This window comes from Thalia democratica, chromosome 7, assembly GCF_965202585.1.
Source record: "Thalia democratica chromosome 7, ktThaDemo2.hap1.1, whole genome shotgun sequence".
NCBI classification, from domain to species: domain Eukaryota; kingdom Metazoa; phylum Chordata; class Thaliacea; order Salpida; family Salpidae; genus Thalia; species Thalia democratica.
The window spans coordinates 41,432,079-41,552,979 of record NC_139171.1 but is presented as its reverse complement, the minus strand read 5'-3'; the positions used below and the strand labels follow the sequence as shown (position 1 = coordinate 41,552,979).

The 120,901-nt window shown below is 25.3% G+C and overlaps 5 protein-coding genes across 7 annotated transcripts; 2 read left to right on the top strand and 3 right to left on the bottom strand.

Annotated features, from left to right (window-relative positions):
- Positions 1–10,658: 10,658 nt before the first annotated feature.
- Positions 10,659–11,240, bottom strand: LOC145840931 (uncharacterized). Its single transcript, XM_082948287.1, has one exon. The coding sequence runs from the start codon at positions 11,238–11,240 to the stop codon at positions 10,659–10,661; it is 582 nt and encodes a 193-aa protein (XP_082804413.1).
- Positions 11,241–17,978: 6,738 nt separating this feature from the next.
- On the bottom strand, positions 17,979–23,267 carry LOC145840717 (acidic leucine-rich nuclear phosphoprotein 32-related protein-like). The gene is made up of 6 exons (XM_082948043.1): positions 23,147–23,267; positions 21,300–21,393; positions 20,905–20,993; positions 20,042–20,230; positions 19,500–19,645; positions 17,979–18,511 (listed from the first exon to the last, which is right to left on the bottom strand). Exons 1-6 carry the CDS (start codon positions 23,189–23,191, stop codon positions 18,403–18,405), a joined length of 672 nt encoding a protein of 223 aa, XP_082804169.1. The 5' UTR covers positions 23,192–23,267; the 3' UTR covers positions 17,979–18,402.
- A 3,266-nt stretch (positions 23,268–26,533) lies between these two features.
- Positions 26,534–40,267, top strand: LOC145840997 (casein kinase II subunit alpha-like). 2 transcript variants are annotated; one of them, XM_082948356.1, is made up of 11 exons: positions 26,534–26,659; positions 27,443–27,551; positions 29,959–30,060; positions 31,154–31,207; positions 31,780–31,836; positions 31,892–31,951; positions 32,523–32,606; positions 37,441–37,551; positions 37,776–37,877; positions 38,451–38,548; positions 39,909–40,267. In XM_082948356.1, the coding sequence occupies exons 1-11, from the start codon at positions 26,565–26,567 to the stop codon at positions 40,069–40,071; spliced, it is 1,035 nt and encodes a 344-aa protein (XP_082804482.1). In that variant the 5' UTR covers positions 26,534–26,564; the 3' UTR covers positions 40,072–40,267. The 2 variants fall into 2 exon arrangements, with proteins under 2 accessions (XP_082804482.1, XP_082804483.1); XM_082948357.1 differs by lacking the exon at positions 31,154–31,207.
- Positions 40,268–50,141: 9,874 nt separating this feature from the next.
- On the bottom strand, positions 50,142–68,106 carry LOC145840771 (uncharacterized). 2 transcript variants are annotated; one of them, XM_082948100.1, is made up of 11 exons: positions 68,018–68,106; positions 66,799–66,967; positions 66,238–66,315; positions 63,662–63,764; positions 63,129–63,198; positions 59,201–59,325; positions 56,947–57,088; positions 53,798–53,901; positions 53,075–53,139; positions 51,674–51,794; positions 50,142–50,502 (listed from the first exon to the last, which is right to left on the bottom strand). In XM_082948100.1, the coding sequence occupies exons 2-11, from the start codon at positions 66,942–66,944 to the stop codon at positions 50,308–50,310; spliced, it is 1,149 nt and encodes a 382-aa protein (XP_082804226.1). In that variant the 5' UTR covers positions 66,945–66,967; positions 68,018–68,106; the 3' UTR covers positions 50,142–50,307. The 2 variants fall into 2 exon arrangements, with proteins under 2 accessions (XP_082804226.1, XP_082804224.1); XM_082948098.1 differs by lacking the exon at positions 68,018–68,106 and adding an exon at positions 67,531–67,610.
- A 19,936-nt stretch (positions 68,107–88,042) lies between these two features.
- LOC145840430 (importin-4-like) lies at positions 88,043–106,696 on the top strand. Its single transcript, XM_082947691.1, has 26 exons — positions 88,043–88,159; positions 88,237–88,355; positions 88,562–88,781; positions 89,530–89,712; positions 90,717–90,782; positions 91,307–91,408; positions 92,187–92,270; positions 92,555–92,695; positions 94,490–94,543; positions 94,735–94,844; positions 95,135–95,243; positions 95,746–95,875; positions 96,688–96,798; positions 97,693–97,806; positions 97,994–98,126; positions 98,537–98,648; positions 99,157–99,226; positions 99,384–99,511; positions 99,850–99,955; positions 102,704–102,861; positions 103,565–103,657; positions 103,964–104,086; positions 104,148–104,278; positions 105,183–105,402; positions 106,076–106,247; positions 106,375–106,696. The coding sequence occupies exons 1-26, from the start codon at positions 88,070–88,072 to the stop codon at positions 106,440–106,442; spliced, it is 3,147 nt and encodes a 1,048-aa protein (XP_082803817.1). The 5' UTR covers positions 88,043–88,069; the 3' UTR covers positions 106,443–106,696.
- Positions 106,697–120,901: the final 14,205 nt, after the last annotated feature.

Sequence of the window (120,901 nt, the reverse complement as noted above, 5' to 3'; positions counted from 1 at the left end):
AACTTCCCAGGACTTGTCGTAAGTAGCATGATTTCTCAATATTTAGACCAAAACAACTACAGCCAATGGTTAAACCTAACCAAACGCGATTTGCAAAAATTATCTTCAGGTTTCAATTTTGTTTCAATTAACTTTTCTATTTAAGATATATTCTATACATCCGCTTTAAAAAAGTTTATATGTTTTTAAAACCTTCATAGCAGTTTCAATAAGACGTGTAGAATGTGACTGCTCAATACCTATCTTACACGCAGCATCAATTGCATTCAACGAAACCGGACTTAGAATATATTTGAATATGGCGTTTCATATTTTAGATAATGAAGGTTTGTTATGCAACTAATACTAAATGTTATATATATATATATGTTTGTATATGTGTTTTTTCATCTTGACAACAACTCTTTTAAAGAAAGAGAACAAAAAGAACTCTTTGAATCAATGATCAACAACACGATTCATTTATGTGGTTCACACGTTATGCATTCCAAAAAAAGAAAGTGCGAAAGTATTGGTGCAAAAGACGAAGTCAAGTCATTCATCATGAAAATTTTTTGTCGAATGGTAACTTGCAAAAATTACGAAGTCATAAAGTTCATATTCAAACATTTTTGCATCGTCTTTTTAAGCTTAAGTAAGCGTGTTTAATTTTATTTAATTTTATTACGTCATTTTAGGTGCGCAACTCTCATAGAATATGTTATTTTGAACCAAGATACTCGAATTCAACAGGATCATTTTGTTTAAACTAGCTTTCTTAGATACGCACTTCTGTAAAAGCAGTTTATCAAAAGCGTGCTCAAACAATATATTACTGTGTATCTATATAACTTAACTCTAAACATATTTTTTAGTTAACCATTTTGTATTTTTTAGAAAAGACAGCTCAATTTAAAAATGCTATGAAAGTGCTTGGATTCGTGGCAGAAAATAGGTTACAATATATGTTTCATTATTAATTGAGATTCTTAGCACTTAAGTTTGTAAATTTTATTTGCATTTAAAAAAGTTATGTGATTTTAAAAATATCGTTGTAGAGAGGGAGTTGAACCCTAGAAAGAAGTGTTAAGTTCTTAAATATATGCTTTTTGTTACAGCGCTAAGTTTAATAGCAGATCATTCACGTAAAAAAGGTAATTTTAAAAAGACTATAACTTTTTAAGTACAATATATATACAAATTTTGTTTAAATGGGTCGTTTTGTTAACATTTAAAAACAATGTTACAAAGTTTGACAAGATTTCAAGTAAAAACATAGAAGTTATGAGCCCTAGAAAAAAAGTGTTAAGTTCTTAAATATATGCTTTTTGTTACAGCGCTAAGTTTAATAGCAGATCATTCACGTAAAAAAGGTAATTTTAAAAAGACTATAACTTTTTAAGTACAATATATATACAAATTTTGTTTAAATGGGTCGTTTTGTTAACATTAAAAATTAATTTTACAAAGTTTGACAAGATTTCAAGTAAAAACATAGAAGTTATGAGCCCTAGAAAAAAAGTGTTAAGTTCTTAAATATATGCTTTTTGTTACAGCGCTAAGTTTAATAGCAGACCATTCACGTAAAAAAGGTAATTTTAAAAAGACTATAACTTTTTAAGTACAATATATATACAAATTTTGTTTAAATGGGTCGTTTTGTTAACATTTAAAAACAATTTTACAAAGTTTGACAAGATTTTAAGTAAAAACATAGAAGTTATGAGCCCTAGAAAAAAAGTGTTAAGTTCTTAAATATATGCTTTTTGTGACAGCGCTAAGCTAATAGCAGATCGTTCACGTAAAAAAGGTAATTTTAAAAAGACTATAATTTTTTAAGTACAATATATATACAAATTTTGTTTAAATGGGTCGTTTTGTTAACATTTAAAAACAATTTTACAAAGTTTGACAAAATTTCAAGTAAAAACATAGAAGTTATGAACCCTAGAAGAAAAGTGTTAAGTTCTTAAATATATGCTTTTTGTTACAGCGCTAAGTTTAATAGCAGATCATTCATGTAAAAAAGGTAATTTAAAAAAGACTATAACTATATTTAAGTACAACATATGAAGACATTTTGTTTCTTTGGTAAAGTTAGGTAACATTTAAGAACGATTTTACATAATTTAACAAGATTTCAAGTATAACTGTGGAAGTTATGATAATGGCAAGGACAGTGTTTAGTTCTTTAACAAATTCTTTTTATTACAGCACTAAGTTTTAAACGCAGATTATTCATGTAACAAAAGTAATTTTAATAACATATTTTACAAAATCGCTTTATAAATGTTTTAAAATACTTTAAATAAAATATGCCCGCGATTAAATTTTAATTAAATTCGTCGAATTTAAACTTAAGGATGTCAACGGCTGTACTGATTAAATAATTTAATTTAAATTTATGTAACAATTATATAAAATTTTTCAAAAGTTTTAATGTTTACTTAAAATAGTTGTTAAGTTGTTTAGAAACTAAATTATGTGTTCACTTATACAAGATATAAAGAGATTTAAAACCTTAAATTATAAAAGTTTGGTAATAAACGTTTATATCAAACAAAGGATACAAGTATATGTAGCTTAATTTATAAAAAAAGGCGTATGGAAACGAATTATTTTTATTATTTTTACTTTGATATAATTAACCTCTTAAAATTTAGAAAAAAAAAACTTTATTTTCTTAAAATAGTAATTTGTATAAAGTTCTTACTTTTTAAACTCTACATGCAAGAACAGTTTTATGCTCTAAAACATATAGTTTTACAGATATCGCGAAATTTTAATATTAGATTTATAATGTATAAGAGGTACTTTATAAAGTACTTTACTTTTTTTAATACTATTTTCAAATTCATCAATAGTGTATGACTCGATTGCCTAATATACAAGGTTCTTAAAACAATTACTCGCGAAGTTTTAATAATAGATATGTAATGTTTAAAAGGTACTTCGTAAAATACTTTACTTTTATTATTACTATTTTTAAAATCGTCAATAGTGATATGACTTTTCTCAAAGCTTTTTTTAGTTTAATAAATAATAACCATCAACAGTATTTATATTTAATAAGGTTTAAAAACTTAAGTTTTTTTGTTTAGATTTTTTTTAAATTGTTATGATTTAATTTTTTTAGTTCGAGTTTTAAATCAGTTAAAACTGAGTTTTTTTATTTATGTTTTTTGCTTTTATTTTTTCATCAGTTTGTAAGCCTTTTTATTGTTACTTTAGCTTTTTATTAATTTTTTTGAATCTTAGCCAGAAAAAAATCTTAGCCAAGTTTTACTTTAGCCAACATTAGCCAGTTTTTACTTTAGCCAACATTAGCCGCGATGAAGTTATTCAAGCAGAACGTTTTCAGACTTTTTTTGAATCTTAGCCAGAAAAAAATCTTAGCCAATTAAGATCTCAATCTATAAACAACATATTTAGTATAAAAATAATACTGTAAAAGCACTAAACATTTTTAACAGTGGCTATAAATTTTTATTATATGTGCTTTTAGATAGCTGAAACTTAAACATTATTAAGTATTAGCTTTACTTTTTTATTAATTTGTAAACAATTCAGTTTTAATCAATAAAATCTAGCATTATTAATCAGCTAATTATCCAGGTCAATTGACCAAAGTTGTGAACAGTGTTTATCAGCAATTTCAGTAAAAAATCTAAGCCTATATTTGGATAACTTAATATTTACAAAAAAATATTTTGAATGAAAACTTAACAAGAATATATACTGAATAAGTGAGAGTAGGGTAGAGTAGTATTTTTGGTAATTGTTTCCTTTTTTTGAAAACTCCCTGTGCTGTGAAAAAGTAGATAGAGCCTCGTGGCTTAAAATTAATAAAAATATTTAAATTGTAAATGTAACATGACTGCTAATACTTTTAGCCTAAAAGTAAAAGTAAAAAGTTAAAATATCATAAGATAAAACATTTGAGGTAATGAAATTTTATAATTTTTTTTTCACCTAAGATAAAAATAAAATTGCAGATATCTTAGTGTACTTTTTAAATGACAAAAAATATCATGAAATAAGAGTATAATTTGAATAATGTTCATAGTTTATTCGAAATAAAACTTAATGTTTATTTCTTTGATACATAAACTCAAAATAAGCTGTACTAGTCAAAACGGGAACGGGTCACTTTTGCACGAGCGTCACTTTTGCACGAAGACACTTTTGCACGAGGGGACACTTTTGCACGAGGTGACACTTTTCCACGGCGACTCTTATCACGGAGGGTCACTTTTCCACGAGGTGACAATTTTGCACGGCGTAATTTTTGCACGAGGAGGTATTTTTGCACGCAGGGTCATTTTTGCACGGCGTTATATTTTCACGGACAAAACTATGAACTGCAAAATTTTAAACAAAATCAGTCAATTTTGAAAGGAACTTCACTTTTGCACGCTTCTAATTTTTATTTTCTCAAAAAACTTTTTTTTTCAACTTAAATAATATTTGCTTTTAAACAAAAGTTGTTTTGAATGAATAAAACTAGGTAGTTTTTTAATAAAATTTTTATGTAAATTTTTTCTTTCAAGAGTTTATTTTACAAACTTAATTTCGGTCAAAGACCTTGTCAATGCTTAAATATAGTTCTTAAATAAAAGTTTTTATTTGAAGTTTTACGTACACGGTATTTTAAGGTACCATAATTCACTAATTCATATTTATAATTTTAATTTTAATAAAATAGATGAGTACACATTTTCTAATTTTAAATAAAATCAATTTTGAATATTTAAAAAAAAAATCATCTCAATCTCGTAAATTTTTAAACAGAAAGATAAACTTAATTTAATAAGGCTTTAAAACACTAATCTTAAGTATTATTTTTTACTTATATTCTCTTGATGTTTGAATTAACATTATATAATTGTTAAACAAATATTTTAAATTTATTTTAATTTCAAACAACTGTTGAATAAATAAGAAGATTTAGTTAATTTATGAAGTGTAAAGGTATTTCAAATTTTACTTGATGTTAGTTTTTTACTTTTTATTTAGCGTGAGAATAAAAACAGCAATAAAATGGCACATTTTTTATAATTTAAACTTGGATTATTTCATTACTATAATGTTGCAAGATTATGATAAGCCAACGAGAGAGTAACATTAGGAAGTTTGAACTGATGTTCAAAGAAAACATACCATATTAGTCTTCAACCGCTGCAATATTTCAATAATGAAGATTGGCAGAATTCATTTTTTTATCGGTCAGTTGAAATATGGAACAAACTTCCAAATGAATTAGTTTCTTGCAAAAATTTTAAAGAAATTCGATTAAAGTTGATAAAGTTTTATCTGAATTTTATTTGTGTTTGTAAAGTTAAATAGTAACTTTTATCAACCGTTGATTTGATTTTAAAATTTAACTTAGTTTATAGTTCAATTTTATTAGCAGCACCCTTACTCTAATAATGATAAGTCAATTTTCAATGTATTTAATGGTTATTCATCCTGCCAGTCTATTGTTAATGTCCATGGAGCGTTAGGTTTTTATTTTTGTTGTTAGTTAATGCAGTTAAATATTTGATGGTGATCGTTCTACATCACAGCGTAAATAAGTATAAGTTTGTGGTTAAAATTTTGCTTTTTATGTTAACTTATAAATTTTATATCAAAATACGTTTTTATCTTTGTTTTAATAAATTAACTATTTGTGTTTATTGCTATTATTTTTCTTTATGTGTTTAACAATTTAAGTAATCTAGGTTTTGATGCCTAGGTCAATCATATAAACAATAAACTTGTAACCGTATAGTAAAATATATAAAAAGGCATAGCTGTTGATTAATATATTAAGGTTCAAAATAAACTAGAACAATTTACTTACATTTTAAGTATTTTCTTATCCTAGTTTCTAAATAAATTAAATTTTTTGTCCCTGGTATGAATCTTCTGTAAATAACTTTTATTAAATAAAGTTTATAAATATTTTATCTTTTCGTTAGTTTATTTCAAACATTAACTTTTACTGTTTAAGATTTTAAATCTTTTATTATTTGCCTTCAATATAAGTATGTTATAAAATTTTATTTTTCAGTTTTCTTTTTATGTTACAGATTTTTTACTAGCTAAAAACTTTTTACCAAAATACAAAATTGATCTTCCGTGCAAAAAAGTCATCGTGCGAAAAAGTCGCTGTGCAAAAATTTCATCGTAAAAATGTGACGTTGTGCAAAAGTATCGTTGTGCAACAATACTGCCGTAAAAATTGTCATCGTAAAAAAAATGTTGCCGTGAAAAAATGACCTTGCGTGCAAAAGTGACGACCGTGCAAAAGTGTCTCCACGTGCAAAAGTGTCCCCTCGTGCAAAATTTACGCCGTGCAAATGTGTCCCCTCGTGCTAAAGTGACGCTCGTACAAAAGAGTCGCCATGCAAAAGTGTCCCCTCGTGCAAAAGTGACGCTCGTGCAAAAGTGATGCTCGTGCAAAAGTGACACCCACCCAGTCAAAACATTGCAGTATTACTATCTAATCTAAGCAAAACTAAATATTTATAAAAAGTTTTGACGTAGTAATCATGTTGAAAAACTGTTGATTTTTAATATTTTTAACAATCGCACTTTTAGTGAGGTGAATCAAAATCAAACAAGAAAAAAATTTATAATCGTTTGATATAAACTTTAAAAAATATCTAATACAAAAAAACAAAATATACAATTTAATTATGTGTAATTTTAATATAACACATGTATTGTTAATGGTAGTTTGAATAATATTGTTGAAGGGGGCCATAGCTTTTTTTTTATTTCTTCAAAGGTGGCCATTTGAAAAAAAGTTTGGAAACCCTGCTCTAGGCACTTCTAACTAGATCATATTTTACTTTTCTTTACTTTAGGATTTGATTAAACGAAATTTTTGATTTGTTTGATATTTGCTTAGGTAATGTGGGTTAAGGGTAAGGGTTAAGATAAAAATGTTTGCATAAAATTAGGATAGGGGTTTTAGATGTTATTAATGTACCACTGTATTATTTTTTACCTCAATTGCATTATATTATGATTAAAAAAGTCGACTTACAAATATAGAGTTTAATAGAAAAATAATAACTTGTTTCTTTTGTAAAAAGACTTTAAGAATTTAATTTTAAGTGTTACATAATTCACAACAAGTTTTAAAACTCTTTTTTTTTTGCTAATATTTTCCAATTAACTTTAAAGTCTTTTTATCGTGTTTTAATACCTATTTTGAAAAATTTTTGGTGTTTAAAATATATTCCAGTTTAAAGAACATTGAATTTACAAACAAAATAATTTATTTAAATTATGTTCAATTACTTAAAAACTATTAAGTTGAAAAACAATAAATAAGAAAATTAATTCTAACTCTTTTGAAAGTATTGTCCTTAAAATTTATTAATATTTTTTACTAGTAGCACTTTAAATTAAGTTTTGTTTTTAATTTTTGAAAAAATAACAGTAATAATAAAGTTTAACGAGTAGAAAAGTTGTTAATTTAAGTATATCTACCCTTGTAGTAGTCTATATACATATTTTATGACCCATAGATAAATATAAAAAAAGATGCGAAACGCGTGCATGTAGAAATAAGAGAAGCTTAACATCTTTTTGTATAATGATATTTAAAGTTATATATTTTTAATAATAAATATAATAATATATTTTAACAAGTAAATTTTTAATAGCCTATAAAGTTATCAGAGCGTGTAAAAAACTAAGGTTAATTGTTTATCGATATTTATTTACCTTTATATACCTCGTCTTGTATTTAAATTTCACGCTTAAAGTTTAACCTTGTTAAAATTAATAGAGGATTTAAAAAAAAATTAAGGAACAACCCAAAGCTTGTATATATTGTTATGTTTATAAAAGTAGTTTTATGTCGAAAATCTGACAGTAAAAAACCAAAATTATTTGTTAGAAATTACAAAGTAAAATAATTTAATAAAGTTTGTAAATCTAATTTTAATTTAATTTTAATTAAAGCTTAAACTTCTAACACATTTAGAACTAGTTAACTTTTAGTTTACATGTTGCATAGTTCGTTTTTAGATTTTTAATCATAGTAGTACAAAATTTTATTTAAGTAAAGCAAAAAAAAAGCATAATAAATTCCGTGCGAAAATGTCAGTCCGTGCTAAAAAAACGCCGCGCTAAAGTGACATATTGTTCTAAACTGACGCCGTACTTTTCTGACCACTTAAAGATCAATATTAGTTTGTTTATCATTAACACTACATTCTTGTGTTTGCAATCGCGTGTTTTTTTTTGTTTGATTTCTAATGTTATTAGATTATGATCTACTTTAAGTTATTTCATGTTTGTTTTTATATACTTTAATTTTTATATACACTTATAATGCTAAGTTAATTTCAAATTGAGAAGCTCTTCACAAAAGTAGTAGGTAAATGTTTAGTATATATATTTTAAAACAAAATCAAAGTTTTTTTGTGATAGAATTGTTTTTTTTTTCCTTAAATAGTTACTAATTCATTAACTATTTTTATTAAGATAGAAAAACTTAATTCAAAAGATACAAATTTAAGATAAAAGCTTTTAAGCATAGTTTTGTCATTAAAATGTTATTTTAATGTTAATGTCCTGGACAAGACGTTATAAGAATACTTTTGAATTGGTTGTTTGAGTTTGTTTTATCAAACTACTTTATACTTGTTGCTAACATAAATTTACATAAAGACTAGTTTTGTTTTGCATATTATTTTTCTATAGCATATTTCAAAGTCTTCAGTCTCGACTATTATTATTAATTCTTTTGGTTCAATCTGTAAAGACAGCCTGTTGATTAATTTACTTTATTGTGACATAGTAATCTTAATGACTAAAATGTGGTGTTTATTTAAAATTAAAAATATCGTTTTTATTGATGTTAACTTTTTAGGTAAACTATTAATTATCAATTTAATTTCCTTTTGTAGATCCGTAAAAAGATGTAAATAAATTGAATAAATTTTACACAATACAGATAACTAGACGTAAAAGTATGGTATTGCAATGTTATAACTTAATTTTAAACAAAGGAACTTATATTTTTTACTATGCTATTTTTAATATCACTACAGCTGATTTCGACCGAGCAGTAGTTAGTTTATTGAACAAAAACGAAAAAAAAAGAATTTGCTCAAAAGTTTTTTGGTTCAATGACCTGGATAGCAAAAAATCTCTCGGTCGTCGAGTTGCATAATAAAACTTAATCAAAATTATAAAGAGCTAAAAATGAAAAAGAAGAAAAAATTATACTCTAAAACGAAAAGCTCTATGAAAAATGAGACTATTAAACTTTACAACATTAAATGTTTTTCTAAAAAAAAAACAAAAATATCAAAAACATTAAAGAATTTGTATACACACATAATATTTATTATACACATATTATTTTATATATTAAAAAAAATATGTATTACATTAACTGCTGTCTTCAATTTATGACTAAGCTTTTCAACAAACACTAGCTCTTGTTTGTTTATATATATATATTTATCTTTTTATAAAACTTTTCAAATAACATTTGTACTGCTTGTCATTTTTTTGTTTTTACTGTTAAATCTAACTAAAACTTGAATGATATTCGGACGATAGTTATCTCAAGCTTATTCTTAAGAGCATTTTTACGCTTAGTTTTCTAATTTTATTGCATAAAATACTTGTAATTTACGTGGTATAAAATAAATTTATATATATTTTTTGTAACTAATACTTACAACTCTGTTAAACAACCGTTTATTCGTATTCAATATTAAATGTATTTTATAATTTAGTATTATAACAGTTTAAAAGAAAAAATCATTGTCATTAGTTTTAAAATTTAACTTGATATTAGTTTTAGGACTAGTTTAAGAAAATGACGTACCTAGATTAGTTTTCTTTGAAACAAAGTCTACAGTTGTAGCTTTTAAATCTATTATCTGGAATGCTAATTTTTTTTCGTTCAAAATAAATTAATCAATTTGTTCTAAAATCTAACAATAGGGATTCAAAATCCGAAACAGTATCACTAATCTTATACTTTTATTAAACATTTGTCATAAAAAATAGCTAACAAGTAATGGCTGATCAAGAAAAATGTTGTGCTAGTATTTACTGTGTTTATTTATAAAAAAAAGTTGCTTATACAAATTCTTTCTTTTTTTACAATATACCTTAAAGCATTTTTAAACACACAATAAACAGTTATAATAAATAAAATAAAAATTTAAATATAAGTGAAAAACAACAATAGTCTTTTATGAACACTGAAATACTTTGGAAAAAATAGTTATAGTTATATTTTAACTCTACAGGTATTTTTTTAAATAAAATCTGCTTATAACCAGATAAAAAAAGCATTTAGATATAAATCTGAGACTTGATGTTCTTTAATAAATGTTGTTAATTAGAAACAAAGTTGTTTAACTCTCCGAATATGACAACGACTTTAAATTATAAGTTTTATAAACATCTTTAATACTCATAGAGCGAGATATTAACAACATAATAAAAATAAGTTAGTGGACAAAGTTGTTATCCCATTAAGTTAATACATTTAACGAAATTGTTAAGCTTTAGAAAAACTTAAGATATAAAAACTAGATGTTTCTTTTTTATCTAAAAAAAAGATGAATTCATTAGACCAATGTTCAAGATATTTATTTTGATTATTTTTTAATGGTTTTAACCAAAATTTTTTTAAACCAAAGTGAAGTAAATTAAAACACACCATTGCTTAGTTGCTTGTATATGGAAATATTACGAATAGTTTTGATATGTTCGACACCTAGTTTAACAATTGAATAAAAACTTGTTGCGTCTCTGATGTCATTATGACCTAGTACTTCAACCTCCATTTTAGAAATAAAAACTAAGAACTCTTCAAAATCTATAGCGTTAGACCCATCTAGGTCAATGAAATCGAATGTAGCTTGCCGTTTTAAGCTGTCACTTGTGTCGCCGAGTCCATCTAAAACAGTTGACATTTCGCGAAAATCTATTAAACCATCACGGTTTAGGTCAAAAACTTCAAACTGACATTTTAAACTGCTTATATCTGTAACACCCCAGTTTGGAAAACGTCTAGAAAACGCTTCATCTGAAACTTGTACAATTAAGTCTACTTTCTCCTGTACTAAACGAACTTTTTCAAACATTTTATAGCAATACTTTTTGTGTAATTCATGCAAAATATTTTCCGTTTTTTCACTGTGTTTTCTTTCACCAAAAATGTCGTAGTCTTCTTCTCTGTGGTAGCTATATCTTTTACGTTGTAAGGGGTAGTAAAAAAAGTTTCCCATGGCAAGAAAACAATTTTAAAATTTAAAAATTGTATGTATTTTTCAATGCTTTTTGATAAAGTGACATCATAATCATAGTATGCATACCTAGAGTAAATAAAATTTTATATCGACATGAATTAGTGATTGCACTATCTTTTTTAATAACATTAGTGCAATATTTGTAGAGGTTAAAACATTGAATACGTTTTATTTTCAAGTTACTTTATAAATAGGAAAATAGTATTTAATAAGTTATTCAATTGAAACTGCTGAATTTATAAAACGAGTATGAATTGTTAACTGAAAAAAATCTTTAAATTATTTTGTTTTATATGAATAACTTTGAAAAAGACTTTCAGAACTTTCTATCGTAGAAAGTTTAAAGTTCTAAAAATTAAACGTTATTTTAATTGTTGACGAATAAAATAAAACTTTTATATATACTTATTAAGTATTATTTGCAATACAGTCACCCAGATAATTGTTTTTCACATATCAAACACACTGAACAGCAATGGAAAGTATTTTATATAAGTTTTGAATAAACTGTTGAATTATAGATTATTCCCTTGCTTAAGGTATTTCATAAAAAATTACTGAGGCTTACTGAAGTAAAACAGGATACTTTTATATTACTTTTTCAGTAACAAATACCAAATTAAACCCATAAAAAAGCTAGACTGATTAATACTAAGTAAATAGCTCTCTAAGAAAATCAAAACAAAAAAAAATAGTACAAACTCAAATTTTTTTTTAAATAATTTAGTTGTTTTCTAATTCACTACGATAACTTTAATGATTATACGGTATGAAAATTTCTTAATAGATATGTTAGTTTTCAATCTTCGGTATGAAAACATTGTAATTTGTTTATTTCTCTAGTTTTTAAGTAGCAAAGGTAGTTAATACCAAATTAAATTCATAAAAAAGCTAGACTACTTAATATCAACTAAATAACTATTGAAAAAAATATAAAACTAAAAAAATGATATTGATTAAAGTTTTTTTTTTTTAACTTTGTTGTTTTCTTAGTCACTACGATAATTTTAATGATTGCACGGTATGAAAATTTCTTAAACGATTTGTTATTTTCAAATCTTTAGTATGAAATCATTGTAATCTTTTTTATTTTAGATAATTTTTTTATATGAAACTATAATAATATTTTAATCAAACTTTGATAATTTATTTCAGCTATTTTTACTGAATAAACTAGTTCGTTATCCTTTTTTCAATGGGAAACTTGTTTTACTATCCACTGAGACCAAGAGCCGACGCTTATTCAGAAAAATTTATTGACGATTGGGATGAAAGATGTAAACACTATGAAGAAAGTAACGTTAAGAAGGTTCACAAGGAATACCTTAAAGATTTTTACTCTAATCAAGAAAAAGAAATAGAACGAGCAAATTTGTTTCTAAAGGTTAGAAGCAACAAAAACTCAAGTTTTTCTGAAATTCAGAACAATGATGAGTTAGATGACTTTAAAATGATGTTTCAAGTATTTGATCTAAATTGTGACTACTTGATTGATATAAAGGAGCTGAGCAGAGTATTAAAAGATTATGGTATCGAACACAATCAACAAGACGTAGAGGTTTTATTTAACAAAATAGATGTTAATAATACTGGTACAGTTGACTTTGAACAATTTGTGAATTACATAAATAAAAACTCAAAATTAGATTTTAATGATAATGACAAGTTTAATGTAGAGTTTTTAAAATTTGTCAAACATGGAGTAGGACTAAACAAAAAGCTTCGTCCACTATCGCTTTATAAACAACTCAAAAATGATTTAATATAAATAGTCAGGTTAAAACATACCTAATAAGGTATATTTTTGTTTATTAGGTATATACTTTTACAAGCTGAACATTTTAAAGTTTCTTTGACTATTATTACCTGTATTAGCACTAGCAAGAGCTTACAGTTTTATTTTGAAAATAATATTTAAATAACAAACTTAGAAATAACAAGATAAAGTTTGCTTACAAAAGTTTTAAATTTGTTGTAAAAAAATCTTTATAACAGAGTTTACTTCTTAACTTATAAAGTTTTATAACAAAAGTTTAAAAAACACTTTTATTAATGTAAGTTGTGAAACTTTCGTTTGTTAATAAACATAGAAATAATTTAAATAAAAGTTTTATAAAATTATTTAGTAATAAGATTAGTCTGTTTCAAGTTTAAAAAGTGAAAACAGCATTTAAAAAAATCAACGTAGAGAATGATAATTAAAAAAGAGATGGTTGTGAAAAGCTAAAAATTTATAATAAGTACTAACTTTAAACGTTTTTAAAGACTTTTTTATTTCTAAAATCACTTACAGATTTACTTTTGTCGGATATGTTTTAAATATTTGCTTTCTCTTATCAGTTTTTATATTGAAAATATTTAATTATTTTGGTCAGGGAATTGAAAAAGTACTAAAAGTTTTGATGACCAGGCCATAAACGCACTTATTATATCAATATACGTTTTTACAACGCTACAAAATATATATGTAGTTTTAAAACGTTTATTTTTCGAAAAATAAATTATAGAAATACTCTGAAAAAATCTTGCTCAACTTTAAAGTCTTAAACATTTATTCTGTGAAAGATTTTAGTATAATACTAAATATAAAATGATTTCATAGATTAAACTTAAATCATTACCTTAATTTTTTAGTTGTCTTAAGCTTTGAAAATAGTGTTCAAAAAAAACATTTTTATTGTAATTATATTGTAACTTTCACAATAAAAGTTTGATAGTTTGTACATATAACTTTTTTTATTTAATTATAAATTTAAAGTTAGTTGTTTTATAAATTAAATATTTTAAATGCTTAAAAAAAAATTAAAAGTTGTAAAAGAACTTTAGCTTTTAAAAGAATTAACCCTACAACTTAAAAAAATAATGTTTTAATTTTAGTTTAATATAACATTACAGTTATATAAAGTATGTAAGCTAAACGTAAACAAAAAAATTTTAAATATAAAATTTTACCCACGCTTTAGTATATTTTATAAAATTGTTTTGAAGCTAAAGTAAGAAAATCTATTGTACTTCAGTTTAAAATACATTAATATAATAACAGTTATGGTTTTGTTAGCATATTATGCTTTAGATAAGTTTATTACCTCGTAAAAAAACTATCCACAGTTTCAATAAGTATTCATATCATTACAACACAACCTTTTATCAAATCTATATGGTATGAAAAAAATGTTGAACACTTTTTTTTTTTTTTTAATCGATGAAAATACGACCTTTTTAAATATTAATTGACTTATGTTGTACAAAGTATTACTTTTAAAACAAAGTGTTATTTTTTACTTTAAAAATGAAAAATACTTAGAACAGTCACTCGCATTTTTGAGCTAGCTTATCTTAAAGTAGTTAATAGAAAAAGTTATACAAATTCTACATGTTTTAAAAAAAGGGTTGGCAAACTGCGGCCCACAAAATATAATTATGCTGCCCATGATGTTTATATACTTTTCAACTAAAGAAAATACCTAATTTAAACAATAAAAGGTATTTTTGCTAATGTAAAAACTTATGTTTTTACTTAAACTTATTTTGACAATTAATGCTTTGTTAACACTTATTTAACCAAAATTGTGGTTTAAAGTAGGGGTAGGGAGTACACCACATTTTTTTGGTCATGTTGTAAAATTTATATTTTTCTTTTTGATTTAGATGTGTTTTAGCATCATTAAGAAGAATTTAATATTAAAAAAAAAAAATTGCCAAAAAAAAAAATTCCGAACCCAAAAATTGATTTTGACCCCAAAAATCACTTATTTTCATTATTTTTGACTTAAATAGTCATAAAGTCACTTATACATGTCCTATATTTATAGTTTTTATCTTAAATTAAAGTTTACAGTTATAGGCAAACATTTAAAGACATTTCAACTGTTTTTGTTACATTATGATGTCATAATCACACAAAATATGTAAATGTTTTCGATAAAATAGTACTTTTTAAAAATTTAATAAGCATAGCTCTATTTAAATTTTTTTATTCTAAAAGTAACAGTTACTTAAACATTTTAAACAAACTTCTTACTTACCTTTAAAGATTTAAATGATGTGGTACTGGTATGTATATTAGCGTGATGTTTGAAGTCATAATTCATTTAGTCATAAGTGTTTAAAAAACTCTTAGATAATTATTCAATTAGTATAACAACAAAATAAATAACCAAACATTAAAAAATTATAATGTATTATAGGCAAGATAATTTTTTATGGCATCATTAAGTTAATGATTGCAAATAATGATTATATTATTATAAAGAAATAAAGAATATTGCAAAATAAACGAACAATGAACTGTACCATTTAGTTATAATACTTGACTTTACTGGAAAATGACTGATACTTAAAAAAATAATTAAAAAAAAACTGTCACATGATGATAAAATCTTATGGAATATTTAAAAAAAGTTAGGTAGATATAATGCTGTTGACGACACAAAAACTATCATTTAACTTTATTTAAAAGACATCTGTTTTACTAAAAGTTCTATATGATTATGGTTTCTCAGTGAAAAAGTAATTGATCTTTCATTTGAAACATTCCATTCACCATCAATTTCACAGTCTAGTATAGATTCTGAATGCAAATTAAGCAAATCAGGTTTAGTTGGGCGTTTCCACTTTAAATTGCTTCCATCTTGAACTCTCATAAGGTGGTCCATCTTATAAGTTCCATCACCATTTCTACCTTCACATGTTGCAATGTACCATGTGTCTAACAACCCTTCTTTAATTAACGTGGCATAAAAATGCCCTACCTCAATGTCTGCATTTTTCTCCTTTTGCATATTGAAGGAAGAAGCCCCTACAACTAGTGCTGCATCAGCATTAGTTGGTAATGAACACAGAGACTGAGAGCACTCCTCATCTTCAGCAATAAGAGCACATAAATTTAGGAGTCTTTCTTCATGGGTATTACCATTTACTTTAAAAAGTTCTGGATTGCACAACAATTCAGACTTGTGTGACTCTCTAAAGTAAATTAACTCATTACGAACAATCACTTCATTTTGATCAGGATGAGAGTTTAAGATAGTATGCAACTCTTCAACGCTCACCACAGGCCCACCCCAGCTTTTACACAGTTTGAGACGCTTCTGCACATACTGATCCCTTTTCTTCCCCTTTTCAATTTTTTCTTTTATTTGCTTGATCTTTAATTTTTTTTGTTCAGCTACCCACTTTAGCTCCATCTCATTCAAAAATTTTACAACTTTATTAAACTTTTTTTCAATTTTAGAACAAAAACTGTTTTTTTAATCTTTAACAGTATAGTGAACTTTATAAATCTTTAGTACAAAAGCAACTAAGAAGTAAGTAATCAAATTTTTTGAGTCAACTATAAAACACTTGAAGATCTTGTAGATATCTAATACTTTTCAAACCACTTAAACAATAAACTAAAAATTAAATAAATTTCTATCTAGTGTGTAATAAAACTATAAAAAATTTAATAACTATTAAACTTTTAAAATAAATAAATTAAAGCAGATAACATATAATTTAACTTTAACTTTTTATCTAAAACTCAAAATTAATATATTGATGATTTGTTGCACTAGCCAGTTTTACTGCACTGATAAAATAAAACTGATAAAAAGTTGCATCATTGATTTTAAACTTCATTTCTCATAACTGCAACAAGCTCTAAATATTCTCTTGAGTTCAACAATGAATGATGCAAGCATTAGTTCATTACACTAATGTAAAAGCACAACAGCAGAATAAATTAGCTCTTTTTAATAAAATGTACCCTTACAGTCAACATTTACATATTTTGTGTGATTATGACGTCATAATGTTACAAAAACAGTTAAAATGTCTTTAAATGTTTGCCTATAACTGTAAACTTTAATTTAAGATAAAAATTATAAGTATAGGACATGTATAAGTGATTTTATTACTATTTAAGTCAAAAATCATGAAAATAAGTGATTTTTGGGGTCAAAATCAATTTTTGGGTTCGGAATTTTTTTTTTGAGAATTTTTTTTTTTTCAATATCAAATTCTTCTTAATAATGCTAAAACACATCTAAATCGAAAAGAAAAAAAAGTCTAGCAAACATCACCCAAGTACTCCCTACACCTATTTAAAGTTGTACTTTTTTTATTCAATACTATAACTATTTTAGATAACTGCAGCCCATGAAAGACATTTTTTTATACGGTGCGGCCCACGAGAATGAAAATAAACTCATAAATTTAAAAAAGCAGTTGACCCCTTTCTAGAATTATCTTTTATTAAGTTATTTTAAAGCTTTACTGCTGGGAATTCCCTTTATCATCTTTTAAATCCAAGGTAAATTTTATTTAAGTAGACTGAAAAAACCCTAAATGCTTTATATAAAAATAATCAGTTTTTAACACAATTCAATAACTAAGTAAAAAATAATCAACAAAGTTGATAAAATTTAACTACAAATGAAAAGTAACTTTTTATCATAATTTCTGACAAATTGTTTGGTTCTAAGAAAGCAAATGGATAGAACAGCACAGTAAGTGAAAAAAAAACAAATTACTGTGTAGTGTATAATTAAATGACAAAATTTCATAACAGGGGACTGTAAAACGATAAATTTAGTTGAGTTCCGACTAAAAACATAAATTTTTAAGTCTAAAGTTTTTAATAAACTTATGAATTTAAAAAATGAATCGTACTAACTGATTATAAAAAACTTTATTAATGTGTTTATATATAAAATGGCTAGTTTTGCAAGACTGGCAAATTTTTAAAGTTTTTAATTAGTTTTTAAACGCAATTGCTGCAAGACTGGGTAAACGTTTATAGTTCTTTTTTAAGTTAATCTAAAAACTTTTGAAACAAACAGAAAAATTAAGTTTTGTCTAATATAGACATTTTAAAAAAGCTAATCGGTTTTATGTAAGTAACAGTAGTAAATAAAAATAACAATTTTTAATCTAAAATTGTGGAAGTAAGTATTTTAGTCTTCATTATTTCTCTTTCAAAAGTTAAAATATTCTTAAAAGTTTTGAATATTTAGGAAAAAAGGTTAAATTTTATTCGTTATTTTTTAAATATGATTTGTAATGTTTTTAATCTTTGAAAAATTAAAATAAGTAGAAATTACAAAAATACTAAGTAAGGTACTATAAAAGTACTAGAATATAAAAACTTAAGATGTTGAACTTATGACACAATACAAGTAGAAGAATTGAGACTTGGAAAATCACTTTCATCTTCTTGAGTTTTATCTACGCCATCAAGAATTTGTAAGGAAGGTACTTCACTGAAAACCCTGTAATTTGGATTCTTAAACAAATTTGAATAACATTAAGAGGTTTAAAAGGTAAACAGTTCTATACTATATGGTTTTTTAGTTTATTTCAGAGGAAATATAGTATATGCAAAGGTTTTAGTATGTACTTAAACCCGTCGAGCTAAAAAAAACGTTGTTAAAGCAACTTTTAAAAAGTCTAATTTATAAAACAACTTACAGAACAAACAAACTAAAGTATTCATCTAAAAATCATAATAGTTTAAAAACTAATAATCTTCTTTTAGCTCTTCTAGCGAATAATATAAATTTTGATATAGATATATATTGAATACTTAATAATCAAGCGTGCATAAAACTTTTTTTAATATCTTCATTTGAGGTATGCTGGCTGAGCATCATCAAGTTTCTTTATTGTTCAATCTTTATTACTACTCAAAGATATAAGTAAATTCGTTTTATGGGGTAATACAGCAATGATAATGATAATAGTAACAATATTATTAGTATTAAGATTTTATAAATATTTTTTTGAACTTAAAAAAAATATTTTTTTAAACACTTTCAAAAGAGCATTTAATGAACTAGTAATTTTATATGCTATTTTGACAGTTTAATATTTAGTAATTTAAAAAATATTCTTTTCGTCTGCTTTTGTAATGCTAAGGAGTTATTATTTCAATAAAAATGACCTTTTAGACTTATGTGGACAAACTAGATATCATTGAAATAATCTTTTAACCGAACCATAAGAATATAATAACTTTAACTATTAATTTACATTATATTAAACAAAAACAAACAAACTTCAATTCAAAAAATATTTTTTAATGTATCACAGATATTAGTTTAATACTTTTATAGACTTAGTTTTAATTGCGAAAAGTAGCTCAGAAAAAATACTTATTCAAGGTTGTAAAGTTAAGCTAGTTACTTTTAAAGTAAATAACTCTTTTATTATAAAAAATAAGTACAATAAGCATATGTTTAAACTATAAAAAGCACTAACATTTTTCGGTAGTTGGTTTCATACTGAATAGGGTTCCGTGATAAATCCAGAGATATCAAACTTTTTAGCTGAGAAAGTCCATCTAACTTACTAATGTTATTTTCAGCAAGATTTAAATGTTTTATAGTTGGACATTTAGGCAAATCCTAGAATAGTAATTAAAGTTTGTATTTATTTATTTTCATATAACTTAAACTATTTAAGTAAACTACGAGAACTTACTAAAAAGTTCGTGTTTTGTTTTGATTAATAAAAGGCATTATTGAAAGGACTTAACTTGGTGTAAAACGTAATCTTTTTTAATTAACTATTACGTTAATGTAATCTACAAGAACATTATTTTATTTTGATTCAAGATATAATGAATGTTTTATTTACAGTATATTATTTATAATATATTTTTTGTATATCTCCAAAAGCAATACAGATCATAAAAGTATACCCTAAAGTACAAAACAGAGTTTAAAAATCACCGACTAGCATATCAAAAATTTAGTTATATGGTTGATTTTTAGTTTAAAAAAAACAAAATTTATTCTTACGTTAAAAGATATAATAAAGTTTTTTTTCAAGTTCAGTTTTTGACACTTTTTGAAAGTTAGATTTCGTAAACTTCTCAAAGAATCATCAACTAAATTTAAATCCTCACAGTTTTTTAGTTTGTTCATTATCCTCATAAAACTTTTAAACTGATAGTCATGGCCAAGATCTTGATACGAAAAGTTTACAACCTGAAAGTTTGTAAACACAGTTAAGTTTATGTAAATTTTTCAATAGTTAGTAAAACTAAGGCTACAAAACCCAATTTTTCAATTAGCAAGAAATTCACAATTTAATAACTTACTCAAAAAAAATTATCAAATTTTTGAAGAAGTTTAGAAAAATTTAAGCATTGAACTGACAATTTTAAGGAATCTGAACTGACAAAAACTAAAATTTTACCATTTTTTCTTTAAAAAAATTATTTAGCCCGGTTTGGTCTGGTTTAGCTTGACGCGTATGAACCCTGCTTAAAGTATAATTAGACACTCACATAAAAAGAATTTTAATAAATTTTAGTAAAATAAAACTAATTTTTGAACGGTCATTAGAACTCAAATTTTATTTTATTAGTTTTTTATATTATTTGGTTGATGATAAAAATTTATTAACTAAAATAGTATAGTATACAAAATAAGTGAAATATGAGGTTTCATTTTAAACTTATCTTTTGTGTTAAAAGCTTAGCTTTTTAGTGCTTCTAAAATTAAAGTGATGAAAGTTTAGTCAATTAATCAAGTAATTTTTAACAATGTTAGCAATTAAATTAGAAATAATTTTGTTTATTTTTAACTATATGTTAACAAAAAAATTAATAAAGGTAAAATTTATTATATATTCTATTTCCAATTTCTAAATCACTAACCGTTGCTTCTTTCCAATTTTCCATAGGCTTGTTAATTCTCAACTTACTCAGTTGTTTTATTTCCTGAAAATTTTCACTTTCGTCTGGTCCTAGATATTATAATGTAAACTTTTGAACTAACAAAACATAAAAAGTTGTTATATAGAAAGATTTGTTAATAAAACTTATCAAATTACGTAAACAAATAAAATCTCAAAAATCAAGTTTAATCTAGTAGCGTAGTATATATTTGAAAAACTTTTTTAAACTTAACGTTTTCGATAAAAAACACTTTAGTCATATTTAGAATACTCCAAGTAACTTCAGTGGTAAATAAACAGTTTTTTTTATTCCCAATAAAATTATTTTTTCATTAACGTAAAAATATAATCAGGATAAAGTAAAACAATAATAACCTATACGTATTCTAGGACTTTTTAGTTCGTTCCCTTTAACTTTATTAAATTGAAGCTGGTGCCAAACATGATGTTTATAATGCGAAGAAGGTAACTGAAAGAAATTAGAGAAGTTTTTATAGTTTATAGTAGTAGAACTTATTCTACTTTATTGTTATTATTTTATTGTTGTTTAACTTTAAATAATTAAACATTATTTGACATTAAAATAAATTCTTTCAAACAATATAAATAAGACTCAATTATTCAGAACAAAATATATTTCATGCTTCTTTCGTCAGTTGTATACTAAGCAATAAAAATAAAATTTCAAATCTAACTTATATTGTGGAAATGCAATCAACGTAATTAAAGTACATAAGTACTTCTAATTACAATGCAACTCAAAAATAATAAAACAGAGCAACAACTTATAAAACAATTTAAGAAAACAACGAAACAGTATAATCAAAATCTTTATGTTTACACAACTTAGGTTTTCTTAACAAAATACAAATAGCCTCAAGTTTAATTAAATCCGAAATGTGAAAACAATTTTTAAAAATTTTAAATTTTTTTTAAATTATAATTACTAGCACAATCAAGGTTATTTACTAATTGTTCAGAAATAGCAGATCTTTTTAAAGCATTTATTACTCTAATAGATTTAGTTTTCTTATTACTCTTACAAAATTCATCGATACTTTGCTTAGTATACAACTGTGCTTAGTATACAACTGACGAAAGAAGCATGAAAAATTGAGTCTTATTTATATTGTTTGAAAGAGTTTAATTTTAAAACCATCTATTATCTAATAAAGTTTAACCACAAATTTTTAATAGTAATACACAATGCTTAGTTTGCAGCCTGTTTTATAACTTCCTGAATGTATTTTTTATTAACTTTTTAATAATGTAAGATAATTACAACAAATGTAACCTTAATAGTCTAACTTCTACTATAATTATATAAAATACTTTTCAATAGTTGTTTAAGTTGTTAAATTTTTATTTAATATGTATTAGTGTATTTATTTAAAAAGTCTCTACAGCTCATTTATAAAATTTGTTAAACTAATTTTAAACGGAAATTTTAAAAATAAACTTTCTGAGTAAACCTCATAATGATTACTTATATAAAGTATAACTTTCTTTAAAATATTTATAACTTATTTTAAAACTTAGTTTGGATTTAAAATTTCTAAGTTTCAAAAAAATCTTTCAAAGCAATGATTAAAAAATAAACTCGATAAATGGAAGTTAAGTATAATTTTGCAGAAACTAAAATGTGAAAATTATTTGTAACTAGATTATTACTTAAAATTAAACAGTATAAAACAAATTTGTTAAAAATTTTTAATTAATTTTAATATGTTTATTTATTAAAAGATATAGAACTTACATAGAAAAATTTAAGAAACTAAAACTATATATCTTTATGATAAGACAACCTAACGTAGTACAGTTAGTTAAATCATTGTTTTAGGGCTTTAGGTTTACAAATAGATACTATTTTTAGCTTTTTTTTCTTTTGATTTATTAAAACTATATTGCTCAGTAGAAACAATTAATTGACTTGTTTTTATTTACCATACCTTGTTTAAATTTAAAACACTTCAAATCGATATTTTATACAAACTTTAAACACTTAAAAGTATTAGTTATCATCAAAAAAACTATATAGTACATTTAGCTTGTTTACTTTAAGAACTATTAAAATTAATTAAACAACTATATATACTATATAATATAATTATTGCATGTTTAAAATGCCTTCTATACTTTGATTTACCAAAAATGTAACAAACATATAGAGAATCTAATGTGTACTTTTAGAAAATTGTAAAAAGACATATAAAATCACATACAGAATTTTGGTCTTTGAAATTTTTTTCATTCAGCGTCGAACTCATCTTAGTTTCTTAAGAATACTTTTTACATCTATATCATATATGTATATAATATTTCTAATAGCTTAAGATAGTTGCTAAAAAATATATAAAAACCTAATGTTTTAATCAGTCAATAAGGTTTTATATTATTAACAACATCAAAAAACCACATTTCTAAAAACAGCTAGATTAAAATTTTTAAAGTTATTATTCTGATATGTTTTATTTTATTTTATTAAGATATGTCATTTATCATAAAATAAATTTTCATGCTACTTTTTAAAGTTTGCCACATAATTTTAATGCTTATATTCATAAGTTTTTTTTCTGTCTCTGTTATTTACAAAAAGTACGTGCTATAAATTTAGTTTAATTTATGGTCAATTTAAAAATGTTAAAAACAATTAAAGCAATTATTTTAGTTTGACTTTTGTTTATAGTATAACTTTGTAACTTAAAATAAAATAAAAAGTATTTTTTTAATAATTACTAGTTTAAATAAAAAGATGTGAGATAAGTGTTATTGTATTTTATTTATACATGAATTTTATAAAGCATGTTATTACAAAATAAACTTTAAATTCCCATTTTACTAGGAAAATATTTTTTTAATCATTAGTTTTAATAAAAAAAAGTTTTAAAATTTTTCTATTAAAGTTTAAGTTTATATTTGAGTAATAAAAAAATATTTAGACTATAATTTACTATCTACAAAAATTTTTGTATTAAAATCAACAGTTTAAATAATATTTTAACTTAACTTTAATTTTGTTTTTCTGGATTATTTATTACAATAATTTGTTTGAAAAATAAAACTTTAATCTTGAATATTTTTCTTCAATGGTGTTGTGTTGTAGTGCTAGCAACAAATCGACCTAGCGGAAAGTTTATTACTACCCGTTAAATAAACTATTAAAAAATATAAATAGCACTACTTAAAAAAAAAACTTGAACTGCTCAAGTGGTTTAGTGAACAAAAAAAAATATCAAAACTATAGTATTATGAACACTAATTATCAATTAAACTAAAATCTAGAAAATTAATTATCAAAATATTAGTAAAAAACAAAAAAATAAAAGTAAAATCTTACTTAAAAAGCTTAAGAAATTTTTTACAGTATTTATTGTCTAGAATTAAAAAGTCAGTTATAAAGTTTTGGTACCTATTCTATTTTGGTGATAACTTTGAGGTTCAGTTTTTAGAAACTAAAAGTCTAGAGATGTTTTAATTCCAGCTTTATAGTATTTATAAACTTGTGTCTTTTTAATCTTTCTTTTTTTTTAAGTGCGCAGTTATAACGATAATGACTTGAACAATAAACTAAGAAAAACTCAACTACATGCTTACCCTTGCTTTAAAATACAACTTTCAAAGTTTGAATTTTTCTTTTTGTACAAAGTACGTTAGAGAAGAGTATTCGCTTTCTTATACGGTATGTCGTCAGATGTTTAGTTAATGTTTAAAGTTGTTAGATGCAATATTTTTTTATGAAACAACAACATAAAAATTAAACGGATGTTATTTAGGGTATTGGGTCTCATTGCACGGCTTATTTTTTGAACATGTCTTACTTCTGAAAAAATCTACGGACTCCATGGATCAAATTGAGATCACAAATTTTAAAACTAGAGGTAGTTGTATATAGTGTTCGCAAGGATAGATTGTTCCAAATATTGTAATGCAATCAATAAATTGAATTCACAACTTATTTTCAAAGTCGTTTATGAACAAAACAAAATTAATTTACTCAAGTACTCTCGTTTGTTTGCACTATAAAACAGCTTAGCACTATAATGGCTTTTCATTTTTATCTTAGGTACTTTCCCTAATCTAAAAACATATATGATTGAAAACAGCTGTTTATCTATATAATCAATTTGATTTCAGCTATTGAAAACATTCTAATTGTTTTATTTATATATTTATTCTTTTAGATATTTAATATGCCAAGACAAACATGAAAAAGATATTTTGTTTTTTTGTATTTTACACTTTTTTCCTATCTAGATAACTTGTATATATTTTAAAGAATCAAAGTTAGTTAACGCAAGTGATAAGTTATTACAACCCATGAAAATTTACCATAGCTGCATAAGTTTTTATCGTCAAATGCCTTTGAACAAAATTAAAAAAAAATGTGTTAATATCTTTATTTGTTCTTTTTGGTATCTTTACAATGAATATTCTTGAACTAAAAGCTTTAAATAGACAAAACAAAAATAGATTTTAGTTTTAGTTTATGTATAGTCAAAAACAAGTTTGTTCTGACTAAGGTAATTAATTACTATAGCAAGACAAAGTTTTAATATATGTTATATTAACTTTCAAAATTTCAAAAGCAAAATAAACTTAAATTTTAGTGTTATCTATAATAAGATGTAAGACTTAAAGTTGTTTTCTAAATACCAACTGTTCTAAGTCTTAAAAAAGTCTTTTAATTGGTCAAAAAATTACGAAAACTTAAGATAAATTTGAAATTTCGAAAAAAAGGCTAGTTTTAAGATTTTTTAATATAGTAACAATGAATCTATATAAAAGAAAGTGTTTATAATTGTTATGTAATATTATTCGTTTATAGTTAATTTTTAACAATATATAAAAGATAAATTTAAAGAAAAGTTTAAAACCAAAAAAAAAACTTAACTTGATAGAATTTTTTCTATGCAAACTTTGTAAAACTTATTAATATATTTTTTTAATGACTGACTTTAAAACTTCTTAATTTTAATAGTCAGCTAAAGTTAAGATATTCAGTTTATAAAACTTGTAAATTAGTTAAAACAGTTAAAGTTTAAAATATAGTTTGATACACAAAATCATTAAATATGACTGAATGTTAAATTTTTTTTTTATCCATTTACAATTTATAACATTATTTTACAGTTTAGACATATCCTAATAGACTTAAATATGTCCAATATGAGAAAAAAAAACTTTTACTTTTATACTCAACATGATAATTGTATATTTTTCTATGCACTGTGTATAGTAATGGTTAATTTAACAGTGAAAGAATAAGTTGATTTTGTTAGTCTTTTCTGACAAGATAACTTAAATTTTAAATACTCGTTTATTTTTGAAGTTTTTATTCTAAAATAAAGTTTTTGGCTGTATAAATTTTTTAGAAGTAAAATAATATTCTTTTTTAAGATTTTTTTATAAACTACTGAATTATTAGCAAAAAAACTGTTGAAGACACAGTAGTACTTTAGTGACTTGTTAACTGTAACTGAATATATTTGAAAAAAAATTGTTGATCACACTTCAAACAAATCATTTATATAAGCTTTCACGTAACAAAAAATTAAAAATAATAACGAACTTATTTTTGTTATCTTAGTTAAATATAGTAAAACTTTTAAGATTTATAGTTAAGTTGTGATAAGTAAAAATATGTGTACTACGAGTGTTTCTCGAGTTTACAATGATGTATGTAAACACCAGCCTCACAGTTATTCAAACTACGAGAATTATAAAATTCATTGGAGGTAGGAAAACTGCAAATACTATATAACAATATAGCTTAAGAATGATTTAGTGTAATCGATATATTCTTAAATAGTTTAATTTTAAATGTAAAACTAATTTTTTGATTACGAAAAATTTATAATTTTTTTAAGTAAAAATGATAGTTTATAGCAAATAAGAACTATTAGTTTTACCACTAGTTTTTTTTGTTTATGTTTTAAAATGTTATTTATTAATAGTTAAAACTAAAACCGTATAGCTTAATTTTTATCAAAGTTTTATACAAAGTTAAAATAGATTTGAATAAGAATAAGTTAAAGATCACATATGAGAAACTATAAACTTTTTATTTATAAATTTTTCATTTAAATATATTATATAGATATATGAAAATATACGACAGTTTATAAAACTTGGTTTATAAGTGCTTTTTAGCTATTTGAAATTAAAAAAAACTTTACCTTTCACTGTAACTATTTTACGAAAACCATTTTCCAAGTTACTTCTAATGTAAACCTCAAACTCAGTTTTCTTACCTTAAAAAACTAAAAGTTTCAAGTCATTTAAAAAAAAACTTAAATTCCCCATAGAAAGTCTACATAAAAGTTTCATAAAAAAAACTTGTTGTTTATTGAACGACAAACAAACAACGCTTAAAAAGTTTGGTAGAAGGACCTGGTGTTCAAAAAGACCTTTCGGTTATCGAGTCATGCACCTCGGATACAGTTTAATGTTTTGTCTTAGGGCGTATACAACTAAATAAAATTAAAGTTATATTTTTAATAAACTGACAATTGTATTAGTGAATCAACAAAATACGACTTAATAAAAAAGATCGGTCGTGGAAAATATAGTGAGGTTTTTGAAGCTAAAAGTTGTGATGGTGGAAAAGTTGTGTTAAAGATTTTAAAAGTAAGTTTAGTAAGTTTAAAATCTATACAGTATAAATGAACATAAAAAAGTTAAAAAGTATTGCACAAAGCGAAAAATTTAAATTAAATATACAAGTCTAGAAACAAACTTTAATGAAAGTTATATTTTAATATTTAACCTGTATTGAGTTAAGAAGATCATACAAGAATAGTTGTGTTTTAGTTTGTGTTAAAATACGCGTTGTAAACTGTAAATACAATTTCAAATATACTAAGTTCAGGATGTATTATAAATAATTATAGTTTTAAAAGTTTTTTTTTTAATGAAAGTATGCGTTTAGCTTTCTTCAAATAGGTAATTTTTAAAAGAGCAACAAAGACAAACGGTTACTTAGGTCAGTGCTTCTGAACCTTTTTCTAGTGGCGGAACCCTTTTCCAAAGTTCAACTTTTCCGCGGAACCCCTAATTTAATTTTACATAAAATGTTTAATATAATATTTCCTGCAAAAAACAAAAGAATTTCAGTGAAAAGCTAATTTTTCAGCAAAACTATATCATTATTAGAAATCATACCAATTGTAATAGTATTAAGTCGAGTCCAACTCAAATTGCGCCAGAGGCAATAGGTATTTTATGATTCTATAATAAATAAACGAAAACAAACATGATTAATCGCAACGTCATAAAAATCTTTCCTTTCATAATAAAAACAAAATGAGAGCTACAAACAATAACGAAATGAACATGAACCTAATCGAATTCACAGGTTACTGTAATAAACGGGTAAGAGGCCTAACAAAAAATAAATAAAAAACATTTAGTGCGAAGCTTGAACTTGTCTCTTAGCAACAAGCATGTCAATGTGTGGCTGGATTTTGGATAGACTGAGACGGAGACAGGCAGATAAGGTTGGAGTCAGCATTCAGTTCCTTTGCTTCGTTTTAATGTTTGTTACATGCGAAAAGACGGACTCGCAAAGATATGTGGTGGTGAATGGTAAAATAAATTTTACTACACGCTTTGCTAAGACGGGGTACTCTGAAATTGCACATACCCGAAAATCTAAAAACTCCTTCCTTCGAAACTTTATTTTAAATTGCTATCTTCAGATAGTTGCAGCAATTCGTTTTCTGTATCTGTAGGAAGATTCACTTCTTCTGAAGCAAAATCACACATAAAAGGATTCAAAATCCATAAATTTCCGATGCGAACATCTTCAGGAAAATAATGTTGAAACCTTATAGACAAAAGATCAAGATGGTTGTATATTTCGTCAGAGAAGTTGAATTCTATGCATTTTTCATTGGTCTCATTAAACCGGTGAAACATCGCAAAATTACCATTGCTAACCTTTGCTAACCATTGCTTACTGGGTGAACACCTGCTTCTTTAATTCAACGAGACGAACTAGTGTCCGCCCCTTCGACAGCCAGCGAACTTTGTTGTGATAAAGAAGTCGCAGATGGTCTGCATCTAGACTTTCACATAAGTTATTGAAACATCTGGCCTTTGTGTCACTTTTCTTTATAAAATTAACAGTTTTAATCGACGCTGAGATAAATTCTTGTAATCAAGAAGGAAGATGTTTTGTTGCCAAATTTTCTCTATGTAAAAAACAATGTATCCATTTAGCTTCAACTGCTTTATCCTTTATTTTCCTCACTACACCATTTTTGGACCCAGTCATAGACGCTGCACCGTCAGTACAAATGCCGACACATTTATTCCACTCTAAACCCTTGCTGATGAAATAATTTTCGACACATTTCATTTCATTATAGTAGCATTTTTTAAGTAGAAAAAAAGCTTTTATACATATTAGATTTTAAATCAAGCTAATAGACATCTTTTTAAACATTTTTACAGCATTTGAAGCAATATAATATACCAGAAATAAGTTTCTGATTTAGTTTTATTGTGTAAACATTTAGAATTTGTTTTGATCGCTCCTACATTGTTTGCTTTAGTGATAACACCAGTATTTTAATGACTTCACTAAAAATAGAAATTCAAAAAATTTACAAAAATTTGCACAACCAGGACACCTATTAATAATGAATACCTATTAAAATTTTTACCACTAGATACACACTAAGCAGATCAATGAATGCTATAATTATATATGTTTTTCATTTTATGTGTTCTAGTTTTTTTGAAGTTTTATAATTTTTTTTTTCTTTCAAATTTCCTTTTTAAATTTCGAAAGGCTTCGCGGAACCCCTGAGAGGCGTCGCGGAACCCTAGGGTTCCGCGGAACCCCATTTCAGAAGCACTGACTTAGGTAATTATAATCTAAGTTTTATCTATCTCATTAGAAAACCTTTAATAATGAAATTTTAACTAAGACTTGTTAAAATATAAGAACTTTTCTGTTGTAAGTTTTAGTCGCCTTGTGTAGGATAAATATCTAATAGCTATTAAACAAAATATATTGTTGCTGTTCCAGCCAATAAAATACACAAAGATTCAAAGAGAAACAAAAATCCTAGAACTTCTTAAAGATGGTTTAAATATCATTAGTCTAATGGATGTAGTTAAAGACCTTACGGTTAGTTGTTTTATTACTACTTATCATATTTTTTAATAACTGTATATAAATAAGTGTAAATAAAAATATTCTTTACTTAACTTGCATACACTAACTAAACTATGATGTCTTGAAATAATAAAACGGGCGGATACTATCATAAAAATAGTTTTCTATTATAGCACCTAGTTTAAGTATCTTTTATTTGAAAGATAGAAAACCTTTATTATTTATCTTAATCTTATAGTATATTTTACATTTCTTGAATTAATATCAAAAAAGTTTAAACCTATCAATTTTTAGACCTTAGCTTATAGCCGAACCAGTATCTAGCCGTCCTCTACATTGATAGACTAGAATAAAAGTACAACTGCTGTTTATATGTTTAAAAAAATTAAATTTTCTTACGCTGTTAAACTTAATCGTTATATTTTTTTTTTACTCCTTGAAGCACTTTAATTTTGATAGACTTTTAGAACTATATTGTGAAAAAACAACAGTGAATTTTTGTAAGTTTTGAAAAATTTGTTACTTGAAATTTTTTAATTACTATTTGAAAATTGTTATACTTTATTCGCGTTTTTTAATGGCATTAATATAAAATGTTAGCTTAGTTTGATTGTAATTATTGATGTTTAGTTGTGGCCTTTTTGGGTATTTATTTTTTACTTCAGTTCTAAAGCGGTATTTAGGTAGAGAAGTTTTTACTTTCTGCTGAAAGCTCTTTTCTATATTACTAATAGTCAGACATAACTTAAAATTATTTAAAAACTTGTACTGATTAATAAACACTGAAATGTTACTAAAAGTTATTATTTTTAATCTAAATAGATTTATGCAAATTGTATATTTTATTCGCGACCGGTTTCGGTGGCAAGTGATTGCGATCTTTTTAAGCAAAAATAAAATATGAAACTGCATATAACTATGTTAGTTAATTATACTGTTGTTTAAAAACTTATTCATGCGTGAAGAATATAAACAAAAATGTTGCATATTCGAAAATTCAAGCATGTCAGAGTATATTTAGGTAAAAATTTTTATATTTATGTATATTTATTTTTAATTTATAAATTATTTAAAGTAAAGCAACAGACTAATGTATCATTTGCAGAAAATTGAAAATTTTGGTCTAGTAGGTCCAGTCATTCAACAAAGTTGCTTAATGGTTGTTTAATTTAATTCTGAAGTACATTACTTATGTATTTCATTTTAATCGTAAACTAAAATATTTTCAAATTTTTTTTTTAGCTGTTATTTGTATTTTTTTGTAACCTTCCGTATATCTTTGCTTGACGAACGTCTTTAAATCAAAAAAAAATTATCAAAATTTTTATAAAGTTCTTTTTATGGTGGATTATACCCTAAATAACTAAAATTAGTACTAACGATAGTTTTTTATCTAAAAAAAGTAGTTTTATATTATCAACATTTAAAAACTTTTTAGAAACTTTTTTTTTTATATTAATCTGCGCTTAATCGAACAAACGACAATTTTTTTATTATCTTTCACAGCAAGTGTTTAAAATCCGTTTAAGTATGTTTTTTAGCTTTTAAAACAATTAGCAAAGTAATAAAAATTTATCTTTTTGTACAATTACTGGTTCTTCACGTAAGTTTACAAGCAGTACTATTCGTTGAGTTTAACATCTTCCATAAACATATGTAATGGATTATGAAACTTTGTTTAATTAAAAAAAACTATGCAGTTTTACAAAGTTTATATAAAATATTTATCAGTCTTCATCAGTCACACCAGCTTTTGTGTTTGAACATGTAAATGACATGAGTTTCAAGGTTAGATTTTAGTTTTATTGTCATTAAACTATTGTTAAATAACAACGTTTTACAGGAGCTATATCACAAATTTAATATTAGTGATATTCAACACTACATACTTGAGACCTTAAAAGTAAGTTTTTAATTAAAGCTTTTATTTTTCTTAAATTCGTTTTACACTAACTTAAAAATTAAATTTATACGAAAACTGTCTTTTTTTTGATTTTCTGAAAACAACCCCAATGTAGACTGTATGAAAGAAATTGCGACTTTAGAGTTTTTAGCTGAAAAATGTTTAACATGTGGCAATTGTCACATAAACATACTGTTAGAATTTAATTAAAGTTTCATAGTGACAATTCTTGGTTTAAAATAAATAAAGATTCAAGAAATTTTACTAAAAATAATAACAAGTTACATAAAATCAAGAGCCGCCGTAAAATTTTCATTAAATCGTTTTAAGTTCTTAACAATGCGTTTTTGTAAAAATTTCACAAGAAAAAAAAAAGTTAAAAAGTTGCAACTTTTTAGTCCCATAAAATTTTTTTGGGGTTGTATTCAGAAAATAAAAATTGCCAAAAAAGTTGTACAACTTTCAATTTACCTACAGCTTAAAAACCGTTTTATCTAAATCAAATTAGAAGCCTAAAATCTTTTTAAATAAAGTTTTAAAAACTTTGTTTATTTGTACTAATAATTTACAGGGTTTAGACTATTGTCACAGCAAAGGAATAATGCACAGAGACCTTAAGCCAGAAAATATTGTGTATGATTACGAATGTAAGAAAGTAAGCATATAATTTTCTATTGAAATCTATAATGTACAATTTTCTTTTATACATTGTTATAAAAGTGTAGAAAACATGTAACTTTAAAACGTCAGTCTTAATTTCAAGCTAATTTTAGCGTCTCAAGTTTTACTTCTACGTCTAAGTTTATTGAATAAATAAAAGATAACGACAAATGGTATTTAAAATAGTCGAAACTCAATTTTGGTTATTTTTAAAATAGTCTCTAATTTAGAAAAAAGTTTAAAATTAAACATTAACAGACTTAAGATATGGGTTTCCCAAGATAAGCAACTTTGGTTATACCAGGGGGAAAAACTAGTAAGGGTGCAAAAAATAAACGCGGAATTAACTAGTAATCGGGCGATATTAACAAAGAGTTAGGCGATTGTCATTTAAATTTCTACCAAGGAAGCGATTATGAAAATGAGTTTTAGAAACCCTGATTTTGATAAATTTAGTTTTACACTAGTTTTGGTAAACTTCCATTTATTGAACGATAAAAAAATGCTCAAAATATTTGGTCGTAGAATCTTGGCGCACAAAGAACCTTTCGGTTATCGAGTCGTACACAACGGATATCTTTAAATGTCTTGTTCAGGACAAACTTCCATTAATATAAATTGAATAAATTAAACGCATAATTGTGGTTATGAAAGCATTACTTTGTTTTTTTATACATTAATTGTAAGCATTACTTTTTTTTTTACATTTATTTTAGTTTAATAGAATACTTCACAGAGCAGATATTAATAGTGATTTTAAACAAAACTTGTTGTTTTGTCTTATGTTTACAATAGCTTTTAAAATGATACCTAAACTTAATTAAATTAGTAGTTTCAAAAGCGCAATCAATATCTACTTGTACAACTTATGGCGGTGTTTTATTTAACTGATTATTCTCCTAAAACGCGCGGAGTTTTTCAAAAAATAAGCCCGGTTTTTACAGAAAAATTCTTAAAGTTTTGAAGAAAATTTACTTCCAAAACCAAATTAAAACGTTTTAGATAATTTTTTCATTAGATTTATTTTTAATGTTGCTCCAATTCCCCTACCCAATGCATCGCGCCTGGTTGATAGGATTCTGATCAGCGAGAAGAATATATCAATAAAGACTAATGTAAAAATGAAAATCTATAGTGGCGGTATAAAAAAATACTATAAAAGTTAAATAGGAACTAGTAAAATATTAAATGCATCCATTGTTATATTTAATTGTTAAGTATGTCAGACAATTATTCATTTTCTGCTACATTGGAACTCGATAAGTTTTAGCATTGGCTATTTGAAAACTCACACAACTTTATACAATACAAAATTTAGTTTATTGTTTTTGTTGACATTACGTAGCTTTTAAAGCTTGCAAACACACCACTAATATTTTTCAAAAAAAATTATTATCAGAGCAACTTTACCAATAACTATTTTTTCAAACGTTAAAATAGCTAACTCATATATCTCTACATTGAAGTTAAATATGTAGACTTAATACTTGGACTATGAATAATATTAATTTAATTTTATAAAAAATAAAGTACGAACGTTTAACTCTAATCTTTTTAATTTACATATACATTTCTCGTACAAAACTAAACAAAAAACTCATTATTTAGTTCTTTAAGTAAAAAATTATTCTTTTTCAAAGGTTTACAAAATCTATATCTTATAAATTAAAATACGCTAAACAAAAAACAACGTATATTCTTTAATATGTAGCTCTGCAATTTCATTTTCAGAAAACTTGGCAAGAAATTATTTATTATTAGGTTTATAACAGATATGCTGATGAGCTAAGCATTGACCAAAAAGTTTTGTTTTTGAACAGTTGTGAGTATGTAAAATAAAAAACTGAATGAAAACCTTGGATCTACACAGTTTTTAATAAAAGGAAATTCGTCATGAAATTGTAGCCATTGAAAACTGTCCTCCCATGTTCTTTCAGAACACTTTCCACGCAGAAGATTTTGTCTGTTTTGACTGTGGCAGTAATAAGTGTGTCTTTGAAACTTTTTTTGATAGTTTTGCAATCATCTTCAGCAGAAATTGTTTCGCTTACTTTGTTTAGAAAATTTTCATGACACTCATCAGCTATAGAGCGACAACTGTAAAAATATTCTACGTTTATCAATATTTAAAATAAATGTTACACGCATGCATTATAATAACTAAAATAAATTGGTTTAAACTTTTTATAACTACCTAGCATATGATGATTATAAAAATATTTATAAATAGCTTTACTATACTAGTTTAAATATTTATGCGTTTTGGTTTTATAGTAGTATTTAGAACTGGTTTAGATAAATAATAAACTTATTCTCTTAAAAAGATTTTTTATTTAAAATTTCATTTCAAAATAATTTGTAACAAAATAACATACACTACATTTAGTACATTTTTTCATACATTTAGTGACAGATACGCTAAAATTATTATGTTAATAAATTTTGTTTTTAAATAAAAATTTGTTGGCTTTTAAAAAATTACAAAAACACTTTGTTTTTTGAGCAAAGTTTTTTGTTCATTTAAATTGACAAAACTTTTTTCCAATTTTTTGTTAACTATTTTATCATCGTACAAACCTGTTAAGCATTAATATATCTTTAATCAGTATATATACATACTTATAAACATAAGTTTTTATAGTGTTTTTTTTGTAAAAGTTAGAAGTATTTTACATAGAGTTATCTAAGTTTGTTTGTTTTGATTAAAAAAGCTATAAGACTTTCATTTAACTTCTTTTGACACTGAATAGTTGTTAAAATAATTTATAGGAATTAAAACAAGTTTGTCACATTTAAAATGAAAAGATTGATTTTGAAGCAGGTCTGGCAAGTTACGGTCTGCGGACCGGATCCGGTCAATAAAATACATTTCTGATCGTTGACGTTTGAATATTTTAAAAGGGGCCAGAAGTTCATTACAAAGTACTTCTTATAAAAGATTATTTATAATTTTTTTTTTAAATTTTATATTTTAATTTTCAAAATTACGTGGAAGGCTAAAACAACCTTTTAAATTTTAGAAAAGACTTTCCCCTGACATCACCATTGTTCTAGTTTAGAAGTTTAACAATATTCTTATGAAAACTAAACCCTAAACCTAGTTAAAAAACAACGTATTCTTTAAAAAAATAACATTTAGTTGGAAACTTACTCAGTCCTTCAAATGATTTGTTCGATGAATGAGTTGTCTCAGATGAATTATCAGACCAAGTTTTATTTGAATCATAAGTTCCGAAACGTAAACTTGCAAAACTAGAATTTGCAAAACTATAATTTTCAAAACTAGAGTTTGCGAAACTAGAAAATGAGAAACTAGAATTTTCTAAACTAGAGTTTTCGGAACTTAAATTTTCGGAATTACGATTGTCAAACTTTTTCTATAGCACTGAATAAAATACCTTGGAAACACAATATTTTCATTGAAGCAAAATCTTTCGGGGCTTCCAGCCATTCAAAACTGCTTAAACCGGTCCTTTTAGAGCTTCTGATTTGTCTTCCAAAGCTGTCTTTCGCATATGTTTTGCCAAAAGAAGTATAAGTTTCCATCCTTTTATATTTACGAATTTATTCTTTTTTATTTGTTCTTGTTATTTGTTCTTGTTAAACTTTTTCTCTGACAAATACACCTAATAGTTTTTGTAACGCTTTATCAGTTTGTCTGTAGACTTTGAAATGTTTAGAATTACGATCGTTTATAGTTTTTTTTTGACGAATAATCAGCCGCAGAGTACGAACTCGTCTCCTATCTTTTACTGTTGATAGCTTCATCCGTTTTTTAAATTCAAACAGCGTTATTAGGCGTTGTACCATGATACAACAGAAAGTTATCACTTTTCACAACTTACGTTTTTTCACGCCTTTCTACACAATACATATGTTGTCTATTTCGACCTCGGTTGATTGATAGTTCAGCGTGTCTCCGAAACATTTTTTGATAAGGCTGTAATCATTCTTCCAGTTAGATTTGTTATCTTGGAACTTAAATCAAAAAACTTCTATTAACTTTTTTTAACAATAAGCTAATTATGCCCTGGACAAGACGTTAAGAGTGACGTATTCGTGGTGTACGACTCGATAAACGAAAGGTTCTTCATGCACTAAGTCCTAGGACCAAAAATTTTGGGCGCTTTTTTTGTTGTTCAATATTGTAATGTATGTAAAGTTAAAACAAAACTTTAATGCTTTTAAAATCTAACAATACCGTTAAATTGTTTAGCAATACATTATGAATATTTATTATCCTTGGTTTCACATCTTATTTCCATTCTGGTTATTTTATTATAACTTAATTTTTTTTAAACTTTATGTGCTTATCATGTCTGTGTAATTTCTTTATAGCATTAAAAATAGGTAAGCTGCTAATATATAAAGCTTTAAGACTTAACTAAAACTTACATATACAAAATAGATTTCAAGTAGCAGAACAGAGTAAAACATTTTAAAAAAATACTAAGATAATAGATTTTTAAATATATACATTACTACATGTTATATACTCAGATTGACTTCTTATTGAGATTTACTCCTTTAAGTTAGTGTTACAGTATTTGTATTTGTTAGTTACAAAGTAAGTATTACTATCCAATGGCAGGGGTGTCACATGGCGTGCTCCACCTAAAAAAATTTAAAAAAAATTTATAAAACTGTTGAAGAAATATATCTAAAATTAAATTTTGTTTACAAATTATTTGTTTGAATTATAGTGAGTTTATCTTAGTAAATAAGTCTTATAAATAACAAAATTAGGAGTTATAAAACACTTTTAAATTTTCCTACCCCCTAACAAAAATACACAGCGTCGTTTTTAGTCTCCACTATTTTTGTAACAGCTTCGTCTAATCGACTGGGGCTTGTCTGAATTTTATCACCCTGAGGAAAAGTACATATGTAAAGTTGCCTCATTATGTTACAAAGCACCTGAGCTTTTGGTAAATTATGAGGTGAGTGAAACAATATAATAAATAAAATGTATGTTTGTATTTGTAGTAGTTGTAAAATTATTTGATAATATTTTGATTTAGGTAAACAAAATTTATTTGTTTGATAATTAAAAACAATTTCACTGTAAATTTTTAACTGTTTTTTTATTTAAAGATTAGACTTCTTCTAGAGCTTACGACTTTTTGTTTTGTTTACTAATTACTGTAAAATATTTATTTTTCAGTATTACAACTATTCTATTGATATATGGAGTCTAGGTTGCATTTTTTCGTCTTTACTTTTTTTGAAGGAGCCATTTTTCGAAGGAAGTGATAAACTTGGACAGGTACTTTTGTAAATATTATAACAAGTTGATTTTTCTGGAGTTTTTTTTTTTTTTTTTGGATAGTGCTTGGCAAGTATTTAGTTGTATATACAAATGTTTATGACAATAATTTAAAAATATTTACTTAGAAAACAAAAAATACTTAAATACTTAGAAAATACTTAGAAATCTAAAACAAGACTAAATCTTTTAAAAGAATTCAGAAAGCCTATGTTATGTTATTATGATGTAATAAGCAAAATCTTTTCATTACGTTATTATAGATGTAGACACTTTTTAGCTATATAAAAATTACCAAAAATATTCAGAAGTTTTTTTTCTTTATAGAAATAAACATTTCATAATAAAAAATTGCTTAAGTTATATAAAGTACTTGATTTCAATACTTTTTTTTATAAACTTCTAAAACAAACTTTTTGCAATAAAAGAAAAAAACTAACTTAGGTAAGAATAATATTAAACTTGACAGATTAGAAAAAAAAAAATAAAACAAGGATTTTTAAATGTTTTGTAAAACCAAACTTTAATTTATAAATAACTTGTCGGACCTGTTTCAAAGCATTCTCTTTATAGCTGAAAGAAATTCTTTCTGTTGTTGGACAATGGGACTTTGACAACTTTATCAACAAGTACAGAATAAACTTCAGTTTGAAGCAGAGTTTCTCAGAAAAGTTGGTATTGGTTTAAAAACAACTTACAGTTTGGTTTAATTATAACAAACTTTAGGTGCCTAGATTGTCATAAAGTATAATTTTATAACTGCACTATCAGTTCATATCAGTTCATTAAAATACCTTTGGATTGTTATTTTTCAAAGCACTTTGTAATTTACTAGATATATTTTCAGATAACGGGAACAGATCAAAAGTTCACGGTGTCAGATCTAACTAACTTATATTTTAACATTAAACAAACCTCATACACTTTAAATCAAAAGAAAAACATGTTAAAGATTTTTTAAATATAGTTACAAACATGTTCAGTTAAGATAGAATTGACGATATTAGAACATAAAAAGTACAAAACTGAAGTTTTTAGTTTATTTAATTATTTTCGTAAACTAAAACGCGTATGTCTTGACAAAAATATGCTATAAAAAATTATTGATTAAATTAAAATTAATTAATATTGAATAAAAAATTTACAGTACAATCTGTTTTAAAATTTTATAAATATCTAACTATTATATGGATTTTTTTTTTTGTAAAAAAAAGTCTTTAAAATTACAATAACCAATTAACATGACATAGTCAAATATCTTAGTTTTTAATTTCGTGAAACTGTTTCAAAATGCGGGTCACTTGCATGAAGAGTTACTTTTTCAACAGCTTTAACTTTTCTAATTACAATTTTTATAATTTAAAACTTTTTTCTTTAAAAAGTTGTTTTCAATAGAGAACAAGAGGTTAGCTAACACATTTAAAAATTGGAATTTTTTTATTGCAAAATTGTCGGTTTGTTTAAAACTGACGCCCGTGCATTTTTGACACCTACCCTTACTTAAGTATACTTCAAAAAAAAGGGTTTATAAATGTGAAAAAAAAACTATTTTTTTCATTTAATTTAAGTTTTATAATAAAAGTTATCATAACTTAACGACAGTTTGATAAACAAATCTTAAAATTTAAAATGTATTTAAAACATACTTTGCAGTTTTTACTACAAATTTCAAACTTTAGTTAGTATTGTGAAGAGTATTCTAAATGACCTTTTTACTTAGAATAAATATCTCTTACAGCAGTCCTTTAAAACTTATATGTTTTAGATTTAAGTAATAAATACAATTTTGTTACTTTAACTGTTGGTCTGCCGTATGCACAAAAAGGATCAGAACAATTTGGTATAAAAAATCTTTGAAAATACTATTCTTATCATAAAATAACAGTCATAACAACAAAACTTCTTTCTTTTTGTTTGAAAAAATTAATGCTAAAAGACAAAAGTGCCATGTCTTGAGTTAGCTAAACAATACCTGTACTACGGTAAAACCTACCAACTACTTTTGAAACTAAAACTCTAACATATTTACAGATTTACCAAAACTTCATGGTCGAATTTCATCTGCCAAACTAATAAAAATGTAATTAGCATTGAAGCTTTTGATTTGTTGGATAAATTGCTAACAATTGATCATATCGAAAGAATATCAGCTAAAGAAGCAATTAATCATCCTTTTTTCTCGAAATCTATCTGAAGTTCAAGAATAGTTTTTTAGAATTTGAAATTTTTCGAAGCTCATATGTAAACAATACAAACTGTTGTTGTTTTCGTTTAAGCTATGGAGGTTTACTACTGCACAAGCATAAATGTTTATTTTTAAACACCATAAAAAATAAATGTTAACTAAATTTACAAATGGTTTTATACTGGTTTTAACTAAAAAATGTAAACATAAGTCACTCATTTAAATTTAGGTTTATTAAATAATTTCGTTTAGCTCTTCATCAGAATAAACTTGCTAAAAACTGATACTAATATAGTGTAAATTTAATTATAAACAGTAATTTTGGGGTGGCTTCGCGTTTAGCCACCAAATTCTTCGCTCTACTGAGCACGAAAGATAGCTTTTTACAATGAGGTAAAATCATTCAACCGTATAAATTGATGCTAACAACTAAACAGTAAAACTCAACATAAAATTTTTTGAGTGAAACAATAAAATGTTATAATATTTGAAGTTATAAACAGTAGTAATGGTGACACAGTTAAGAGCACATAGATAGTTAAATTTGATGTAAGCCTAATCTAAGAATGTGATAATAATGTGAATATTATAGTATTTTAAGTCCATTTGTTTAGTTGAAGTTCACATTATTTAAAAAAGATATCTAATAAATATATATCTCATTTTAAAAGCTTAAAGTGTATACCATAAAAGTTTTTTTATTATAGAAAACTTTAGTTATTGATAGTGATCAGTTAAATAGTTTTATATGAACATGAACTTTGGTTCATGCATTAGTAGAAAAAATCCTAATTCAACAGTTTGAAAAAAAAGTAAGAAGCTTATTACTAAACTATTCATTTTTTAAGGCCATAAGGAGTTTGAATTTTATTTTTTACAAAATATAACATTAACTCTTCTTTGAAAGTTTAGAGTATATACTATATGATATTATTTATACAAAATAATTACTATAATTATTTTTTATAAGTTTTTGTTTCTCTATTAAGATTACATGAAACATAAAATTCCGGCCGGATCTTAAATAAAAAAGGATCCGGATTGGGTCGGATCATAAAAGTGGGTCCAGCAGATCACCAATTAATAGCATAAAACGTAGTCGTGATGGATTTTGAACCCAAACCAGCATTTTGAACCATTACAATGATTATGAGCATGGCGCCTGAACAGCTCGGCCATTGGGCCTTGCCCTGATTTCATTTTTAGCTTTTATAAACGTTATAAGTTTAAAAACTTTTCACAAATTTCTGCACTGCAATTATATTCTTAAATGTAAGTTCAAGAAATATATCATAAAACAACTAGCTGTATATCTATTTTGCTAGTAATACAAAAAATAAAAAATGAAATCATAAAACAAACATAAAATACAGACTTATATATTTTTAATATAACTTATTTACAACAACTTTAAAGTCGTTTTAAATGTTCCTTTGTGGTTGTTTAAGCCTAATAGTTCGTTTATTGTAAATTTTTTTATTAAACATGCTCAAATTACATTTTTTAACTGTTTTCTAATTTATGTGATAAAACCTCTACTTAGGATGTTTTAAAAGTTTTTTGATTATCTTATTTATAACTGCTTACCAAACAATTTTAAGTTGTTTATTGTAATAGGAAACTATATTACCTATACAAACTGTTACGAAGTTTAACTGCCGAACGGATTATGGAACTATCTGAATTGTTATATATGTTGTCAATAAGTATTGTAGATAGAAACTTTTATGAAAAATTGTTTTCTTTATTAAATACAGCAATTGATTTCTTTTAATAAAACTTTGTTTAAAATAACTTTAAAGACGCTTTAGTTGTGTTTTTGTTTTTGTTAAAAAGTTTATTTATTGTAAGTTTACATACTATACCTGCTTAAACTACATTTTTACTATTTTATGTAATTTTTGTGCTATAAATCTTTACACTAGAGATTTTATAAGCGCTTTTATGTTTTTTGTTACTAAAATGTATATTTATTCATTTTTTTATTAAAACTGTTAACTTACCATTAAAACTGTTTGTCTAATTTATGTACAAAAACGATATTTTAAAGTTTTGGATGCTTTAACTTTGTTTTCATGTCTATTAAATCTTAAAAGTACATTTAAATTGCCTATAAAGCAATGCCTCGACCAATTACTAATATTAATTATAAACAAAAGGGTTCTACTAAGGAAGTTTAAACGATTTTGCGTGTTTATTTTAACTGAAAGACTAATTATTGAAAACATTTAATTGAAACTCTTAAAACTATTACTTGTAACTACTAAAAATAAGTTCTAGTTATTATTTTCAAATAGAATTTATTTTTTTTAATATAGATTTTATTAATGTCATTTTTTAGTTAAAACTGATTAAATTCCAACCTTTTAATCTATAAATTAAAATTTGTTTTACTACGTTTCAACAGTTTCTTTTTAGTTTTAAAAGAAAAACTATACTCGTTCACCAGTTTTAATCTAATTTTAATTTAAGGTCTTAATTCTTTTCTATATACAATTTATTGTTATACTATAAGTAAGTAAATGATACTTTTTATTGGTTCACATTTAAAATAGATACAATTAATAAATTAATTTATATTAAAAATATCCCTTTGTGTAAGTAGATTTATTTTTAAATATAATATTTTAATTTATGCTTTTACTAAAATATATTTTAAAATCGTGTAGTTTTATTTTACATTAAATGTAAAAAAAAAAGTTTATTGTTTAAAACTTTTAGTTATTATTATAAGTTTAGTTTAACAAAATTCATTTTATCTTAATATTTTATTTATGTATAAATTAATTTTTGAATAGAAAACGTAGATTTTTACATGTAATTTTGAAATAAAATAATATTTATTTAGATATTTCAACTTAAAAAACAACATAACTAATTTGTTTAAATAGTGAAAATTACATAAAGTAAAGTGTAAGAATCCATAAATACACACTTAAAAATATGCCTGTTTAAAAGTGATATTTGAATTTTATTTATCCAAATCGCAATGGTTTCATCGTTATTTATCTATTTACGATAATGAACTTTCATATTAGATAACAGTTAGCTTTTTTGAACACTCTCTTGAAAAAAGCTTTCTTTCGTGCTCAGTAGAGCGAAGGATTTGGTGGCTAAACGCGAAGCAACCCGTAATTTTGAAATACCTAGCTAAAAGTTGTTACGTCATATAGCATAAAAGTATATTTAAAATGTTTAAATTAGAGTTGAATTATACTTTGCTGACTTGAAGTTGTTTGTAAAACAAAACTGTTAAAACAAAAACATTTAAGATATTAGAAATTTTACCTGAAACAAAATTAAATAAAAACTACATTACAGTAACCTCTCGCTTATTTACGCACATTGTGTCCACAGAAAAAGTGCGTAAAGATATGAGAGATCGTAAAGATACGAGAGGTACCAAATCTACTTACTATAATGGCTGTTTTTTGATATTGCTTCTAGTTATAAGCAGACTGGAGACTTTTCCACTTTTAAAAATTTGTTTACTTTGTTTATAAATATGAAAATAAAAGATAAAACTATACATTTACTAAAAAAAGGATTTATATTCATATAAAATAATACTTGTAGAAAAACTTTACTAATTTTAATAATAATAATAATAAACAACTGAGATTTGTGTTAATTGTAAGCTCTATATTTATTAAGTATTACTGCTAACTTTTGCTAGGAAGTTTCATTAGATTTCTTTTTTAGATGTTTATTCATATATAGGGCAAAAGTGCTGTATTATTTATTTGTGTTTTAAACTCTCATTATTTCATTATACTTAAATAATTAAACAAATTCATATTTAAAAAAAAAAAAAATTAATCTCTTGTTGTTGACAAAGTTTCTGATATACTTAGGTATAACTAAATGTTTATCAGTTAGTCAAGGAACATAATTTTACAAGGTCTAAAGATATAGAGAGGTGAGTTAGTATTAAAAAACATATTTTAAGTTAAAAATGTAGAATAAACCTGATTTGTGCAATATTAAAGCAATTTAAAATTTTATTTTTTAAATGTTTTAGAATTATAAAATGCGTAACTAAACGAGAGTGCGTAACGTCACGAGTGCGTAAAGATGCGAGAGGTTACTGTACAAAATTACGACAGTAAACGACAACAATAATACTAAAAACGCGCTATTTATAAAGTTTTAAGTTGTAAAAATCTCTTTGTTTGCAAATTTTCGGCTCACGAGTTCTAATAAACAAAGATTCTAGAACTAAAAACTTAAGATTTTAGAAAAAAAAAGTTGAACATTTTGGTTGGAAAAAAACTTGACTACAAGAAAAACACTTAAAAAACATCAATCGATTTAAAGTTACGTTCAAAAAAGGTTAAGCATTGATAATGTGGAACCTTCAAGCTATAACAAAAGATTTAATTATTATTAACCTCTAAAAATAGTTGTTTTTATTTTAAGAAAAGTATTAGTTATGCTAACAATTTTAATAAAAGATTAGTCAATAAATTATATAACACTATTACTGCAAGTAGCAAGAGCTGTGGTAAAATTGTCAGTAGTATTTACAATATCTCTGATAGTTTTATAAAAATGAGCAAAACAAGTTTTTACTCTCTTTGCATTTATTTAAAACGCCATTACAGAAGTCGCCTAGCAACAATTCGCTTACTCGTCAGTTTAAATTACTGGTCTAAGTTTTAAAGGTTTTACTTTAAGTTACCGATTTGAATGTAGGTTCATTAACACTAGTTGCCAACTAGTACTACTACTTGGTAGTTGCCAGTTGGTACCATAATTTTTCAGCAAACCCATTAAACTGTCTATTGATACCCTTATATTAGTTTAACCTTTTATTTACTTAACTTGAACTAAATCCATAACTCTTTATTCCTTATACAAATCGCTAACAAACTAAAGCTCTCGAAAAACACAATTGGATGTTTTAAACCAGTGGTTCCCAACCTTTTTGATGCCCCGCACCCCTAAAGTCTCTTAATTTGATCTCGCACCCCTAACACTACATGCTATAATTGTTTATTAATAATATGATTATAAATCATTGATTTCATTAATTAATAATTTGTATTTTAATTTTTATGATAGTTTACTATATTAACAAAAATAAGATACTTGGAAATTTAAAAACATAACAAACTATATTTGAGCAAGTTTTATCTATTTTTTATAAGGTAGAAAACATCAGAACTCACTCTTCCTTCTGCAATGACAAACGATTTCTAAGATTTAAAAAAATATTAGAAGTGAGGAAAAAGCATTAAAAAAGTAATAAATATTAGGCTTAAACTTAAAACTAAACTTTTTATACATTTTGTTATGAATATATGTACTTATAAAATAAAAATTAGCTATTCTCAGTTAACCTTATGTAATGTTTTATTTTCAAAACTATTAGCAGCTAGGAGGTTTGAAAATAATAAAGATTTGACTTAAGATTTTAAAACGTTAAAAATATTTAGTCTTAAATTGTACAAAGATATGTATAAAAGCAAATACAAGAAAAGTTTGTATGCTTACAACATAAATAGAAAAAAGTAGATTGAAAAAGGTAAACAGTTTAAGTTCAAAAAAGGAATGAATAGAAATAAAGTTGATGCATTGAATACTTTTGCTGATCTATAAAAATTAGTTTCACTGAAGCTAAAAACAAGTTTTCTTAAATGTTATAACATACAGGAATTGCTGTGAACTTTGCAATTTACTGATGTTAAATCTTTAAGCACCATTTTCTGCACAACTAAGCTTAATAAAAGATTACATTATAAATGTAATAGACTTAACAGAACCTGTTCTTAACAGCTAATAAAAAGCCTGCTGAAGATACTAATTTTTATCTAAGTACAGTAGACTACCGCTTAAGTACGCAAATTGAACCCGACCAAAAAGTGCGTACTTAGCACGGGTAGTGCGTACTTTTTGACAACATCGTATAATATGAAATTTAGTTGATTGTTTTCTTTCTTACAACTAGCCAAGTATTTTGTTTTGTTAAAGGGAAAGTACCAAACTATATTGTGTTTACCAAGCATTTTCAAAACATCAATGTGTGTACACTTAAATTAAATTATGAATTAACTATGTTGTATTTGTAGGTTTTTTTAACTTTGTCATCTAGATTTATTTATTTTATAGCATTACAGCTCAAATATCATTATTCTTTTCACTTTTCTGCAACCACTACATAAGTATTTAGTTTATTAACATTTAATAATAGGACTGTCACAATCTCAGGCCACTTAGACTACTCAGGATTACTCACCCTAGTTTAAAAGTTGTGAAAGTCTCAGGTTAACTCAGCAGGTTGGCCATTCTACCTAAAAACATAAAATAATCTGGGAAAACTTGATGATTAAAATTTAGGCAAAATAACTGGAATTTCTTAGAAGTTGTAATATAACATTTAACAATAATACAATTACTTGATAAAATTGTACATATAACATAATTAGAGAATGGATTGTTGCAAAAAATTTGTGAAAGCAATTATTCAGGTTATTTGTTTATTTTATTTTGATTTAAATATATAAAAAAATTATAAAAATTATATAAAAAATTTAGATTTTTTTTTGTCTATCTGGATAAGTGCGTACTTAAGGCAGGGTGCGTACCAAAAAAAGTGCGTACTTAAGCGGTAGTCTACTGTATTTCAATCAAAATAGATGCTAGCTCATAAAATGTTTTAAACAATTAATGTCCAGTTAAGAAAATAAAACATTTAAAGAACAGATGATTAAAATTCACAGGTGTAAAACTCTAAGAAAGCTTTATTGAATGTTAATTCTAAACTAACAGCTATTAAATGAAATTAGTAAAATGAATTTATTTCTAGAAAAGCGCTCTTGCTCTATGAAGTATTAATAAAATTAATTTATTCAGAAAATTAGCAATAACTTCTTTTTATAACAAAATGTACTTTTTAACTTTTTAAACTTTATCAGAGAGTGAAAATCTCCTTATTTATCATACAAAAATAAAAAGCTATCTCGCACCCCCTGGAAAACTGCCTCGCACCCCCAAGGGGTGCGAGCACCCCTGGTTGGGAACCCCTGTTTTAAACGAACACAAAAGAGCTAAATATTGGTTTGATAGAAATCACTATAAGCATAATAGTCATAAAAGTAACTCGCAAGCGGCTTTAAAAGTTGAGAAATTAAGTCAGTGCCTTAAAAATTATACTCCATATCAAAAAAAGATTTAAGTTGTATTGCTTAAACATTAAATACGACGTATAGCAAATAATCTTAATACATAATTTTTTCAATTTCAATAAGGAATATAAAACAAAATTTATTTACTTATTCATTGCTAAAATTTTACCTAAAACTTTTAAACATCTGTTTAAAAAAAAATTAATAACAGTAATTAATGAAATATATATGTTTTCAAAGTACAACATCTATAAATATTTACGTTTTAATTTGCTAGTACCTTATCAAAGGGCATAAAGACTTAGAACATAGTAACAACTAAGAATTGAAAAGTAAGTTGTAAGTACATTTCAATAGCTATTTCAAATTAAAAAATACTTAAACTCTACTTTAACAAACTATAAAGAACTTTTAAACTGTAAAAAGTGTTTCAACTTATACTTTAATATTTGTAACCTAGCTTTAAGTCGTTTAGAATAATTAAATTTATTTTCCTAAAACAATTGTTAGTTTTTTTTAAACAAACTGATAGTTTTTTGTTGTCGGTTGGATCCAACGTAGTATTTAAACTAAAAGAATTTTAAGATACCACATTTAAAATTTTGTTAAACGAATACTAGTTTTACTTCTAGTCCGTCAAGATATTTTTAATAAATTTAGTTCCTACACCTCTTTTAGGATAAGGATTGTTTTTCCATTTTGTTTACAACAATAAATTGTATTTTAAAAAACAAGTATTTAGGGCTTCTTCATTAAACTATTTTCAACAAAATAAGCTTTGAACGTTATAAACTTTATGCACCAAGTTAAGATATGTTTTAAAATGGATCCAATCATTTCTAACCCGATTATTCCTAATCCGATCACTTCTAATCCGATAACTTCTAATCCGATCATATCTAACCCGATCATTTCTAACCCGATCTTGTCTAAACCGATAATTAACTTATAGATATTATACATTAGCTTAAAGACATAATAATTATCAATAATAATAACACATAATAGCCTATAGATAGACTCTAATGAAGACATTTTTATCTGAATATTACAATTTTAAAGGTATAACTTTTCATGTTTTAGAAATGTTATAACTAAGTAAATGAGAAGAAGATCCAACTTAAGTATAACAGCTTACTTCAAGAATCAAACAAAGCATGTCAAAAAATTTAGTAAATCTTTTTATCAAAATAAAAAATTCTATATAATAGAGAAAAATATTGAAGAAAGTCAAAATAAGTAAAGTATTTTAAAATTGTAATAAATATTTAAATTGTGTTCTTATAAAGAGTTTAAAAACATTAGGTTTTTTTAAAGTAAACTATATTTTAATATAATAACAAATTTGTTAAGTCTTGTTAGTTTTTAAAATAAATCCTGATTAAAATAACAAAAAAAAACAAATAAGTTTTACTGATCAGGCTAGAAATGATTAAGTTAGATATAATCGGGTTTAAAACTATCAGTTTAGAAATGATCGTTTTAAAAGCGAACGGGTTAGATATAATCGGATTATAAGTTATCGGCTAATAAATGATCGCAAAATTAAACAAAATTAAATAATGAGTAAAAGTCAAGTGTATAAATTTATAGAGCTTCAAAAAAATTATTACATTTTAAGTAACTATAAGATGTATAAAAAGTCTTTTTATTCATACTTTTATACCTTTTTAAACTGACTTATACTTATGAGTACATCGTTTAGACTTGTCCTGTTTTAAAATTTAATTAAAAAATTTCATAACAAAATGTCACTTCTTAAGAATTTTTACTTAGTATACTATGAATAATAGACTAAATAGTTATTCAAGTGTGAAAGTTACTTTTACTTCTAACAGCAATATTTAGAACATTCAGATGTTTATCTGATATTTTATTGTACTGAAGCTTAGTTTTCACATAAGCATTTCAGAAATAGTACTTTTTTATTTCTGTTTTAACTAAATAAAAAAAAATGGTAAATTTACTTTATTATTATAACTAGGAGCTATTTTTGTTTTTATTATAAAAACACTTAGTTATGCGCATATAAACGTATACTATCTAAAATTTTCAATTTAGACAAGTATTTTAGATAAATACTATTTATAGACATATTTACTACTTAATTGCTGTAAAGGAAAAAACCAGTAGAAGAGAATAAATTTCATTTTAAAATTGGTTTTAAAGCTGTAGTAAACATATTATTATCAATTTCATCACTAAGCATTTACATAATTAATGACAAAACGCCAATAAATAAAACAAGAATATTTCATTAAATGTATGATAGAATATACTTTATAATGCATAACAGTTGCTAGTCCACCTTTTTTATTTATTAGGTCGAACTACTAATAAAATTATGTTGAAATACTTCATTACGTAAGCTTTGTATACAAAATCTATATTTACTTAACAGAAGATAGCTAGCATACAAACTTTTACGTAGTCTGTAAATAGAAAACTTTAGCATTTAGGAAACAACTTGCAAGCTTGTAAAATCAGAATACTTTACTTTTACAAAAAACATTTACTTTATTGCAAACTTAGATATTCAAGAAAAGTATAAAATTTTAATATACCTTAAAACTCGTTTGTGGACTGGATTCGTCATCTTAATTGCTTCATATATTGTTATAAAATAATGACAAAAATTTCAGTTGTTTGATGTAAGGTTTTACTTGTAAGAACGCTAAAAAACTAAAAAAGTAATCAAACTAATCATGTGCTTATATTTTAAAGATATTAAAAAAACTACTCAACAACTTAAAATACGGGTAGTACATAAACACGTGCTTTTCCACAAATTTAAATCTTTTAAAAACAAGATCAGCATTTTAACGATATACTTTAAATTATTTACAGACTATCCTTTAACTATACTTATTAAAATTCACCTTAAAAAGCTATTTGTCTAGCATGAGATAGCACATAGTAATAACCATATAGTAAGCACAATTGTCTACCTGAATAAAGTTTTTTATTTGCAGAAATAATGATTATACAATAATAGAAATTACAGAAAAAAAACAAAATTAGAAAAGCAGAAACAGCATAAAAATAGCTTTATTATAATAAAAATGCACTTTTAATTTTAACTAAGAAATTAAAAAATAATAAACAAAATAAAGCCTATTTAGTTTAACTTTTGACCAGCACTTTTCAAATGTAACAACATGTGATTACTTTTGCTAATTTTGAAATATTTTTTCCTATGCAAAATTAAAAATGAGTCCTTAAAAATTTTCTTTGAGTTGTTGTTGTTCGTATTAGAATTCATACGTTCATTTTCATAATCGGTTATTTCATTTCGGTGAACGGATGAAGTATTCTGTTTGATGTATAATTTCAATTTAAGTTCTTAAAATAAACTTAAATTTAAAGTTTTATATTTTTTAAGTATTTATTTAGTAATCTAAGCTTAAAATGGTGCTTTAAAATATTGAACAACAGTTCAACAATTTATCAAGTGTGTTGTTAATTTATAAAATAAGTTTTATTTTTTATTTGTGACAGTTTAGCTGATTTTTTTTTATTTTACCACTTTACTACTATGTGTGAACCAGTGACGTAGCAAGCTCAAAAAAAGTTACAAAGCTGAAAAAAACATCAGGTACGGACGCTTTATAACGTCATAGGGCGTACAGAGAAATATAAACTACATAGAAAATTACTTTTATTTTTATTAAAGTATACAGTTCTTTGAAACTTCAAAAATGGTTGAAATTTTGAATTATTAAAGATAACTGTATACAAGGCAGTTTATGTTTCTCCGTACCCCCTGTGGCTTCTAACGTGTTGAGTTAATATCTCACTATGACAAATTAAACTATGAACATAAAAATTTTACCTGAAAAGAAATAAAAGTTTTGTAAATAATTAGAAAACTATCTAAACCACATTGTGAAAGTATAAAAATTAAAACAAAATTAAAAATAGTTGAAAAAGAAATTACTTTAATAACAAAAATTTATAGGGTAGGTGTCAAATTTGCACGAGCGGACAAAATTGCACGAATACACTTTTGCACGAGGGGACATTTTTGTACAGGTTCAATTTATTTATTTTCTTTTATTTTATTATTAATTTAGTTTTTTGTTTTTTAATTGACAATCACTGGTACCCCTAACCCTTACCCTTGGTCGGTAACTTATTGTTTTTTTTTCTTTTTAATTAGTTTATTTTTATTTATTTATTTTTACTGTTTTCAATAATAATTTTTATTAGTAAGTTTTTTACTTTTATTTTTACTATCACTGTTACACCAAAGTCAGTAACCCTCGGTCAGTAACTTTTTTTTTTTTTAATTAATATATCTTCTTTTTTTTTACTCTCGTGCAAAAATGACCCTCCGCGTAAAATTGTAACTCGTGTAAAATTGACCCTTGGTGCAAAATTGTCTTGGTCAATGACAATTAAAATAAGATTATCATAAAACGATATTTATAAAGTTTTTAAATAAGATTACTTAGTATTCTTCTTTTAACGGCATTAATTTAAACCTGCAATTTGTCAATAGCTTTACGGATTAAACCCTTATCATCACTTGAAATATTTGTTGAAAATTCATCATCTTCATTTATATTTTTGTACGAAGCTTGTAAACTAGGTTGATTCAGTGATCTAAAGTATATAAGTGTTATTTGTACTTTTCAAGTTTAATATTTCACAACTAAATTAGTTTTGATTTTATTTTGAATACAAATTGCTTTATTTCTTGAGTATTGAGAACTATAAAACCTAATTTAAACAATATATCATAAAAAAATATTTGTTTTAATAGAACTATTTTACTTGTAAAAATCTAATTAAATGGAAGTTATTTGTAAGTAATTATTTATTTATTTATTTTCATCAGTTTAGTAAAATCAGTACATATGATATAACTTTGTTTATAAGTATAAACTTATTTAATTGTTTTGTGAAGTCCATATAACATAACAGGAGCTTTCTTACTTTTGTATATGCTTATTATAAATTAAATACACAAAAACTAACTTTTTATTTTGAACAGCTACTTCAGTATACAATACGTGTTTGTCAACAAGGTTTTTATTTACTATACAGCAAAATTACAAACTTAAATTCATAGTTGTATAAAACAAAAATTATAAATAAAATTTAGTAAAATTGATTTTAAAATCAATTGGAAAATATTAGCAAGTACAAAAAACAAACATTCTTTGAAAAATGTTTGTAAACTATATAACGCAAAAAGGATAAAAATGATATACGTTAAAAATTGGAATCTCTAAATAGTAGAAACGAACTAAAAATCGGTTGTTTATATAAACGTAAACAATCCATTTGAAAAACTGTCTTAAAATTTAATAAGTATGTGTTATTATATTATTACGTAGTGTCGTAGCAGCTAACTTCCAATACAATTTAGTAATAGTGTTTGTAAATTTGATGTATAGTAAATAAAAATCACACTGACAAACGCGTATTAAACGCTGAAACAGCTGTAATTTCAACATAAAAAGTTTCTTTTTGTCTACTACATTTATAAACATACCTATGTATAATATTATAAAATAAAAATAATAAGTTACAAGTTACCCTTGATCATTGCATAAGACTAATATGTCAATTATGAAAATTTTAAACTAAGTATATCTATAAAACATAGTTAACACACATTATAGAAAATATTTAGAAGGTTTTTTACATACTACATAAGTAAATACAGTATTAACACTCAACAATCTAAACTTATGACTCAAAACTATAATCTATACATATAAACATTAAAATACTCATTGTAACTACATCTAGTTAACTTTAAATAAAAAACTTTAAACATTTTTTTAATAATTTTAGCTTTACGACGTTGTCTTTAAAAGATAGGAGTGCTTGCTAATAACTTAAATTTAAGTCTTTATATACACTCCACGACCTACTTGTTATCTATTTCAACGTTTTCACTGTTATGTAATGACTGCACAGAACTATTTGCCAGAACTTTCTGTTAAAAAAGTTTTACTTTAATAAGAAAAGTTTTAAAAAAGCAACAGCTATAATCTTAGACTTTATCACCTTTTAAAGAAGTGTAAACAGTATATATTCAGTAACAATTATTAAATTTTAAAGCATGATATGAGTTACAAACGTATTGTAACAAAACACTATAATAAAATAAAGCCTATTCAGTGAGGTAGTTTAAACTCAACCAACTGCTTGTTTTTTATGTAAACAACTACCAAAAAAAAATTTTTTTTTTATTATTATTACTAGAAAAGTACTTGAAATTAAAAATTCATAAATAGAACATTTAAGTTAAATAGCTGTTTCAGAGTAAGATATAAATTAAAAAACTTGGCTTAAGAATTTGTAATGATAGCTCTATAAAATCGAAACTTTATAAATGAAATTCTATAAATATTATGTATGTTTATGTTACTTTTTTGTACATCTAGCTTTTGAATTAGAAAATCAAGATATTAAACTTTCAAATGCCTGAAAATTAATTAATTACGAAAAGAAACAACTTTATATTTTTTTCAACTGTAAGTTAACAAAGATACTTTGGTGTTTATTTTATTTTAACCAAATATAGCTTTTGTTGTTTATCGTATACTTTTTCATGTTTATCGTTCATAAAAAACTTTACACTAAATACTAACTGAAATTTTAGTATTTGCATTGCTATCTTCTTCGAAAGAGCCTTCATTAATAACTCCATTTGAAACTACAACATTGTGTTGTCTTTTGAGTTTTCGGTTACTAGCTAGAATAAAATAAAATTAAATAAAGTTTTACATGTTAATCTTTTTTTTTACTGTACTTTATGCGATGAATGCATAAGATATACTTCTTTAAAAAAAATTTATTTTAAATACGTTGTTTTTACTGCTGCGTTACTATGTAAAAGGGTTCAAGCAGCTCATTAAGGACGCTAACAAGTTTCCATTCATCAGCTGTAAGAATACTTTCGGGTTTAAATTTGTTGTTAGCCACGTAGTTGTGGACACTTGTTTTTAATTTTCCTAGCCTTTTCAGCATAAGGTATGTTAAGTTTTACCTTGTTTCAACATCTTGCACAAGTAGCAATGCTTTTTGCATTAACACTGATGAACCTAAAGTGACCTGGATTTTTTAGTTTCTCGCACGCTGTAGAAGAATGATTATATAGGCTAACAGTTTGACGGGTCTTGGCTATTAACACACTTATGTTATTTTCTGAATACAAGGAAACTTTAATTATTAGTTGAAGCGTGTGAATGAAACTAGGTGCTGAAGCGGATTCTATGAACAACATACCACCCTTAATGTTAAATAAATTGTCGCGCAGAAAATGTTGTTAAACTATTGCTGCCTCTTAAAGTTTTAGTAACCAAATACTAAATGAGCTGTACTTGTAGATTTTTTATATTAGTTAATATAGTTAAATGAGAATAAAAAAGTTAAATTAAATTTTAAAAGACATTTAACAAATTAAAACACATCGAAATTTAAATATATGTTTTACATTAATTATTAATAAAAGAAAATAGTTTAAATTTAAAAAAAGAACTAAATCATAAAGTCGGTAGAAGAATCTAATCGGCAAGAAACTTTAAGTTAACAAATCATTAGTTTCACACTAGGGGATGTATGTACCTGTATGTTTACAAGAAATAATTGAATTACTTATTCAGTCTGGTTCGCTTGACTAATTTTATACATATATATTATTTATTCGTATTACAATAATATAAGTATATAAAACTGAAAGAAGCTGACCGCGGAAAACAAAGTCTTTCGAAACTAACTGGATCTGGAGCCGGCCAAATCTTAGCTAAGATCCGGATCTTTTTTTTAAATTAGGCTCCGGCCGGTTCCAGATCCTGGCAAAAAATGATCTCGGTGGATCAGTAATATAAACATACATGTATATGTATAAACATGGGCAAATTTAAAATTTCTGGAAACTCTGGTACAAGATATTTGATAGATTAGCGTTAGTTACAACAGTTAAAGCTACACTTACAAACTAAACTTTAATTTGACACTATTTTCAGCATTATCAGAACAATTTTAACTGGTTAAATGAATAGAAGATATTTAAACTAACTAAACAAGCTTTACAAACCATAATACTAAATAACTTTTCAAAGTAAGAAGTACACATGGTTGCCACAGATCAAGCTGAGAAAAATTTGCTGACTTTTCCTGACTTTTAACTAAAATTTTCCTGACTTTTCTAAATCTAAACTCTCAAATTAAACTTATTCTAAAACACATAATCAAACATTTAAAACTATATAAGTCTTCCAATCTTATTTTTATACAGGTTAAAACAACAGTTTTTTTGATGAATTCAATCATCTAACTTCCATTACATCACTTGAACCATCTGTATATGATTGATGTATTTGCAATAAACAGCTCTATCAGCAAAATACTTGTATTTTCTAAATTGATACAGTTCTAGTTTGTATGCATACATATAATTTTTAACTCTTCTTCTGGATGTAATAGTTTATCATTTCATACTCTTTCCAGAGCTTTGTTAATACTTAATCTAGTTCGACCTCAGCCTGATCATTGTGCAACACAAATAATGGTTGAAAATCTTTCCGAGAGAAGATTTGGTAGGAAATTTTAATGTTTTAAAATAGAAATGGTCAAAACAATCTTCCTTTTGCTTGAAGCTCTTAAACTTTAATGCATTCATTGGACAAATTACTAAAGTTCTAAATTGTTCAATGCTAGTATCACCTTCAGAGTTGGAGCACATTTTTTACTATATTAAGGAGTGCACAATGTTGGCAAAACGCTTAACAACAATTGTAACTCCTATTTTTTTCAAGGCTATGCGGATTTAGGCATGACATATTTTTTACAAATGTACTTCCAATAGCAATTCTGCTCCGGAGATTTTCAACTGCTTTTATAAAAAACAATTTACACTTTTTGTTGAATTTAAGACCTTTTCTTCCTCAACTAGTTCTTTTTTCCTAAAATGTGCAAGCAAATTTGTTGTAGCACAACCAAGATTAAGAGCAAGTTTTAGGGAAGCTTGATAATTTAATTCAACTTTGAATAACTGGTTAAGCTGAGGTTCGTAACTATCACGTCTTTCATAATGATGCACAGAAATTTAATTACCAAGCACTAATGTTCTCATGCATAAAGGCTGGGTACTCTGGTACAATGTCAAAAAAGGCTGCATAAAAGATATCACATAACTAAAGAAATGCAATAAATTTTTGTGTATATATCACAGTTTCACTATGGAAGTGTTCTTGCCACAGATCATCAATACTAAAGAGCATAAAAAACTGCTTTTTCAAGTAGGGTAGCTGTTCAATATGTTAGTAGAAAAACTTTGCAGTTTTACAAAGGATATTTTATTAATTTATACCAGATTAAGGCATTGGAAATTGAATAATTTTGTAAATTTCTAGGAAAATTTTGCAATTTTAGTCTGATTTTAAATATTTTTATTTAATTTTATAGTATTTGAAGGCTTTGGAAAATAAGGAATTTGTAAATTAATCTGACAAAGTCTGACCTTTTTTTTTAATTTTGTCAAATTTCTCGACTATTCCTGACTTTTTTTCAAAAAACCCCCATTTTTTCGTGACTTTTGTCATTTTTTTAGTTTTTCCGGACTTTTCCTGATTTCCTGACTTTTCCTGACCGTGTGGCAACCCTGAGTACAGCATAAAAAAATAATACATTATAATAAAAACTCAAGCTATTTACTGTATAAGCTTACTTTATTAAATACTTTTGTTACCAATACAAAAATAAAAACCATTAAAAATTTTCTAGGTATACTTAATACCTGTTACAGAATTATTGGTGGTTATTTCTTCTTCTTCCAAATATGGCATTATTTCAAATGAAGACTGCCGACTTTTTAAAAATCTGCTTTTCATTTTTCCTATTCGATTAATACTTTTCTTATTGTTGTTGGTCTCGTTTATCTACAAAGTGCAAATAATTTTTACTTCTCAATAACAAAAACTTAATAAAAAAATTTCTGAAATAGTTTTGTTTAGATTTATCATAGTTCAAGTAGCATCAGTTTAAACCAGGTCTCCTAAAGTGAGCCATATCACAGAAATTTAAGGGGCCGTGCGTAGTAAAGGGGGCTATGAGGTCAAATTTTGAAACTTGAATTAGATATTATGGAATTGATTATAAAATGAAAAAAAAAGTCCTATTTAATAGTATTTTTGAAACGTTTACTAGATATTATTAAAAAAATTAGAAATTTAGGGGGCCATAAGCTGTAAAAGGGGCCATAGCCACATAGCCATAATTTGAAACTTACACTATATATTCTAGAATTGATGATGAAGATCAAAAAAAGGTTTTAGGTGTATTTAAAGATAGTTTGAGGGGGTCATAGCTTTTTTATTTTTTAAAGGAGAACTAATGAAAAAACTTTAAGAAACTCTAGTTAAAACTATTCTCAAAAATATCACAAACTACATAAATTTAAATACTAAAAAAAGTACCTAAAATAAACTACTAAAAACTTACTTTTTTTTCTCATTATTAAGTAAGCTTTTACATAAATCTTATGACACAAAATCTTTAGCTAAATCAAACTTATTGTTTACACAAAATTAACTTCAAAAATTGTGTATTTATAACTAAAAACTTAACCATAAAATTAAATACGTCAAAAACAACATACAAAACAAAGCAGATATGATTTTACATTAACAGGGTTGCCACATTTTTTTTAACTTTCTCCGAATTTTTGAGTACACGTTTTTGGGTAAGTTTTTAGTTTAAAAATATAGTATAACAAAGTTAAAAAGATACTATAAACCTACTTTAAATGTGTTTTTTGATATTAATATTTTTTGATGATGACAAATAAATTTTTATCTTTATGATAGATTTTTTAAGTCAAATCGAAATTTTATTACTTAACATGTATAATTAGCTTAATATTTCAGGTTTTTCTAAATTTCCACGTTTTTTGGCGACCCTGTATTACAAACTTTAAAAATATCTTTAAGTTTTTATGAAAACAATCGAATATATATAGACTATAGAGCTCATAATTTTCTTTTTCACAAATTCTTATTTATAGATCGATTTTATATGTTTTGAATTTTAGAAAGTAAATAAAGAGATCTCAACTACTAGAGGAGTAATAACGAATTTGTTCTTTAACGACTTTATTTTACAAACTAAGTTTCGGTCAAAGACCTCGTCAGTGCTTAAATAAATGTTAAAAAATATGAAACAGTCATGGAAAATAGCATTTAAACAATTAAATAAAAACAAATTTTACTCAAAACTTTTACTTAAAAACAAATCAAAATAAATTTTAATATTAAGATTGAATTTATGGTAAAGTTTAAATTCTAGTTAAGTTTCAAAACTTCCCTGTTTATAAAAAATACTTTCCACCTCAGTCTATTAAAAAATTTAGATGCAGCGTCGTACAGTTTGATTGTGTACTCTTTTTTTATTGGTTAAAGGGATATCTTTAAGGCTATAGTTAAATTCTATCTTTTTTAAATTTCCAAGACTCACTAATTGGTTTTCTTTATAGAGTGCTCAATTTTTTTGCAAAATTTTGAGTAAAAACTTGTTTTTATTTAATTGTTAAAATGCTGTTTTTCATAACTGTTACATATCTTTTTAGATTTATTTTAAAGCACTGACGAGGTCTTTGACCGAAATTTAGTTTGTAAAATAAAGTCTTGAAAGAATAAATACATAGAGATTGATTTTATGTTCTTAGGGTTTTGTCCCTATCAATTTTCAAAGATACCAATTTCTTCTTTTAAAATTTTTAATGATTCTTTTTAAAATACTAAGCTGGCATAAAACATTTATAGTATAAAAAACTTTTTTTTAATAAAATAAGCACGTATTAAAAAATGTAAATATAAAAAATTCAAATTTTTTTTGAACTTTAATGTACTTGAATTTAAAGTCATCAAAAATTTCAAAAACGTCCGGACGGTCTACTAAATTTTAGTTTAAAAGTTATGACGTATTTTTATAGGTTAAACTTTTAACATTAAAAGTCAACTATTATAAATGGTCTTTAAAAAAACAACTTATACCTTGTTCTCTATACTTGTAACCAATGGCTGTGATTGATCAGAATGATAGAAGTTTAGCCAATCGCGTGCCTTGTTCACGCCTTTATCTTCAATGTATTGTTTATTCACGTATTCACTCTGCTGATCTGTAAAAATAGTAGGATTTCAAACGATGATATTTTTAAATTTATGAAAGCTTAATATTTTTTAAAAATCTGAAAAATTTTGATTAGAAATTTTAAATTAAGTGTTAGTACAGAGGTCGGAAGCTTTTTATAAGTCGCAGATAATTTTTTCTAGAAAAAAGTTTAAAATTTATACTTGTTACCGCGGGCCAACATAAAATTACTTTTTTAATTCATTCAAAAATGTGATAAAAAAAAGCAATAGTAGACCACTAGTAATGAGTAGCTATTAAAACAAAAGCCTAACTGTAAGCTATTACCAGAAAAACTTTTCTTATTACTGTTTTTTACAATATTTTGAGCTGAAAAGTACCTCGCGAGTCACAGATTTTAGCTTTGGCCATTAGGATCCGCATCTGGCCATTAGGCTGCAGTTTGCCGACCCCTAAGTTAGTATCTATTTGCAAAGCAATTATAAACTATTTTATAGTAGGGAGCACGTGCGGAGTTAAGTTTAATTAAATTTTTCCGCATGACAATTCATAAAAAACAGCACAAAATAATAGATTCCCAGCTGCTAATCAATTAAGCTAATGACATTGGAAATTTTTAATCTATCAATAACTTTAACAGGGCAAAAATGGCCAAAAAAAATGTTGTTCACAAGTTAGTTTTGTTTTGTAGAATTTTAACCAATAGACTTAAGTTGCTGTTTACAGTAAATTCAAAACAAGCTTATTTTTTTAAATATGGACAATCAAAGTTAGAAAGTTTAATAGATTTCTTATAGAATAAGCAAACTGTATCAAAAAAAAAACTTTTATTTAAAATTATCTTTCTCCTACAGTATTTAAGCAAAAATTTAAAACATTAACAAATTAGTCCTTATTTAGTAATAAACAGATTGTTGTCAACAATTAAAAAGATTATTTAAATTAGTAAATAAAATAAAGTCAATTCCTGTATAATCATCATCACGCAGAAAAGGTTTTATATTTTTAACATATTTCATAAGTCACAACTAAATTGACAAACTCCCGGTCAAGCTGTTGTCAGATTTCATTCCAATACTTTTTAAATATTTTGAAGATTCCAAACTCGGGAGTATTTGATTTTTCTATTTCTAGTGATCAGAAAACCTAAATCTAGAAGTGGTTCTAACATTTCCCACCCGCGCACAATTCCCTCCTGCACAATTTCAATCCAATCAATTCCCACCTGATCAATTCCCACCCGGATCAATTCCAACCTGATCAATTCCTACCTGAATAAATCCTCACCTCAATCACACCCCATCCAATCAGTTCCCACCCGATTAATTCCATTTCCAATCAATTCCCACCGAAATTGTTTGTCACTTTTGCAAGGATCTTTTATTTTTGCACAGCGTTATTTTTATACGGGTTTAACTTTTGCACGAAGCGTCACTTTAGAACGAGTATCCACTTTCGCACTGATGACATTTTTGCACAGTTCAAAACTTAATTAAAAGAAAACTATATTTAAAACAAATTAAACTAAGTTGAACTTAAACTTCATAAACCTTTAGAAAATCAAATAAATCTAAAACTATGTTTCAATTTCTGTTGTACAAAAACTTTAATTTCTTTTAGTATAAAATATATTGTTTGTAACTGTTTGCCCTGTATAGTGTGTAAGTGCAGTTTTAAGCAATAAATGAAATAAATTACTATTTTGTTACATAATTTTTACCAAGATTCGTGTGTAAATACTGTTATACATTTTTATTACAATAACTTTATGTATTAGAAGCTCAATCTACCGTACAACTTAGAAGTTATTAGTTGTATAATTTATGTATTGATTCTTGATCTAGTGTGCCTTTTAGTTTTATTTTCGGTTTACAAGAAAGTTAGTGTAACTTTTAAAATACTTATACTTAAACATATTAAAAAATGACTAAAACTATTTAAACTTATTTATATTCTTTTTTTTTGAACTGTTTTAGCAAAAAGTAATCTTAAAATATTGGAATTTTAACGAATTTTAAGTATGGTATAAATTTTGTAGGCTATATTCCAAGTGAAAAAAAAAATGTTTTGCTTTTATAGTCAGCACTAAACTTATCTTGATAAGTTATAAAGTTATCAGAATCTCTTTTGACAAAAGTTTTTGCTTTAACAGCGTATAATTCAGTGTGGATATTCGGACCTGGTAAAATAAAAACAAAGAATATTAAAGTAAAAATAGTAAATTTTTCCAAAAAATAAAATTAAATATTTTGTTCCTTGAATCCTCCATATTTTTCAATAACAAAATTTAATATATATTTTTTATCTACCTAAAATAGTTTTCAATTAGCTTTTAGTTTTTTACTAGTTTCAAAATAATTTTATGTCAAACTTAATTTGATTTATATTCAAGTTTAGTTTTACGTAATTAATGTATAAACAGTTAAAATTAATACTTAATACAATTTTAGTTTTATTTTTTATATAAATGTATTTAGATAAATTTCGTCATTTGAGTTTTATGAAATTTTTGAAAAAATTCAGCCGTGCTGAAGTGACGACTGACGCAAAATATGGCACTAGTAAAAATTTGATGCCCTGCAAACACTGACAGAACGCTTTATGCAAAGTGCAGTCATAAAAAAGTTATAATTCATGGAAAGTGACCCCTATGCAAAAATAACTCTCCGTGCAAAAGTGATGTTGTGTAAAAGTGACGTGCAAAGCTGATTTGGGTGGGAATCGATCGGATAGGATTTGATCAGTGGGAAATGATCGGGTGGGAATTTTGCGCAGGTTAGAACTGAGCGGTTCTCAGTTCTAGTACATGATGCCTACAAGCTAGTCTAGATATTGGATTACAAAAAGACACTTTTAGAACAACACAAGCATTGGTGATCAATGATTAAATACATCAAACAAGTTTCATTTATTTGCAAATCTTGATAATATGTTTCTTTTTATTTATATTAATTGATAACTACTATTATTCAAAATAGAACTAAAAATTAAAACCATAAAGTTACATAAAACTATACATTATTTTGTAAAATTAATAATTGAGTTTAATTTCTTAGCAAATTTTTCTCAAAAAACTATTTTTGTTTTATAAATCAACAAAAGTTAAACCATTAAGTAGATTAACTTATCAGATACTTTGTTTTATGTTAAAACTATAAAAGTTAAGACTTGTTTTCCAACTCATACTTGCTAAACTGTTTTTAATGTCAAAAAATAAAACTCATTCTACATAAAATATAAAAATAAACACATAACGTAACGAAACAATTAACAAATTAATCAAATGTAATTAAAAATTACTTACTTTAAAAAGTTGTCACTCCAGGATAGTACTAAAAAAAAAAAGAATATAAATAAAAAATGAAAAGCATACAAACAAATAACAGTATTATCTAACTTGATAAAATGACTTGAAATTAACTTAGTAAAAAGAAATAACTACACAAAAGTAAGTGTTTATTTTCATAAATAAAAACTTGTAAATCAGCATAAGGTATGAACACAAACTTTACAAAGGCACTCAATACTTTACTAACTCTTTTTTTATTCCTTTAAAAACTAACTATTCAATCTTAAATTAATCAACTCTAAATATTTATTTTACACTTTTGTACAGCTAACCAGGGTTCCTGGCAAAAATAAAGACTCTATCTAATCAAAATACTTATAGTAGTTGTCCAAAACTTAACTAAAAGGACATTAAGTTCTGAACACTCCATATAATTAGCTTATTCACTTGGGACTCCAGTGCAAATTAAGTGAATAAAAAATATAATTATAATTAATTTAAACATAACAATTGAAATAAAAAACTGTTTACACTATACTAACTTGTACAACAGTCTTCATTTTTCTCGAGTCTTTTAATAATTCCTTCTGATCCTTTGAAGCGTTGCAGAATCTTAAAAAAAATTGCTGCTTAATATAAAATTGTTTATTTTTAAAATATTTTACTTCTAAAAATTGATTTTGATTCAAGTTTATTAAATGATTAAAAGTTTTAATTTACGTTTAAAATATTCTCTATGTAGAAGTACTATATTTAAATGCTTAAACAATTGTTAGTGTTATTTTGTACAGGTTTATTTATAACTTTTTTAACTCAAAAACTTTATAAGCTATCCAATATTATATAACAGCAGAAGGATGTGTTGCTATTAAACACACAATAACTTTCAATATTGTTAAGTAGGAAAAAATGTACATATAAAAATTTTTTAGTTAAAATTGTATAATTAAAAATAGATCATATCAAACAGTGAATTTAAATATTTTTTCACAAAAACATTCATTTCTATGTTTAAAAAAAAATTTGTAAAATATTTATTTTTATTATTAGCAATAAGATTTTAATTTTCGAGAACCTGTAACTTTTCTTTGTTGTTATTGGCATTCCTAAAACCAAAACCAAGATTAAATAAAACTGAGCAAGCATCAAACTCTCTAGCTGCTAAGATTTGTTGAACACTATAAAGATAACTAGTTTTATATACTTAATTTTGACCAATACTATTGATATGATTAATTAAAAAGTAAAAGCTTATTTAAATATTTGTTTGTTACACATGGATAACTTTAAGAACCAATTTTGACATACAATAATACTGACCAAATTAAATTTTAAACATACAGTTATGTAATAATTGGAACTTTTAATTTGTGCAATTATTGAATTTAAATATATATACATTATTAGATAGGGGTCCAACAGTTTATATTATTAAAAATAGCATTAGCTTTTATATGAAAGTTTCAAGTATAGACTACAAGCCAGTTTTTATAGAATTTAAAAACTTTTATTCAACTTTTGATATACTGTAATTTATGTTCTCATGCAAATAAGTTACCGCAGGTTTTTCATTGACAATAATCTCAGAAATTTAAATCCTGACTAAAAATATTATTATCTCCTCTTTTATTTGTTGAGCTACACACTTCAGCCTTTAAGGAATATTCACTTTATAGTTAAAAAAACTTTAAATGTTGGCATTTCAAAAATATTAAAATTCTTAAACTTTTAGTTAACAAAACAAAAAACAGGTGGTTATCTTTAAAGAGAATTTTTATTTTTTTAAGTAAAAAAAATCCTGCATTGCAAAAAACTCAATATTAGTAACGAACTAACTCTTAAATTTGAAGAAAATTGATTAAAGTATGAAGGAGCAGATGTATTTTTAGTTAAATTGTTTTTTTTTGTATTTTTAGTTTGCTCCTTCTATAAGGAACCTATTAAGTTTACCATATTTGATTAATTATATTTATCAAGTTATTTTGAATTTTTTTAACTGGTCAAAATTATCTGATAGCTAAAATAAAACTCTACAAAATAAGATCAACTTGTAAATATCATGAAGGATCTTCCCCTAAGCCTTAATGCTTTAATATAGCAGATCCACTTTAGAGTTGGCAGTACTGCAACTTTTCTTCAATATTTAGAAATATTAAGTAAGAATACTACCCTTAAATATATATTTATAGAGCAGGGGTTAGCAGGTATTTGGTGGTCGCAGCCAGATTTTGAAAAAAAAAAAGTATTTACGGTCTTAGTTGCAGTTTTATTTTTTCCTTATATTACAGATCCAAAATATCTAGTAAAACTTTTAAATTTTCTGTAAATTGTACTTAAAAAAGACCTTTTTTAATCTAATTTCAAACCCAAGAATACCTAGTGTAAGTTTTAAAATTCCTGTAAATTGTACCCAAGACCATTTTTATTAGTGAGTTTGTGAAAATGATCCCCCTGCCAATGTAAGGAGAACAGGACCCTGCCTGCAAAAGATAAAACTACAATTTGAAAGCATTTAAATTGGGCTGGCTAAATCAAACTTTGAAGCTTACACTAGAATCTTATGGTATTTAAACTTGAGAGCAAAAAAAGGTGCTAGAGTCAATTTACAAAAGATTTAAAACTTACACTAGTGAACTAAAAATAAAGAGTAATGAAGTTAGAATTTTTCTTTTTAATTTTGATAATTGAGGAAGATTTTTGATTTAATAGAAATTAAAATCCTCTGGTTTGCCAAGGTTTAAATTTATTCACATCTGGCCTGCAAATTTAAAATGTTGTCCTGATCTAAAGAATGAGTTTCTAAATTTTTTCTTGCAGGCCAGATTAACATGCTTGCAGTCTTAATTTTACATTTGCGGGCAACATTGATTGTATAATAAATACATGCTCCTGGGTCCTTGGCAGGCCACAGCTTGCTGACACCTTTTATAGTGTTTCAGTTTTTGTAAAACTATTTTTTAGAACTTTTATATTTTAAACTGCTGTTTTGTTTTATTTATGATATTCTTTCTTCAATATGATAACAACAAATTATAGCTTAATCAGCTTATTATCTTAATTATAAATAAATAAGTATAAAAAGTTTTATTGCATAATCAGATACAGTAAAATCATTTAAAAATCAGAAAAGTGCTGAATACAATGTGTCCTTACTTTAGGTCTTCTAATTTCTAGTTTTTATCATTTACATATTGTCACTTTATTTATGTAGTTTTTTATTATTCTTAGTTTTTTATTATTTTTTGTTTAATCAAGCATTCTTCAAAAAAAAAAGATAAAAACATAAGAAAATATTTTCACTTAGTTTTTATTAAGTGTTCTTAAGATTTAAATATTTATTTTATTTTGTTCCCCCTGCTTAACATTCCCCCTGATTATTTTGTTTTCCTGATATCTTAAGTTTAATATTGATGTATTTGTTGTAATTAAATACATTATTGATTAACAAATACTGATTTCTCTCTTACTTTCTGATTACTAATTTGCTCTTGCTATATATGTGTGATTAAATTTTGCTTATTGTCACTTATAAGCTCTAGTGAGCCTAGTTCATGTGAAACTGTGTTAGCTTTGAGACATAGTGTTGAATAAATTTGTAATCTGCATTGACAATTAATTAAAATTAGCTATGCAAATAAACGACCAACATACTTTTTCAATTTTAAAACTTGAGATCTAGGATTATCTGGATGAAGTGGTATTGAGATTTTATTGTTTTTCCAATTTGATCTGTTTTTAGCAAGTATTTATCATGTTATGTGTAAAGAAACAAGAAAATATTATGTATTAATTTTTCTACCACTTTTAAGATCATGTACTACTTCTTTTGTTATTTATAAAATACTTTAAAATTTATCTACGTTACATAGTATAATGAATTCATATACTAAATCATTACATTCTAAACTATATAATTGTTTTTTTTTTCAAAATTTTTGTTTAGAAAATAAAACCAAAATTTATGCTTAACTACCCATTGATTGTAAAAAGTATCATTAAACTTTAATCATACGTAATTTAAAATGTTAGTTTAATATAAATATTTATAGAATAAAAATAATTATAATAAAAACACACACAACCTTTGATTTAAATTAAGTAAAAAATTATCTATCAGCTACCAGACTGTTATAAGTGATGTTTAATAAAAGCACTACATAACTTATAAGAATATATTACAAAACCAATTTTAAATAAAATTATAATCCTAACTTTTTTTGTTCAACTGGTTCTTTTTTAATATATATATTACTATTTTCAAATGAATACGCCTCAACACCTAGGAAAAGGTCTTCAGGCTCACTGGCTGAGGTGGCAAGAGATGATGTAAAACTTGTACTATCATCTGCATCTAACATTTTGGTTTATGAAAATAAACAGTCTGTAAAATAAAGTTGATCTAACATATATAAATTTATACAAACTTTACAAATAAGAAGATACATAAGTTCAAAATTAAGGAGTATTCGAAAATGTGGGAAGTAAAACAGATGTATAAAAATTAGTAGAAAATATATAACTAACTTGATTTTCAAAAATAAAGTTGTTCAAATATATTATCATTATGAATTCAAAAGAATATCATAGTCTTTTAAACTACTCAACCTACTTTAACTGGGAAAGTAATCAAATTGCATAACAATTTTAAAGAAGGTCTGATAATAAAGGAAATGGAATTTAGTGAAAAAATTAGATCATGTAAAGTTAAGGCCTTGTTTTATTTAAAATTTACTGTTTTAACTCGATCCAACTCACTACATAAAAATTTATATGAGCAGTTATAATATATTCTAAACTATTGAAGTTATTTCTACATGCTTATGATAAAAATAGTATGATCTTAACTTTTAAAGTAATTGCAATAGTTTAGTTAAAAACAGGAAAAATTCAACACTCACAGCTATGAATAATTAATGTTTTAACAACAAGCTACATAAAACTCACTTGTATTGTATTTGAGTTTAAAATATAACTATTTAAACTAGTAAAACAACTGTATAAAGCACTTTTTTAAACTAATTGCTGTTAAAATTTAGTAAAATAATAGTGTTACATAGTTAGCAAAACAGTTACTCCTTTAGAACTTAACTTCTTAAATTTTATTATGTTTAAAATATTCCCACAAATTTATAACAATATTTTCATGTGAACATTTAAGGTGAAAAACTGTTTCAAGTAGTTTTAAAATATTGCAAATATAGTGTAATACCTTTTCAAATGTGTTTTATAATAAATAAACACAGAAGAAACTATTGTAAATAATTTATATTAGATGTAATCTAATTTTCATTATTTTACATTGAAAAAAATAAAAATTTTAATCAAGTTAAATAATTAAAATAAATACTTTTTTTTTAATTTTTTGGTTAGTTTAGTATTAATTTTAAAGGGGGAGGTAGAATTACAAGTTATGACAAATTGCTTGCTAGACCTTCAAAAAATGTTTATTGTTGCAGAGGGAAGAGTGAGTCTGATGTTTTTCTACCATAAAAAAAATTATGTTAAAATAAAGTATCAAACAACCTTGAACAAAATTCAGTGTTTATTGATAAGGTCTAAAGTACTAAAAGATGAGCTTATTGAAGATTTTTAGTTGTTTAAATGTTAAAAATAAATAGTTTAAACTTATCACATTCCATATGCTAAGGTTATAAGAATAACAAGAAAAAAGTCATAAATTTTATGTAAAAAAAAGTATCAAACAGTTCTTTATAAGCTTTTGTGTTTTTAGTAAATATAGTAAATATTGATTACTTATATATTGATCAAAATTCAGCTTGGTGTAAAAATTGTTGAAAATTCCAGGTTATAATTGATTTAGTTTGAAGTTCAACATTTTTTTAAATCAAATTCTTGGTTTTTTTTGTCTATGTTATGTTTACTATTTAATTCACTACCAGGTTTGTGGGAAAGAAATTCCAACCTTGTCAAAAATAATAAAGTAGTAAACTGCACCTTATTTGGCTAATCTATCTAATTCCAGTTTTAAAGGTGAACTATTAAAAATAAAGGAGTTAAAAGAAAGATAATACTAGTTATAATGCAAAATATTAATTATCTGTTTGATATCACATGAAAAATTCCTTTACTCAAAATGAACTTGATTATTTCAACAGGAAAAATTTACATGAGAACTTTGAGCACTTAGTCTTGAGCAGTTTTAATACAGCAAAAAATGCGTACTTAACAAGAGTAAGCCTTCTCAATAGGAGATATACCGAAGAAGTGCATACTAAACAGGAGGAGTACACATCATTAACACTAGATAAACAGATGTTAAATTTTTAGTTATCATGTGTTTGGGCTTATATTTATATAATGTTTGTTTCAGTTAACACTTTCGGGGATTTTTGTTAAATTATAAGGCTGTAAACAAAATAATGTCAGGTGACTCAGGTCAGCTGCAAATTCTAGGCGCTTCTGGATATTGTTTATTGAAGGACAAAAAACTCTCAAAATGTTTAGTCCTAGGACCTGGTACACGAAAAAAACATTCGTTATCGAGTCGCACACCAGGGATACCTTTTAAGGTCATGTCCAGGAAATTTAGGCTAAAGTTTTACTTATTTTTATTTTAAGTATTGATTGTTAAAACCTTTTTAAATACTTATTTTATGTATAGGTAAGATAGGTTAGTACTAAGATAATATATTAAAAAATTTAGGTTAAACTAGTTAAAGAGAGGAATTTATATGTTATTAGTACACTGTATATAACAACATAATATATTCATAAAATTTTCGTAACATTACTACTGCAGCTGACCCAATAAAATGTTTATATTTGTTAAATTTCGCAATTTTTAGAACATATTCCTTTTACACAGAATAGGTCTTAAGTTAGTCCTATACTATAGAAATAAAATAAGCTTTTTTTCAACTTAACAATCTGTTAATTTATAAAATTTTGATATTGTCATTTTTAAACAACTTAAAATCAAACTATAGGAATTAAAAAAATTGAAAGCTTAAACTTAAACTTACGACTAGAATAAAAACTTTGTTATACAAAATTATAAAAATGCTAAATAGCAATAACTAACTAAATAGAAAACCGATACAGTAAAAATATTTTGCCGTGAAATTAAAGTTTTCTAAACAATAAAAAGAATCAATCAAAGTTTAAATCAATCAAAAAAGTTGGCTCAACTTCAGTTACAATAAGCTTATAAACACTTAATTTAAACTGCACTATTAAGATTTTAAAGTAAATTTTTCGCTAGTAAGATCTTTAGTAGCATTACAAACATGTTAAAATTTTTATATCACTTTCCTTATAAATTAAAGAAAACAACTTTGCACAACTTTTAATACGTGTTTTTAGTTTTTACTCAGCTTTCGAGAAATTACACCGTAGTATTGCTTGCAGTATAACTATTACTATTACAGTAGCTCTTGTATTGGGTAGCTGAATTGCACGAGGGGACAAAATTGCACGAAGACACCGTTTACCCTAACTGTTACTAATCTGTTACCCCTAACCCTTACCTTCAGTCAGTAACTTTTTCTTTCTTTTTTTTAATTTATGTTTTTTTTTGTTTCTTTTTTACTCTCGTGCAAAAATGACCCACCGTGCAAAATTGTAACTTGTGCAAAATTGACCCCTGGTGCAAATTTGTCTTCATGCAATTTAGTAACCTCGTTCAACTTTGTCTTCGTGCAATAAAAACCCGTTCCCCTTTTATTGGTATATAAGCATGTTTTAATCAAACTTTGATATAATTTTTTTTCCAGATGGTGTTAATAGTTGGCTTCATTAGAAAATTACACTTAGTTTTTTTTTTGTTTATTAAACGAGAAAATATATAAAAGCGCTCAAAAAGTTTGATTTAGGGACCTAGTGTACGTAAAAATATTTTCAGTTATCGTGTCATACTCTGCGGATACAGTTTAATTAATGTCTTGTCCAGAACTTAGTTAAGCAGAAAAATATGTAACTTTGTAATTTAGTTGATTTCGTTATCTAAGGAACTTTTTATTTATGACTGGTAGGAAATTTTAACAATTACCCACATTATTTTAAAGTTAACTGTAGTTTTTTACTTTGCTACCTTTGTACTGTACAACAGGTTAAAAGGTACCCGTGGCGTGCGACTCGATTACCGAAAGGTTTTTCGTGCACGAGGTCCTTTGACCAAATATTTTGAGCGCTTTTTTTGTCGTTCAATAAACAATGCTAGTTGGTAAAAACTACATTTTTTATCATTAAAACATTTGAATTAACGAATTTTATTTCAATAAATCAAAAACTACTAATAAAAATTTTCTATTCCGATGACACAGCGATCCAATCAAATATTTTATTTATTGAACGACAAAAAAGCGCACAAAATATTTGATCCTAAGATCTAATGACCATAATTCTTTTTGGTTATCGAGTCGTACACCTCTTGGATACTTTTTAACGTTTTGTCCAGGATAAGATTATGTTTTCTTTTTACACCGCAGTTTGATATTAAATTCAAATAGTTTCTTATGGAAATTATTTTCTTAAAACAGTAATTTTGTCTAGTTTTTGCTTTGTTTCACCGACACAATTTTTTTTGTACTGAACATTCGCATATTTTTGAATTATCGAACTCTTCGATAATCTTTATATTTTTGAGGGGCATCCTGTTGCACGTTTCCAATTCAATGCGATTTCTAACTTAACTATTTATAATTTGATAAGTTTTTTCCTTGATTTTTCCCAATCAATGCGTTTTAAATGTTTATTTTCTTAACTTAGTATGGCTTTAAATTCTTTATACTATTTATGATTTACCCTTGTACGTTTCAGCTGATAAAAAAAATGAGTTATATATGACTTGATTTTGAAACTTTTGTTTAGTTTTCGTGAAACTGAAATATATGTTTAAGTTATTTATAGTTTGATAAAATTAAATTTATAATGACTTAAGTTCAACCTAAACTAAAAGTACAAAATATCAAGGTAAAACCGTATCTTAGAGATAGAAAAGTTAAAAATGATACTAAATTTAAACAAATATGGGTGTAAATTTTACTTGGTTAGTTGTTTTAGAATTTCTACATAGGTATGTTTAAATTCAAAAAATCAGACAAACCAATTTGGTTTTTGTTTTAAATTACTAAACTGAAAGTTTAACTACTAAGGTGAAGTTTAAACGATTTATAAATACTCAATATATACTATATATATAGAAAACACGTTATGTTATACAAGGCTGGTTAGAAATTTATTTCATTACAAACTTTATAAAACTTTGTCATGCAATTTTTATAACCGTGATGAAAAACAAGCAAGAGCTTTAAAATCTTTACTTTTAATACTTTAATAATTAGAGAGCGTTTTTTGAAGCTCTCTAATTGATCAAGTAACCAAAAATTAGCACTAGTCTTTTAATACCAAAACATACTAAAGTTTAACTTAGAACGTTTAAACTTTTTATTCGTGTACTACTAGATCTTTACTTATTTTTATAATAATACTAGTTTTTTGAAAAATAATAAAAATTAACACATTTAATACTTTAATCGTCAAAAGTAATAGTTAATGTTTTATTTGTTAAGGTATCAGAATACAAGTGTTAAGTTTTGGTTAAACGTTAAATTATATAGTAATTATGCTTTGTATTGAAAACTTGACCATTTAAACAAAAACAGTATAATGACCAATTAAATTGACACTCACTGAAGATAAGACCTATTAGTACACTAACAAAAAGTTTTAACGTTCTAAGGCAAATTTTAGTATGTCTAGACTCTAGGTAATAGAAGACTAGTGCTAATCTTTTTACTGGAATTTCTAAATTTCGAAATAATTTCCTGTTCATTGGTAATTGCTGTTTTTAAAACTAAAAAAATTGTTTAAAACTAGCTTAATTTTTCACTTTTAGCTGATAAAAAGTTAAATTATAACGTTGATACAATCATTAAAACAAAATAAACTGTAGAAAAAAGAATACAAAACATTAAACTTTGATAAATACAGTCACCTCTCGCGTATCTACGCATTCGTTTGGTTACGCACTCTTATTTAGTTACGCATTTTAGAATTCTAAAAATATACAACAAATAGTTTTTTGAACATCTTTCTATACTGCAAGTTTATTTTATGTATTAAGTTAAAAATAAACTTTTTTTTTCTATATAATTTGTATTTTAAAGTTATTCAAAATTCCAGCATTTTTCAAAATATTTAAAATTCTAGATTTTACAAGTTTTTTGTTACTATTGTCAAATTTTTACAGGAGTCCAGGTTTTTTGGCAACAATAATGAAAGGAACATTTCAGGAAAATTTCTAGTAAATATCTAGAAAATACCGCAGGAGATAGATTTTAATAAAAATGAGATTTTTTATATTTATAGTTTGTGCTTTCCATAAGGATTCTATTTAACTCTATAGCTCTGCTGTTTATATTAGAGATGTACTTAGCCCCCCCCCCCCCCCCCCCCTTTATACCTTTAAATCAAACAAGGTACAATGTTCAATTGCTCACAGTTTTATTTCAACTCAATAAATCTCTTTCTTTAGCTAATTTGTTCCTTGCCCACATTCGATTAAACTTTCCTTTCATGCTATTTAAGAAAAAGGTCTTTCTCTGTAGTCTATACCATGCAAGACAAGTTTAATCTTAGGTGGACAAGGAACAAGGTAGAAAAAAAACTTTGTGTAAATATTAACAGGTTATTTCTTTTTTACTTTTACTCACATGTTCAATTTAATATTAAAACTATTTATGTAAACAAAAAAAGCAGAAAAGTCCTCAAACTGTATATAACCAAATGCATTATATGAAAACAATCAATATAGTAGTTATATTTGCTACCTCTCGTTTGGTTACGTTCTCTCGTTTAGTTACGCATTTTTGCTGTGGACACAATGTGCTAGATTCGCGAGAGGTGACTGTAAATTAAACAAATGAATTAATTTGGTGAATTCTTTTTAAGTTATGTAAGTTATAAATGGAACCATACCAGTTTTACTTATGTACATGTAAGTTTCAGTATTTGCCTAATTAAAAATTAACTAACCTAATTTTATGACTTGTCTAACTAGTAATAGAAAAAAACATGCAAGGAACATAAAAAAAACGAGGTTGCCCCTGCTCGAGTTGCCTCTTCTTCAGTATTCCCTCCTCGAGTTTCTTCTGCTTAAGTTCAACTTGTCTTATTGTTCTCGCGTTTTAGTAAACTTTCAACAACGATCATGGTTTAATTCACATGGTGCTGAAAGTTCATGCAGCTCCAGAACTCAACTTTTCAACATTTTTTGTATTGAAAACTTGTTAATATTTAAGATGCAGCTGACACAGATTGAGCTTGCAACTCCAATTTCACGAGCATTTTGAACATCAAATATAAAACTTGAAAAAAAACTAATTTAGCAGGGAAATTAACGACGTTCATGTACACATTTGGCTGTATTTTTTGAACAACTTCATGATAACATGAATTTCTTATTTTTGTACTAATACAAACGCTTTTTATCATTTTAAAGCTCGATTCCTCAACTTTAAACTAAAGTTACTTTACCGTAGTTTGGGGTTGGTACATCTAAAACAGAGGCACATTTAAAGCAGCGTCTTTAAAGGCTTAAGCTCTAAAATAAAAATAAATAAAAAGCACACTTTTTCATTTTTTTAGGTGGAGCTACAGCTCCAGCGTTCCACCCCACGCGATGCCCTTGAAGATTAATTTTTAATAAATATTATAAATGAAAACTTTACATGGATTGCCAGGGAGGCACCATATATTTTAAATCATCACTCAATGATTTTTTTACGTGTCGTAATGCAACCACAAACAATTACAATCATTACTTATTTTAACTGTTACATACAGACATAAATTAATTTAAGCTATAACCGAATCCAACTGTTGTTGTGTGTTATAAGTTTGTCGTCCCGTCCCAACAACTTCACGTTTCTAAGCAGGAAAAATACGTAAAAAAGCTTATAAAGTTTTAAAAGTTTGTTTTTTTTAAGTTGTGTTCTGCAAAACTTTTAAACTGTTTTACACAGTAAACACCACAAACTATACATAACTTTTTTTTAATTGTAACATAGTTTTCTTTGTTTTTTAGAACTTTTTTTTTTGAGACAAAATATTGGTGTAATAATTTATTTCAATTTAATTGTTTAAGTCTTCTGCAAAAATGTATATGACTTATTAAATTTGAAAAAATATTTATCAAAGTTCATTCTGGACTCTTCCAGTTGTCAGATCAATGCTTACTTTAGGTAAGTTAGTTCGAAGGGTCAATAAATAGTAAGTCTTTAAAAAAGAATCGACTCGATAAATCTTTTTGCTTAAATCGTCTTCATAAAAATAAAGTCTCTTAACATTGAAGTAATGGGAGAAATAAGACAAAAGTTGATTATGCTGGCAAGATATCGGTTGATTTATGTGGACACTTTTATCATACGTTATGTTTTCTAAACAATACTTTGTGTTCTTGTGAACTAACGATTTTATGCAATTTACATAACTAAATCTTTCATTTGGTTTTATATTCTTCCATAGGCCATTGTCCCAAACAACGTCACACTTGTTTAACATCCTAAGACCACATTTGAAAAAATCTCCATGATAAATTGTGATGTTGAGTTCGGGGTTTTTAGAACAATACACTTGAAAGTTTTTATCACGATTGCTAGTTTTTCGATAATAAAGTAAATTTTCTTTTTTGAAAAAATCTTCGACAACTAACGAGAAAGGTTCGAGTGCAACAACTTCATGACCAAGTTTAGCAACATGCATTATATCTGCACTATTTCCACAAAATGGAAATAACACTCTGTACTTACATCCTTGTTGGGTACTTGGAAACAACAATGGTTCTAGCCTTATTAGGTTTTTGTCAACATTTTCACTATGTTCAATTTCATCGTTTTTCGACAATATTTTATCGAACTCTTGAATATTTTGGCAGTTGATAACATTTATATGTCCACTTCTACTATATTCAGCCATTTCATAAACTCACATATTTTACAGATTGAAAAATGTTTATATATTTCAGTTATTCTAAATCGTGTTGCTTACGTCATGTGTTTGGTTTGCTTAGAAACTTATTAAAAAATGTGTTTTTTAATAAATTTTCTTATAGCTAGTGCTATATATGACAAATAATTACAGTTCAAAAAAATCAACGATGCTTTTTTTTTAAACTCATTATTATTGCTTGATTAAATAAGAGAAAGACATAAATATCACAAAAAGATTGACATACCAGAAGGACGATTATAAAATTTAAATCTTTTAGGTTCTGAATAAGGCGGTATTCAAGTGTATATACTGTGGATTTTTCTTACCTCCCCGATGTGGTGAATGATATTCCATTTATTATTATACTTAATATTGTTGTTTAATTAAATACCAAAAATGGTTTAGAAAAAGCCACATTAAATTTAGCGTATATTTTTATTGTTATATTTATCAATTTTGTTATCTAAGAATAGGAAAAAACTGGGGTAATATGGTTTAAATTTTAAAAGCAAATATTTAGTGAAATAAATAACCTTCCAGCACCTATGTAAGCTTAATATAAGGTGTAGTACAGAAGCATAACAGGTACCTTTGATGAAAAGCATTTGATAAAACATTAAAGCATGAGTATGAAAATGTTGTAGTATACATCAACTCGCTCAGTTGTCATTGTTTTATCATAAATATGATTAGTTAGAAACTATGAAAACTAAAAAAAAAATTATAAAAGTTTCATTAGCAATCGTTTGTAGTAACTAATGACAAATGACCTACAGTCAAATATATATATTTTTTTAGTATTATTTGATTGGAAATATTAAAGTATTTTAATTTAAATTTAACTTGTTATAACAAAATTTGTTGATAAGTAAAGTAATTCAAATATTTTGTACTCAATGATTCTAGTGATTTAAAATGTGAAAAGGTTTTTCTATAGACCAGGTCCTGTGACCAACATTTTGAGCGTTGATTTTTTATAGTGTTCAATAAACTTTTTATTTTAACTTAAAATAAAAAAAATAAGAGTACTTTAACTATACAATAAGATATACAAGACACACAAGTTAAATACAACTATACATATTTCGAGCAACTTTCATCAGTATAGTACAAAGCTAACAAGAGCTTAAAAATCTTATCTCGTGTTAGCTATGTATTCTACTAATGAGAACATATTTAGTTGTATTGAGTTTGTGCGTCTTGTATATCTTATTGTATAGTTACAGGTGAGTTATCATCCAATGTTTTTATTGTCGGAAGGGATTTTTTTGTATTCAAAAACCATTTGCAACTTAGAATAACTATTGTTCTATCTGAATAAGTTTATATAACGTTTAAAGCTTTTCGAATGAATCTCAAACCTTTGTCAAAGTAAAAATAATGTATAAAACTGTATGGAAGACATGTAAAGCTGATTATGACACAAGTATACTATATAAGGTTATAAAATGCAAGCTGTTTAAACTAAAGTTAAAAAAAAATTAAACTGATATTTTTTTAAAAAGCTTTCTTTCCATTAGCGGCTCGATAAACTTAAAATATTGAATATATTTATTAAATTGAAAAGTATAGTGAGCTTAAGATGCAAATGGTTTTTAAATACAACAAAATCCCTTCCAACAACGAAACAATTATTTAAATCTTTTTTGGAAGTTATAGTTAAAAATTTACTAAATAATATAAAAAATCAACGCCCAAATTTTTTGATTAAAGGACTTTGTGTATAGAAAGACCTTTTATTAGTCATCGAGCTACACACTAAGTATTTACTTTATGTTATAAAAAAAAGAAAAAAATAGTACTATTTGACATTAAAAACTTATAACTTCATAAACTTAAATATATAAGAACAAAAAAAAACATACACTAAAAGAGAAACAAAATATAACATGACATTCAACTCAGAAAAACACATAATTAACATAAAATAAATAAATGTTGTTTAGTGGTAGAATAATTTTTTGCTTAAAACAACAAACAATAAAGCCTTATTGACTTGTTTTATGCTGTACTTGATTGAAAATATATATATATATACTTCCACATTCAACTATAAAAACATAAACCACGTGAACAATTAGCAAAAGATATACACTAAAATTCTTTAATACAATATTTTTTTATGAGAAGAATATAAATAAACTAGCCAAAATATTTTCAAGTAATACTCAGGTATTATAATATGCTTTTATAATTGAACTTATAACCTTATAATTATAAATAAATTATTTAACAGATTATTAAAACAAAACGACATTTTTCATAAAATACCTAGATCAAAACATTGTTTTGTTTTTATAATCTGTTAAATAAAATATTAATAATTATAAGGTTATAAGTTCAATTATAAAAACAAATTATAATAACATTAATACTTACAATACAATAATTAATACAATAATTATACTTTAACAGTCAAGCAGCTATATCAAATACTTTGTAAATGTTCCTATACAAAAGAAATCGTAATGATAGTCTAAATATATTTTAAAAGTGATAGTACTCGCTACAACCTTGACTAATTTAATGTCATCAAAGTTTAAAACTTAGCATTGACTGTCTTAAGGTATAGTAATAAATAGTTTAATACTAAAACGTTAAAAAATTATTTCCTTAATATAATCTATTTATGCTTTAGACCAGAACATCTCAAACATTGGAGAGATACCGCATCAAATGTTTCGAACAGTTTCTAATCACAAAGGAAAAGACAAAATCAGTGCTATTTTAGATCACTTGCATCAATGTATACCGTGTCAAAACTCAAACGTTAATAATAACTTCAAAATGTTTAATAGTTGTGCTCGAGGTGAGCTTTATAATTAAGAATCGATGCTCATCAAAAAAAAAAAACCGAAATCCGCAAAAAGAAAGATAGCTCTATTGAAAAATGTTATCTTATTTTCATTCTTGATTTTTATTTGAATAGCTTGTATTATTTTTATCCTGTATAACTACATAAAAATCAATTCAAATTTAAAACTAAAGTAGTTTTAAAAACTTTTATTACATTTGATTTAATTTTTACAAAGAAATTAAGGTATAACTATAAACTTCCAAAGAATAACAAACAAGTATGAGTACATTTAAAAAAATTATATTTGGTCCTAAAAAATACACATTTATTGACTACTCCCTAATGTCTTTACATATAAAAAGTATAAGTTGTTAATATAAAAGCCACAATTTTCTTTTTTTTTTTTTTCGTTTTGGTTGCAGTAGTAAAGTTACAAATTTTTTTAATTCGTAGTATTATGTAGTTAGACAAAGAAATGGTACAGCAATACATTAACAATATCTGAATTCTAACTCTAACCTTTTTTACCATAAGTTTTAAACCTTAACCCTTATATCCATAATACGGGTAGGTGTAAAATATGCACGAAGGTACACTTTTGAACGAAGACGCTTCTGCACGGGATAATTGTTTCAATGTTTTTGTATATATGTTGTTCTCTTTACTATCACTGTCACCTCTAATCCTTACCCTCGGTCGGAAACTTTTTTAAGTTTATTTTTACTTTTTTGTTTAATTATCAATGTTACCCTTAATCCTTACCCATGGTTGGTAACTTCTTTTTTTTCACTGTTACCCCTAATCTTTACACTTGGTTGATAATATTCTCATTTTCGTGCAAAATTTTCTTCGTGCTTAAGTGACCTTTTGTGCAAAAAGGACCCTTCTTATCAAAGTGTCTCCATGCGAAAGTGACCCATCTTACATATTTGACCCGTTCCCCATAATACATTATACGTAAACATGTCAAAAACATGTTTCCTTAATAATATTTAATATAAACAAAAGTCAACATTAGACAATAAGAAGCGTCTAGAATTTAAAGATGAAAGTCTTTTTTCTAAAAGGTTAACAACTAATAGTACAGCGCTATGTTGAAAAAACAATTACCAGAAAGTAATAAATAGATTATATGTTTGATGTTCTAAATTATCTCCTGAACCGTTTTAATAAATGAAATAACAACAAAATTTTTAGTCGATCATTTGAATTAGTGTTACGACATGATTTTTCTAAGATTTTGCTATTGCATTATTTTTTAGTTTTAAGTAGGCATATAAGTACTTAAAAAAGGTACTCATTTTGAAACAAAAACGCTTACTTTTCTTGGAATAATTACGGAACATTTTTACTTTTTTCTCATGTATTAATAGTTAATAATTTTTAGTTTTAAATAACTATACGGTTTCTTTAGTTTAACATACAGTCACTAGATTTAACTAAGTTGCATATATATTTATAGTTATTACTATAAGACTAAAATCACACCTTACTTATTTAAACTTGATTCGTTTAATAAAATAGTTCCTTTTGAGGAAATGTATAAATCTAATCAACTATTTTTTGATATTTTTGTATGCTTTAAGGCAGAGGTTGGTAGTCGACATGTAAAAAAAAACGATTCTAATCTACTTAAAAATATTTTCTTTCTAACTTTCTTATACAAAAAACTAGACGATAGATTATGTTGTTAGGTAACACTAAAACTTTAAAATATTTTTCTAAAAATAAAACTAAATTATAATTTTATTAATTATCGTTAATTGTTAGACTCAAGCATTAACACCTGAGCTAATCAAACAGGACACACTGACAAAAAAAAAACTTTTGTTTAATAATTAAATAGAAAACAAAAATATCAATAAAAATTTAGAAAAACTAAATCTATAAAGAACTAGTCTAGTTTATAAACTAAATACATTAAAAAATAAATTTTTATTTCATAGTAAATGCACACTTATAAGAAATTAAAACTAAACTTATAATTTTAGAAGCATTGTTTATAAGACATATAACATTTTTACGAAACTAATATTAGTTTATTGAATGACAAAAATGATACTCAAAATATTTAGTCCTTGGAGTAGGACCTGGTGCACAAGACAAGAACTTTTCGGTTATCGAGTCGCACACCTCTTGGATACATTTTAGCGTCTTTTCTAGGACAGGATAAACAATAAAAGTAAATTAATAGTTTGTTTAGGGGAGGCGTAGGAAAATAATAATAATTGTTATTAAAAATGAAAAAAAAAAAAGCAGAAGTTGTTTTAGATAAGATAGAATCTTACAAAATACTTTACACATGTATACTTTTTTCTATTGTTTTTAATGGAAAGTATTTAAATATTACAGATATTTATAGTATTTATATTAAATATTGTTAGTTTTGAACGAAAATATTTCACCTTTCTACACGAAACCGCATCTTGTGTAATTTGCTCCACTATAGATTTCAAACAAAAAATCGCACAAAAATACTACAGCAAGACATTTTAAGTTTAAAATAAGTAAAATTTGTTCAGTAGTCAGAAACAGAACTCTTAACTTCTGTATTTCTAGTAACTCTCACTCCTCACTACGTCAGCGTTTAGCTTATATATGCCATTCACTCCCAACTGTACTAATAAAGTGATTTTAATTCAAAGTTAAAAAAAACTTCAAATATTTATAAAAAATCCATCTTGGACAATTTGGGATATCTTTTAAATAGACACTAAAATATTAGAATGTGATCAAAAATGTTAGTGGTAATGCCACATGGTGAAATACTGTTCTAGTTATTTGTGAATTATTATTTTTTGAATAAATGAAAAAGTTGAACTTGAGTTTTTGATTTTGCAAGGATCATTTTTATCACATTTTTAATCAAATAATTAAGGGCAAAGGGGGATGTATAACATTTTTTTCACAATTTGATCTTATTTTATATAGTTTTTACTAAGCTACATAATGCTTTTTACAGATTATTGAGATATAGCCGGTCAAAGTTGGAGGCAACAATAGGTTCCTTATGGGAGGCCCAAACTAAAACAGCAAAAATAGACTATTTAACTAAAAATCTACCTCCTACGTTTTTTGAGATATCTACCTCAAATTTTGAGGATATGTTCCTTGCAATATTTAAAAAATTCTGTAGGAAAGAAATTTTAAAAATGAGAAAGTATAAATTTTATATAAAAAATTAACAAAATAAATAATTAGTTTTTTGTTATACAATTTTTATTAAAAAAAAAAATCCTTTCCAACAGAATAACCAAAATTGCAAGGAACATATCCTCAAAATTTGAGGTAGATATCTCAAAAAACGTAGGAAGTTATAGATTTTTAGTGAAATAGTCAAATGTTGCTGTTTTAGTTTGCGTCACCCATAAGGAACCTATTGTTGCCTCTGACTTTGACCAGCTATATATCAAAAATTATTTTGAATTTTTAAAATTTGGAAAAAGTATCTTGTAGCTTTGTAAAAACTATATAAAATAAGATCAAATTGTAAAAAAATTGTTCAACCCTTCTATGCCCTTAAAGTGCAAGTATTGGAGCTTGCTTGTTTAAATTGAGTAAGAAAGAAAGAAAGAAAAATGTGAACGCTCACAACTAAGGTCGATAAATTGGTGTGGGGAAAGACCTTTTGGTCATCAAGCTGCACACCATTTACTTGTAACTAATTCTTTGAGCTAACTTTAAAACTAATGAAAAAATAAAAACAAAAACTTAGAAAGTAACTGTATGTACAATTTTTTTTTTTTTAAAGTTTAAAAATGGTAAGCACCCTTTTTTAACCCATTACTGCCAATATTGACCATGGAAACCATAGTCTACCATGGGCTCCACAGCGTCTCCTCCCCTAGATTTCTATTTTTATGATCATGTACATTCACATTTTTCTTGTTGCCCTTTCTATAAGAGCAACCACAAAAAATGCAACAGATATCTCAAAATTGAATTAATGGGGAGAGTTAGTAATGTCAGTATACATAAAATATTCAGTAATGTCATAAAACTGAAAAAGCGCTATGTATTTTAAAAAAGTGTCTTTAAATTTCTTATATATGTGTTTGTAGGTAAATAAAAATAGAGCAAAAAAAAAAATTGTTTAACTGTTTTATAGATTTGTAAAGAATTCAGTTTTATACAATAACATCTAGCACTAATAATTGATAGAATTTGTTTAAACTACTTAAAATAAAATCACTTCTAACAATAAACAGCTAAATTTAAAAAACAAAATAATAAAACTTCACAAATATTCTAAAAAAATTAAAGTAATAATAAAAGTATTTAATTGAGTTAAATAAACTGTTTGTAAACCTAAAACTATTTTTTAACAAATAAAATTAAATAACCAGAATGTCTAAAAAATATGAAGTTTTTACTTCGAAATTTAAAATTTCCATCTTCTGAAACAAATTGACAATTAAGGGCATAGGGGGGGGGGGGTGGGGGTAAACACCCTTTTTTGTTTTTTATCTTATTTTATATAGTTTTTACTAAGCTACAAGATGCTTTTTACAGATTTTAAAAATTCAAAATATTTTTTGAGATATAGCCGGTCAAAGTTGGAGGCAACAATAGGAACCTTATGGGAGGCGCAAACTAAAACGGCAAATAACTAGAAATCACTAAAAATCTATCTCCTCCTACATTTTTTGAGATAACTACCTTAAATTTTCAGGAAATGTTCCTTGCAATATTTAGAAAATTCTGTCGGAACAGAATTTAAAAAAAATAAAAAATAAAAATTTTATAACAAAAAAACTAAAAAAAAAATGTATCATCTATTGTTGCCTCTGACTTTGACCGGCTAGATCTCAAAAATTATTTTGAATTTTTAACCTCTGTAAAAAACATCTTGTAGCTTAGTAAAAACTATATAAAATAAGATAAAAAACCAAAAAAGGGTGTTTACCCCCCTATGCCCTTAATATATAGTAAACAAAAAACTACGAAATAGAGTTAAAAAAGAAAAATAATATATCAACTCGTTTAAATCACACTGTCAATGAGGACAAAACAATACTATCAAATTAGAGTAGCCTTATGACTTAGGGTCCTAATAAAGATTTTAAAAACTTTATTAGTTAAACATTGCAAAGTCTAAATCTACTAAATGACAAATATACAAAAAAAAATTCAGTTGAAGTGGGAAATAAGTAAAGATGTTTTTTTTTATAAAAAGATAGAATTCCTTCAAAAAATGTTTAATGTTGTAGAGGCAAGAGTGAGTCTGGTGTTTTTCTACTATAAAATAAAAAAGTTATCCTGTAGCCCTACACATTTAATTTTGGAGCACTTTTTACTGAATAATTGTTATTGAAAAACTTGAAATAAATAGTTTTCACAACACTCTCAGTTCCAAAAATTAAAATTTTTTCTAAAAATAACCATGTAATTAAATTATTGTTTAAACTTTATATTGTTTATGAATATGTTTATACACTATAAAATATCAGTTTACAGGGTTCTTATATAATTATGATAACTCAAGAGAGTAATCTATTTAAATTTCAGATCAGACTAGTTTGAAATTATATAGAAACTCAGGATGACTTAGGCCTGTTTGATAAAGAAAACTTGAGACAGTTTTAAGAATTTTTGAACATCTCAGTCTACAGGGTTGCCACACACTCGGGAACTGCGGGAATTCAGGGAAACTCAGAGAATTTTCAAGTTATAGAAAATCTCTGGGAGACTCAAGGAAACTCAGATAATTTTGATTCTTTTTTTTAAACTCGGGGCAGTTTTGATTTTTTTCTTAAAATTTCAGGGAAATTTTAAGATTTTTAAAAAATTACAGGTAAATTTTTTTCTAGATCTAAAATGAGATTTACTTAATCCAGTTTCAAAATTTTGTTCTAAACAATTAATTTTATTTATTTTTAAGTGCTTATTTAGAAATTTATAAGCCTTGCGGCTAGTTCTTAAATGTTCTTAGAATTAACATTAAATTTTTTTTTAAATAATAAATTTTTTAAGGATTTGAAAAAAACCCAGGGAAGTTTAAGGTTACTCAGGGAAGTTTCTAGTCACTCAGGGAAAATTTTTTAACCCAAAGAGTGGCAACCCTGAGTCTAGTCCAGTTTTTTCTTTCTAAATCTTGTACTAGATTAAGTTGTTAAAATTTAAATATTTTAGCATTTTATAGCCAGCTTCGTTTAAAAACTAGTTTTTTATTGACTTGTATTGTCAATTTAATTTAATTCAAATTTATTAATATTTTTTTTAAGGGGTTTAAAACCTTAAGATGACACAGGTCACTCAGGATAGTTTTTTGTTTAAAAAAAGGGGCAAGGCTGAGTTTATTTTTAAATTTTGATATTGTTGTTTCTGGTTATATCAGAATTGCCACAGTTTTAGTCTACTCAGGATAAATCAGACTAAGTTATTTTTACTTTTTTTGTACTTGAAATATATAATTTTTTGTTTATATATTGGCCATGGATTTCAATCTTGCAACATTGGTTGACAGGGTTGCAAAAAAATCTGGAATTTTGAACAAAAATCACTAAAAAAACAAAGAAATTTTTATCATTTTAACATGTACAGTAGTAAGATTTTGATTTGACTTGAAAAATCTATCATATAAATAAACATTTTTTGTTGTAATCAATTTTTTTTTATTGAATAACTTATTTTAAGTTTTTTGTAATGTTTTTATAATATTTTACACAGTTTTTAACCTTAACTTAACTTTAAATTAAAAATTGATCCAAAAATGTGTACTTGTAAAAACCTGGAAGAAATTTTTAAAACCCGGAGAAAACTTGTCAAAAACATTACCAACCCTGCGTGTGTTGTTTTAAAGTTGTCATTAGAATCCCTATGCCATTAGGCCCAAATTGTTTTTTATAAGGGCTTATGTTATTAATCAAATAATTATAGGTATTCAAAATTAATTAAGAGTAATGTAATCCTTATCAGATTTTTGTTTATTATTTTGTGTTTTAAATTTTATCACAAACTCATGCTAGTTTTTGATCACCCAGGCTGACTTTTTTGTCTTATACAGTGGCAACTCTGTTATAATTAAAGAAGATTCCTACACATATCACAAAATAACCATGTCATTCAAATTACTAAAAGTTACAATATTTTAGAACTTGTTTTAGCCATGCATAAAAAAAATTAAAGTTTTGCAAAAGATATAAAAATGGGTTGTTTATATTAATAGGAGCTATATACACTTTTTTTTTTCAAATTATTAAGATTTTTGAGTTGTCCCCCTTTAAATGTTTTTTAAATACTTTAATTGTCTTAAATTGAATAGTTGTGCACCCATATCATTCTAACTATCAACATTTTCCTAACAAGACATTTATTATAGTAATATTTCAACTTTTTATTTTAATTTGTAATTTAATTTTCTTATAATTTAATATTCTAAGCTAATAAAACATTGTTAGACAGTTTTAAATTGAAGTGTAAGTTTATTATTTTGATGAAAAACATTAGTACTTTAACTTACTAATAAAAAAGGTTTTAAGCAAGACTAATATTGAGGGCATAGGGGAGGGAGTTTAATATTTTTTAATATAAAATAACATTGGCTCTTTTTTCAAAGCTTACAGAATATACTGGCAGTATTATTGCAAGATAGTTTTTACAGAAAAAAAAAATCTGTTAACAAGTTTTGTAAAAAGTTCTGATACAACTAGATGAAATTGAAAATTTTCAAGGTTAATTTTCTTGGAATTTTAAATAATTTATCAAAAATCTATTTCCTCTTTCATTTTTATAAAAATTTAGTTCAAATTTTCAGGAAATGTACTTTTCAATATTACAAACAATTTGTAGGAAGCACATTTAAAAAAAAAAGAACAAAAAAAAAACTATGACCAAAAAAAAAAACTTTATTTATCTCTTTTTAAATCTTTTTATTACAAAAATAAAAAAGTCTTTTTTGTACTTTTTATTTAAAATTTATTAGAGATTACTCAAAAAAAGTTTTAAAACAATTGCTCGAAAACAGAAGGGGGAGATAGATTTTTAGTAAAATATTCTATTTTTGCCCTCTTAGTTTGCGCCTCACATAAGGAACCTATTGTCTACTCTAAATTTGAATGCTCATATTTCAAAAATTATTTTGAATTTTACAAGCGGTAAAAAGTAACAAGTAGTTTATTAGTTGTAGATAAGATCTTCATTAGTATATTTTATACATAACTTTTTGAGTTGTGGACCTTCAAATACTTTTTTAAGAATTTAATTGTCATGTTATTGTAATAAGTATACTTATCTTAATATAATGTATATATATACATTAGTAGTAGTAGTAGTTAGTAGATGTTAGATGTAGTTAGTGTAATACAAAGTTTGATTGAAATGTATAAATAGTTATCAAAATTCATATTCAAATTTAACTTCAAAGTTTAGGTTAAATTAATACATTCTTACATATTTTCAGCTCTCTAATTTTACTTTGATGTTAGCTTGTTTTTATGCTTGATGTCATTTCAAGTATTTTAATGATTTATAGACTAGACCAAAGGCTGGCAAATTTTAAAGGAACTGTATTTATATATTTATAAATTTATATCTAGATCAATAGTTAGCAAACTGTGATCCACAAGATAAAAATATGTGGCCTGCAATGTTCTTAAATCATTTTTTAAACAATTAAACAAAAGTTTTATAAGAAAAACTTAATATTAGGCTCATAGTTTGTTTAGTTAATACAAAATGTTGACCAAGTTAGTAGGACTGCTTCATATACATGCATATACATAAGCTTGAGTTGTTTTTTGGTAAAACTGTTAGGGTTTGAGTACATGTTTGGGTAAAGGGTAAAAAAAATTAACAAAATTTAAGATAATAGAATGAAAAAATAATCTGACCACCCAAATGTACTGGTAAAAACTGCATGAATATGAATCAGTTCTATAAATTAGGCTATCACTTTAAATTTGCCCAATAATAGTTACCTATTAATGCTTTATTATTTTATTTAATTTTATTTTTGATTTTAATTAGTATTTTTATTGATAACTACAATTTTTTAGATAACTGCGCTTTCTATTATTTTTTTTTAACTTCTGCAAGCAATTGTTTTAGAATAATTGTTTCTTTGGTATAAAATGTGTCATGACTTTGTTTTATAAAATGTATGTAAACTTATTGTTTGGTTTATGTTATAAATAATATGTAGCTCTTGTAAGTTTAGAGCACTATAAACCAGATTTGAATAAGCAACATAATATCTTATTAAATGTAGAGATGTTAAATTTTGTGTATTATAATAATAGAAAAAGTTTTCCTTCAGTTATATTTACTGGTAGTAAGTTTGCACGTTTTTTTGTTAATGTATTAAATATTTAAAAACAAATATGGGGTTTCAGTTCCTTTATGTTAATTGAAGTATTTTTAGTTTTATTTAAAACTTTTATGAAAACATAATTGTGCATTAAAATATCTATTCAACCCAGGAAATATTGGTATGTTTATTCTTCTAAAATGATACATTAGGGTTGATTTAGGTAAAGGTTAAATGTATTAAAAAAAAGCTTAGGATTGAGTTACATAAAACTAAAAAAAATCCTAATATGCAGATAATTTTTGAAACAAGTATAATTTTTTTATATAAAATCATCATTATTTTAACAAATATAGTTTTACTGTAGTAATCTTGTATGAATTATCATTTTACTTCAACAGTTACACAACTTTCTTAAAATAACTTGAAGTTTTATGAAGTTAAAACTCATACCTTGAAACAGTTTTATATTTTCTTTATAAAATTAAATGGATTCAATAAATAACGAGTTAGTAACACTACTTAGAAGTCTAGCTATAGCTCTAACCAGTGATCAAGAGGGTATACATATATCTGAGGTTGGTTTTCTAATTAAGAAGTAGTATAGTTTGCTAGTAGAAATATATAGATATTTTATTAACTTAATACTTTCTAGACATCAAAAAAGCTAGCTGATTTAAGCAACAATGGTGATTTTATTCCTGCTATCTCATACTTAGTTTGTAATGATCCTGAAACAATTGTTAAGATTACTGCCATGACTCTTTTGAGAAGGTAAAATACAAGATTATATATATATACATTAAAAATTTATTTATTTTAAACAACTAAAAATAGTTTATTACTATAAGTATTTTTTTAATTATTTTTTTATTGAAGCCAACTTAATTACTGTTTAGTCAATTGTTTTTATTATAACTTTGAAGTATGATATTATTTTTGTAACTCCGTTCCTAAAAATACTAAAATGATATCATCAGGAAGTTGAACAAAGACTGGAAAAATATACAAGATGCTGCAAAAGATGCAATTAAGGAAAAATTTTTAAACCAAATGAGTAAGGAAAATGATAAAAAAGTTTTACGTAGTTTAATGCAACTCGTCTCAGCAATTGCTAAGTTAGATGTGTTAAGAGGTTGGCCCCAGTTGTGGAGTGTTATCTTTGAAGTTTGTAACAGCAACGATCAAAACAACTTGAATGTAAGTTTTAAAAAATATATTAAAGAGGATTGTAGTTCATTCAACTCAACTTAAAATGTCTAAGTTTGAAACTAATTTAGAAAAATCAGATAACTAAAATTATTGTTTAAACTTGATTAAGTCAATCTCATATTTATATTTTAAAATATATATGTTATTATACAGAAGATTTATTAACAATTAATAGCTATTTAAATAAGGATACTTATTTTATATGTGATAAATGAAAAAACTGTTTTGAAGAATAATGCAAAAAATAGCATAGTTAAGCAGAAGACTCAAACATAGAATTTATTCTTTCAGTACCAAAAAATATTTTTTATTATTATTTTTTGTTTTATTACTTAAATGAACAAAAATAGTCATGAAATTAGTACCACAGCTTCTTAACAACTATTTTTTTATCATACTACTACAAGTTTTTAAATTGTTATATTAAAGTTTAATAGGTTAGATAAATTTATTTTACCTGCTTAAACCAAAATATTATCTATTAAAAATCTCGAGTGTTGGTATAACTGAATTCAAAACTTTTTAATAAGAACTATTCTTTAAATAATAATTCCATTTGCTATAAATATTTTTTTACAAATTTAACATCAATTTAAAAAAATTACAGATTTTTAATAAAAAAGTTTATATCTATATTTATCATGGTAAGGAAATATAATATTTGGAATGTTCATAATGTTATTAAAAATATACTAATAAAGCTTATTTTAAATTTGTCATATTTAAAAACTTTCAGGTAGGTTCTGAACTTTTGTACAATGTGTGTGAATCAACTCCAGATCAAGTTGGAGAGTCTTATTTAACTATTCTTAATGTGCTTGTAAAACTTCTTAATACTCAAGGTGTTCAAATCGAGACTGCTATTAATTCAGTTAAATGTTTTAAAGCTTTGATTCCTTGGTTAGGAACAGATCAAAAGGTTAAGTTCTAATATTTATAAACCATTTTATAAATTTAAAATAAATAATTTTTGATTTATTACTGCAGTAAACTGCACTACTAATTATCTAAACAGTTTTTAAATAAATAAAGAGTTTTTATTATTTCTTAATTAAACTATGTTGTTTTTAAATAATTACCATTGCAAATTTAATTTTTGAATACCAGTGTTTGTAATTTTTTTACGAAATATTTATTTTGAATAAATTTAAAGTACTATAGTAGTAATACATATTAACCACGGTTTCAAAACAAAATGGAACCCCTGAAAAACCTTGAATTTGACATTTAGGGGTATAAATCATCTTTTTCACAAATTAACCTTATTTTAAAGACTTTTAACTAAGCTACAAGTTGCTTTTTACATATTTTTAAAACTCAAAATAGTTTTTGAGATATAGTCAGTCAAAGTCGGAGACTACAATTGGTTCCTTATGGGAGGCGCAAATTAAAACGGCAAATAACTAGAAATCACTAAAAATCTATCTCCTTCTACGTTTTAAAATATAACTACCTCAAACTTTTAGAAAATGTCCCTTGGAATATTTATAAAATTCTTTCAGAATAAAAAAAACAAAAATAGATATTTTTTATTTTTTTCAAAGTTCTTTTAAACAGAATTTTCTAAATATTCCAAGGAACATTTGCTGAAAGTTTGAGGTATTTATTTCAAAAAACGTAGAAGGAGATAGATTTTTAGTGAAATAGTCTTTTTTTGTCGTTTTAGTTCGGGCCTCCCGTAAGAAACCTATTGTTGGCTCCGATTTTGACCTGCTATGACTCCAAAATTATTTTGAGTTTTTTAAATCTGGGAAATACATCTTGTAACTTTGTAAAAACTATACAAAATAAGATCAAATTGTGAAAAAAGTGTTCAACACCCCCATGCCCTTAAACTTAAGCACTGACAAGCACTTAGAGCAAAACTTAGTTTGCCAAACAAACAATTAAGAAATTAAAAGTATAATATTGCTATGTTAACAGGAAGTTACTCAAAATTTGATTGTTTTGTCGTTGGGATGGATTAAGAAAGTTCTTAGTGAAGATGAGGTGAGTTTAACTTATTTTTCTAGTTGTATTATATTTAAGTACGTTTAATGGAACATTTAGTTCTTTTTGGAAGTCATTGTAAACCAAACTAGAAACTTGAAATGTTATAAATTTCTAATAAATATAGCCCGCAAGGCAGAAATCTGCTGCCTTGTGATGTACTTTTTAGCTACAAACATACCTAATAAAACTTCTAAATTAATAATTAGTAATAATTTTAACTTAGTATACATTATCAACATTTTGTTTAAATAGTATCTTTTTTTATTGATTCACAAAGTTATTTTCATAACTTTGGCCTTCACAAGACTATATTCTACTAAGTTTTCTCGCAAAGAAATTTTCTTAAAAATATTAGTTTAGGCCTTTTAAAAGATTTGTAACCTCTGATTTTTAATGTATGAAGAAAATACCACTACTATAAATATTTAGCGAAAATGTTCAGTTTGAAACAAAAATATAATTATATAATTAGTTTCGAATAAAATAGTGTTACTCACGTTAAGAATATAGTTTTTATTTAGACAGAGGCATCGGACCTTATAGAAACTTTTGAACTTCTTGTAGAAACTGAAATTCCTTTTGTCGCTCCATATTTGAAGGAAATTGTTTTATTTGCTTTAGAGGTATGTTATGCTTTTTGTATTTATAAAAATTATTTGGTGATTAAAACTTTGTAGAGTTTATATTATTTTATTATTAGTATAGACTAAGACTTAGTCACTGAGTTATGAGAATTTATATGAAATTTAGTTTACATATAGACTATCATAAATTACTTTAACTTTTTTGCATTTACAACGACTATGTATGTTATTGTAAGTTATTATTTCGCTTAATTAATTTTTTATGTATCGTCGCAATGATTTGATTTCATAAATTTGTTTATTACTTAAGTTTTTCATAGATTTGTAATTTTATAAATTTAAAGTTAGTTGACTTCAGTAAAACAGGTTGCCAAAAACTCAGGATAACTCAGAGTTCTTATAATCTTTTTGAATGCCTGTTTGATTTTTTTTTTGAAATTTCTGGCTAGTTTAGATCTTTTCCCTTTTTTCAGACTAGTTTTTATACTATAAACCTTTTTTAAATATTTTTATTATATAATGATTATAATTTTGTTAAATATTTTGTTTTTATTTAAGTATTTCTAAGTTTTTAAGCTTGATTAACAGTAGCTTTCTTTAGTTTTTGGCTCATGGTAATTAGTTTTTCAATTTTGTTATAAACTCAAGCCAACTCAGGTTAACTTAATATGTAACTTAGGTTAGTTTATGGTCACTCAGTCTGGCTTTATTGACTTAAAGATTGGCAACTCTGATAGAAGTATCTCTCTGCTCGTTTTAAACTTAAAATGTTGTATTCAACAGTTTTTTGATTAGTTTACCATTATTAATATTTTAGATTGGTAAAGCTGACCAACTTGAAGATGAAACTAGAATCCGAGCCTTATCGTTTATTTCATTTGTTGTTCAACAAAAGAAAAAAGTAATAATTCTTAAGATGTATTTAAAAACATTTATACTGATAAGTCATAAAGTAAAATAGTTGAAAATTTAGTGCATTTGTTTTTTAATAGTGACACCTAATTAAAAATAAATTTAAGTTAATATATTTAGACATATGACTATTTGTGTTTTTATAATAATAATTTATGTTCTAAATTCAATTATTCCTTTACTCAGCCTAAACTATAAATTAGAAATCTAACAGAGAATATTTTTGCAATCTTTTGTTATGATTTTTATTATACAAAATTCTTTGTGTTACAGGCAGTCTTAAAGCACGATTTGTTAGGAGAAATATTGAAAGTAATCTGGCCGATCATACTCGAATCAGATCCCGATGATGACGATGTTGGGCTGATCGGTGACGAATCTGATGAACAATCTTGCTTTTCCTCATCTTTGCAAGTATGAAATTACGACTAATGCTTGAACATTTTTTTCGAGTTGAATTTGAAGTAAAAAAAAGTATTAGTAGAAATATAAATCCTCAAGTGGTATTATTTCATGTTTTTAACGATATTTACGCTATAAAAATAATTAAATCTTTTTTCATATGCAAGAAATAAATAGTATGGTCAAGTAGTCGAATAAACATTTTTCTATATTTAGATATTTAGAATTTTAGTTTTCAATTATTTTCATAAAAAATATCCTCCTAACTTGAGTGTAAAATTTACTATAAAAATTCTCCTACAGTTTTAAGTTTTTACTTTATCCTAGTTAACATACCTTAATACTTATATTACAAGACAACTTAACTGTAAAGGAAAAAAAAACACCTACTTTGAATATTTTTTTTCAACAGGATATAAGCAGGGTTCGTGCGCGTCAGGCTAAATCAGGCTAAGTCAGGCTAAATCAGTTTTTTTGAAAAATGTTGAAAAACGTCAGACCAAATCAGTTTTTTTATTTAAAAATTTGAAAATCTCAGTTTTTCTCAGTTCAAATGCTTAAATAGTCTTGATAAAAAATAATAATAAATCTTTTTAAGATCAAATTGAGATGTGAATTTGTTTCTAAATAAAGATTTAGTTATTAAAGACAAATTCAGTCAATATTTGTGAAAATAAATGCTTAAAACCTTGTGTTGAATCTCTAAAAAATTTAAGAATCTTTATTATTTTGTTATGGGTAGATTATATACGTCATAGTTATAAAAATCCTAAAAAAATACAGTTTAACATTACAGTTTAGTTCAGCAACTTAGGTGTTTGTTTGAATTTGTTAACATCAGCTATGTTTTTCAGAACTTAGTTGATTGAACTGTTTTGATTTTTAATTTAAAGGCTCTATACCAAATACTTTTTAGATTAAAACTCTTAACAATTTATTCATATATTTTACTGTTTGCTTAAAGTTGTTAGAGATATTCACAACACTAAAACTTAGTTTTAAGATATAAGTACTAAGTTTTGTGGGAGTACAAATTTTAGGTACAATTCATTTTTCTTTACTAGAACAAAATATTATAAGTTTTTTTTTTAATTTAAGTGTAAGCTTTTTAAATCTGATATGACATCAACAATCACTGTATTTATTTAGAGTTTAGGATTTATAGCAATGTATCAATTTTAAGTATTAGTCAAAATACTATAATAAACATTTTTTACTTATTTTAATACTCCTGTAAGTGTTTCATTTTAAACTTTAATAAAACAAGACAATGCACGTTGTTTTATTATAAATTTTCTGGTTATAATGTTTTTACTTAGTGCTTAAATTGAACAACTGTGTTTAGTAATATATATCAAATGTTTACACTAGTAATAGACTAGATATACCAATTATTTTAAAACTTATCACTGAATTTGTCATGTTAAGGGCATAGGGGGGTCAATTACCTAATTCTCAATTTAGTCTTATTTTATTGAGTTGTAACTATGATATGAGTTGCTTTTTGCAGATTTTTAAAGCTCAAGTATATTTTTGAGATAAAGCTTGTTGAAGTCAGAGACTACAATAGTACTAATCAAGACCCCCCAATACCTAAAATGACTCCTGAAGGGGATTTTTCTTACTTTGAAAAAATGTCAGGCTAAATTGGTCTCAGTCAGGCTAAATGAAAAAATTTCGCGCACGAACCCTGTATAAGTGTGAAATCAATTTTAACCAAACTGATTATGATCTAGTTTCATAGTTTTTTTATAAGTGTTTAAGCGTAGTAACTTTTATGAACTTAAATAGTAATTTAATTTTTAGATTATTGATGAACTTGCTTTGCATGTACCCCCCGAAAAGCTATTCAGCTATATGGTTTGTTTATAAAATTGTTTAACTTATATTTTATTACGATAAGTAATCTTATTATTAAAACAGAATGTATTATATAAAATTAAAGAAACAATAGTGTCTGTTTGGTTTATGTTCTCTTAAAACTAGTTTTTCGATAATTTTATTCTGAGTACTTTCCATTTTATCTAGTTTGACCTAAGCTTTTGTTTTAGCTACCTCTCATTCAAGGAGCTTCTTTAAGCGGAAATGATAGTAATAAGCGTGGATTATTGTTAACTTTAGCCTATTTGACTGAAGGCACATCTGAGTACATCAAGGACAAGTAATTTTTTTTATAGAGGCACATATAATCATAAAAAAAGAAAATTAAAATAAAAGCTCGAAAATTTTGATTGGAAAAAAGTAATTGTTCTGTTAAGCTTAAAAATGATCATACTGTAAAACAAGTTTTAATCATTTGGCAGCTAGTCAAATATTACAATTTGTTTTGATAATTACAAAAATTAATAACATATCCAATTTATGATTTATATATAACTTTTTGTTCTATTAAAAATAGTATTTTTTTTAACCAAGTTGAATAAACATTTTATCGCTAACAACTTTTAACAGCCATTTAGAATCTTTTGTGAAGTTTGCTTGTGAGGGAGCTAAATCTGAAAGCGAGAAACTCCGAAATGCTGCCTTGTTTGCTATCGGACAGTTTGCTGAGTTTTTGGAGGTTTTATTTTATTTAAGTTCCAAGTTTTGCATTTTAGTACTTAATGTTAACTGTTCAAAATGGTTAATATTGCAAGTGTATTTATTCAAAACAATTATTGTAATGCCAATATATTAATTTCCTATTAATTGTGATGATTTGAACTCAATGTCAACTTTTTGACATTAACCAAGTTGCTTTTTTATTATGAAATATCATTGGTTTCAAATATATATTCTTTAATTACTTTTTTCTTAAAATAAAATAAATAACTTGTGTGATCTATGCTTTTGATTTTATTATTTCTCTAACTTAAATAAACAACTATAAGTTTATAGTCATACCAAAATACTTAATTTTCTAAATATATTTTTGATAAAAGTATACTTTTATAAAAAAAAGTTAATAGTTTGGTTAAGGAAAAATTTATTTACTTTTACCATAAATATCTTTAACAATAAAGAAGCAAGTATACTAGTTTCAAGGTTTTGTAAAGTTTAGAATTTTTTAAATGACCTAACAGCCCGAAATTTGTGAGAAAGCCAGTGAAGTAATGCCAGTTATTTTCCAAGCTTTACAAAGGTCAACATCTTCAAATAGTATGGGAATTTCAAGAGCTTATTACGCATTGGAAAATTTTGTTGAAAATCTTGGTTAGATATTTTTAAACTGCAATTTTTTGTTATACGTTGTTTTTTGTTATATATTATTGAATTAAATTTGCTTAATTTACTATTCCGTCGATTTATGTTTTTTATTTTATTTTTTTACTATTACATAAACAAAGTTATACTTAAAGTTAAATATAACAAAGTATAATATAAACATAAGTTCACTTAAAGTTACTTAAATACTACTTTTGTATAGTTTTGCTTGCACCATTGCATTAATATAACTATTCTTCATTCCTAATTTCAACTATAAAAACTTATATACTGCTTAAGTTGTTTACAGACATTCATAGTTAAAATTTTCAAAACTTTTTTTCAAATTTTATTAATTATAATTAATACAATATTCTGATTTTTTATTCTAAAGATCTTATTTTATAAGTAAAGCTTCAATTCAGGGCTCACCAGGTATTTGGTGGTCGCGGCCCAAATTTCGAAAATAAAATCTTTGTTGACCGCAGTTTTAGTTTTAGTAACAACGTGAGCTTTTTTATTTTTACTTATCATTTCAGACCTAAGAGTATCTGGTTTAGTTTTTTAATTTACTGCCAATTATATCTGAGATTTTTTTTTTTCATTACAACCCCAGCATATCGAATTTAAGTATTAGGAATTTGTTTAATGGGTCAGATTTAAATGCTCGCGGGCCGCAGTTTACCGACTCTTGCTTGAATTGCATTCAAAAATTTGTAAAAAAGTTCATTTTCACAATAATATTTAAGATAAGTAATACCATTGAAGAAAATATCTTTCTTAGTATAATAATAATAAGTTAACCTTTAAATCGTTTGCAGAAGACGAGCTGTCACCTTATTTAGAAGAATTGATGAACTACTTAACACTGAGATATCAGCAAGGAGATGCCAAAGAAAAAGTTCTTGTTGTTTCTTCGTTGGGAGCGATTGGTATAAATATTTATTGTTTTTAAGTTTAACATAGCAACAATGATGAAAATATATTAGAATGTTTTAAACACATTTTAACGTTAATAAAGTATCACTTTTACGAATATTATTTTATTTAAGTAAGTAAATTTCGTTAAAAGTTTAGTTAAAATAAGTTATTTGCAATAGTGTGTTTAAAAATTCTTTATAGGTTTAGTTTGTTTATATGTTTTTAAATTGAACTCCATTTGAAAATTAATCGAGTATGTGTTTTTTTTTAGTTTTTAAGGTTAAGTTTTTAAATAGTTTTTGAAAAACCTTTATTTGAATTAAAAAAACATTTTGTAATAAAATAAATTGTTAAAAATTATAGGAGGAAGTTTTACTTTATCCAATTCTTACTGTTTTATATCCTGGAAAAAGATGAAATTGACAAGTTAGGCAAAAAATTCTTGGATTTTGAAAAATTTTGAAAGAAAACCTATAGTTTTGTACAAAAAACACCTAGAACATCAAAATATTTTTAGATGTAAAGTAATGAAATTTCGATAAGATACAAAAAATCAGTCATATAGATTAAAATATTTTTGTATCACAATTTTTTTATTAAGAAATAAATTTAAAATAGTTTTAAGTATCTTTTCAATATTGTTATACCATTTAATATAGATATTAACCTTAAATTTAACTTATTACCTAAAATAAAGCAAAAAACTTTATTAACCCTGGAAGAAATTCGGAAAACCTCGAAAAAATTTCTAAAAAGCCTTTGGCAACTTTGATAATTCCAACACGAAATAACTAAAACGCACATAATGTGTCAAACAATATTTTAAAAACATTATTTTTGCCTTAAAAAAAACTTAATAAATTTTGTATGAGTAATTATTTTAAAAAAATTGAATAACTAAATAGGAACAGCAGCTAAGGAGAAATTGATGCCATATGTTGATAAAATTTTAAGCATTTTGGAAGGTATACTAAGCAGTTGCACAGATGAAGTTGAATTGATCCATACTCAAGCTTTTGGTAAGTATACATATAAAAGTTTTTGATTTAAAAATTTTATGTGCAATATTATTTATAATTAGCTTTTTACTAAAGAATGCGATAAATACTTTTTCAAAGTAAATCGGTTGTCGGCTATTTTTCCTGCAATCTACATAATATCATTATAACAATTTTTTTCTTTTTCTTCAAGCCTATGTTTAATCAGACACGTTGGGAGTTTTTGTGCGAATACTGGGCAAGGAAAGGTCAGCGTTAGTCATGGATTCAATGAAACTTGCGATCGGAGTGATGAGCAGAGACGCTGTTGAAAAAATTGACCCTGATTTGCTGCGTTCCATGTTTGCGAATTTGATTAATAAATTTAACTAAAAAGTGTAGTTATTATATTAGTACGGCTTTGATTTGTCATGCATGAGTATTTTCCAGTAATAAATAAATAAACCTACTTATTTGAAAAAATTATTTTGTTAATTGTGTAATTACAATAGTATAGTAGTTAATGTTTTTTTGGTAACTAGATCAAATAAGAATTAAAATTTATTATTTCTATATTGATTTAAAAGACTTGAAAAAATTGTACCAAAAACTTTAAATTAAAATTTTTACTTAAAATTCACATTTTTTTTCTCCCAACAATTGTTGAAAAATAATTTTAAACTATGCTTTTATTTATTAACTAAATAAAAATGAAACTAAATAAAACTATATTTTCAAAGTTAAATATTCAAATAAGTTTTAATTGTTTTAGGTTTGGATTGTGTGCTGCTGCATCATCAGTACTCGAAGAGCAAATGGCTCAGTATTTACCAAGTATTGTACCAACAATGCTAAAAGCTATTACTAAAAAGGACAATGTTGCAGTGAGTAAAAGTTGAAATCTTTACATTAGTTGTTATTTTTTGTTTTGAAAAAACAACTCGTTTAAACTAAAACTTTTTTTAACAATGTTTTATTTTGTTGTTTTGTTTGTTGTTTTATTAGTTTTTGTGGTCTTAATAAAGAATACAATCTATTTAAGTAGTAAAATTGCTTTAGTTTTTTTAATAGGTGATCATTAATTAAAAAAAGATGTATTCTTTATGATTGAATTAATTAAAAAAATTATATAAAAAAAAAACTAATCTAAATTTTTAAGAATTCGTTTATATGGTTAAAAATTATTATTTAAAAACAGCGTCAGAAAGTGTTTTGTAATTGTATTAGTTTTTTTATTTAATGTTTATGAAAAAAAGGTTGCGCTTATTGTCTAGAACGTTCGACTAAAAATTTGTTTTCCTTGTAAGTTTTAAAACTCAGTTTTGGATAAATAACTTTTTAATAACACCAATGTAGTTTTGAATAAAGTTTTAGTTTGTTTTATATTTTTAGGCTTTAGAAGAAAAACTTACAGCTGATAATGGGCTTGATTTCGACGGCAATGGCGAATTAGATTTTACAGGTAAAATTTAAGAAAATAAAAGCAATAAAGTTAAAAAAAGTTATGTGCAATAAACAAGTATAAATACTGTATGAAATAACTTACGTTAAGCACACAAATTTTTGGTTTATTGTAAAATATTAACGTAAGTACATTCCTAAACAAGTATTTTTTATAGATGAAGAATTGTACGCGCTCGGCGGAGGTTACTTGGAAGAAAAAGCAGATGCAGTGCATGCATTGGGAGAAATTGCCAAATATTCAAAGCAAGCTTTTCTTCCATATCTGCAAAAATCTTTTGAAGAAGTAATTACCTATTTTTAGAAATTATCTATCTGATTTAAATCTAAACAATTTAGCCTACTTTGTAGCATTTTAAGTATTTCTTAGGTTAGAATTTGAAAGAAAGTTAAAATAATTTTTAATTACACTTACTGGTGTTTTTGAAACTTTTTTTTTGGGTTGTTTATTTAAAAAATGTTAAAAAATGTTTAATTTCAAACTATATTTTGGAAATCATTTTTATATAAAATGTTTTCTAAATAAAAGCTAAATTTAGTTTATTTATAATAAACTTTTTTACAAACGTACAATTTAAACATAAAAGCTAAAAGAAGTTTCGCAAACTTTTTATAACTTTGTAGGTATACAATCTCATGGAATTTTCTATTGCTGAAGTTAAAAAAGCAGTCATAGGATCTTGTGGACAGTTCGTTCAAACTGCTCATCAATTAGCACCAAAAGAAACTTGTATGTTTTATACTGCATAACTGTTACAACAAAATTTAAATATTTTTCCAGTAATTAAGTTCATACAACGTTAAGTAAAATATAAGATAAGTCAAAGAGTTCAGTCATATAAAAAATAATTTAATAGTATGTATTTAAACTTAAGGATGTTTACCTGTTTGATAGTTTTAAACTCCATATTCCACTTATTTTAAAACAATGTTTTGTTAGGCTTCTTGATCCTTACAGCTACAGTCACCCGCCGTGTACCTACGCTTAAAAAGTTAACAATAAAGTATAGGCTTATTTTGTACATAACTGTTCATCAAAAAAAGGGTTTGCAATTATTAAAACTTTTTAAATTTTAATTTCAAAGTTCCGATAACCAAAACATTTGACTGCTTATAAATATTAAAATTGTATATGTAGATAAAATTATCTACAATAGTATTATCTACTCATTAGAGATTTGCACAAAAAGTTAGGACTTAATGTAAAAACTGACAATGATAGAACACCTACCTTTATTTATAAGTCATTTTGATTTAGCACAACCTAGAGTTTTTTTTTACTCTGGGAATTTAGAGTCACATTTTTGTGTTATTTTCATCATTTACTTTTAGTATCAAGATAATTTATATTTCTTTTTATTACTTGGTAAAACAAAAGTTTTAATAAAAAATCCTAATTCTGTTGTATAAAACTGTTAATTAGTATTAAATATAATTATTAATACATAAAAGATGACTAAGTCTACTTAACATTATTTTTAAGCTAATGTTTAAAACTATACATAAATGGACATGTCCTACAGATATGAATTTTTACCTAGGTTCATCATGCATTAGTATAAGCAGGCGACTTTTGCAAATTTCATTATCTCAATTTCATTTTTATTCAAAACATTAGTTTTTTATTATATAAAAGAATAAATTTTATATAGATATTACTATTTTATAAGTCAAAAATTATTTTAGGTTAATTAAATCATGTATAATTAGTCTAACAAATTATTTTTCTACTAAAAAATTTGTGTGTTTATAAAACTTATTATGTTATAAGTATACAATGTGATTGAAACTAAAGTTTTTTAATGTAGCTAATTATTTATTGTATTTGGTTAATCATATACAAAATAATTAGTGTTTGTAGAATTTTTTTTGTAGTTTTTAGCTTTGTTATACTAAAAGTTGACAATAAAGTATTGGCTTATTTTGTACAGTAAGTTAGCTAAATAAAAGTTATTGCTGGCCTTTGTCACATTATCTATTTACATTGATAGATTGTACGGAATTTAAATTTGAAGTGGTTGCCTTTTATTAAAGTCAATACTTATGATTGGTCAAATAGTTAACTTAATTATAAACAGTAAAACTTTTTTATATTTAGTTAAGCTTGCTTATGGTTTATATGCATAAGCTCTTAGTCTTATATATATATTTTTTTCCTTTTCAAAGTCAAATAGACGTTTATGTTCATATGTAATTTAAAACTTCAGAATTTAAACTTTAAAATATGCTTATGTAAGTATTTTGAAGAAAGCCTTGACTTTTTGCAATTCCTCTGTATTTTTTATAAGCGCTTACATAAACAATTTAATCTTATGAAGTAAAGTAATCAATAATTTACATTTGAATAAAATCAATACTATGTTAGCAATTAGAAAAGTCTTATATATCATAACATTTTATTTCTTAACGTAAATAAGTATTTTTATTGTTCTGTACTAAATATGTTTGGAATTCGATTACCAAGCAAGCACTATTGATATAAATTTGAAAGTAGTACAAACTTATGCTTAAACTTATTTAATCTTTCACAGTTTTTTTTACCTAAAGGCATTTCAACTAAAATTTAATATGTTTTAAGACAATCTAATTACTATTTTGGTTATATACAGGCAAATGTTATTTTTTCACTAAATATTTAAGATAATTTAAATTGTTAAGTTTAAATTATAAATAAAACATTTTATTTTTATTATTTTTCTGTTAAAGTATGGAGCATCTTTAAATGTCAATTAATTTGATTCTTAATAATAAGAAATATTATATGACTAGTATAAGGCTAGAAGCAACGTTTATTTTAGAGTTTTGATATTTATCTTTCTTTAAGTTATTTAATATTTATATAAGTTGTTTAACTTAGCTAAATTTTATTCTACAACCATTTCTTTGAAATGTTAGCTTAACATAAAAGATATTGTTTATGACTTTAAGTTTCAGATTAGTTTAAATAAGTTTTTCTATTTTATACTAGCATATAAACAAATTTGTAATTAAAAAACTGTTTCTGTGAAATAACTTAGACTATTGAAAAACTAGTTTCTGTAAAATTTTTAGTAATTATATACTAATAATAAGTTTTTAAAGTTTTGTCTACTTAATAAAGTTTAATCAAGTTTTAAATTAATTTATTTAAATTTAAATGTCGATAAAAACTTCAAAAAATTTTCCTTTTCATTCTTTAAAAAATTATAAAAACACTACAACTTAAACTTAAAAATTCTGTAAGCATTTAAAAACCGTTTAGGTATTAATGAGAGATTTGTATAGTATTCAAAGTTAAAACGAAGTAAATTTAGCTTATGAAAACTAAATAAATTGTTATGAAGTTTGTTGAGTATTTATAAAACTTAGATAAGTTAGTTTTCATTGAGTGGTTTGATTAATTTTTTGATTATTCAATGAGTACAATATACAGCAATAACAAATATGATGAAAACTTTTATTTATAACTGTTTACTAATTTGATTTGTTATTTTAACAGTCTCAACAATGTTAAATGCTACATTCCCGCATTACTGCAAGGTTCTTGTTGAGGATGAGGAGCGCCTCGTTGTAATGGGAACTTTGTACACGATTAAAGAAATGGTGCAATCAATCGGCCCAGAGGTTTTCTCGAAAAATTCAGAAAATGATGTTCAGGTTTAATTTAGTTTTAAGTTTTTTTTCTGTTGTATAAGTTTTGCCTAGTTTAAAAACATATTACTGTATAAAAGACGTTGCAGTTTATCTATTAAAGCAGTCTTTCTAAAGTAATGGATTTTACCTGAATTCTCATCTAATTTTACGAAAGTAATTATCTTATAACAAAAGAAGTGCTTTTTTTTTTTTGTAAATTTGTTATTGTATTTTAAATTGTCAAATAGCCTTTCTTAATCTATATCAAGTATTCTAGTTTAACTGTTCAAAAATTTATTGTAATAGCTTTTAGACTCATACCTTTGAAAATTAATAACTAACAGAAAAATCTATCAAATATTAACTTTTTTTTATACAAAAACTTAGTTTTGTTTAATTTAAACTGAACACGCAGAAACCTTGATTTCTTTAAATTAACTTCATAAGTTAAAGTTAAAAATTAGCTTTATTAAAAGTTTTTTACGGTTTAATTACATTTATTTGATTTCTTTTGTTTTTTATCTAATTCAGTATTATTCAAAAAAAGAGTTAAATGGAGGTGTTTCAATAAATTAATATAATTTAACACATAAGTTATTTTAATGTAATTTGAGTAATAGCTCTAAAAAAAATAATTTAACCTTTGCTCATCACTAAAAAGTTTTTGATTTGCTGTTCATTCTAACAAAGTGGAAGGTTCAATATTTCAATGTAAATAATAAATCAGATGTTGATGGAAGCAGTTTTGAAGATCATGGCGCAGAAGTCAGCTTGTCAGGACTCTGACGAGGATGTTGACGAGGACGACGATCAAGTTCAGGTATTAAATATTTGTTTTAAAACTATTCACTTCTCAAAGTAAACTTTACTTGCTTTTCATAAACAATTTCTTTGAACTAGCTAAATTCGAGTTGAGATGTTATTTTGGTGACAATTTATTACTATTTTTATTTAATGTTAACTTCGTATTATTTGTATATTTTTAAACTTCAACCCTATAAATGTTTAAACAGTAGTGATTAGTTTTATAACTAATTAAATTATAGCTTCTGTTAACCATTTATTTTTTAAATAATATTAGATTAGATGAGGTCATTGCAACTTTTAAGCCAATGATATATTTCAGGCGGAATATGATGAAATGCTGATAGAATACTGTGGAGAGTTGATACCTGTGCTGGCTGAAAAACTTGGTGGACTTTTCTACAAATACTTCAAGAGCTGTATGCCGTTTTTCTTTAAGAAAATGGTAATAAGTTGCTGAAAAATTATACTAATTTCGTATTTATTATCTGTTTTTATTTTTACAGAAAAACAAAAACTCTACGAGCGAAAGATCATTTGCAACAGGTACCATTGCTGAAACAATGGAAAAGTTTGACAGTCCTATGGCAAATGAGTTGGCACCAGAAATTATACCTAAGATTCTTGAACTGACTCAGTTAGTTATTCTTGCAAGCAATTTTTGTATTTGATTTTATAGCATTAGAAAATAATAGTACAAATTCGAAAATTTTATTAAGTGCAAACTTTCTAATAGAAATTAAAAAAATCCCTTTCTTAGTAGAAGTGTCTTTGAGCCAACTAGTCAATTAGTAAAAGTTTAAACGTCTAATGATCAAAATATGCTGACTTATAGAGCCTTAGTATTTTTTTCATGCAAACAATAATCATGTTCAACAGAGTTAAACTAATCTTGGTTTAATTATGTTATTATATTTATTAAACACAAGTATTCCAAACATGCTCAAAATGTTTTGTTTTTGTATGATAGTAGGATCTTTAATGTAACATAAATTAAAAAATGTAATTATTTATGTAAATTTTAATAATAAATGCTAGAATAATCAAATGTAAACTATTTCTAATTTTAAAAAATTTATATGAATAATATAATTGTTTCAAAAATGAAGTTTTAATTAATTTTTAAAATAATTAACTACATAAAAATGTTCTACTAACGGTTTTTTTTTTTCAAGACATTCAAAAAGTATAATGGCTTTTTTTTTTGTAGTTTGTTTAAAATTAAGTACAAAAATATTCAGTTTTCAATTAATTTTGATCCCGTTCGTAAATTAATTCAAAAACTACTGCTTAACTAGTTTATATGGTGTTATGAATTTATAATATTGCTACACCTTGTAAAGTTGAAATTTTTATGTTTAAGCTGCATAAAAGATTTAAAGTTTCAGTTGTTTAGTTTGGTCTTAATAAAAACTTTGTGATAAGTTTTTTTAGTAGAAATTATACGCTTGATTGATATGTAAAAAGGTCACAAACTTGAAGAAAGTTTGCCTTTGTTAATAAATGTGTAATTTACTTTTTAATAGTTAAACTCAACATAGGGATAAGAGCAAAGAAGTGCGTAACAACTCTGTATACGGCCTCGGTGTTTTCATGCAGCGGTGCTCTGCGGAAGTCGCATCTGGATTTTACTCACCGTGCTTGCAGGCCCTATCAGCACTTTTGAACATGGAAACGAAGAGATTTGTTGTTGACAACATCCTCGGTGCCGTGAGCAGGATGATACTCGCCCATCACAATCTCGTTCCCGAAATTAACCAGGTTTGTTGAGAATGAGTTGTTGAAAATGTTGCAATATTAAAATAACTTAGCTCATTTATTTATTAAAAGTCTCACTTTTCAAGGAAATTAACATTATGCCATTATAAAGTAAGATAACAAAAAATATATATAATTTTCTAGCCAAATGCTATATTTATCGATACTCATCCAAAACTATTGTTTTACCGTTAAAAAAAAAGTTTTTATAACTTTAAATATACAATAAATGTATTTTGTTATATTTAAAACTGCTTAATTGTATTTTCATAACTCTACGTTGAAAAATAAAGTATGTTGATTTTTTGTTTTAAATAAAAGATATACTGATTAAACAGAGTTTACTTTTTAAAATGCTCCTAAAAAAATAGCCAAGTTAATGACTTAAATATTAATAAATATTATTTGTGTCAATAAAAGTTTTTATAAACAAATAAAGTTAATGTATCAATACATTTAAAACTATATACAACTTAAAAATTTTATTTACCACATAACGTTGATTAGATTTGAAATAGAATAAAACAGGTGTTATTTGAAGTCCGTTAAAACTATTTTTTTTATTAAATGAAAATTTTGAGCAGTCTTGCTTTGTCTGAAAAAATTACTTGTTAAAGAGACTAAGTGTTTACATCTTTCTGAGCGCAATTTGAACTTAAAGTCATTTTAATTGCAGGTGGCTCAAGTGTTGATATCAAACCTACCGCTAGTTGATGATCGAGAGGAAGATGTTACAGTGTACGCGTGCCTCAACCACATCGCCCGATTGCCTTCAACCACCCCCCAAATCAAGCAGTCTTGCTTCAACACCATGAGGCAGGCGCTTGAAATAGATGCCATCAAGAAAGGTATGTTTTCTATTGCACTTGAAACTTTTATGATTCAGAAAAAGTAAACTTTTATAAATGTTTGATTAAAAGTGGTTTGTTTATTAAGTCATAGTTTATATAGTAATAGCAGTATCAATTTCTACAGATGTTCGTGACACAATTATGGGCGCCGCACAAAAGCTCGTAGAAGATGGAATAGTTCAAATGCAATAAATTTAATTTCATATAGGAACATTTTTTATAGAAATTTTTAGTAGGAAATGTTCAGCTAGCTTTAATTAAGTTATTATGTTACAACTTGTTGGATACAATAGATGTTTTTTGATGTAGGTCTATACTAGTAAATTAATTATAGAATATATATCTAATGAATTTGTTTCTACAACTGATGTTTTAACATTTTAGTTTTAATGCTTTTATTTATCTCGTTAAATTATTAAATTTTAACTTCTATTAAAAAGCGAGCTTTTCAAAAAATTTACTCCCTAGTTTTTTAAGTGAAAAATTATTCAAAAAATGTTTATAATAAATAGAGAATGTATAAAACATAAGCGTGAACTTACCGAATACTTTAAGATTACTTTTTAAACAGAACTTTCAATAAGAGTTATATTTTTATACTAAACGCAAACCTATAGTTGGTAAATAATAATTTCTGTATTTTAAAACGTGTATATTAAAAAGTTTTTGTAAAAAAGTTAAAAAAAATTGTATACTAAAAATGAGTATAATTTTGAAGATAAGTTGACCATTAAGTGTTTCCATATTATAAACCAGGGGTCGGTAAAGTCTGACTCGTCATTTTGAGTTTTCTCCCCCGCAACGTGCTTTTTAGCTAAAATCAAACTAATTTAGAAAAAGCATGTTAAGGTTTTTAGTCAAATAAGTTAACAAATAGATTTTTTTAGCTTGTGAAAAAATGTTTTATGATTAATTAGCCATATAAATGCTGTTTGACATACTTTTTTTTAAATAAGGTTTCAAATAATAATATAAGTGCGAATAATATTCCCTTGTAATAAAAACTATAGTTAATTAGGGATTGCTTCATATTTCCGCTACTTTTTTTGAGTAGCTTGAAAATAATTTGCTGAGTCAGCAACATTTTTCATAGTATTTTTAATAAATTTTTTTTTGTGTAAAGTGGGTTAGGGATAAGGGTAAAAATATTAAAAAAAGCTTTAAAGATATTTTGCTGACTAAACAAATATGCAAATGATTTTAAAGCTACTCAAAAACAGTAGTGGAAATCTGAAGCTACCCATTAGCACTTTTATTATTATTTAAATAAGCAATGTACTTGACAGTAAGATTTGAAAAGTATTGTAATCTGCGAAAAAATTTTGCGTGCGGCCCAATAACCAACTTATGTCATTAAATCTGGCTATTTTTTTAGATGACATTTAATATCTTTCTATAATAAATACTTATGATTCCGTAAATACAGTTTAACAAATTTCAGTAAATCAGTAAAATTTACAATGCTTATAGAAGCCAGGTACACTAAATTATATTATTGATAGTTTTAAAAGTAATGATAATAATATTGTAAATAATAGTAACGATAATAACAATAATTGTAGTAAAAATAATAGTGATATTAACAGTATCACTAGTGAAAATTACATTAAAACGCAGAAAAGTAGTAAGTCTCGTAATAGCCGTGTGTTGTGGTATAAACCACCATACTGTTCTATTATCAACAAAAACTTGGGTAAAGAAATTTTTAGATTAGTAGATAAACATTTCCCAGATAACCATTGTTACCGTAAAATATTTAATAGAAAAACTTAAAAAATTTCTTTTAGTTGCATGAACAACGTCAAGTCAATAATACAATCACATAATAACTTTGTTTTATATAAACATAATGAGTTGACAGGACAAGTTAAAAAAAATAATAATAAACACTACACTATTAATGGTAATAACAGCTTTTCAGATAATACACATGTAATTGTTTTTAGTTTAGACAGAATTAACAACAAGGTTGATATAAACAATAATGATAACATTAATCTAATTAATAAAAAAAAAAAATAATAGACCTAGAAGTATCAGTAAAAACCTAACTAGAAATACAAACTCAATTGTACCTAATGATTCATGTTCTAATAGTAATAACAATAATAGTGATAATAATAGTAACCTTATTGATAATAATGATAACAGTTTTAATAACAACAGCATAACCATTAACAGTAATAATAACAACTGTAGTAACCAGAATAATATTAGTAATATTAATAACAATAAAGTAATTAAACGTGGTTTTAAATTCAATATTATTAAAATTGTATCTGTCGTAAGTCGAATAAACTAAACTGTCCGTTACATGGTTACTGCTTAATTAAAAATGTCGTGTATAAGGTGCGTGTTAAATGTAAGCTTAGTGAAGATAATAACAAAAATAGTAATAATAAGGATAAAGTGTGTATTGGTTCGACAGGAAGTCATTTTAAAGATAGGTACACCGGGCATAAGTATAATTTTAAGCATGCAAATAAAAATAATTGCACAAGACTGTCAGATTTCGTCTGGCAGTATTTTGACAGGTATGGAACCAAACCAGAAATGGAATGGAGTATCCTTCGCTCCAACCACGCCAACAATAAGATCAGTAGCGCAGGCAAGATCTGCCAGATATGCAACCTTAAACGAATGGCAATTTTAGCAGAAGATAGTAAACAATTACTAAATAAAAGACGTAATATTTAAAATAACTGTGTACACAACCGACGGTTCTTCTTCAAATAACACCTTGGCGCTTTCTCACCTTCCATATTTTTTAATTCACCTTCTCACATAAACAAACACAAGTGCTTAATATAATTATATATCCTTAGTAAAATATAGTTTTATTCATTTATTATTTATGTATTTATTTCACACATGAAACTTTTTAGACTCCGACATTTCATATATTCACTTTATCCTCCGACTATAATTCTTCACATCTTTATGTGTAAAGTTCCAAGTTTAATTTGAAGCCTGTCTTCAAATAACAGATAAACCGTGCTTTTTTACCTACTACGCCCAATAGAGCTAGAGGTCTTTTTACTGCAGGTTTACACCCTTAGCATATGAGCACCTTGTTGTTTTACATTTTAACTTTCATATATAACCCAGTTTAATTATAAAATATTTAAAATATCTGTATGAGATCTTTAATTTAAACACCCGACTGCTACTTTATAAAACAACAATCAATTATTTTTATAGTTATTATATACAATATATATGTAGTTTGGGTAGTTGTGATTTTTTGTATGCCGCTGTAACTTTATTATCGGTCAGTGCTTTGTAAGCTTAATAACAAGTTTGTTTTTTTTGTGCTTTGTTTTCTTAAATTTTAAATTTTGAGTTTTTGCATTTGGACTGGGTCTGCTTCCTGATTGTATCTGGCTTTGATTTTGTTATAATTTTAGATTTAATCATTAAAAACATTTAACATACAAAACACACGTTATTTCAAGTTCCTGTGACTTTTATTGTCTTTACCGTTGTTAAATTTAATTGATTCACTAATTAATGGTTGTTGTTTCGCATTTAAACAAAATAGATTACATACTATTTTTCATATTAAAGTGCTTTACTACTTTCCAAAACATAAAGACTAAAATAACTAACTTTATAATACAAACTAAATAGATGTTTTAATCTTCATATATATGGTGACGTAATTATTGGATGTATTTCGTTCAATCATTGACAACGGTAAAATAAATTTGAATCAGTTATTCTTTTCATAAAGTAAGTGGTTTGTTTACATTATGATTTGTTGTTTTGTTGTGTATTTTAGTTTACTTTACTTAATTTAGATTTAATAGTTCAGATATTATATAGTTTTATAACAGTCGGATTTAACATTAGGTATTTTACCTATTATTAACTATTAACCTGTAAAAATCTGTAGAAATTATTTTATTTTAATTTTAATAAAAACATGTATACACCTACTTTATTCTATACTCCTATTCTTACATTACAGTAATTATTTTTATTAAAGAACCCAGTTGAAGTGTGTTGATTCGTGAACACACAGAAACATATATTGGTACAATAAAGGAAGATTACTGTATAATTTGTTTTTATTTATATTCCAGTGAACTTGTTTCACTAGGATCTTTTGTTAGCAAAAGATTAAACCTATATTTTGAACAGTTAAATATAGAGATATGCTTTTTCAAATACTTTCCTTTTTTATTTAATTAGTGTGCTTGCAATCACTCTAAAAATGTTATTTGATGTTAATTAAAGTTCAGATAAAAAAATATATTCTTGTGTTGAAACGGTGTCTAACTAGAATACTATTAAAACATTTGACAACATAAATGTCATAATAAACAACTTATTGAAAATATCTTTTGACTAAAGATTTTTAGTACAATACTTTAGTAAGGATAAATTGAAATAAAAATTATGTTAAAATTAAAACACTAAAAAGTTTATAAAATATAAAACTACGTAGTGATCGAGTGTAAAACTTAAACTAACTTTTAGCCTTAAAATGAAAATTTTGAAACTTACTCTAGATATTCCGGGATTATAATAAGAGTAAAAAAGGCTTTAGGCACAATATACGGAAGGTTCGAAACTTACCTTAAATATTTTTGGATAATTAGTAAAAAATAAAATTACACCTGCGGCCCGCTAGTACCTTTATTTTCGAAACTTTAACCCTTTTCTAGCTCTTAGTCAATTAAAGTTTCGAAAAGGTACTAGTACTTTGCGGTACTAGCGGGCCGCAGGTGTAGTTTTAGTTTTTACTAATTATCCCAAAATATTTAAGGTAAGTTTCGAACCTTCCGTATATTGTGCCTTAAGCCTTTTTTTACTCTTATTATAATCCCGGAATATCTAGAGTAAGTTTCAAAATTTTCATTTTAAGGCTAAACTTGCTTTTCATGGGCCGCAATATTTTAAACAAAAACATGCTTGCTGGCCAAGCCGCAGTTTGTCGACCATTTTTTTAGAACAACATTACTGATAAAAGTTGTTAGAATAACAATCACAATAAAGCGAACAAACGATAAAAACTTACAATAATGAAATTAAACTTTAAAAATACTCAAAATAAATATTACTGTAAAACCGCTTCGTATAAAAGTTTAAAAAAAAAAGTCTGAAATTAAAATAGTCTATAAATTGCTTGAAACACTTAGTTTGAAAAAAAAAAGTTTAACAAATCAGTGCTAATTTTAATTTTTCTTAACTGCTAAACTAAAACAGTACACGGTTGAAGCAGAAAAGCTGTTGACCTAAAAAACAATAAGTAACACTATTGTAACTTGCCACTTGAGAAATTCTGTGTACTGTGTAACAAATATGTAAAAATTATAGATTAGTCGAGCACTTTCTACTTTCTATTCATGATTCAACCCTTCAAGAAATTGTAAGTCTACTTACAACGAATAATACGGATATTGAACTAACTACAAAATTTAAGTTTGAAATTTTTGGACAGAGACAGTTTAAAGCCGAGCTTGTTTTGTCAATGCTAATCCTTTTTTTACCTTTTCTGAACAACTTTTAAATCAGCTCGCAAAGAAAAGCTGAAATGCAAAAAGGTATTCCTTATTTGAGTTGTTATTCTTTATCTCAAAATATCCATCTCTAACACAATGTTTTACTCTGTGATAGTTTCAAAAAGAATGAAAGATAAAAAATTTCTGTGTTTGTCGTTTTATTGATCTTACTAAATCTTCTAAATGTTACAATGATAAAAGTGATAAACCAAGGTTGTATCCCTGCGTCCACTATCTACTATGTTTTTTATGCTGTTAAAGGCTCAACTGTAGAAGTGATGTAGAATTAAAAATAGTGTGCCTCATGTAGACTATACTTAAAAAGACACCTAGAAAATGTTGAAGAATATTAATCACGCCTCTAACTTGATGAAAAGAAATTTGACTATGAATAGAAATTTTACTATCTATTAAAATCCCTGACAACGGTTGAAAAAGTTAAAAGCAAAGAATAGTTTGATTTTTTTTGTCATGGAAGAGTTATGGTTTGTGTAAATCATCATTATAAAATGATCAACTATAATTGAAAAAAATATATAGCAAATTTGTTTGGCTGTCTGCAAAATTTTTATACCCTAAAATATATCGGTGCATAGATAGCTTTTTAAAGTGTGTGTGTTTACCCTGTGATATCAAACTAATATGTTAGAATAAAAAAATGTCTACCAAAAATGCCTCCGTCATATTGTCAACGTTTTGTTGCAGACATGGGTGTCCTAAGGGGTAAGCAGATGAAAGTTGTTTGTTAAAAAATAATAAAATCACCGGTCGTTTGCCGACTTTGCTATTTTTTGAAAATGAACGAAGATCAGAAACAAAAGGCATGCTGTACGGTGAGTTGGTCTATGGTAGCCGCTAAATTCCCATCTGAATAAATTCAAATAAAAGATATTTCTCATCTGAAATGCTAGATCAAATTTACTTTCAATCAAATTTACTTCTCAGACGATTAACTACCATCAAAACAAACTTCCATTAAATAAGTTAATATACGGTTACTACTTTTTCAAATTAATTCCTATCCGGTCTATTTTCATCTAAATTAATTCCAATCCGATCATTTTACATGCGTTTAATTACTATTCCGTCAATTTAAATATGACAAGTTTTACTATTTTTTCCCTCCAAATGTAAAAAATTGAAAAATATTAAAATGCCGAAAAAGTACGACTTTATCTAAACCATATAAAAAATATTGTTTTTTTTATAGTTAGTTATAGTTAATAAAGTCTTACGCAGATGTAGCAGTTAAAGAAACTCATTTTAAAGTTTTATTAACATGTGTCTTAGAGGTTTACTAATTAACTATCGAAACTAAGTAGACGCTATATGATTGTACTTAGTTCTTACTCAGTATGTGTTAATCTTTTAATTATGATAAACAAAGTATTTGTTTTTTATAACTAATCAGTATTCATACTATGTATTCTAAGTAAGTATCTAGTTTTTTTGTCACAAAATTTAAATAGTTTTAACTAATTTTTTGTTGAATACTTTAATAACAGTTTTAAAAAACTATAAGTCAATAACAAAAAAGTTTTTGAGTTACCATAAGTTTTTTGAATGGCTAATTACAGAAACCTCTCGCGATTCTAATCACTCGTTTAGTTACTATATTCTAAAATTCTAAAATAAAAATAAAACTTTGTATGCATATAAGCAATTTTTTTAAAAATTTTCTTATACTTCACCTATATTTTTTCAAAGGAAGATAGCCATTAGAGGACCAAACTACATACATATGTACTTTTAAATAAAAGCTAATTAAGTTAACAAATGGTTAAAAGATGAAAAGTCCCCAAATTGTCTCTTATGAAATGCATTATTAGAAAATAGCCAATATAGTATGAAAATTTGCTACCTCTTGTTTAATTACTTTCTCTCGTTTAATTAAGTTCTCTTGTTTTGTTAAGCACCTTTGTAGTGGACACAAAATGCGTAGTTTCGCAAAGAATTACTGTATAACGCATGGTTTCCCAAAGTGGGCGATATCGTCCCCCTGGGGGCGATTTTGGTAAGTTGGGGGGCGATAAATAGTAAAGGGGCGAAAGGGTGGGCGAAAACTTGTAAGGGGGCGAAAAGGGGGCGATTTTAATACTTTGTGCAGACATAAAGTTTTTACTTTTTAGCTTGCTTTTTTACTAATTTAAGCTTGCTCAAAAATATTTGAGGTAAAACTTAAACAAATAAGTTTATTTTGTTTACGTAAAATTTAGAAAAAAAAATCAAACTACTTAGGACTCCTATTTTAAAGTAAATCACATATTTTTATTCGTATTGTTTCTCATTTAAGAACTACATAGGTTATAGACAAATGGAGTCCCTCTCACCATTTCATAACATGACATATATGCTATTTGTGATCATAAATGGTTTGTAAAATCTATGTTATTTATTATAAGCTATCACCTCATGATATATCCAATTGTTTTTTGAAAAGTCTCTTAGTTAGACTAAAAAAACTATATTAAAGTCAATTTTTCAATAGAATAAAAAAGTTTTTGTAGTTAATTAAGATATATTTTGTAAGTTTTATTTTGAAATCAATATTTTGGTTTTTAGCTTGCATTACTAAAACAAAAAAAGTAACTTTTGAATATCATTTTACTCACATATTTGTTATTTATATTCGATAATGCATACTGAAGTGCGATGGTTATCAAAAGGAAACTTTCTGGAAAGGTTTTTGGCTGTTTTTCATCAGTTATTGATCTTTTTCTGAAAAGTATAAGGTATTGGCAAACAACCATGTTGAAAGAAAAGTAGACAATGCTTATATGTCAGACTTATATGGTAAGTTTAACCATCTGAACAAAACTTGAATCTAGTAAAAGTCAAAAGTAAGCTAACCAGTTTCAGAAACCAACTTAAACTGTATGGAAAAAAATTCAAAAATAATCAGTTTTTAGTTTGGAAAACTTAAAACTTCAAATAAGTAAAGGTGAAGTAGAAGTATTTTCATCTCATCTGGAACAGCTTAAATGTTATATTGATAATTGGTTTAATGACATTTTTAAATTAAACGTTCCAAAGTAGATTATAGATCCCTTCGAAGCAGATCTTTTTATCAATAAATGTTGACTTACAGGAAACCTCAGACTTACAAACTGGCCTTAAACTTAAAGTAAAACTTTACAAAGAACGATGTGAATGCTTTTGAACTTAACAAAAACTAAGGCAAAAGTATCCCATCATTTTGGAGGAAGTTAGATTTTTGTTTATAGCTTTTCATTCTAGCTATATTATTGAGAGAACTTCAGTTCAGTTATCAACTTCTTGAGCAAAAGATCTAGTCTATATATATTTAAAGGAGGTGTCTTGAAGCTTTATTTAACTTGTTTAGAACTAGATATAGAAAAACTTGCAAGCAGCCATGAAGCTCATCCTTCACATAAGATTAGACTTCAGTAGCATACATTATTTTCTGTACGTTTTTCTATTTTGTTTGATTTTTTAAAATGTTTTTTATTTAACCTGGCTTGTATTGTATTTAAGTAGTCTTTTTATGATTAAATTTCTATTACGTTACTATTCTATAACAGGTTTGCTTAGTGCCCAATGAATACTAATTACGGTAGACTTCGTCTTGAGTTCGCGATTTTACTAAAAAAAATGCAAATTTAATATTTTTAATTTGACTTAAATTAAGTCTATTACTAACTAATTATTAATAAAATAACGACTTTTATAATACATTATATTATATAGATGTATTGTATTTAATGAATGCTCATTTTGTGTTTTAGTTGATTTCATGTTTATTTCTAACATTATTAAATTACAAAATATTAAAATTTGCCATTTTGTAAAAAATATTATCATGATTTCTTGAGTTCGCTCTTTTTGGTTTTGTTCAAAGTGTGAAATTAAGCGGAAGTTTACTGTATTTATTACGTAGTTTACATTTTTTAAGTTAATTGTAGTTTTGTTTTGACCTGGTTAATTTTGTAGTTTATATTTGTCGTTTAACATTACACAAAAAGTTTTTATAAGATAGTGAAAAATAATTGTTTGACAGATTTTTCTTATCAGATGTTTAATCTGTATAAATTAAAAAATCTTGATAACCATTAAAGTTTTTATTTCAATAAAGCTTTTTTTGGCCAAAAAAGAGTATAGATTTGAGGTCTCTATTTGAAATGACTTCAAATTTTACACTTTAATAATTGTAAAACTAATTTTATTTTCTAAGTTGAATTATTATTGTTTAAAAAAGTTATATATTAAGGAAGTTTAAACTTTTAGTACAACTGTTTTTTGTCTTATGTTAATTCAAAATATTTTGAAATTTAAAATGTGTTGTATATTTCAATAGTTTAATCCTAGCTTTTAATTTTTCACAATTTTACTATGTTAAATTATTATAGGCTGATAGCCAGATTAAAAATTCATTTCTGAACATAACTAAATAAGCCATCAAAAAGACTGCTACAATTACAAAACAAAAATTCAACCTAATTAGTTTTTTTCTAAATTGATTACTTTCTATTCACAGAATTAGCTGTAAAACCTTTTTATTTTTTTGAATTTAAATAAAGAAAAAAATGTTGTTAGAATTAAGGTTAATTTTTCAAAGGTTATTCCAAATAAAACACTAATTAATGGTATTCTACTACAAAAAATATAGTTAAAAGTTTTTTGAATTAATTATTAACTTTACAACTGACTTGCTTATGATATTTCTTAGCATTGAAATTATTAATTTTACTGTATTAGCAGAAGCTATTGATGAAACTAGTTTTTATGTGAGATAATCAACCAGTTGGTCAATTTCCCTCAACCTAGATTAGCGATGATGTTTTAATATCTATTACATTATGTGTAAAATAAACTGTTCATTCTTTTGTAGCTTTTTTAGTCTCTGGTGTAGTAATTTTAGAATATGCTTATTTATAAAATCATTAAAGTATATTTTGCGGCTTAAATAAATTACTTAGCTTTAATTCTAAATGTCCGAAATTATTTATATTAGAAATTGTTATAGTGTCAGGTTTCAGTTAAGATTTTAGATGGGTAACGTACGGTCCAGATCCAGTCAAATTTCGGCCCGCTAAATAACCTGGAAATATTTTGTGCAAAACGAATGAAATTTAGTTTTTTGATACTTAATATTTTGAAACACACTTTCAATTTTGTTTTTTGTTCACAATAGTACTTCCTAGATCACAATAATATCAAATCACTTATTACAATTTTGCTCGAGTTTTTTAATTACGCAGCCCACAAGTAAATTTTTTTTTACTAAGTCGAAACTAGAAAATATTTTTTTTGTAAATATGACTAGCTGACTACAAAAGTTGTCCACCACTAACCTAAGGGTTAATTAGTTCCAAAAAAAATCATATTTTTACAGAATTGATTACAGAATCCATAAGGATTTTAAATTATTAATTATTTTAATACACTTTTATTCGCTTATTGGCTTAATTATTTTCTCAAGCCCTGTAATTACTTTGAACACAGCCTAAAAGTTTGTGCATAAGAAGTTCCAGACTAAATTACAGTTCGAATATAACTTTTTAGACTAAAAAGTGCGTACTCGAGAATAAAAAAATCTAATAAAATTTCTGGGGGCGATTTTTTTCAATTTTCTGAAAAGGGGGCGATTTGGTAAATGAGTTTTGGGAAACACTGGTATAACGACTAGTATAAAGAGCTAGTAGGCAACAACATTTCAGATATCTTAAGAAAAGTTGAGACGTCTCACCATCATTCAATAGACTTTGATTGTACTGTACCACCATAAACAACAATTCATGCGAAATTTTATGACCTGGTTTTGTCCTCAATAGGACTTATCAAGCAGACATAGTCAAGCTGAACTGCTTCTTAAGTTTACACAATATAGTTAAACTAAATTGAAATATAGTTTTAAGTTTTATTTCTAAACTTATACTAAGTCTATATCCGTAACAAAAACAAAATATAATAGTCATTTAAAAACAGTAAAGCTAAGTACTAGCTTAAAAAAAAAGTTTTTAATATAAATTTCAATATAGGTATACAAAAGAATTTTTTTTATAGATATTTCACCTATATAATCTACAGATAGCAAAAAAATAATAGTCTTTATGAGCTAACTACAAAAAAAAAGATACTGAATTAAATTTTGAAGTTTATTTTTTGATTCGGGATAAAAAACCATGTTTATTGTTAATAAGTTAGGTTTAAATTCGGTTAATTAAAGTTCTTCAAAAATGTTTAAAGGGCTAGAAACTTAGAATAAACAAAAAATACGTATATAGGTTTAATTAAAAAATTACAACAAAAAATTTTCTTCGAAAAGAACTTAAAAAAATCTTAAAAGTACTATGTTTTAAAATTTATTTTATCGCTATCTAAAAAAATATTTAAATGTCTTGCAAAAAAAAAAATTGTTTGTAAATCTTAGTTACACCAACATACACATTTTTTATTTTATTCAAATAAGTACCACTTTTTGAGCTGTAACCCTTTTAAAATTTTTCTGGGTTTTTCGAGTCGTGCAACCAAAAACCCAGCTGAAAATCAAAATAAGCTATTTAAGAAATACTTTTTTTTATTAAAGGTGATGTCCCAAAACTGTAAAATTGCGGGAAATTTTATTAACACCATTTATACAGCTTTTACAGTAAACATGCTAAAAAACATCAGTCTCAAACTCTGCCCCTTGCAAAGATCTGGGGATAATATTAACTTATTCTATCTTTTGGACTTGTAATTTGTTATTAGGAAACAAGCTATATAATAAAAATCATGAATAATCATTCTATTTAATGCATTTAGTTTTAGACACTAAGTGGTACCAAAAAAGCTTTCAAAATTTAAATTTTTACTAGTTTTTTATAAAGATTAAGAAAGAAAAATGTTAATGCTCTCAAGTATGGTCTATGGCTAGGTGTTAAAAGAACTTTTAGGTACAACTACTCAGTTAATTTGCTTGTAAACACTGTTTTGTGCTATCTTTTTAATGAATTAACATAAGTACTTACTCTCCCCTCTTCAACAAATATTTTTTGAGAGTTAAGCAAACAAGTCCCATCATGTATTGTTTTATTTTCTCCATAAATGATTTGTGCTTCTTTCAATAAAAAACTAAGGGCATAATTTTATATCGTACTATCACTTTTTCACAATTTATTTTTATTTTATTAAGTTTTTACTAAGATACCAGATGCTTTTTCCAGAATTAAAAAGTTCTAAATAATTTTTGAGTTATAGCTTGTCAAACTTGGAGGCTACAATATGTTCCTTATGTGAGCCACAAACTAAAACCAGGGTTGCCACTTTACCTGGAAACCTGGAAAAACCTGGAGTTTGACAATTTAGGCAAAAAACCTAGAAAAACCTGAAATTTTAACAATTTTAATATGTTCAGTAGTAAAATTTTGATTTGACTCAAACATTTTATCATATAAATAAAAATTCTTCGTTGTCATCAGAGTTTTTTTTATTAAAAACATATTTAAAGTATTTCACAGTATCTTTTTAATGTTTTTATACTATTTAACACAGTTTCTTACCCTAAACTTAACTTTAAAGTAAATGTAGACCCAAAAATGTGTACTATTAAAAACCTGGAAGAAGTTTGGAAAACCTAGAAAAATTTTTGAAAAAACAAGTGGAACCCTGTAAAACGTCCCCCCTATGCCCTAAAAGCTATCAATTTTAAAAAGACCTGGGTAGCTTGCCATTTTTCCATTGAAATTTTTTAGTAGTAAAAATAAAAAACCCAACAGGCCTAATAATTTAGTCACACTATCAGATATAGATACTGAAAGATAAAACACAATATTAACTTTTAAATTAATAAAAAACAACCCAGACCAATTCACCTGTGCTCATACCCAGTCAATAGACCATCAGCAATCAGCCAAAAAAGGAAGGAGCACTTAATTAATTTAATTAATAGTATAAAATAAACTGAACTTGAAATTTACCTGATTGATTCTGAAGTAAAATTTCTTTAGTACATAATAAATTGCTACAAGATATTTCTAATTATTTGTGTATGTGGGAACTTTTTTCTATATGTATAAACTAAGATAGGTGAAGACTTTTTTTTTCTGTTTTTTAATTTTTATTTTTGTACTTACTATAAAGACTATTTATTCTGGGAAAAATATTTTTTTTAAAGTTCTTGGTAAACTGTCTATTACTAATATTATTATTATATGTTTTGGTTTCAAGAAAACAAATAAAGAGATCTAACTACTAGAGGAGAAATAATGAATTTATTCTTTCAAGAATTTATTTTACAAACTAAGTTTTGGTCATAGACCTCATCAGTGCTTAAAATAAATTCAAAGAATAAATACGCTAATTTATTATAGTAAGGGTTAAAGATAATTGCTGATATTTTTTTTGTGGGAACAGGTCAAATATGCACCAAGACACTTTTGTACAAAGGGTCTGATATGCACAAAAGGACACTTTTGCACAAAGACTTTTTTGAACAAAGGGATATTTTTGCATCAAGATAATTTTGCACAAAGGGTCACTTTTACACAAAGGGTAATTTTTTACAGGAGTAAATTAAATAAATCAAGTAGAACAAAAAAAAATTAAATAAATTAGGTAAGGATCAGGGGTAACAAGGATAGTAAAATAATAAAAAAAATAATACTAAAAATAAATTATCAAAAAAACTAGAAAATAAGAAAATTAATAACCTAATAAATATACAAAAAAAGTTGATGACTAAGGGTAAGGGGTATGGGTAACAGTGATAGAAAACAAAAGACCTACTAAAATTTATAGAAAAAAACAGAAAAAAAAACTAAAAATAAAAAATCTATAAAAAATTAAAAAATAAGTTAAGTAAAAGTAACTGAACCAACAGAGGGTAAGGGTTAGAGATTATAGTGATAGTAAAAAAAAAATCAATAATAAGTAAAAGTTGATTAAAAAATAATTTTTATTAAAACAGAACAATGTTTAAAAAAAAAAATTATAACAAAAAACAAAATTTACTGTTTTTTGTTTAGTTTTATTATAAATTTTAAAATTTTGATTTTTTCTAAATACTTTTCTGACTGAATTTTCTAAATATTGCAAGGAACATTTCCTGAAAGTTTGAAGTAGTTATCTCAAAAAACGTAGAAGATAGATTTTTAGTGAAATAGTCTTTTTTTTCCCGATTTAGTTTGCCTCCAATATGGAACT

Coding starts and splice junctions, on each gene's coding strand:
- LOC145840717 (XM_082948043.1), bottom strand. CDS start 23,191: ATGAGTTCGACGCTGAATGAAAAAAATTTCAAAGACCAAAATTCT. Junction 20,231..20,904: donor AAAATTGGAAAGAAGCAACG/GTTAGTGATTTA, acceptor ACAAACTTTCAG/GTTGTAAACTTTTCGTATCA. Junction 18,512..19,499: donor GAAACCAACTACCGAAAAAT/GTTAGTGCTTTT, acceptor TCCAAATTACAG/GGTTTTCAGTGAAGTACCTT.
- LOC145840430 (XM_082947691.1), top strand. CDS start 88,070: ATGGATTCAATAAATAACGAGTTAGTAACACTACTTAGAAGTCTAGCT. Junction 88,356..88,561: donor GCCATGACTCTTTTGAGAAG/GTAAAATACAAG, acceptor TGATATCATCAG/GAAGTTGAACAAAGACTGGA. Junction 106,248..106,374: donor AATAGATGCCATCAAGAAAG/GTATGTTTTCTA, acceptor CAATTTCTACAG/ATGTTCGTGACACAATTATG.
- LOC145840997 (XM_082948356.1), top strand. CDS start 26,565: ATGTGTACTACGAGTGTTTCTCGAGTTTACAATGATGTATGTAAACAC. Junction 31,208..31,779: donor TTCAACAAAGTTGCTTAATG/GTTGTTTAATTT, acceptor AATATTTATCAG/TCTTCATCAGTCACACCAGC. Junction 38,549..39,908: donor AAGCAGAGTTTCTCAGAAAA/GTTGGTATTGGT, acceptor ACATATTTACAG/ATTTACCAAAACTTCATGGT.
- LOC145840931 (XM_082948287.1), bottom strand. CDS start 11,240: ATGGGAAACTTTTTTTACTACCCCTTACAACGTAAAAGATATAGCTAC.
- LOC145840771 (XM_082948100.1), bottom strand. CDS start 66,944: ATGTTAGATGCAGATGATAGTACAAGTTTTACATCATCTCTTGCCACC. Junction 53,902..56,946: donor CACCAATAATTCTGTAACAG/GTATTAAGTATA, acceptor ATTTTATTCTAG/CTAGTAACCGAAAACTCAAA. Junction 50,503..51,673: donor AAGCTATTGACAAATTGCAG/GTTTAAATTAAT, acceptor TACATCAAACAG/AATACTTCATCCGTTCACCG.